The sequence below is a fragment of the Pleurodeles waltl genome, chromosome 8 (assembly GCF_031143425.1).
Source record: "Pleurodeles waltl isolate 20211129_DDA chromosome 8, aPleWal1.hap1.20221129, whole genome shotgun sequence".
NCBI classification, from domain to species: Eukaryota; Metazoa; Chordata; class Amphibia; order Caudata; family Salamandridae; genus Pleurodeles; species Pleurodeles waltl.
This window is the reverse complement of record NC_090447.1, coordinates 1,352,949,622-1,353,093,800: the sequence shown is the minus strand read 5'-3', so window position 1 is coordinate 1,353,093,800 and position 144,179 is coordinate 1,352,949,622. Positions and strand designations below refer to the sequence as shown.

Genomic DNA, 144,179 nt, shown 5'->3' with positions numbered 1-144,179 from the left:
TGGCAATCCTGATCATAGTTGCCTGAAACGGGGGATTTTAACTCAGTTGTCGCTCCCCCGTCACCTCCGTAAACCTCTGTCATGTCATGGTCATGGGGGGGATTACTGGGAAATATAGTCCTCTTTTGAACTGATAACGCGTCCAGCCCTTATAAATTACCTGTACCTGGACACGTTGGAGGTCGGTGAACCTTTTAGCCGAGTTGGACTCTCCTCATCCTAGAATAGTCGGGTCACTTAAATCAATAATCAATGACTATTGTAATCGATAGCCAATACTCAATTAATAGATCGAAATAACACATTAGGAATCAATAACAGTTGGGTTTTCGACGTACCATGACCTTTCAGTCATGAATAACCATACCAGTTTATTAAAAGTTAGTGAATTTATTTCCCTATATTAACAAAGCTAGCACAATGTATATAAGTCTCAAAACCAAATGATATATGTATACGAACATTACTAGCTGTCTATAGCGGCGGAAGAAACGCAATCTACGCAAAATCTGAATAATAATAATTCAGTTATAGCAATACAAATCACTAATATGAGTAATTGAATTTGACTAATTGCATACATTGGTCAGCATGACAAGATTTCAATTCAACATGGTGCATCAAGTGCATACCTCGACTAACCTCTAATTAGCATTGACATGTGGGCCTTCATGCAAAACGAATTTAGTCAACACAAATTTGGAAAACTTCTAGCTTGGGCCCTATAAAAATAGCAGTTGGTACCTAAAAGGAAAAACACAATGCATAATACAATTATCCTTTCATAATTACCAATTACAATCAGCATTCAAGAAAGTCTTCGTCCTTCAGGTACCGGTTCAATCAGCATGGGGCAGATTTCAAGGGACAAAGTTAAGGGCAAGTTTCCTTGCAGCAGCAAGGAGAATGGGGCAAAGTTACTGCATGGGCAAGACGGGGCAATTTAAAGTTAAAGTCTCTAGGGTGAGAATTCTCAAAGTCTCTTTCTCTGTGATAGAGAAAAGGGCATCAAGATGGCGTCTAGCATTAGGCTTCAAAGATGGCATCAAGGAAAAATGTCTGACTTCTCTTTGTCCAGTGGGTTTAAGTAAGAAACATTCCAAATTCTGCAGGGTTTTCCATTGGAGGGTTCATAGGATGGCTTCAATTAGACCAATGGAAAATGCCTTTCTCCTAGTACTCATTTATGCATACATTGTCCTTGGAGCCTTGGAACACAAGTTGCAACATGGTTTGCCAATTATTTTGGTATCTGTACCCTCATTGTCCGCACCTGCAGACTAACCTTGGATCAGAGTGGATGAAACCGGCCTAGCACGAAACCTTGGAGATAAGTGTATTAGTCATCTCTACTGGAAAAATACAGAATAATGTTCTTTTAAAGGTGAAAAACCATGCAGTTGAATTTGAGGTCAAGCAACTAGGCCAAAGCCTCTACTAAATTTAAGCTAAGCATAAAACAGTTTCAACAAGAAATCATAACGCACATTTGTAATTATGACGCATTACTACAATTTTCAATTCTTCATGATTAATTAAGCTTGTTTATAATATTGGCGAACTACTCCGAGGGCACAATTTCCCTCGTACATTATTTTCTTTACTAAAATCACACTACATTATACGATTTTGGTTACATGATATATGAATATATGTTAGTCCTTCTTTTCTGCGTCATCAGAACCGATCGGAAATCTTGTTCCGTCGGCATTTCTAACACCTTGCCTTCAAAGGCTAGAAGGGGCTCTAATAATTATTTAATCTTTCAAAGTTGTCAGACTTCATAGTACAACATTGGCAACTTATATTGATTGGTAATAAATGGTAATAATTCAGTTATTTTATCGCCCTACCTGTTAAGATATGCAGCAACGCGGTAAGGTCTTCGGTAATATCTTTTATTTCCGAATCCACATAAGGAGCGGCACCGACCACTCATGCCATCCGTTTCCCATTCTCCACCAACCGACACCCACAACGTTCTCTCATCCCTCAACGCTAGCCCCTACATTCCGCCATCTACGTTTCCTACATTGTACATTCCTACACACAATGCCACACACCTTCCCCCCTCCCCAACAAAATTTAAATACAATTGTTAAGTAGAAATGAACAACCAAACAATACAGAATGATTGCATTATTATATACATAGACCTCTAAATACAATTTGTGTTCAAATGTTTAGTGTAACACGAACAACATTAAAAAAAAAACATAGAAATCATTAATTGGTTCGTTACATAGGGCCAGATGCAAGAAACAGTTTGCATGTCGCAAACAGCGAATTTCACTGCTTGCGACATGCAAACTGCACTTTGCAATGCACAAAACCCCTTTCTCGATTTGGTAACCTGGTTACCGAATCGCAAAACGTGTTTGTGAGTCACAATTAGGAAGGGGAGTCCTAACGAAAACATTTCATTTTTCGTTTTTGTAATGCATCTCTACGGGCTGCATTACACAAAAAAAACCTGCTTTATTAAAAAGCAGTCACAGACATAGTGGTCTGCTGTCTGCAGCAGGCCACCATCCCTGTGAGGGCCACCACTCGTAAGTGGGTCGCAAATTGCGACCCACCTCAATGATATTAATGAGGTGGGCCTTTGAGACCCCCTTGCGAGTCGAAGAGGGTGTCAGGGACACCATCCTACATTCCAATTTGCAACTCGCAAATTGGAATCTACATACATCTGGCCCATAGTCTTTTAAATAAGTAGAGGTCTCTCTCTCTCTCACTCCGTTGCAACGCTCTATCCACATTCACACAACTCTCATGATGAACCATCTCATCCACTGCATTGAGGGCACTCTCAAATAAGTACCCATTACATCCCTATGAACATTCCTTATTTTCCTTACTCTACACCCAAGAATCTTCCCTCCTATATATTGACAAATGCATTATATTCTACACTCTACCAACATCATTCAATTTCACTGCATTTCTCAAAATGTTCACAATTTTCCTTGGTTCCGACCATTGTGGTTTCCCCTTCTCAACAATTCCAGGTGCTTTAACACGGACACTTTGCCCAACCTTTAATCTACTCATACTAGATATGACATTGACACACAATTTGGTGTGCAATTAATAATCCTGTACCTTATTCCTCATTTCCTCATCACACTCAACCCCAAATTTCACTTGATTTCTCTCCATTAGCCACCATGGAATCAAGCCAGTAGACGGTTTTCTTCCTCTTAACAATTCAAAAGGCATCTTTCCCGTAACAGAATGAGGAGTCACTCTGTACGATGAAAGCATATTCCTTAATGCCTGTTTCCATGGAATACCAGATTTAAAGGCCTATTGTATTGTTTCTTTAACAACTCTATTGAATTTCTCGACCTGACCATTCGAAGAGGGGTTATATAAAGCCACCTTCGTATATTTGATACCATTCCTTTTAAAGAATTCAGACATTTTTGTAGAAGTGAATTGTACACCATTGTCCAATACAAGAGTTTCTGGTGCCCCTCCCTGGAAAATATATTTTCCCAAAATTCTATCACTGTCTCCATGGAAATTTTGCTCACAAATTCCACTTCAGGACATTTAGAAAAATAATAAATACTGTTGCTTATGCTTCCCTCACTGGTAAAGTAGAAAATGCACCCAAATATTCTACTTGAGTTTGACCAAACCTACACTTCTCTTTCCTTACTGACAAGCCATTCTCACAAAGTATGACTAGAACAGCCTGTAAAACTTTGTCATGTTCTGATCTGTCCTTACCATACATTAGAATATCATCCTGAAACACTTTTGCATTCTTCACGCTTGTTACGCGGGATCTTCAAGGCCGGTGAGTCGTGCGTAATCCATTGTGCTCTGCATGCGTGGGTTCGAATCTCATCCTCGTCGCCAATGTTAAGATTTGCAGCAACCCGGTAAGGTCTTCAGTAATAACTTTTATTTCCGAATCCACATGCGGCGCCGCCCATAACATTTGCTCATCCTTCAAAGCTATCCCCTACATTCCACCATCTACGTTTCCTCCATTCTACGTTCCTACACACAATGCCACACAACCATAGCTAATTCCTGGCTGAGCTACACATGATATTACTAGGCTCTGCGCCGCAAGTATTTTCTTTTTAAAACTTGTGATAAGTCTAGTTAATCACAGTTACTGTATATATATTTTTTATTTTTATTTATTGTTATTGTCTAGGAAATGTACTCATGATCCAAATGTCTTTTCGGATGGTGTGCCTCGGAGGTGTGTTATACTAAATATGTCTCTTGGCTGTCTAATGGTGCCCAATCTCGATTTGGGTATGTTAACTGAAGGTCCATATCACCTGCAGACTGAGTACCTTGCAAAGGATCTCCCCAGCTCTTGTCTTAGATCCTAAGACCAAAGTTCTATGAATGTATGATGGAACAATGTATCCTGGAACCACGCATGTCTAACCAACGCGGTTAGAACAACAACCGCATTGGTACCATGAATGCCTTTACCACTCATGCCTCAACAACTATTTTTCGTAGTTAAGGCATGCGTGGTTCCAGCATGCGACCCCCCACCTGCCCTAATGCCCAGAAATACCGCACCCCTTATACTAAAACTACCCGACTCCCTGCCCTTAATACTAAAACTACCCGACCCCCCCCTCTAAAAACAAAACTACCCCGACCTCCTACCCCAATAGTAAAAACAACCCCAACCCCTAAAAACTAAAACTACCCTGACCCCCCACCCCAATAGGAAAACAATCCCAACCCCTAAAAACTAAAACTACCCAGACCCCGTCCCAAAAAATTAAAACTACTCCGACTCCCTACCTCTAAAAACAAAACTATGCCGACCCCCTCACCCCCAAAAACAAAACTACCCAGACCTCACACCCATGGTAAAACAATCCCAACCCCCAACCCTAAAAACTAAAACTACCCAGACCCCCCCACCCGCTCTAAAAACAAAACTACCCCGACCTCCCACCCCCAATAGTAAAACAACCCCAACCCTAAAAACTAAAACTACCCGACCCCCTCATCCCTGCCCCTAAAAATTAAAACTAACCTGACCCCCCCCCCACCCCCACCCCCTACAAACTAAAATCCGGAACCCTCACCCCTAAAAACTAAAACCCCAACCCCACCCCTAAAAACAAAACTACCTCCACCCTGCCCCTAAAAACAAAACTACCCCGACCTCCCATCCCCACCTCTAATACTAAAACTACCCCAACCACATCCGGCCCCTAAAACTACCCTGACTCCCAATAGTAAAACAACCCCGACCCCCCCCCCCCCACCCTGCCCCTAAAACTACCCTGACTCCCCCCTAAAACTACTCCGCCCATAAAACTAGAACTACCCAGACCCCCCCACCCCAATACTAAAACAACCCCAACCCCCCCCACAAAACACCCCAACTATCCACCCCACCCCTAAAAACAAAACCGACCACCCACCCCTAAAACGAAAACTACCCCAACCACCCCACCACGCCCCTAAAAACAAACCTACACCATCCCGACCCCTAAAAACCAGAACTACACCATCCCCGACCCTTAAAAACCAGAACTAGCCCAGCCCCCCCACCCCCGCCCCTAGAAACCAAACTACCCCCAACCCTGACCCAGCCCCACTTACCTGACAGCACATATGGTCAGGTAAGTGGGGCGGGGGCAAGCAGTCAATCTCATCTCAGAGGCAATGGGTAAAGTATGTGTACCAGCACACACACACTAACAGTGAAAACTCCACAACAGCACTCAACCCCAGTTTGGAAAAATACCCAATATTTATATGAGTAAAACAAGACCAAAATTATAAAAATCTAAAATATACTAGTAAAGTTATACATTTTCAAAGATTAAATTTCCATTTAGCACTTAGAAACACAACTGTTTTGATTTGGTGATATCACAGCGTTGTGACGGAGTTGTTGCCAACAATCCGACGTCAATGGCACCGGTCACTGAGTCACACAGACCCCACAGTACTTTGTGAAAATGAGGAAACAAACCGGTGCACAGAGTCTGGGATCGAGGTGTTGCTGGATCCAGTGCAGCATCACCGGTGCTGCAGAGCAGAAGAGTCAGTTCCTTACACTTCGGGCACAGTCAATGTCCAGCAGTCAAGACTCAGTGGGTCAACCTCACGGGTTTGCGGTCACGCCATGAGGCTGCAGGTGCGGTGGCAGTGTCGGGTGTCACGGATGTCAGTGACGCAGCACTTCAGGACTCAGAGTTGTGGACTTCAGCGAGGCTGCGGTGGCGTCAGGCCTGCACGGTCGGTCAGGGTCATCGCACTTGAGAGGGGTGGGGGAACCGCGACTTCCATTGCAGGCAGTGGCGTGGGATCCGGCAGCGGCGTCAGTCTGAGCATTGTCTGAAGTCTGTGCACTTGGTTTTTCTTGATGTTTCACCAGCTTCTCCTTTCAAGGGCCCAGGGACTAGATTAGGCACCACTTGGCAGGGTATAATTCTCAGCAAGACAGTCCAGGTGCTGGCAGAGGAAATCTTTGATGACCCTGATACTTCAGAACAGGGGGCATGCCCAGTCCAAGCCCTTGGAGAAACTTCACAATAGCAAAGTCGAGTCTTTGCCCTCTCTAAGGCAGAAGCAGCAACTGCAGGCCAAAACAGCAAAGCACCCACATCAAGGGGCAGTACTCCTCCTCCAGCTCTTCTCCTTGGCAGAGGTTCCTCTTGATCCAGAAGTGTTCTAAAAGTCTGGGGTTTTGGGACCACTACTTATGCCCCTTTCTGCCTTTGAAGTAGGCAAACTTCAAAGGAAAGTCTCTATTGTTCACAAGATCCTGAATTGCCCAGTCCTGGCCGCAGACACACACACCAGGGGGGATGGAGACGGCATTGTGTGAGAACAGGCACAACCCTTTCAGGTGTAAGTGCTAGCTCCTCCCTCCCCACATCTAGCCCAGGAGACTCGTCAGGATATGCCCTATCGGACCTCATCTCCCTTTGACTCATTGCCAAGGGAATTCACAACAGCCCAACTGTCAGTCTGACCCAGAGTTGGAATACACCAGCAGGCAGAGGCACAGAATGGTTAAGCAAAAAACATGCCTACTTTTTAAAAGTGGCATTTTCAAACTGACAATCTAAAAACCAACTTTACTAAAAGATGTATTTTTAAATTGTGAGTTCAGAGTCCCTAAACTGCACATCCCGATCTGCTCCCAAAGGGAATCTGACCTGTAATAATATTTAAAGGCAGTCCCATTGTGAAAACCAAATTTGGCAGTACTTCACTGTCAGAACATGTAAAACACATAAGTACTTGTCCCACCTTTAACATACACCCTGCCCATGGGACTATCTAGGGCCTACCTCAGGGGTGCCTTACATATATAAAAAGGGAAGGTTTAGGCCTGGCAAGTGGGCACACTTGCCAAGTCGAACTGGCAGTTTAAAACTTCACTCTCAGACACTGCAGTGGCAGGTTTGAGCCATGTTTACAGGTCTACTAAGGTGGGTGGCACAACCAGTGCTGCAGGCCCACTAGTAGCATTTGATTTACAGACCCTGGGCACCTCTAGTGCACTTTACTAGGGACTTACTAGTAAACCAAATATGCCGATCATGGATAAGCCAATGTACACTTACAATTTATACAGGGAACACTTACACTTTAGCACTGGTCAGCAGTGGTAGTGTCCAGAGCAAACACAACAGCAAAAACAGAGTCCAGCACACAAAAACAACCTGGGAAGTAGAAGCAAAACATTAGGGGTGACCATGCCAATGATGCCAAGTCTAACACGTGTTTCCCCACCAGTTGAAAGTGGGGAGCAACTATCCAACCTCATGGGAGTTCTCATCACTAAGACAGAAGAATCTGGACAAACTATCAGCACTGGTGTGATCAGTGCAGGGCGCATTTTCCACCATAAAGTCCATTCCCTGTAGGGAGATGGACCACCTCAACAATTTGGGATTTTGACCCCTCATCTGCATTAAACATGTGAGGGGGGGGCCTGTGGTCTGTCTGAACTCCGAAGTGAGTCCCAAACAAGTAGGTTTTTAGCTGCTTCAGTGCCCAGACCACAGCAAAAGCTTCATGCTCAATTGCATTCCACCTACGTTTGCTGCGAAGTAACCTCCTGCTAATGAAGACTACGGGTTGATCTAGGCCCTCTTCATTAAGCTGTGAGAGTACTGCTCCAATACCATGCTCTGAGGCGTCTGTTTGCACAACAAATTCCTTGGAACAGTCAGGTGCCTTCAGCACAGGTGCTGTACTCATGGCAGCCTTCAGGGCATCAAAAGCTGTCTGGCAAGACTCAGTCCAGTCACATATCTGGGATGCATTTTTAAAGTTAACTCAGTCAAGGGAGCAACAAGTGTGCCATACCCCTTGACAAACCTCCTATAGTATCCAGTGAGACCTTAAAAGGCTCTCACCTAAGTCTGGGTCTTGGGAGGCTCCCAGGCCAGAATGGTTTCAATTTTTGGCTGTAGGGGTGCCACCTGGCCACTCCCCACCTGGTGTCCCAAGTACACCACAGAACCCTGCCCTATTTGGTACTTGCGTGCCTTAATAATGAGGCCTTTCCAGAGGTGTTGCAAGTGTTCCTCCGAGGTGGAACTAAAGACAGCAATGTCATCTAGGTAAGCAGCGCTGAAATCATCCAGTCCATCCAACACCTGGTTGACCAGCCTCTGAAAGGTGCCGGGGGCATTCTTCATCCCAAAGGGCATCATCCTAAACTGGTAGTGCCCATCTGTTGTGGAGAATGCAGACCTCTCCTTAGCCCCCTCATTTAGGGCAATCTGCCAATACCCATAGGTAAGATCAAACGTACTTGGCAGCTCCCAACCAGTCAATTAGCTCATCACCTGAGGGGATGGGGTGCGCTTCAGTCTTAGTGACCGCATTGAGTCTCTGGAGTTCTGGAGTGGCACCAGGAGCAGCAGGCTTTGGGACCAAAACCACAGGGCTGGCCCAAGGGCTGCTAAAAAAACTCAATAACCCCCAACACTAACATTTTAGAAACTTCATCTTTAATGTTAGCCCTAACCCTGTCAGTCACTCTGTAAACTTTGTGTTTAAAGGGGAGGACTGTCCCCAGTGTCCACATCGTGTGTACACAAGTGTGTGAACTCTGGGATCAGGGAGAACAGTGAGGTTCACCTGGCGACAGTACCTCTTTTGCTATGGAGTCAGGGAGGGGGAGAGAATCACTCCCTTTTTCTCCAGCAGACAGGTCAGGAAGAGGCTCACTCTCTTCCTCCACCCCATCATCTGTTTCTAGGAGCATGGACAGTTCAGTCTGCTCAAAGTGTGGCTTGAGCTTGTTCACATGCAGGACCCTTAAGGGGTTCCTGGGAGTCCGCAAGTCCACCATTTAGGTGACTTCACTCTTGCGCTCCACCACCTCAAACGGCCCAGTCCACTTGTCCTGGAGTGCCCTAGGGTCCACTGGCAGCATCACCCACACTTTCTGACCAGGTTGAAACTCTACCAGAGTGGCATTCTGGTCATACCAGCATTTCATGTCTTCCTGGCTCGATTCCAGGTTCTCTTGTGCAACAGCTCTGAAGCGGGCCATCTGGTTCTCAGAGCCAGCATGTAACTGAATACATCCTAGGGGGGTTTCCCAGGGCCTTTCTCCAAAGCCTCCTTTACCAGACTCAAAGGCCCCCTTACAGCAAAGCAAAGAGAAGGCATGGCAAGAGGACGTTCCACTTATGCCTCAAGGGCTCTGACAGGCCCATGATCATGCCCTTCAAGGTCCAGTTGAATCTCTCAAACAGACCATTGCTTAAGGGGTGGTAGGGTGTGGTGAACTTGTATGTTACCCCACACACCCTCTACAGAGACTTAATATAAGGTGATATAAAGTTGGCACCCCATCAGACACCACCTCCTTGGGGAACCCCTTGCGGATAAAACCCCCCATCAATGCACGGCCCACCACCGGGGCAGTGATCTAAAAGGAATGGCTTCCTGGTACCGGGAGGCATGGATAAACCTGATACCCATGGCTGTCTAGGGATCCAGAGGCCCCACAATGTCAATACCAACCCTTTCAAAGGGGGTACTAACCACAGGGAAAGGTTGTAGGGGGGGCTTGCATTTCCCTCAATCTTGCCACTTGCCTGACAAGTTGGGAAAGACTTACAAGAGCATCTGAGTGCCTGCGCATTAGGGGCCAGTAAAGGTGGGTGACAAGCTGTTCAAAGGTCTTGTCCTGCCCCAAATGTACAGCTAAAGGCACATCATGAGCCAGACCCAGTAGGAAGGCTCTGAAGCTCTGGGGTACCACCAGCACACGTGTTGACCCAAGCTCAGTAACCTTAGGCTTGCTATTTAAGAGGTCATCCACCCAGTAAATCAAATGTGATCCAGGTTCCTTGCCAGACGCTTGGTCTGCAGCCTGCCGCTGCAGGCCCTCCAGAGTAGGGCATGATTTCTGTGCCTCACAGAATGCTTCCCTGGTGAGCCCCCCTCTTGCTGCCACTGTGACAGCTCAGGGACCTTGCTCAGTTTAGCCACCTGTTACCCTCTAAGCTCCAGAGTCTCCCCCTTAGGTTCATCCTCCTCCTGGACTGTGGGAACTTCTGGGGCTGCTTTTCCCACACCCCTTACCCTTTTCCCTTCTGACAGACACCTGGACCACTCTCAGGCTCCAGGGTCTCCTGATCACCCTGATGGGCTGCCATAGACCGGGTAGACACACAGCCCCCACCCAGGCAGACCCAACATTTCCAAGTGTGACCTGCGTTCCACCTCCTTCCTCCAAGGGGAATCCACCAGATCATTGCCGAAGCAAACACTCTACAGGCATGGTTGGACTCACAGCTACCTTCAAGGAACCTGCACCACTCTGCACAGGTGCTCTGAATTGTCCACTGCAACTACTTCGTGAAGTACACTGGGATCTAACTGATTTTCAGACACCAGGTGACTCCTCACTGTAGTCACACTGGCTCCTGTGTCTCTCAGAGCCTCCACCCTCTGTCCATTGATGGTCACCCACTACCTGTACTTCTTAGTGTTATCAGACACAAGGGTCTTCTAGACCATCTCACGGTCCCCTAGCGAGACAAGGATCATCTCAGCTGGCTCCCACCTTCTCCTGGAACCAACGCCTCCCCAAGCGCTATACTGGCCAAACACTGACTGAGCACCAGTGGCTGCCTGCGACCACTTGGGATATTTGGGGTACCCTCCCCTTATGTGACCCACATGATACACATGCATAACATTTGCAGGGACCCTTATGGTTTCTTCTCTACTGGGGGCTGGGATTCTTTAACTAGGTTATTACCCTTTAGAGAACTCCCCCTGTTTACCCTTACCCCCCTACTTCTTCTGATTGGGACCTTGTCCACCGTAGGTGGAGTCTGCGCATACCTCTTTTAGACCCTGGTGCTCTCCCACCGGTCTGCTTCCTGGGCATGCATCCTGGGGTCATCAGCTTGCTGTCATTTAGGTGCTGGCACAGCTCAGGAAAACAAAGACTATACAAGTGCTTCCAAGCAAATTGTACAGCCCCTCATAAGTTGTCACCTTACTGCCTTTATTCCAACCATCCAGTGGCCTGCAGAAAGAATCTACACATTCCAACCAAGTTTGGGATTCCTTCCTCATATAGGACCTAACCTTGTTCTTATACTGATCAGGTGTGAGACCATACCTTTTGATCAGGGCATCCTTCATGATAGGGTAGATGAGCCCCTCGGGATCCCCTAAGGATGTCAGAGTATCCCTCCCCTCTACCTCAAAGTGCTTCCAAAGAACCCCCCCCCCCCCCCCCAATGAGCTTCAGGGACCAGATTCATATGGATAGCAGACTCATACCCCTTGAACCACAACAGTATGTCATCCTCCCCCTCACTAGGTCCTTAGGAATGTGCACCCTCCTCTCAGGCTCCACTGTGTTATTGCTGCCACCATCCCTACTAGACTGGCTCCTCTGATCCAACTCCCTCAACCTGATCTTGCGAGCAATAACCTTTTCTCTTCTATGGCCATCCTCATTTTCTTTCCAACTGGTGAGCCCTCTCTGCCTGTCTTGCAACTCTTCAGGAGTCAGACCCTTGGAGGATTCCTATTCCTATGATAGCTTTCCAGCTGATGCCTCTCCAGATTGAGACATGATGAAGAGTTAAAAGTGCAAAGTTCCAAAGGCAGAAAAACAAGCTCCCAAATGAACTTCAAAAGTCAATAAAGGATTACTACCAAATGGAAGTAGGGAAAAATAAATTTTAAAAAGCAAAAAAGTCACAAAGACAAGTGGTATGTGGTCATGTAATGGTCTACACTGAAAACAGTAGTGTACACTTGTATGTCAGGTGCAAATACAAGTCCAATCCCAACCGCTGATCACCAATGTTAAAAATGGGGTCTTTGGTTGGCAGTCAGGTTACCCCCCTGTCCAAGCAAGGGCCCTCTCTCCAGTCAGTGTAAAGGAGAATCACCCTCAGTTAACCCCCGCTTACCCCCTTGGTAGCTTGGCACGAGCAGGCAGGCTGAACTTCAGAAGCAATGTCTAAAGTATTTGTACCAAAACACACAGTAACTCAGTGAAAACACCACAAAAGGACAACACAGGTTTAGAACAATAGGTAATATTTATCTAAACAAAACAAGACCAGAACGACAAAAATCAGGCATACACAAGTCAAGTTATGAATTTTAAAAAGAATAAGTCTTAATCCTTAGGAAACAGTGAGAACGCTGTTATTTCACAAAAGTACCTGGGTTGCATAAAAATAAAGCCACCCGGGTGAGTGTGTGTCTAAAAAGGCCAGCGATGAGCAGATTTCTCACCCGCAAGCGAGAACGTGCATCGTTCCTCCTCCGGTCAGGTCAGCATGCATCATTTCTTCTCCCCTGCAACTGAGCAATGCATCGATCTGGACGGACACCTCCGGTCCAGGCAGGATTTGCGTTGATTTTCCACACCCATCGATGTTGCGTTGAAATCCGGTCATGCGGTGTCAAGAAACTACACACCGTGGGGGCTTGTGTCATTAGTAGCCACTGCAGGTGTTGAGCATAGTTTCTCCAGCCGTGTTGCATCAATCTCCCAGCCACGATGCAGGTGGAGCGCCGATTTTAGCCACAAGGCTGGCGGCGAGTCGTTTATTGGCCACAAGGAGGGTGGTGCATCTAAAGTTTCCCTGCACTGCAGTCTTTGTGTGGATTTCTGTCCTTTTCCACCAGCTGCACCTTTCAAGGGCCCAGAGACAGGTTAGGGCACCACTTGGCAGGCAGGACTCTGCAGAAATCCCAAGTGCTGGCTGAGAGAGGTCTTTGTTGTCACTGAGACTTCAACAACAGGAGGCGTTCAGTTCAAGCCCTTCGAGATTATTCACCAGTGGGAAGTCACACAAAAGTCAGTCTTTGTCCTCTCTTAGGCAGAAGCAACTACCGCAGGCCAAACCAGCAAAGCAGTCATAGGCAAAGGGGTAGTACTCCACCTCCAGCTCTTCTCCTTGGCAGAGGTTCTTCTTGGTTCCAGAAGTAATCTGACTTTCAGAGGGTTTGGATGCTCTTCTTATACCCCTTTCTGTCTTTGAAGTAGGCCTACTTCTAAGAGAAGTCTGTTGTTATCAAGATCCTGCCTTGCCCAGGTCAGGTCCCAGACACACACCAGGGAGTCGGAGACTGCATTGTGTGAGGGCAGGCACAGCCCTTTCTGGTGCAAGTGAACACTACTCCACTCCCCGCAGCCCAGATGTCCCATCAGGATATGCAGGCTACACCCCAGCTCCCTTTGTGTTACTGTCTAGAGGAGCGGTGCAAATAGCCCAACAGTCAAAATGACAGGGAATCCACAAACAAGGAGAGTCACAGAGTGGTTTAAGCAAGAAAATGCCTACTTTCTAAAAGTGGGGTGTAAACCAATTTTATCATGTTTAGAGGAGAGAGCACACATGCTTAAGCACTGGTTTGCAGAGGTAAAGTGCACAGAGCCCTAAGGTCAACAAAAATAAATTCAGCAAAAAAGAAGGCAACACTTTTGGGCAAAAACCACACCAACAATGTCAGGTCTCACAGGATTGTTGCAGAGATTAATAGGGAAAAGTTCCAAACGGTTGTGCCTAAATTGTGTAGATCTTCCTGCAAACAATTTCAGTGGAGATTCAAGTATTATAGGGTAGCTGAAACAGACAGACCGACCGACCGACTGACTGACTGACTGACTGACTGCGATATAGGGTGAAAAATTTGGAACGGTGGTCCAAGTATTTGCTATGTAGTGATTTGTATGAGGCAGCTAATGGAGAGATTCTTAAGTTGGAGCAAGATTTTAATGTAGTATAACAGTCTGGATGCTGTGGATCCAGGTATCAGAAACTACAGCTATGGAGAAGAGTGAAAACACATTCTTAAGTTGTGAGGAAGAGGGCACTTGCTTGTTGAAATAAGGAGGTTAACAAACACCAGAGGCAAGACATCCTTGTTTCAGAATGTCCTTAGCAAAAAAAGGTAATTATCGCCTGTAACAATATTTCTGGTGGACTTAGGAACTTCAACCAGACTCATTGTATTATGAATGATTATCCTACAAGGCATCAAGCTGGTCCAGAAACTACAGCAATCACTCTCAAGCATCATCAGACCATGCAGCTCCATCACCAGCTCCATATGCCAGCTGTGACAAAAGAATATTAGGCACCAACTATTGCACTGGCATCTGCTCCTGGTACTTTTTCCACACAGAGGGGCACAGACCGGAACCTAGACAGCGTCAATGGTCATGACAATAACAGAACACAAAATAGGTTTGCATACTTTAGGATCTTATTAGGCATAGCAGCTCAAAACTGAAGGATGTGCATGGACACCGACTCCATTGTTAGATTGTTTTTCGTGCAAATGGTGAGTGTAAATAAGTAGTAGTTTGGATAGAACTGCAAGCAGAAGAAAACGTTTATCAAACATGAAAAAATAATTAAAAAAAAAAGTCTGCATCAGCCACTGGCTCCCGGGAAAGAGGGTGGGCACATGTGAATCTACAGCATAACAAGCAGATGCTTACACTGTAAGTAACATTTTGTTCATAGCATGCATTCATGGCTGTAGATACACATGCTGTGCAGAGACTGAAAAGGAGTCCTCCTGCAAGGACTGGCTAGCGAGTAGATGAACAGCCTGACCAACACTGGTTTGCTCCCTTGATAGTATGTCCACACAATGTTTTGCAAAAGTGTGTGGAGTAGATCAAGTGGCAGGTTTACAGATGTCTGCTGTTGGAATATTTTCGAGGAAAGCCACAGTAGCACTCTGCAGGTGAGATGTGATTGGTGGAGGGAGGGTATGAAATGGCATGTCATTTATGGGGTTTGGAGGAGGAGGCTACAAATAACTGTTGTGTTTTACAAAAATGTTTAGTTACGTTAATGTAATACATAAAAGCATGTTTAATGTTGAGTATGGAGTGCTCTTTCAGTTATAAAGTTGGGTTCCAGGAAGAAGACTGGGAGTGCAACAGACTGGCTGAATGGAAGGCAGATACCGCCTTTGACAAAAACGTAGAATTGTTTCTAAGAAATGACCTTCACCTTCAGGACTTGGAAAAAAAGGTTCTTGAAGCATGAGAACTTGCCACTCACTGATGCGCCTAAGTGAGATAATTGCAATAAGGAAGACAGCCTTCCAAGAGAGAAATTGAAGAAGGCACTAACGCATCTATGCCTGGGGTGCCCTACCTGTGGACATAGGGGAGCAGGGCTTGCAGGGGAGTTCCCATTCATGGACTTACTTATTACTGCATCCTGCTGAGTAGGTCTGCAGTCATGTCCATCCCTGGCAGATATTGTGCCAGGACATGAACTCTGTACTGGATGGCCTAGTGCCAAATCTAAGCTATGGCCAACAAGGGAGGGCAATGGGTGCCTCCCTGCTTCTGTAGATAGAACATGGTAGTCAGCATGTTGGTACGCACCAGGACTGTCTTGGCTTTAATCTGATGCAGGAATGCTATCACAGCTAGGTGAATGGCTAGGAGTTCCAAGCTATTGACGTGAAGACTCCATATATAAGATGGCCACATACCTAGAAACTGTCATGTTATTTAGGTGTGGTTGTTCAACCACTGAACAACGTGATGAGTGCTGGTCCTCACCAACACTAGATCCTCCATGTGATCCTGCACTTCTGACCATGGACTGCAGAGGCACTGATGAAGTGTAAGGCCATGAAGCCAGTCATGGAACACTATAGCGATGCAAGATGTCAGAATACCTAACAGGCACATGCCAGTGGCTGAAAAAGAGGCACCAACTGGTGGAAGTCTTGCACCTTTTATAAGCTGTGGAAGGCTTTTCCCTCTATGGTATTAAGGACCCAAGAAAGGGTTGGCTCTGAAGTGGTACTAAACAGGACTTTGTGGTATTTAATGGGAAGCTTAGTATGTAAAGAAGGGAGACTGGCCTGGGTGTCGGCAAGGCTCATCAGTCTGCTTGCACTCTTGGTCAGCCAGCCATCAAGGTAGGGAGACACATGGATTCCTGTCCTCCTTAGATGAGCGGCCAGCTGTTGTGACTCATCAGTGTAGGACTTTGAACTGGCAGTGTTGACCACGTACCGTAAAACAAAGGTAGCAGCAATGATCCGGATGCACTGGGATGTGAAAGTAAGTGTACTTCAGGTTGAGGGTGGCCATGAAGTCACCTTGCTGCAGCAGATAGATGACCGTGTATGGTAACTATATGGAAATGTTGGGGAATGGTCTTGCTGGGCAAGTCAGTTTTTGGAATCGGGCCTCTGCCTTGTCCCTCAGAGCTGTTACCCGTAAAAAACAAAAACAAAAAAAAAAAGCCCCTTGTACAACCTCTACCGGCCTGATGCAGATATTCTGCTGTTGTCCTTGAAATGAGTGGGACAGGTTTTTGGAGGTGGTTTTGGAAACTCCGCAGGGGTGCCTGCAAAAGAAACCTCTACCTGAGGGTGTCTGCAAGGGGCTCATGGTTTTCAAGATGTCTGTGTCCCTTTTTTAGATTCTCAAGCATTGTGTCCACTCGTGGTACAAAGAGGTGCTCCCTGAACAGCAGGTTGATGAGGTGCTGTTGCACTTCAGGCTTGACACCGGACACATGGAGCCAGGAATGGTGCTGCAAGATGGAGATGTTTACTCCACTTGCAGCAGTATCGGCAGCACCCAAGGTACATTTAATGCCGGCGGTAGAGATGGCCTTGCCTTCCTATACAAGCTGTTCCTCTTTCTTTCAGTACTGGCCTGAAAGGTGTTGCAAGAGCCCCTCCATTGCTTCCCAATGGGCCCTGTTCTACTTAGATAGGAGACCTACTGAATCAGCAATGCACCACTGCACGCCACTACACCCTTTAGCCCCCTGGCAGAAGCTGGCCAATGCTCTCAACCACTCCCTCCTACCCGACGCAGCAGATGCAAATAAAGCCGCAAGCAACCTACACTGCTGGCTATCAAACTGCGCCTACAACGTAGCACCCCTAAGGAAAACAGCAGGGAATCAACAGAGCAAAACACCCAAGTGGTTCACGACAGACCTAAAGGAATCCACAGGGCTCCTGCAGACAGCTGGAATGTAAATGGAGGACCAGCAAATCAACCGAAGACCACACAGCCTACAAAAATGCAGTCACCATGCACCACCAGAACATCAGAGCTGCCAAAAAAGCCGCCTTTCAAGTACACCTTAACACCAGTGCTTACAACAGCAAAGAGCTCTTCACCATCGTCAAAGAGTACACAAACCCAGCGACAGACCCCTCATCATCCCTCCCTCCCTCCCTCCCTCCCTCCCTCCCTCCCAAGATCTCTGCAATGACCTTGCCACCTTCTTTCACCATAAGATCCAGGACATCTATAAAGGCTTCAGGAACCAAATCCCACCAGCACCACTTGCCACCACTGACCTAGCACCTCACCAGATACTGAACTCCTGGACCCCCATTACCATAGAAGACACTCAAAGACTGATGAACTCCATCCACTCAGGAACACCATCTGATCCATGCCCTCATCACATCCTCAACCTGGCCAGCACCACCATAGCACCAGAGCTCTGCCGAACCATCAACCGATCCTTTGAGACCACCACATTATCCTCAGACTGGCAGCACGCCGGAATCAGCCCGCTACTCAAGAAATCCAGTCGACCCTAGGGAGCTGAAGAACTACGACCCATCTCTCTGCTCCCTTTCCCGGACAAGGTAACGGAGAAGGCCGTCAACCAGCAACTCACCAAATTTCTTGAGACACCGTATCCTAGACCCATCCCAGTCTGGATTGAGAAGCAACCACAGAACTGAAACCACACTTCGAAGCCATTGAGGACATCCGCATCATACTGGACCACAGAGGCACGGCCGCACTCATTCTCTTCGACCTCTCAGCTACATCTGACACCTTCTCCCATTCCACCCTCTGCAACAGACTTCACAACAGCAGCATCAGAGACAAAGCCCTGGACTGGATCAGGTACTTCCTCACCAGAAGAGCACAGTGTCAAACTACCACTTGCTGCGGAGTGACCAAAGGATCTTTACTCAGCCCGACACCTTTCAACATCTACATGACCCGCTTGCCAAGATCACCAAACAACATGGGCTAAACATAGTCTCCTACACCGATGACACCCTGCTGATCTTCTCCCTGTCCTACTACTCTCCTCAAGCCAAGAGGCATTTCCACAACAGGATGAGAGCAGTCGCTGCCTGGATGGAGGCCAGCTGCCTCAAGCTCAACTCTGACAAGATCGGCTCCACCCCTTCTACCTGGAACGACTCATGGTGGCCCACCACTCTGGGTAAAACCCTCCGCCCTCACAGACCACGTGCGCAACCTGGGCATCATCCTGGACTCCTCTCTATCGATGACCCACCAAGTCAACGTCATCTTTTTGTCATGTTTTCACACTCTCAGACTCCTGCAGATTTTCAAGTGGATTCCCCCTGACAGTCACCCACGCACTCATCACTAGAAACTGCACTACGGCAACGCACTCTATGCCAGCATCACAAAGAAACTTCAATCAAGAATGCAAAGAGTCCAGAATGCAGCAGCCAGACTCATCCTGGACATTCCCTGACACAGCTGCATCTCCTCCCATCTCCGACACCTATACTGACTCCCAGTCAACAAGCGCATCACATACAAACTCCTGATCCACACCTCCAAGGCTCTGCAATACATAGGACCAGCATGCCTCAACCACTGCCTCGCCTTCTACGTACCCAACAGATGTCTCTGTTCCTCCCAGCTCACCCTTGCAGTCCTCACTGAAGCAGTTCAGGAAGGACCTCAAAATCTGGCTCTTCGACTGAGCAGCATGCCCAAATACAGCACCTTGAGACCCGATGGGTGATTAGCCTCACTCTACAAATCCTTGATTGATTGCGTAGCCACAACCACTGCTACTATTTTCCCCCCAGCATCTAATCGCTTACGCTCCTTGTCAGATGTGTAGAATATCCAGTACCATGGGCTGATACCCATTTCCTAGCTGTGGTGATGACTAAGGAATCAGGAGGGACATGACCCCGGATAGAGGGTGGGTCTGAGGGGGCTAGCTTGTATTTTTTCTCAATTCGTGACATAACCATGCAAGACTTTACGGGCTCTTTAAAAATATCAGGAGCAGATATGATCATCCTCTTTAGCATGGGGATACTGTACAGAGCTCTCTGTCTTTGGGTAGATCTCTAGGAGGCAATCTTATTTTAGGGTGGTGTAGAGGTAGGCCCACCTTGTGGTAGGGGGTGGTGTGCTGAATGACACTACGCTATGCTGTAGTCTCATCCGGGGGTGAGGCCCTAACTGGGATATGTTCTAAGTCTGGGTCTTTAGGTGGATCCACATCATAGTCCTCCTAAGGGTCACTGGAAGCACCATAGTACACAAGTGTGAAATTTTTGGCTGGTGAAGAGGGGCTTGGGCTGCAGTTGTTGGAATAAGACTCTGGGGATCCTTGTGGGGACTGCACAGGGGATGAGGGAGGAGGTGAAGAGGGAGAGGAGTATGAGAAGGCAATTTGTACCTGGGCCTTTAGGGAAGGCCCTGAATCTCCAGTTGTTGAGCAATCTCGAGCAATTTTGCTCTTTTGGGATAGAACAGTAGGCCACAATCTTCCCAGTGCACGGGTGGATGACCATCGTCAGCTATCTGACATCCAACTCCTCCTGAACCCTCTCAAAGGTAGGGTCGTTCCTAGACTTCAAGAATGCCAGTCTTCCATGCCAGAGGTGGCTTAGGCGCAGACAATGGTTTTGCACCAAGGGTGACTTTGCTGCCAAGGATGGCTTTGGCAGCAGTTGGGGGTGATGCCAAGAAGTCTACATCTCTGCTGCTGCTTGTGTATAGGATCTGATGGGTAGTATCGCTGCCGAGGCTAGAGGGCTTTGTCAGAGTCAGTCCTCAGTTCTGTGACCTTGCTTAGGTGTTGACCTGTGCTGGGGACAGTTGTGAGCCTGAAGATGGTGGTGATATAGTCATTGGGCTCGATGAATGACCCTTGAAGGGGCAATGCTTTGCTCAAGCCTCAGCCGCTTTTGAGGGGTGACTGGTACAGTGAAGCCTACAGTACTGGCTCATTGTGCTTTGATATTTTAACCCAAACCCACCAAAATGGATAAGGGATCCTCTGGGGCATCTTTAACTCTTCCCGGAGGAACTTTTCGCTAGACTCAGAGGCATCAGAGTGGATGTACTTGGGGCTTGGCTGGCAGAGAGTTTGGGTGACTTACCCATTTCCTCTGCAGCCATGGGTCAGCATTCTTGAAGATGCCAGTTCTCAGCAGTAGAGGCACATGGCATGGAGGTCAAACCAGGGGCATTTAGCGTGACGCAGGGCACATCTCTTGAAAGGCATCCATTCCAGCACCTTGAGAGCATAATTCTCTGAAGGGAGGCGGAGAACATGGAGGTCCAAAGAGCCCCAAGGGTCAAAGGAACTAGCAGATGGAACCGATGTGCAAGCAGAGAGTAATTCATTGAAGATTGTACTTGTAACGGAGTGGAAGTCAGCGGACTCTAGGCCACGAGAAGGGAATGATGAACTCTTTGAGACCAGGAGTACAGTGGATCACAACCGAAAAGCAGGGAGAAACAATCTAACAATGGAGTCGGTCACCAAGGGCAGCTACACCTAGAGGAGTCACCAGGGACTCCTTGCCTAAAAAGACTTTTTCAAAGAAATAAAACTTGCAATGTCCGAGCCCAATACTAGAAGGGAGGAGCATGTCCATGTGTATCTACAGCCACACATGCTACAAACATATTATTGAAATACAGATCATACATTTTCTTCTCACAATATATCTCCCTGCAGATTCCACTCCTTACGATTGAGTCCTAAGGCACACCTCTTGCAAGGTGAGAGTGAGCAGTGCTTATTAACCTAGGAAGTCATGAAACACAGCCCGGGCAAAGAATCAATAACTGCTTGCTTGAGCTGGGAGGCAGTAATGTTTTGCAAAACTACTCAAGGACAACCACATTACTGCCTGGTAGAGGCCAACCACCAGAACGCCTCTGGTGAAAACCTTGCAAGTAGCCACAACCCAAGTATAGTGGGCATAACTGCCTTCAGATTCCTCCTTAGCTAATGCCTAGCACATCTTAATACAGAAGATGTCACATTATTAGATGAGCTTGGTCACCACCTTGTTCTTGCTGGATCTAGATAAAGCCACAACGATGTCCTTTTAAGTGGAGTTGCGACAGATTGAAACATGCCTATGGTTTAGTCAATCCTCCTCCTTGTTTGGATGAGAAGGGAGGGTAGGAAGGATGGACAAGGGACTAACTTGTGTGGTAAAAAACAAAAAACATGAATGGTAAACAGATTGAGGGGGGTGAAGAGCTTCAACCCTAAGGGCTGAAGATAATTCCACCAACTTAATTGTCTTCTATGTGAAGTTAAATCAGACAACGGTGCACCAGTACAAATGGGGATGCCATTAGGAAACAACACAACATTCAAATCCTAATGAAGAACAACAAAAGTAGTGGGAGGAAAGATGCAATGTTTGGGAAATGTGCCACTAGTGTCAATCTAAAAAGAAAATGTTATTCATACAGACTCATGAAAGACATGCCCTTAATTGTAACCACCAGGCCTAGCTAAGCAAGGTACAATGCAAATCGTTAAGATGTAAGGCAGGATTTAAAGGGGTTGATACACTCCGATATGAACCACTGAACAAATGCAGTCCAGCCACCAAGATGACGTCTGTGATATTAGGAAGACATATGAAGGTGGCCACTGCACTTAAATACACCTTAACTGTAGCCGCTGTAAGAACTTTCTAGGCAAGAGGCAGAGTGAATGGAAGAATGTCTGAAAGGAAAGTATGAAATCTATTTAGTCTTCAGACTCAGCCACTGGACAAATTTGTTCCAGTGATCCACATACATGGATTTCTGAGTTTCCCTGCAGCAAAGATGATGCCCTAAACTGGAGGAGGAAAGCAAACTGCCGTAGCTGTAACTGCTTAATCTCCGCATGTGCAGCTGCAGTCATTGAAGCTTGGAGTGGAGAAGGCCCTGACCATTGCACCCCCATCACTAAATAAGCACAGGACCTTCAACAGAATGGGTGGAAAATTGGTGCAGCTGACCCCGAGACAAACATTATGTAAAGCCATCAACTAAGGAACCATTCAGAAGGAAGTGTGTGGCACAAAACTGAGGCTATGTCCCATTATAGGCCCTTGCAAGGAGATCCACTCATGAACAATACAATCTTATGAAAATCACCTCCCAAATGGCAAAAGTATTCTGAGGAGTAATTGTCATGCAGCTCATGCCCAGCCCTACTGTCTGAAGGTTAACCCCAGCGTGAGAGTGATGTGAGATTTCTGGACTTTTATCATAAAGCCCAAGTCAAAAGACTGTTATTGTGCACTAACACTGTTCTTCAATTAACATCATGGACTCCACTTTCACCAGCCAGTCGTCCACGCATGCAATTATATACACTCCTGAGTGATGCAGAAGGCAGTCCAAATGCGCCATAAATTATAATATTTTCTTTTTTAGGTATACTCCTTGAATTATAGATGATGCTTATTTAGGTGTAAGTGTCAAAAATAAATGCACATTTACTCCCATCGTTATTTATTTCAATGTGATAAACAAGTATGCTTGAATATATTCATGTGTTTTTCGGATGGATTGAATTCTCCTTTCTAGCAATTATTTTGAAATACTGAACAAGGTTTCATCGAAGTTGATAACTTCACTTCTCAATTACTGTTTTTAGAAAACAGGCAATGTTTTATTGAAACTGAGCCGGGGCCTTGCTGCTAATTGTTTATTCTGAAAATGTTCAACAATCTTTGGATACAAAAGATAAGCTAAGAACAGAGTGTAATGAGGCTGTATCAGAGACTCAAGGAGACAGTGCCATAGAGATCTGTAACCGCCTCCCATGGCAGAAGGCTGCAGTGTTTCACACCTCGGCTTGAATTGGCAGGCTTCCCTATCTAACTGCAGATGAAAAAATAAGATGGAGTTGAACATTGGTTCTGCTGTTCATAAGAGGAATGCACATGTGAACCATCTCTCAAACTCAAGGTAGGCTTCTTTTGGTGCAAGATACTTAGCTGAGAGAAGGGTGGGGTGGGAAATTATATAAATCAACTGAAATTTTCCGAGATTTTAACTATTCACCCTGCTGAAAAGTATCGCTGCCACCATTTTGCTTGGGTAAATAATAGTTATTATTCACTTTGTATGCACTAGAATTGGGTTGCTTTCAAATAAATATTGAAACTATACCCATGGTTTCAGAGTGTTCTTGAATGTGTCTTTCCACGATGAAAGAGGTTTTGGGTTTCCCTAAGCTATCCCTTTGCTATCTATCTGGAATGACTTAACTGAAATGCATCTCAATCAAGTAATGTTCAGAGGACTGTGGATTTGTTACAGTCATGTGGCTTTCTGTCTTAGGGTGGCACATTGGTGAAGTCCTTAATGCCAGGGGGGGGCTAGCCCTAAAATGCCTAATACCAGGCCATGTTCTCCAAAGGAACTGGAAAACAAAGCATGACTTGGTTCAGGGAGCGTGTTCCAGAGGAGAGGAAAGAAAGGTTAGAGGTAAATAAAAAGGATTTGAGGCAGCAAAGCATGACTGGGCCTAGATCTGCTGCTGCTCTTGACCGCATCCCGTAAAGGCAGCACTGCCTTGAAAGGGGCTAGTGCTCTGTTAGGGTGTTTGGAGCAGCTGCAAGTTGGTGCTGCCGTAACGGCTGTGCCATGGAGTAGCCTCAAAACATTCTGTAATGCTAGTGTTACTGCCTCACCGGAGAGAAATGGTCCAACAAGAAAACCATACATACTCGTTTTTCATGAATTCCAGGATGAAATCTGCCTTCTCCCCAAATAGTCAAAATCAAATGGCATGTCTACAAGGGCTGCCTGGTTATCTCCAAAGAAGCCAGTGGAATGCAACAAGTTATCGAGATTCAACATGACAGCCAGGTCCATGGGCAAAGTCAGTGTATCCAGAATCCAGACAGCACTTAAGGATCTTTTCTGGTGGTCTGAAAGATTAAAAAGTATGTTATATCCATTCCCACAAGGCACTGACAGAGCAGGAAAGACAACAGGTGGCACACACCATACGTAGGGCAGGGCAGCCTTAGGCAAATACTTCTCAGCCCTTTAAGTGCATATTTTTCATCTCCCCGTCAGGAGGTGCTAAGGCAATTTGAGGTCAGTTTCAAAGAAGAAGCTAGGCTATTAAAATCTGTGGTGAAGGGTGTGATGACAGAAAAGGTTTCTCCCACGCAGCCTGAACAGGTTACATAAAAGCATTATAGAAGAAGATCCACAAAGGTTCCACATTGTTGCAAGGTTTTCATCAAACTTTTGCCTCGAGAGGGAAGTGTTACTCTAAAGAGTCTGCTGTTTTTTGTACCACTTCATTGAACAAAGAGGAGACTTCTGAAGGAGTATCAGAAGGGTAACAGACGACTCAATCTGTGTAGTATCCGTGCCACCTGCATTTCGTACCAAGATAAAAAACAGCTTTAAATCAATCTCCAAGCTCTCTTCCTTGTGGCAGAAATCCACATCAGACATGGGAAGGGTCTTGAAGTCAGGTCTTAACAGTTGTCCAATCAAGGTGAATCTCTAGGTCCTGGTCAAATGTGCTTTGAACTTTTGTTCACCACTCACTATGTTTTCAGTCAACTTCAAAGGTGGTACTGGTGGTAGTTCCAAAGATGTTGTCTTAATTGGAGCTGACCTTCAGGTGACTGCATCTTTGCAGGCTTTGCTTTCTTATTAGTAGTTAGAGCCAGTGCAGACGCAGAGTTTGGAGGAATGTTTGTCCGGGTGAGTCACCAAATCCACAGTACTTAGGCTCACCCATTTGGAGTGGCCCAAAGACTACCAGAACCACCCTGAACAAATCCAGCCCAGATAGGCCACAGGACTAGACATGCGTAGCTTTTACCTATGGAACTTCATCATCATTTCATGTTGGACTTTTCTCTGACAAATGAAGTCTGGTGAAAAGACTGCGTGTGGTACCAGAAGCAGGACAAACTTCTACAGGAAGAAAATGATATCTCCTGTCTAAGGCCTTTTGCGATTTTCTTGGGAAGATCTTTTGTGAGTGTTCCCTCTTAGTTGACTTAACTGAAGGCAAAGAGGAATGATTCTGCTTAGTCCTACTCAACTTCACTAAAATAATCTTTGCCTCCAGATACCCAGTTGCTTCCAGCTGCCTCAATGAACCAGCATCACAGACCACACCATCATGTTACTACCACAGACAGCCAGAGATTGTCTTGCAGCATCCGTGAAAGGAATTAAACTCAGAGGTCCTCCGAGACATCTGATCTAGTCACTATATCAAAAATGCTGTGGGTTGGACCTGGCAATTTCTGTAGGGTTATCCCCAAACATTTTGCCTTCTTCCTAGTTTTTCTGACCCGTTTATGTTGTCTTTAGGACTCTGGGCACTTTACCACTGCTAACCAGTACTAAAGTGCATATGGTCCCTGTGAAGCCTGTATTGATGACTGGTTTCTCAATGATTGGCATATTTGATTTAGAAGCAAGTCCCTAGTACAGTGCAGTGTAAATCAACTGATACTAGTGGTCCTGGAGCACTGATTGTGCCACTCACATGAGTAGCCCTGCATACAAGTCTTAGGCCTGCCACTGCAGTGTCAGTGTATGCAGTTCTAAACTGCCATGCCTAAACCTTCCCTTTAATTATCTGTAAGTCACCTAAAGTAGGCCCAAGGCAACTCCGTGGGCAGGGTGCAGTGTATTTAAAAGGTAGAATGTGTACTGGTGTGTTTTACATGTCCAGATAGTGAAATACTGCTAATTTTGGGTTGCACTATTGCAAAGCCTCTCTCTCCCATAAGGTAACATGGAGATTGCTTTGAAATATCTTTTAAGAGTAATTTTCCATAGGGAACAGAAAGATATTGGGTTTGGTGTCTCAACTCACAATTTAAAAATACATATTTTGGTGAAGTTGGTTTTTGAATTGTAAGTCTGAAAATAGCACTTTTAGAAAGTGGGGATTTTCTTGCTTAACCATTCTGTGCCTCTGCCCATCTGCTGGAAAACGAGTCTGGGTCAGGATGACAGTTGGACTGTGTGTGAATTCACTTTAGACAAACGAAGGGAGCTGAGGTGTCCCCTGCATATCCTGATGGGTTGCCCTGGGCTAGAGCGGCGGGAGGAGCAGACAGTTGCAATTGAATAGGGCTGTGCCTATCCTTAAACAAAGCCGCCGCCAACCCCTATGGAGTGTGTCTGGGGCCAGGGCAGGAAAGGCAGAGTGTTGAGCTCTACAAAAACTTTCCTTTGAAGCTTAAATACTTCAGAGGCAGAAATGAGTATAAGTACTGGACCTCTGAGACCACAACTTCAGAATACTTCTAGACTGAGGACATTCTGTCAGGATTAGGAGCTTGAGGATGTAGGAGGAACTGCCACTCTGCCTGTTGCTTTGTTGTGCTGGCTTGCTGCTCCTGTCCTGGGACTTTGTTTTCTACATCCTGCTTTCCAAGGTTCTCCAAGAGCTTGAACTGAGCTTGTCTCCTATTAAGCAGTCTCATGAACATCAAATACTTCATCTACCAGTGCCTGGACGCTTCTGCTAAGAGTCCTTACTTGCCAAGTGGTGCCAAATCCAGTCCGTGGGCCCTTGGCAGTAGAAACTGGTGTCCTGAGGAAGAAAAGCCATGCATCAGAACGCTGCGGCTGAAAATCGATGCATCGCCTCTCCTAAGATAGATAGAGTGAGTGAGCGTGTGCGAGCGTGCGTGTGAGAGAGCGTGTGTGTGTATAAATACTTTACACATTGTCTCTGAGAAAAGACTGACTGAGCCAAGCTACCAAGGAGGTGAGCAGGGGCTATCTTAGATGTGTGACTCCCTTACCCTGACTTGAGTGAGGGTCCCCACCTTGACAGGGTGTAAACCACTGCCAACTAGAGACCCCACTTCTAACACTGAGGAATTTAGTTCAAGAAGCATAGAGAACTCCAGAACCATGCCAATGAAGGAAGGAAAACCGGAAATGACACCAGTGTCCCTGTTGGCACTCAACAGACTTCTACATTGCAATATGTGGTAAGAAGAGTCAAAGCTGAAGCCAGACGCCTCCAGCTGGCAACACTGGAGAGCTATTGCTAAGGAAAAGTTTCCAAATTAGCTTCATAAGGTGAGGAAGAGCAGTGCGGTTTGTGTTAGAGAAAACCTTATGACCAACACATAAATGACCTACCTCTCTAAAAGGATAGTTAGCAGTTGCTTCCACAGAGAAGAGGAAGGGGGCCTTCTCCCTTCAACAATACTGTGGTTTCATGACAAATTCCATTTTATTTACCCTTTCACAAGATCATGGTAAATGATAAAATGCACGGTTAGGTGAATTTTGTAAATAGGTTATATTTTTACAAACGCTGAACTTTCAGACATGGTGTATAAAGATTTTCTTGATATGAGAAGTGCTGATGTCCAGAAAGTAGCACAGCAAGCTATTAAGTAGTGAAGAGTAATAAAGCATGTAAAAAACTATAAAGGTTTTTGAGGGGGAATCTACAAACACACCTCCATTGAACTCTTTCTTAAAGCCAATAGTTTATCTTCAAGCGAACAGTGAAACCGTTAGACTTGTGTATTTTTCCTTGGTTCTGCTTACAGGCCACTTCATTGCCAAACTGAATTATGGTCTTAGAATAGACAGCTTTTAGTCAGAATAAGTGTTTCCCAGCTTTAGGAGGTTGTCTCATATCCAGTAAAGGCAACCTTCTGCTCAAACGCAAAAACATTCCTATCAGCGAGATGTCAGGATTCAAAACAATGTCACAAAAAGTCTGAAAAGTCAAAAGAATCAATGGATTCTGAACATTTTGCTGAAAAGGGAAAAGGTGAAGGTAGAAACAAATCAGTTAGTGAACAGCATGATGTGATCTCTTTCACATAATGCTATTTTAAAGGCTCAGTAACATTAAGGCACATAGTTGCTGGTTTCTACGTAAACATTAAGTTGCTGGCCCAGAAGCCATGTAATACATAATTATTTTATCATTTTGAGGTACCCCCTCCAACAGAGGGGACGGTTCTAACATCTGGACCAAAAAGGACTCCACAACGAACAAATACATTATTCAAATAAAAAAATAAGCTACTGACCTGTAACTATAATGCTCCAGCACTGGAATCTTTCATATGGTATACACATTGTTTTAATAGTTACTCCTGTATTGGAACTTACATAGATTCACATTTTTGCAGCCAAATTAACAGCCTGCCTTCCCTGTCCTTCAGAATTCTGGCGGGAAAGGTAAGACATACCTTAGAGGTGCCCTTGACGTATGATCTGGGTAGAGACAGTAGATAAAATTCTGGAGTGGGTCCTTTTTACCACAAGTTTTAGAGGGTCTGAATAAATTATTCTTTCCCTTGTCAGACATGATGACTGTCTTCTGAGTGCAGATGGAAGGGATAAAGGCAAAATCTTCACAACACAAAAGAAATGAAGCTAAATGTTCTAGAACATCCAAAATACAGAGGAAAGCTGAACACAGCTCAGTGGACACTCCCTATCATGACATGTGGTAGCAAATCTAAGGGACTGGAGCTTCTTCTCAGGAGGATTCTAAAGGGTGGTGTGACCCGATTGGTAAACTCTCTGCTTTAGTCTTTTTCCAAATGACTGATAGAATACTAAACTGATAGGTGTAGGGCCTTTAGGTTTAGGCCTATTTTAAAAATACTTTATAAAAGGTACCGGGGACTCCCATCTTAACGACGGGGAATGATTCAAGCATGTGAATCTATCAAAGTTCCAGTACTGGAGTAACTATTAAAACAATGTGTATACCACTTGACAGAAAACACATTTAATTAATGGGGGAAAAGTATGTGAGAGTAAAAGTATTCACTGGTTTAGAGGGAGGTGTGCAAAGTATATTTGGTAACATGGGCGTCAAAATGGATTTTGATTTTTCCGAAGAGAAAATTGTGCTTCTTTCACAGGATTAAGGGTGCTTCATGAAACAGCTATGTTACTTGTATATACTTTTAGGTACTGTAAGGATGTGCACTTCAGGCTATATCCAAATGAAGACAAAATAGACATGAAGTTCAGGGGATGACTTCGGTTTGTAGACCTTGTTGCAAATCTTTATCTTTATTGTTTTGAAATGTGTTGTAAGCATCACTAGACTCAAAACAAAAACTCAAATGTTCAGTCTGTCTTAAGAGGATGTAGTTCCAACGCCCATATCACATGTGTAATAGGAAATCTTCAGCTCCTTAAAATAAAGGAAAAATGCCATGAGAAGTCTTCAATAAGAATGAAAGTTTGATCTTCGGTTCCTTCTCATTTCATACTAAGTTGTGACTCAATGGGCATCGAAAAGGCTCACAAATGCTGCAGAATTGTTTTTGCTATGCTGGTTGTCGAACTTTCTGCCATTCAACAAATTCATCAAGGAGAACAGGCCCTGCAATTGAGAAAGAAAACAAAATAATATCATGCCTTTAGTATGCGTCTAGAGATACCCATTCCCCATCTATTAACTTTAAAGAAAGGTTGTTTATGTACTGAGGTTATATAGTTCATATTTTTAAACTTAGGCAGAACATTGGTTTGAGAAAAATTAACCTGAAAGAAAACCGGCTTACCATCTCAAAGTAAAATATTGCCTTAGTCCATTTGACCAGTGAGCACGTACATACTGCACTAGCCATTCAACAGATTGTCCAAATAGGATAATTGAACTGTCCCTGCTACACAGGCTATTCAATATCAGCATGCAGAATTATGGCATGCTATTGATTAGGATCAAATAATTATTAAGATCAACAATTATTACACTCTTATGGAGTGCTGCTAGCCACCTTTTGGTCATGTCATATGCTTTAGTTGTCATATTCTGAGGAAGGGGGTGGTTAAATTCAATGAGGGAAGTGAATGTCCCAATCCCAAATCCAATTCACATGGATTCAATGCCTCAAGCTGTTGTGCTTCTGAACAATGCTACTTAGTCTTTTTAAAAGTTGATAGTGGACACTCAAAATATTTTTCGTCATGAGAATGTACTCCTAAATTGCAAGACCTTTCTGTAGGGATCTGGACAGTCACTGGGTTGTGGGCTGATTCCCATCTGGAGATTGTCATTTACCATTGGGATACGAGAGTAGAGAAAAAACTAAATTACAATTAATTAATCAAGGTATTTCTTTTGTGGGCATATTGCACTAGGAAGCTGGGGCTAACAGCTTACTCCAGGAAGTGGGGACGGGTGGTTAGAAAGAACGTGACGTGATAAACAAAAACAGTCACATCAATGTCCACACTGAGTTTTTATCTTGGAAAACACACTTATTAACAAGTAGGTTAATAGAACCATCAAAGGTAAGCAAGGTAAAGTGCCTTAGTTGCTGAGGTACAACTATCAATACATAGTAACTAAATTATACATTTCCAGTAATAGCAGCCTCATGACAATTCTAGCTAGCTTGGGTGAGCCTCTCTGGGTTCTTTGTAAGGGGCTGATTCTCTAGTCTTTTGTAAGAGCTTCTCCCTCGCAGAGGGATGTAGGATGAGAACAAGGGATACAGATCTAAATCTCTGGTTGTGGGCCACAATTGAGTACTGCACTGAAAAACTCCGTAGGCTCAAACCAAAGCAGTTATCCCACCACATAATCTTCAGCTACTCTAGTCAATGTATCTTCATTAGAAATTTAGTGATATAGTGAATGGTGACCCTGGTTCTGGCCCCAGTTATCAGCGCCACAATAAACCAAAAAAGTTAGTATTTCAACTGCTTCCTGTTCTTAAGGGACATACAAAAGAGTTTTCTATTTTCCACTATGGAGTTTTGCAGATGCTTGTACGAAATAGTGTGTATTTTCACATTGGCATAAATACTGGCTTGCCAATGTTTTAGCCATACTGTACAGAAGCATGGCTAAATATTAGTGTTGTGGCATAGGGAAGATGAGTGTAAGGGGCATAGAATGGAGGGGTACAGAGCAAAATGGACTGGTGCAGAGCGAAAAGGAGTGGTGTAGCAGAGTGGATCAATGAGCCATTGAATAGAGTGGCTTAGAGTGGCATTGTGCAGTGGCTAATGGTGTGGGGTGGTGTAAAGTGGAGCAGAGTAGGAAAATTGTGGGTTTGAGTAAAGCATTGACACAGAAGACAGGGTGAAAGCAACGTAAGTAGGAAGCCGAAAGCCTGTGTATAAAGCAGGAAAGCACTGTGCACATCCAGGACTAATACCAAAACACTTTAGAAACAAGGAAAAAAAAAAAAAAACAGCTTTGCAAAAGATGAGGAAGAACAAAGACTAGAAGACTAGGAAGAACGTGTACTTTGTCAATTCTCCAGAAAGAATTGAACAAGAAAGGACAGGTAGGCTACGGGAGCTAAGCAATCAAATTTCAAATGGGTAACAATGAAAACAACCAATGCTATGATGTGGGCAGGTTGTAAGCCCACTGAATAGTAAAGCAATATGCCTGCATGCACTGTGTAGGAAAAACCTTAATAAAAAAAAAAAAAAGTTGAGTAAATACTTTTACAGAGATTGGGATACCCGGCGGCCCAAAGGGAATTCCCAGTGAACAGGGGCAGCCATTAAAGTTAACAGTTCCAAAAGGAAACTTGTCTTAGGGGTTAAGCATATGGGGTAGGTGTTGAAAATTGGGCTATTAGTTGTGGGGAACCAAACAACCCATCGCTGGTCTCTTACAGGGTAGCGAAGCAGAGCAGTTCAAGGCCTACTCAAGGGAGGTAGTGTGGGCTAGTAATCACCAACCACTGGCACACAGTCAGTACTTTTTCTTTAGAAAAAGGAGATGTACATTTATTACACATACACTTCCATAAATACTATGCATACATTTACAAATCTATATTGGCAGATAGAACATACCACAAATGGAATTTTGTAATCACTGGTGACTCCCTAGAAGGGTCACCCAAACATATCAAGTGCAGGGGTCTGGAATTTCTATAGCCCGACTCGCAGGACATTTTTTAACCCCTTGGGTGCCCTGGACGAGCTGGTCTCGCCATCGGCCACGGTGGCCGTGTGCCAAGGATGAGACCAACTCATCCTGCTATGGGCCCTCGGGGAGCACTAGCGCTCCCCATCCACCCCGAGGGCCTGGCACCCCCCTCCCCCAGGCAGGGATGGAAGGGGAATCGCTTCCTCTTCCAACCCCGCCCACCCCTAAAACCCCCCCATCGCCATGGCATCTGATGACATCAGCACACGATTGTGCGCTGACCTCAGAGGTTGCCCCCTCCACGCCGGAACTTCCAGTGCAGATCGGAAGAGAAATGCAAAAGCATTTCTCCTCCGATCACGTGGAGGGGGAGAGAGAGGCATTAAAGGAAAGGAAAGGTTTTTCCTTTCCTTTGATGTCTCTCTCAGCATTTCTGCGGCCCGATCATGCCGAGATCGGGCAGCAGAAATGCCCACTAGACACCAGGGAGTTATTTTTATTTTATGCATAAGGGGAGCGGCCCCTTGGGCAACGGCAGCTCCCCAGGGGGCAAATTATTTTATGGCAATTTTTACCCCTCCCCCCTTTCCCTGGGGGCAGATCGGCCTTTTCTAATTAGGACGATCTGGCCTTATAGGGGGTAGAAACCGACCAAACACCAGGGAATTTTTTTTTCTTTTATGTTTTTTTTTTTAGATCTGGGGAGCGACCTCCAACTTTGCTGGAAATCACTCATTGTTCCCACATTTTTGTGATGGAACCTTTCTGGAATCTGCAGGAATCCCCAAAATTCCTACCACCCAGCATTGTCGCATCTATACCAATAAAAATTCTGCCCCACTTGTCAGCCTAGAAATTGATTTTTTTTCCCAAACTGCCCTTTTGGACCCGCTTTGGTTCCCCCTCAATGTTGACATGTTTTTGGCTCTTCCCTGTCACAGGCACTTGGCCCACCTACACAAGTGAGGCATAATTTTTACCGGGAGACTGAGGGGAACGTTGGGTGGTAGAAAATTTGCCCTGGTGCAGGGACCCCACACAAAAATGTGAAAAAAAATTGATTTTTTTTTTCTTTGCTAAATTTGAGCTTTGATGAGGATTCTGGGTAAGAAAACACTGGGGGATCCACTTAAGTCACACCTCCCTGGACTCACTTGGGTGTCTAATTTTCAGAAATGTTTGGGTTTGGTAAGTTTCCCTATATGGCTGCTGAGCCCAGGACCAAACATGCAAATGTGAGGAAAAAGTATTTTTTTTGGCCAGATTGAGGTTGGCAAAGGATTCTGGGTAATATAACTCAGTGAGAGCCCCACAAGTCACCCCATCCTGGATTCCACTAGGTGTCTAGTTTTAAAAAATGCACAGGTTTGGTAGGTTTCCCTAGGTGCCAGCTGAGCTAGTGGACAAAATCCACAGCTAGGGAAAATGTGATGTGACCACGTTGTGTTTTGGGGCATTTCCTGTCGCCGGCACTAGGCCTACCCACACAAGTGAGGTACCATTTGTATCGGGAGACTTGGGGGAACACAGAATAGAAGAACACGTGTTATTGCCCATTGTCTTTCTCTACATTGTTTCCTTCCAAATGTAAGACACTGTGTAAAAAAGACGTCTATTTGAGAAATACACTGTAATTCACATGCTAGTATGGGGAACCTCCAAAATTCAGAAATGTGCAAATAACCACTGCTCCTAAACACCTTTTCTTGTGCCCATTTTAAGAAATACAAAGGTTTCCTTGACACCTATTTTTTACTCTTTATATTTCAGCAAATGAATTGCTGTATACCCGGGATACAATGAAAACTTAATGCAAGGTGCAGCTCATTTACTGGCTCTGGGTACATAGGGCTCTTGATGAACCTACAAGCCCTATATATCCCCCAACCAGAAGAGATCAGCAACAGTATATTGCTTTCCAAAATCTGACATTGCAGGAAAAAGTTACAGAGTAGAATGTGGAGAAAAATGGAGGGTTTGTTTCTCCTCAATTTCATTTTTTTATTTCAGCCATTATTTTCTGTAGGAAAACCTTGTAGGATCTACACAAATGACCCCTTGCTGAATTCAGAGTTTTGTCTACTTTTCACAAATGTTTAGGTTTCTGGGATCCAGCATTGGTTTCACACCTTTTCTGTCGCTAACTGGAAGGAGGCTAAAAGCACAAAATCTAGTAAAAATGAGGTATGTCCCAGTAAAATGCCAAAATTGTGTTGAAAAATGTGTTTTGCTGTTTCAAGTCTACCTGTTCCTGAAAGCTGGGAAAATGGGGATTTTAGCACCGCAAACTCTTTGTTGATGCCATTTTCAAGGGAAAAAACAAGCCTTCTGCAGCTCTTTTTTCCCCATTCTTTTTTAAAAAAATGACATTTTCACTGTATTTTGGCTAACTTCTTGGTGTCCTGGAGGGGAACCCACAAACTCTGGGTACTTTTTGAGGCTATTACCAGAGCTCTTATATATCAGATTGCTGCCATAATTTGTTGCATCTCTACATGACATCAAAAGGGCCAAGTAGATTTTTTTTTGCAGGACACGTAGATTTATGAAGGGACATGTCGCATAGACAAGTACACAAATTTTATTAAATTACACACCCCTGCAATTGAATTTCAACAGTCATTCTGTAATAACCACAATACTTTGGCATGAGTCATTGTCATTACTGCGATAAGACGAAACCAATACGACAGAACCAATCAAAACATGTTTAATCATTAAGATAACCTAATTAAACATTTATAAGAAATAAGCTTTATTTCATACATTAGCCAACAAACGGTAATGGTAGTAACAGCCCTTAGAGACATTACAGTGAAAAAGCATTGCAAACATACAGACTGCACTTTTTCCATCGGAGGGCCCGGTTCCACTCGGACACTGCAGGGGTTTCCTGGCATAACCACATGAACATTACAATTGTACCTTTTCAGGCCTTCTCCGAAGTAACCGTACACCAGGTCTTTAGGGAGCAAAGCTCTCCTGGCTGCAGAGCCTGCCATGGAAGAACTTGAACATGCACTGAAAAATCAGTAAAGGTAGTGACCGTCTATCCCCTCCCTCCCCCCCAACTTATGGTGAGGATCCAGAAAGTACTCAATAAAAAAGCCTGTGTTGTGCTGAGGAGTTTGGTGGTGATGGTACCGTTGTCCTGGGTACACCAGAGGCAGAGATACGGGCAAAAAAGTATTCCAAATGGGAAGTCCAGCAACGCATCACAGGGCGAGTTTAGTGGAAAGCAGTGAATACTTGTAGTTGATCTCCCATTGTGCCAGGAAGAGACACATTAGTATTTTTCCTTTGGTTTTTGTGTGCTAGCACCGTTGCGCCACTTTCTGCATCAGAGTGCCCAATCTCACCTGGGCACCCCAGGGGTTTCCTCTGTTGGAGGGCTGCTCAGGGAGCCCACCCCCGGCTGCCCTCGCCAACTCCCCCTGCCAATAACACAAATGTGTGCTGCAGACTCCATCTGTTTTTGCCCGCTCCAGCGGGCAGACATGTAAGATGTGTACCCGCTTCCCACTCCTTCAGACATGGTAAGTAGGAAGAGCGTATCACTTGGGGAAGTAGGTGGGGATGGGGGGAGGTGATGGGTGCGGCAGCCCTCCCCCGGTCGTCTTAAGTAATTGAGGCACAGGGCTGGGGACTTGGGCCCCTCCTGTATGTTGGAGCATGACGACACCCACAATCTGAATCTCAGGGTATTGTGATAGTGCTTTCCCACACCAGGAAGCACTTCGAGGTCTGGGGATGGGGCCCTCTTTAGCATCAATCTGCCCTGTGGATAGGAGGTCCTCTGGTGAGGTGAGAACACAGAGGAGGCCCCCCCAACCATGCCCTCTCCTCTAAAAAGACCCAACAGCTTCCTTGGCCCACGCCGGGGGAAAAGTACTGACCTGGCAACAGAGTCCGACACTCTCAGAGGGAGGAAAGTAGCTCAAAAGTTGCCAAAATTTAGAATGCCGTAACTCTGGCTCCCCGTTACTTTGATTTGGACAATCCTGGGCGCAATTTACTCCTGGTGGGGAGCTCTATCCACCAGGGGTAGTTGCAGCACCCCTCACCTCCAAAGTGGTGGAGTCCTCAAAAAGCTGGTTCTCCTGGCTTACTGCTCCAGTGCTCCTCTTGATCTTTGTGTGTAGGCACAGGTAAGTCCACGACTTCCCCACATCCCCCCTGAAAACTGGCCTCAGGTGGTGCAATTGGGCCAGTCTCAATGACTGGCCATTGGGGAGACCCAATGGTCCTGGGGTCAACTGGGCAAAGTCTTAAGTGGTCTTCCCCTTGGGCAAAAGTTTATGAAGGGAAGAGGAAGGTTCCAGAAGACAAGCACCCCTAGCCAATCTTGGGGGGCCACATCACCTCTCCACCCATCCCAACACTCCTGCGCAGCCTGTTGGATTGTCCGAGCCCAGTCATCATCCTGGAGCCACTGGTCATATCAGCTCCTTGACTCTCAGCTCCACCCCTCACTGACATCACTGCCAGGAGACATCCCCCTCCCCCACCAATGGGTTACTCCAGTTTCTGGGCACTCTTTTGCTCAGTGGGCTTGGACAGGCCTATCCCAGTTGCAGTTAAATAGTTTGGTGTTTAATACAAATCATTCCGCCCCCACCCCTATCCTCCTCAGGAGCTGGGAGAAGTACTGCTAATTACTCCTTTCATGTAGGGGTGGCCTTTGTTCCTGCAGAAGTAGTAAAGGGAATTACTGGGCACAGCAGGGTGACCAGGCCTGGGCTCTGATCCCGAGCCAGGATAATATGAAAACTGTGAATCACCCATAAGATATACAGTTATCGTTTTGGAAGTTTTCAAATTTGGTTTTCTTGCACAGGTTACACTCCAATTCAAAATGTCAATTGTGTCTGTAAGCCATGGGGAAGTGGAACTACACTCTAAGACAGTTTCCTCCCTATGTTTATAATCTGGTGCCACTATAGTTAAAACAGTAAAGCAAAATAGCTTTCCTTAATAGTGTATACGATTCTCATGAGGACTATCCCGGGTGAATACCTAGTCCTGCAGAGTCCCCTTGCGCCAGGCTACCCGTGCACTGTTACCGGGCTGTGCACGACAGTCTCCCATGCGTGGCCTACATGCATGTGTTCATGTGTAACCAGCCAAGTGACCCTTTACCCTTGCTGCGTCACAGCAGCCTCATCATAAAAGACGGATACTGGTGGTAAACACGCGCAGTCCATTTTCCATGTGGTTAAAGCACTGGCAGTGAAACTCACGCACAATAACAAGCTCAAAAACCGGGTCATCAGAAAGGCAAAACCACAAAGTGGATAGTTGTAATCTTCAAAGCTGTAGTGACTAAAGCGAAAGTTCCGATCGCCTGGACTATAGCCAATACCTGGGAATATTACAAGAGATAGTGAAATAAGGAAACTCATTTCAATCTGTGTGCTTGTATCCAACATTATATTGGAATAAACCACATTTACCCTGTACAAATGTTTTTTTCTGGAAGCAATGTGGAGAAAGTAGCCTTGCTAAACCTCTTTGTGGGTGACTTATTTTGACCATTTTAGAGGGCAACACAAAACAAAACTGAAAGGCTAATCCACTCAATTTATTACTTGAACAGAGACTACCCAATGAAATATGTTTTAGATGATTTGACAATGAGAGATAAGGTGCAAAACAAAGCAGAAGAAATTTGCTCCTCTAGTCATCCAAGGACCAGGTCAACACCATTCTTTTTTCACTACACTCAATAGTATCACACATCCAAGCCTTCCATCCAACTTGTCACTCTGCATCGCATCACATCTGGAATACATCACCATCTCCTGGCTTGCATCACTGTCCTTTTCTTTCAAATATCTTGCAGACTATAACACACTATTACACCACATCTCAGACAACAACCAACTTAACACCTATACACAGGCACAAATGAAGCATTTCTCAGCCATAAAAACAAAGGACCTCAGCTTGTGAGTTACAGCAGAGTGCGCACACCTTAGAACCTCAGAAGGAGGACACATGCAACAACAAATGTCAGGTAAATGCCTAATAACCTCTGTAAATCCAAACATAACTCTACAAACCTACGCACCCAGATGTTTATTATCAAGGACATTTTCCCCTTTCCAAAGCTTCTAAGGAATCTCAGACCAGTCACTCTACTCTCAAGATGATTAAAAAAAAAAAATACAAAGTAGTTCAATAGACAAGTTTGCTCTTGCCGCTATATTGTCAGTTTCAAAGCAAAGTCAAACTATGCCAACTATAGTTCTTGATTTCACCTTCTCGATACTAAACATACTTTACCAGCAGATATATGAACAGATGGGTGTCGAGGTGAAATTGGGTGGTGCTCTAAAAGAGTATTTCAGGAACACGTACAACATATTTGTTATTATCTTAACTCATCTATTCCATTGAGGGTTCTGTACTATTTTGACAGCATACATCAATTAAATGGAAAATAAAAAATGTTTACACTTACATGCACCATCTTCATCGTAGTTACTAAGATCCGCATGCACGGTCCTGCTAAATTCTAACACATTGTACCACTGATCCTTGTTCATGACTCTGTATTTTGATTGCTAAAGAAAATAAAACATGCATTTGCATAAAAAGACTGCATTTACAACACACATTTCCATAGAGACTGCATTTAAGAGATTTCCAAAATAGAACTTTGACTGCACGCGCTGCGTAAACTAGAGCACTTAATTGGTAACCTATGAATGTTGCCACTGAATAGTCATTATTCAATCAAACTTTCCACTGAAGTGCATTTTTTTTTAAGCCTATAATTTTGGCCTTGCATCAAAGCATCTGCACTAAATGTAGCACTCACTCAGCATAGTCAACTGAAGTCCGGCATGCTAAACTTTGTGCACTTTCAAACATGGGAAAAACCAACTGAGAGCAGGCTCAATTGATGTGCGTGACCATTTTCACCATCATGTAAAATGTTTGCTCCCACCTACTGACACAAACACTTAACAGATTTACACCAAACTTAGTATGCATGTAGAACTTTATTTAGAAAGTATGCTTTTATTGCTTGATGTAAAATCATTCAGAAGTATGAGATTAGTATTTGGAAGAGGTGCAGAGTAGGCTTAAAGGTTCTAACACTTTTGTATATGTTGTGAGTTGAAATTGTTATTTGTTGATGTGCTATAAATGTGGAATTGTGACAAAATATGTAAGAAATTTGGCAGACAGCATGTTGAAATTACTCTTGGTATTTTCAAATGTGTGCATACCCATCAGGAGGAAGGGGTCACTTAACAGGGGAGAAGGCAAACATGTTAATTTGCTAATAACTTATCGCTGTATGCTGAATCTGCTCAAAATTTCTCAGACGCTTGAAAGCATCAGTTTTCAACTGAAACGTCAGGTTTTGGGCCAGTGCATTGGGGGTGGGGGGATGTGAGGGGACAAAGTTAAAGTAGGTGGCGGTAAATAAATGTTTTTTCCCATCATATTTGGCCCTGCTTGATCACTCTGCATCAAACGTGGCAGCGAGTTAGCAAGTAACACCAACTGCAGTTATTTCAGGTTTACTAAATATCCAATGAGGCAGAAGTTACAACAGAAAGCATGGAGGGGCCAGAAATATTAGATGAACATGAACAATATTTAGCAGAGACTTAGTCTGTTTATCATTTTCCTGCTATTTATAAGTGTAAGCATGTCCATCCCTTGGGGGCTAGGGGAGGATGGGTTAAAGGGCAAACAGGTTTTGTTGCCAATAATATTGTCACTGTGTGATTAATATGGGCAAACCTTGACAGATGCTTGGAAGGACTGATTCTCTATTTCTCTGTAAAGTTTTGTGCCAATCCGTCAGCAGGTAGGGGGTTGGGTGGTAAACTTAGAGTTTGAGTGGGGGGGGGGGTAGGGTAAAATTTTTCATTTGCTTATAAGCAGTGTGTTGGACTTAAGCCTTACTGCAGGGTCATCCCCAAACGTTTTTCCTTACCGCCTCCTGTTTTGATGAGGTTTGACCCCATCCTCTAGTCTAAACCATGGTAAAATTGGCTTACATCCAACTGGCACATTTACTTATTAGTCCCTAGTAAAGGGGTACTACATGTACCCAGGGCCTGTAAATTAAATCTACTTGTGGACCTGCAGCACTTACTGTGCTCCCCATTTAATTAGCCTTTAAAAAATGTCTCACGTCTGCCATTGCAGCCAGTATGCAGTTTTAAACTGCTATTTCAACTTGGCAAAAAAACCTTTACCCAGGCCTAAATCCTTCTTGTTAATAGAAATAAGTCACACCAAAAGTAGGCCCTAAACAGCTCGTAGGGCAGGATGCAGTATTTTTAAAAAGATGGACATGTGCTGTTAAGTTCTACATGTCCTGGTAGTGAAAAACTCACAAATTAATTTTTCACTACTTCGGGCCTACTAATTCTCCCATAGGATAACCTTGTGTTACCTTATTACATTTAAAAGTGCAAACTTTCGTTTGTTGGCTGGTAGAAGAATCATGTTTGATGTCCAAGTAATTGTAATTTAAAATCCTCTTTAATGGTAAAGTCAGATTCTAAGTCACTCTGAAAAAGCCACTTTTAGAAACTTGGCATTTTGTTTGGTCCTAGCCACTTGGTGCTTTCAGCCTGTTCCCGGGTCACCTGTCTAGGTGTAGTTGGTCTCTGGGTATTCCTCCCAGACAGTCGCACAATAGAGAGATTGGGTGTTGGCACAATAGGCACTGCCTCAGCCCACACACAAAACTTCACACTTGCCTTTTGTAGGAAGTTGGCTCTGTATGTGCTATTTCAAAGTAAGGAATAGCATGCACAGAGTCCAAGGGTTCCCCTTAGAGGTAAAATAGTGGTAAAAATAGATAATACTAATGCTCTATTTTGTGGTAGTGTGGTCGAGCAGTAGGCTTATCCAAGGAGTAGTGTTAAGCATTTGTTGTACATACACATAGACAATAAATGAGGTACACACACTCAGAGACAAATCCAGCCAATAGGTTTTGTATAGAAAAATATATTTTCTTAGTTTATTTTAAGAACCACAGGTTCAAATTTAACATGTAATATCTTGTTTGAAAGGTATTGCAGGTAAGTACATTAGGAACTTTGAATCATTTCAATTGCATGTATACTTTTCAAGTTATTCACAAATAGCTATTTCAAAAGTGGACACTTAGTGCAATTTTCACAGTTCCTGGGGGAGGTAAGTTTTTGTTAGTTTTACCAGGTAAGTAAGACACTTACAGGGTTCAGTTCTCGGTCCAAGGTAGCCCACCGTTGGGGGTTCAGAGCAACCCCAAAGTTACCACACCAGCAGCTCAGGGCCGGTCAGGTGCAGAGTTCAGTTCGATGGCATCTGTCGCTGTAGATACACATGTTGTGCATAGACTAGTAAGCAGTTATCTCCCCAAAAGCGGTGGCTCAGCCTGTAGGAGTGGAAGTAGTCTGAAATAAGGTTCTTAGTACCGCTTGGCCTACTGTGGCTTGTTGTGCTGATAGCACGTCTACACAGTAGTGCTTGGTAAATGTGTGAGGCGTAGACCATGTGGCTGCCTTACATATTTCGTGCATTGGAATATTCACTAGGAATGCCATGGTAGCGCCTTTCTTTCTGGTTGAGTGTGCCCTTGGTGTAATGGGCAGTTGTCTTTTTGCTTTAAGGTAGCTGATTTGGATGCACTTAACTATCCACCTGGCTATACCCTGTTTCGATATTGGGTTTCCTGCGTGAGGTTTTTGAAATGCAACAAACAGTTGTTTAGTTTTCCTGATGTTTTTAGTGTTCTTTCCCTAACCTGTACTTTTGTATCCACAATTGGCAGACCCTGGCATCCAGATAAGTCCCTTGTAACTGGTACTTCTAGTACCAAGGGCCCTGATGCCAAGGAAGGTCTCTAAGGGCTGCAGCATGTCTTATGCCACCCTGGAGACCTCTCACTCAGCACAGACACACTGCTTGCCAGCTTGTGTGTGCTAGTGAGGACAAAACGAGTAAGTCGACATGGCACTCCCCTCAGGGTGCCATGCCAGCCTCTCACTGCCTATGCAGTATAGGTAAGACACCCCTCTAGCAGGCCTTACAGCCCTAAGGCAGGGTGCACTATACCATAGGTGAGGGTACCAGTGCATGAGCATGGTACCCCTACAGTGTCTAAACAAAACCTTAGACATTGTAAGTGCAGGGTAGCCATAAGAGTATATGGTCTGGGAGTCTGTCAAACACGAACTCCACAGCACCATAATGGCTACACTGAAAACTGGGAAGTTTGGTATCAAACTTCTCAGCACAATAAATGCACACTGATGCCAGTGTACATTTTATTGTAAAATACACCACAGAGGGCACCTTAGAGGTGCCCCCTGAAACTTAACCGACTATCTGTGTAGGCTGACTAGTTTTAGCAGCCTGCCACAAACCGAGACATGTTGCTGGCCCCATGGGGAGAGTGCCTTTGTCACTCTGAGGCCAGTAACAAAGCCTGCACTGGGTGGAGATGCTAACACCTCCCCCAGGCAGGAATTGTCACACCTGGCGGTGAGCCTCAAAGGCTCACCTCCTTTGTGCCAACCCAGCAGGACACTCCAGCTAGTGGAGTTGCCCGCCCCCTCCGGCCAGGCCCCACTTTTGGCGGCAAGGCCGGAGAAAATAATGAGAAAAACAAGGAGGAGTCACTGGCCAGTCAGGACAGCCCCTAAGGTGTCCTGAGCTGAGGTGACTAACTTTTAGAAATCCTCCATCTTGCAGATGGAGGATTCCCCCAATAGGGTTAGGATTGTGACCCCCTCCCCTTGGGAGGAGGCACAAAGAGGGTGTACCCACCCTCAGGGCTAGTAGCCATTGGCTACTAACCCCCCAGACCTAAACACGCCCTTAAATTTAGTATTTAAGGGCTACCCTGAACCCTAGAAGATTAGATTCCTGCAAACTACAAGAAGAAGGACTGCCTAGCTGAAAACCCCTGCAGAGGAAGACCAGAAGACGACAACTGCCTTGGCTCCAGAAACTCACCGGCCTGTCTCCTGCCTTCCAAAGAACTCTGCTCCAGCGACGCCTTCCAAGGGACCAGCGACCTCTGAATCCTCGGAGGACTGCCCTGCTTCGAAAAAGACAAGAAACTCCCGAGGACAGCGGACCTGCTCCAAAAAGACTGCAACTTTGTTTCAAGAAGCAGCTTTAAAGAACCCTGCAACTCCCCGCAAGAAGCGAAGGACTTGCAACACTGCACCCGGCGACCCCGACTCGGCTGGTGGAGAACCAACACCTCAGGGAGGACCCCCGGACTACTCTCCGACTGTGAGTACCAAAACCTGTCCCACCTGAGCCCCCACAGCGCCGCCTGCAGAGGGAATCCCGAGGCTTCCCCTGACCGCGACTCTCTGAAACCTAAGTCCCGACGCCTGGAAAAGACCCTGCACCCGCAGCCCCCAGGACCTGAAGGACCGGACTTTCACTGGAGAAGTGACCCCCAGGAGTCCCTCTCCCTTGCCCAAGTGGAGGTTTCCCCGAGGAAGCCCCCCCTTGCCTGCCTGCAGCGCTGAAGAGATCCGTTGATCTCTCATAGACTAACATTGCAAACCCGACGCTTGTTTCTACACTGCACCCGGCCGCCCCCGCGCTGCTGAGGGTGAAATTTCTGTGTGGGCTTGTGTCCCCCCCGGTGCCCTACAAAACCCCCCTGGTCTGCCCTCCGAAGACGCGGGTACTTACCTGCAAGCAGACCGGAACCGGGGCACCCCCTTCTCTCCATTCTAGCCTATGCGTTTTGGGCACCACTTTGAACTCTGCACCTGACCGGCCCTGAGCTGCTGGTGTGGTAACTTTGGGGTTGCTCTGAACCCCCAACGGTGGGCTACCTTGGACCAAGAACTGAACCCTGTAAGTGTCCTACTTACCTGGTGTAGGAAGTTGGCTCTGTATGCACTATTTCAAAGTAAGGAATAGTATGCACAGAGTCCAAGGGTTCCCCTTAGAGGTAAGATAGTGGCAAAAAGAGATAATACTAATGCTCTATTTTGTGGTAGTGTGGTCGAGCAGTAGGCTTATCCAAGGAGTAGTGTTAAGCATTTGTTGTACATACACATAGACAATAAATGAGGTACACACACTCAGAGACAAATCCAGCCAATAGGTTTTGTATAGAAAAATATATTTTCTTAGTTTATTTTAAGAACCACAGGTTCAATTTCTACATGTAATATCTCATTCGAAAGGTATTGCAGGTAAGTACTTTAGGAACTTTAAATCATAAAAATTGCATGTATACTTTTCAAGTTATTGACAAATAGCTGTTTTAAAAGTGGACACTTAGTGCAATTTTCACAGTTCCTGTGGGAGGTAAGTTTTTGTTAGTTTTACCAGGTAAGTAAGACACTTACAGGGTTCAGTTCTTGGTCCAAGGTAGCCCACCGTTGGGGGTTCAGAGCAACCCCAAAGTCACCACACCAGCAGCTCAGGGCCGGTCAGGTGCAGAGTTCAAAGTGGTGCCCAAAACACATAGGCTAGAATGGAGAGAAGGGGGTGCCCCGGTTCCGGTCTGCTTGCAGGTAAGTACCCGCGTCTTCGGAGGGCAGACCAGGGGGGTTTTGTAGGGCACCGGGGGGGACACAAGCCCACACAGAAATTTCACCCTCAGCAGCGCGGGGGCGGCCGGGTGCAGTGTAGAAACAGGCGTCGGGTTCGCAATGTTAGTCTATGAGAGATCTCGGGATCTCTTCAGCGCTGCAGGCAGGCAAGGGGGGGATTCCTCGGGGAAACCTCCACTTGGGCAAGGGAGAGGGACTCCTGGGGGTCACTTCTCCAGTGAAAGTCCGGTCCTTCAGGTCCTGGGGGCTGCGGGTGCAGGGTCTCTCCCAGGTGTCGGGACTTAGGATTCAAAGAGTCGCGGTCAGGGGAAGCCTCGGGATTCCCTCTGCAGGCGGCGCTGTGGGGGCTCAGGGGGGACAGGTTTTTGTACTCACAGTCTTAGAGTAGTCCTGGGGTCCCTCCTGAGGTGTTGGATCGCCACCAGCCGAGTCGGGGTCGCCGGGTGCAGTGTTGCAAGTCTCACGCCTTTTGCGGGGAGCTTGCAGGGTTCTTTAAAGCTGCTGGAAACAAAGTTGCAGCTTTTCTTGGAGCAGGTCCGCTGTCCTCGGGAGTTTCTTGTCTTTTCGAAGCAGGGGCAGTCCTCAGAGGATGTCGAGGTCGCTGGTCCCTTTGGAAGGCGTCGCTGGAGCAGGATCTTTGGAAGGCAGGAGACAGGCCGGTGAGTTTCTGGAGCCAAGGCAGTTGTCGTCTTCTGGTCTTCCTCTGCAGGGGTTTTCAGCTAGGCAGTCCTTCTTCTTGTAGTTGCAGGAATCTGCTTTTCTAGGGTTCAGGGTAGCCCTTAAATACTAAATTTAAGGGCGTGTTTAGGTCTGGGGGGTTAGTAGCCAATGGCTACTAGCCCTGAGGGTGGGTACACCCTCTTTGTGCCTCCTCCCAAGGGGAGGGGGTCACAATCCTAACCCTATTGGGGGAATCCTCCATCTGCAAGATGGAGGATTTCTAAAAGTCAGAGTCACCTCAGCTCAGGACACCTTAGGGGCTGTCCTGACTGGCCAGTGACTCCTCCTTGTTGCTTTCTTTGTTCCCTCCAGCCTTGCCGCCAAAAGTGGGGGCCGTGGCCGGAGGGGGCGGGCAACTCCACTAAGCTGGAGTGCCCTGCTGGGCTGTGACAAAGGGGTGAGCCTTTGAGGCTCACCGCCAGGTGTCACAGCTCCTGCCTGGGGGAGGTGTTAGCATCTCCACCCAGTGCAGGCTTTGTTACTGGCCTCAGAGTGACAAAGGCACTCTCCCCATGGGGCCAGCAACATGTCTCTGGTGTGGCAGGCTGCTGGAACTAGTCAGCCTACACAGACAGTCGGTTAAGTTTCAGGGGGCACCTCTAAGGTGCCCTCTGTGGTGTATTTTACAATAAAATGTACACTGGCATCAGTGTGCATTTATCGTGCTGAGAAGTTTGATACCAAACTTCCCAGTTTTCAGTGTAGCCATTATGGTGCTGTGGAGTTCGTGTTTGACAGACTCCCAGACCATATACTCTTATGGCTACCCTGCACTTACAATGTCTAAGGTTTTGTTTAGACACTGTAGGGGTACCATGCTCATGCACTGGTACCCTCACCTATGGTATAGTGCACCCTGCCTTAGGGCTGTAAGGCCTGCTAGAGGGGTGTCTTACCTATACTGCATAGGCAGTGAGAGGCTGGCATGGCACCCTGAGGGGAGTGCCATGTCGACTTACTCATTTTGTTCTCACTAGCACACACAGGCTTGTAAGCAGTGTGTCTGTGCTGAGTGAGGGGTCTCTAGGGTGGCATAAGACATGCTGCAGCCCTTCGAGACCTTCCTTGGCATCAGGGCCCTTGGTACTAGAAGTACCAGTTACAAGGGACTTATCTGAATGCCAGGGTGTGCCAATTGTGGATACAATGGTACATTTTAGGTGAAGGAACACTGGTGCTGGGGCCTGGTTAGCAGGGTCCCAGCACTCTTCTCAGTCAAGTCAGCATCAGTATCAGGCAAAAAGTGGGGGGTAACTGCAACAGGGAGCCATTTCTTTACACCTGGTAAAACTAACAAAAACTTACCTCCCCCAGGAACTGTGAAAATTGCACTAAGTGTCCACTTTTAAAGTAGCTATTTGTCAATAACTTGAAAAGTATACATGCAATTGAAATGATTCAAAGTTCCTAATGTACTTACCTGCAATACCTTTCAAACAAGATATTACATGTTAAATTCGAACCTGTGGTTCTTAAAATAAACTAAGAAAATATATTTTTCTATAACAAAACCTATTGACTGGATTTGTCTCTGAGTGTGTGTACCTCATTTATTGTCTATGTGTATGTACAACAAATGCTTAACACTACTCCTTGGATAAGCCTACTGCTCGACCACACTACCACAAAATAGAGCATTAGTATTATCTCTTTTTACCACTATTTTACCTCTAAGGGGAACCCTTGGACTCTGTGCATGCTATTCCTTACTTTGAAATAGCACATACAGAGCCAACTTCCTACAGTGTTGTAAGTGCCTCTGCTCTGCGGGGAGTAGAGTGCGCCCATGGCTTTAGCAGTGTCAGTGTCCTTTTTGAGTTTCTCAATCGCCGTGTCCACTTCTGGTCCAAAAAGTTGTTTCTCGTTGAATGGCATATTGAGCACTGCCTGCTGTATCTCTGGTTTAAAACCAGACGTTCGTAGCCATGCGTGCCTTCTTATAGTCACAGACGTGTTAATTGTTCTTGCAGCTGTGTCCGCTGCATCCATAGAGGAGCGTATCCGAGTATTAGATATGTTCTGTCCTTCCTCAACCACCTGTGTCGCCCTTTTTTGTAGCTCTTTGGGTAGATGCTCAATGAGGTGCTGCATCTCGTCCCAATGGGCTCTGTCATAGCGCGCAAGTAGTGCTTGAGAGTTAGCGATGCGCCACTGGTTTGCAGCTTGTACTGCGACTCTCTTTCCGGCTGCATCGAACTTGCGGCTCTTTATCTGGGGGCGGTGCATCCCCAGATGTGTGGGAGTTGGCTCTCTTGCGAGCTGCACCTACTACGACGGAATCTGGTGGCAGCTGTGAGGTGATGAACACAGGGTCTGTGGGAGGTGCTTTATATTTTTTGTCCACTCTCGGTGTTATAGCTCTACTCTTGACCGGTTCCTTGAAGATTTCCTTTGCGTGCCGAAGCATCCCTGGGAGCATAGGCAGGCTTTGGTAGGAGCTATGTGTGGAAGAGAGGGTGTTGAATAAGAAGTCATCCTCGACCGGTTCCGAGTGTAGGGACACGTTGTGGAACTCTGCTGCTCTAGCCACCACTTGTGAGTATGCCGTGCTATCTTCCGGTGGTGAGGGCTTTGTAGGATACGCCTCTGGACTGTTGTCCGACACTGGGGCGTCGTATAAGTCCCAAGCGTCTTGGTCCTGATCACCCTGGCTCATGGTGGTGTGAGCCGGGGAGTGTGATGGAGTTTGTGCCGGTGAAACGTTAGTTACAGGTGAAGGAGAGGGTGGTGGAGTTACCTTTTGAGAGGGTGGCGGAGTTACCTTTTTCACCATTTTTGTTTGTGGTGCTTGGTCAGATTGAAACTCCAGTCTCCTCTTTCTCCTAATAGGGGGAAGGGTGCTTATTTTCCCTGTTCCTTCCTGTATAAAAATACGTTTCTGAGTGTGGTCCACTGCGGTGGATTGCAACTCTTCTTCAAATCTATGCTTTCGCATCTGAGAGGACAGTGATTGCTCCTCTGAATAGGAACCGGTAGTTGGGTCGGTAGCGGGTTGTTTCGGCACCGAAACCCTGGCTGTACTCTTTTTTCGGCTCCGAGGTGACTTTCTTCTTTTTCGGAGTCGAACCCTCTCGGCGTCGATCTTCCTCTGTGCCGCTGTCTCTGCGTCGAGCAGTTTCGGCTGCGCCATCTCGGCGTCGATGTTTTTCAGCAGCACTTTCTCGGTCCCGAGAAGGCTGCGCGCCGGTGTCTCGACCGGAGTCGGACGATCACGGCACCATTTCGGCCTTTTTCGGTGCCGACAGTCGGTCACCGAATTTATGGGTCGAGCCATGGCCTGGTGGCAGTGGCGTCCCCTGGGCCTTGTCACTCTTTTTGTGTGCTGGCTTCGACGTCTCACTCACGGTTCTTTGGTCGTCGAATCCCTCGGAGTCCGAATCATGGAACGAGAAGGGTTCTTCTTCCTCTTGTTCCTCGAACCCTCGGTGAGCTGTCGGCGTGGACGCCATCTGCAGTCTTCTGGCTCGACAGTCACGGAGCGTTTTTCGGGACCGGAACGCACGACAGGCCTCGCAAGTCTCTTCACTGTGCTCAGGTGACAGGCACAGGTTACAGACCAAATGTTGGTCTGTATACGGGTATTTGTTGTGGCATTTAGGACAGAAATGGAACGGGGTCCGTTCCATCAGCGTTGGTTTCCACGCGGTCGGGCCGACCAGGCCCCGAAGGGGGATCGAAAACCACCCCGAAGGGTACCGGAGCTCTTCACATCGGTGTCGATCCTAACTAAGCCGATCCCGAACGCAACAATACCGACGTAATTCTTCCGATATTTAGCTAACTTTCCGTTCCGAAACCCGGAGCGAAAGGAACACGTCCGAACCCGATGGCGGAAAGAAAACAATCGAAGATGGAGTCGACGCCCATGCGCAATGGAGACAAGGAGGAGGAGTCCCTCGGTTCCGTGACTCGAAAGACTTCTTCGAAGAAAAACAACTTGTAACACTCCGACCCAACACCAGATGGCGGGCTATGCACAACATGTGTATCTACAGCGACAGATGCCATCGAACATAAATTTACACCAAGTGAGTATTGTTGCCATGCATGAATGACATGTTTGTAGGTGGTGTACTGAATGCAGGATTGTGTGTGAAATTGTCCTTAGATTTATGCACAATGATTATTGTGTTGTCTTATGTCTAATTTGCTTTTTTTGTTTCTCTTTTTAGTGGGATATCATTGGTGATTGCTGTGGCTGTGCAGAGTAGTTGCTGGTGAGTCAAGCTTTTTCAGGCAAGTGAGCAGTATAGTTTTTGAGTTTATAACAGTGATAAAGCTACACTTTGTTACTTATCTTACACAGTGCTGGTTGTTGGTGGTGTATTTGTCCAGTTAATTTTTGTAGGAAGGATCATGGTTAGCCGTAGGATGACCGCTCAGCAGGTTGTTAGTGTTCTTTTTGAGTCCTCTTCGGACCATGATTATGAGACTGACTCTGCATCTGAGGCAGAGGAGGAAGTGCAAGATTCTGGAAGTGAATTTTCTGTCTGAGAGGAATCATCTGATGATGAGGCCACTCTCAGTGCTGATGAAGGGCCTGTTTTAAAAGAGGACACTGATGTGCCAATGGTGCAGGAGCCAGCGGCTGAAAGGCTTCCCATTGGAAGACCTGACACATGGGTTGCACCAAACATGGAGCAGCCACAGTTGCCTGAGTTTACTGGTTTTCCAGGGTGTCGAGTTAATACGGAAAGCTTTTTGCCCGTCAACTTTTTTGAGTTGTTTATGGACAATATATTTTTGGAAGAGATTGTTGAGCAGACTAATTTGTATGCAGAGCAGTTTTTGAGGGACAACGTTGCCAGACTTAGGCCACACTCTAGAGCTAGCCAGTGGATTCCCACAAATCTGGAAGAGTTGAAAAAGTTCTTGTGTTTAACTTTTTTGATGGGGCTGATAAGGAAGCCATCGCTGTCTTCATATTGGTCTACTAGTCCCTTGATGGCAACTGCTATATTTCCTGCCATCAGGAGTCGTAACCGGTATGAGCTTCTTCTTCGGAAGTTGCATTTTGTAGATAATGCTTTAGCCTTGCCACGAGATCACCCTGATTCTGACCGTCTTTTTAAGATTAGACCTGTCCTTGATCATTTGGTAGATCGGTTTTCAGAGATCTATGTTCCAGGCAAAGAAATATCTGTAGATGAGTCTTTGGTCCTGTTCAAGGGTCATTTGGTTTTTAGGCAGCACATTCCTAGCAAGAGGGCAGGGTATGGAATTAAATTGTATAAGCTGTCTGAACGTAGTACAGGATATGTTTATAATTTCCAGGTCTACACTGGTAGGGATTCCAATATTGACCCCCCTGGTTGTCCACCCACTTTTGGAGTTAGTGAGAAAATTGTGTGGGAACTTGGTAGACGACTGTTTAACAAAGTTCACCATTTATATGTAGATAACTTCTACACTGGAGTTCAGTTGTTCAAGGAATTGTTCAGAGTGGACACTTGCTTGTGGCACAATCCGCTCTAATCGGAAAGTCTATCCAAGAGAGCTTGTCTGTAAAAACACTTGAGAAGGGACAGTGCAGTGCCTTGCGGAATGATGAGCTGCTAGCTCTGAAATTTGTAGACAAGAGGGATGTATACATGCTAAGTACCATCTATGATGAGAGTACTTCACCTGTGGCGGTTTGGGGTCAGGTTGCCGAAGTGCGCAAACCTGTGTGCATCTTAGACTACAATAAGCACATGGGTGGTGTTGATAGAGTAGATCAGAGGTTGGAACCTTACACTGCTGCTCGTAAGTCTTATGTTTGGTATAAGAAATTAGCGGTTCACTTGTTCCACCTGGCAACTTTTAATGCTTTTGTTGTGTTCAAGGATAGTTCTCCAGAGTCAAGGATGACATTTGTGAAATTTCAGGAGTTTATCATAGCTAGCCTTGTTGTGCTGGAACAGGCAAGAGTTCCTAGAGAAGCAGTGGAGGAGGATGTGGCTAGATTGAAAGATCCTCACTTTGCCGAGCACATTCCTCCCACGGCCACTCCAAAAAAAAAAAAAAAAAAAACACACTTTCCTCCTAAGAGATGTAGAGTCTGTGCTCGAAGAGGTATCAGGAAGGAGACTAGGATGTACTGCCCTGATTGCCCTTCAAAGCCTGGGCTGTGTGTGGGTGGCTGTTTCAGGAGCTACCACACAGAAGAATTATTGGGAAATTTCGTGAGCGTAAACTGCTGTTTTATATTTTTATATTTTCAGTTTCAAGGTTGGCATTAGTCATGTATTCAGTTAGAGCTTTTGTGTTTGTAGTTTTGTACTTATTTATGATTAGTGGTTTCTTTGTTGTTTAAAAACAACAACAAAAAAAGGGATGGTATGTGTGGGGTGGCGCTTGGCTGGCGGTGTGCGTCGGGTGGCGCTTGGCTGGCGGTGTGCGTGAGTGGTGCTTGGCTGGCGGTGCCAGCCAAACGCCAGTCCACACACATCAGTTGGTGTGATTGCTGTATCAGGCATGTGGACGTATGAAAGTGATGGGCCCTTGAGTGGCGCTGTCTGTCGATGAGTGTTGTAATGTGCTGGGGGCGTGAATGGTCTTGTGCATGTCATGTATGAAAGGTGTGTGAATGGACTGTAAAGCGGTTGGTGCCTTGCCGTGGCTTTACAGCTCACGAGATGCGAGTCATTGGTTCAGTTTTTTGGCCTTTCAGTTATTAACAGTGCATTTCACTTTCGTGAAATCTCTTGTTAATAAAATTTGATCTGCTGAACCATCACTCACCCTCGTGCCAAATCCAACCAGTATGTGTGGTTAAAAATGACAAAACCTGCTCTGCTGTAATCAGGCGTCGCAGCACACTTGTGACACGCTAGGTGTCTCAGGTGGAACCCCGATGATGAAGCATGCCACCAACTTGATTGGTGGGTGAGGGGTCTTTTTCACATAACCTAAGTGCGTTTCTTTTCACAGTTTTAGTGTTTGGCACATCACAGACTTATGTGGACACATCAAAATTATATATTACAAAAACTACCTGTGTTTGGGGGGAGGGGGCACCTATGTTTTTGGTCCTGGGTGCAGCCTTCATCTAGGGAAACCTAACAAACCCAGAATTTTTTTTCAACTAGACACCCCAAGGAGTCCAGGGAGGTGTGGCTTGTGTGGATCCCCCAACATTTCTTACCCAGACTCCTCTGCAAACCTCAAAATTTGCTTTAAAAAAAAGCATATTTTTCTGACTTTTCTTTGTACGATCACCGCTCCAGCACAAAATTCCTACTCCCCAGCGTGCTCCTCAGTCTCCCAAGTAAAATGACACCTCACTTGTGTGGGTCCCCAAAGCAGAGTCAGCCTAAAGATGTATAGAAGAAGAATATGTGCTTATCAACTCGCTGTGCTATCCCCTCAATCCCTACAAGTTTTTGGCCTTTTTCTGTTGCAGGCACCTGGCCCACCCAAACAAGTGAGTTATCAATTTTATCGGGAGACTTGGGGGAACGCTGGGTGGAAGGAAATTTGTGGCTCCTCTCAGTTTCCAGAACTTTCGGTCACCGAAATGTGAGGAAAAGGTGTTTTTTTTGCCAAATTTTGAGGTTTGCAAAGGATTCTGGGTAACAGAACCTGGTGAAAGCCCCACAAGTCACCCCATCTTGGATTCCCCTAGGTCTCTAGTTTTCAGAAATGCGCAGGTTTGGTAGGTTTCCCTAGGTGCCGGCTGAGCTAGAGGCCAAAATCCACAGCTAGGCACTTTGAAAAAAACAGCTCTGTTTTCTTTCTGAAAATGTGATGTTGTCCACGTCGTGTTTTGGGGCATATCCTGTCGCGGGCGCTAGGCCTACCCATACAAGTGAGGTACCATTTTTATTGGGAGACTTGGGTGAACACAGAATAGCAAAACAAGTGTTATTGTCCCTCGTCTTTCTCTACATTTTTTCCTTCCAAATGTAAGACAGTGTGTAAAAAAAAGACGTCTATTTGAGAAATGCCCTGTAATTCACATGCTAGTATGGGGACCCCAGAATTCAGAGATGTGCAAATAACCACTGCTTCTCAACACCTTATCTTGTGGCCTTTTTGGAAATACAAAGGTTTTCTTGATACCTCTTTTTCACTTTTTATATTTCAGCAAATGAATTGCTGTATACCCGGTATAGAATGAAAACCCATTGGAAGGTGCAGCTCATTTATTGGCTCTGGGTAGCTAGGGTTCTTGATGAACCTACAAGCCCTATATATCCCCGCAACCAGAAGAGTCCAGCTGACCTAACGGTATATTGCTTTAAAAAAATCAGACATCGCAGGAAAAAGTTAGAGTAAAACGTGGAGAAAAATGGCCGTTTTTTTCACCTCAATTTCAATATTTTTTTATTTCAGCTGTTGTTTTCTGTAGGATCTACACAAATGACCCCTTGCTGAATTCAGAATTTTGTCTACTTTTCAGAAATGTTTAGCTTTCTGGGATCCAGCATTGGTTTCACATCCATTTCTGTCACTAACTGGAAGGAGGCTGAAAGCGCAGAAAATAGTAAAAATGGGGTATGTCCCAGTAAAATGCCAAAATTGTGTTGAAAAATTTGGTTTTCTGATTCAAGTCTGCCTGTTCCTGAAAGCTGGGAAGATGGTGATTTTAGCACCGCAAACCCTTTGTTGATGCAATTTTCAGGGGAAAAACCACAAGCCACCTTCTGCAGCCCTTTTTTCCCATTTTTTTTTTAAAAACGAAATTTTCACTGTATTTTGGCTTATTTCTTGGTCTCCTTCAGGGGAACCCACAAAGTTTGGGTACCTCTAGAATCCCTAGGATGTTGGAAAAAAGGGACGCACCTTTGGCGTGGGTAGCTTATGTGGACAAAAAGTTATGAGGGCCTAAGCGCGAACTGCCCCAAATAGCCAAAAAAAGGCTTGGCACCTGAGGGGGAAAAGGCCTGGCAGCGAAGGGGTTAAAAAGTAGGATACATGTTTTTTACACGTCCAGACAGTAAAAACCCCACACGGTTGTTTTTACTGTTGAAAGGATAGTAGCTCTAGTGGCAAGTACACCATTACAAGCGGACCATTCAGCACTGCTAACTTCTGAATGGAACTATTAAATATGGTATTTCAAGATAACAGAATCATTCCATTAAACCTCACTTGTTGCTCAAGTCAACTTTTTTTTTTTTTTTTTATTTCTAAAGGTTTTTTTTATCCACAAGCAAACATCACTCAGAAAAAAACTTATATATAGCGAAACATCTGCTCTAGTCAATTTTAATGTAAGTTTTACATAAATGGCAACTTCACACCTTGCAGTGCAAATGTTTCCTGTGACCGTTTATGGTTGCACCAAAGTTGCTCTCGTCGAAACAGCCTCCTGCCCTCCTGAGAAGAGATGTGAATGACTCTCAGAAAGGAACACAAAAAATGTGCTAAAGTAAGAGGTGTGACCTCCTCCAAGCAGAAAGGCCAAACAGGATGAGTAAATGGTAGTCACACGAGAGGTGCCACTCTTGTTTAACAGACAGTCTGGCATCTCAGACCGGGGGTGGGGTTGTGGCGAGGGTTTCTCCAAATCAATTTTTCAAGGCAAGTGTAGCCCCAAGGAAGCTACACCTCAGGGATGGGCTAGAGATCTCCACAAAACAAGAGTAGGGTCCTGTCAAGTTGGAAGTGGGCAGAATGGTGCATTCTGGGCCAGCTAGATGCCGCACTACAGAGGAAAACAGTTCCCATTTTCTTGTGTGTGTTGATGTTCTAACATGGCAGCACTATTATTTCACTTCAAGTTCTTGTACAGGATGGCCAGTCCTTCGCATCTAGCCCGTTAATTATTTCTTGCGATGATACATCCTTAATGAGGACAATATGGTCCAGAGTTCAACCAAAGATATGCTCTTCACATGCACAAGGACTTTTCTTGATTTAGTTGTATGTATTATGAGTGTATCTATTACAATATGACTGCAAAATCACGTCAGACCTTGAAAAATGAGCAATGTGGCGACTGGCACACACTTTTATTTAGTGTCCCGGTCCCATGGTTAGTCCTGATTATTTCCTAAGGAATGCAGTTCGTCTGAATCCTTAAGACATGGCTATGATGGTACGCTTTTGCTCTTGTATTTTAACTGGTTTAGTCTGTAATTATTCATGTAGTACTCACAAAACTGCCTTTTATTTTGTTTTGTTTTTTTAAAACAGAATGGCTCCATATACTAAGAGTTTGAGTGAGGCGGACTATTGAGAAAACGCCTCCTGATAGACTTGAGAGATATTCTCTTTTGGCTATAAATTTCTTAAGCACTTATATCCATTTTCCTTTTTTGCGTACTGTAGGAAGTTGGCTCTGTATGCACTATTTCAAAGTAAGGAATAGTATGCACAGAGTCCAAGGGTTCCCCTTAGAGGTAAGATAGTGGCAAAAAGAGATAATACTAATGCTCTATTTTGTGGTAGTGTGGTCGAGCAGTAGGCTTATCAAAGGAGTAGTGTTAAGCATTTGTTGTACATACACACAGGCAATGAGGAACACACACTCAGAGACAAATCCAGGCCAATAGGTTTTTGTATAGAAAAATATATTTTCTTAGTTTATTTTAAGAACCACAGGTTCAAATTCTACATGTAATATCTCATTTGAAAGGTATTGCAGGTAAGTACTTTAGGAAGTTTGAATAATCACAATAGCATATATACTTTTTACATAAAACACATATAGCTATTTTAAAAGTGGACACTTAGTGCAATTTTCACAGTTCCTGGGGGAGGTAAGTTAATGTTAGTTTTTGCAGGTAAGTAAACCACCTAAGGGGTTCAAATTGGGGTCCAAGGTAGCCCACCATTGGGGGTTCAGAGCAACCCCAAAGTCACCACACCAGCAGCTCAGGGCCGGTCAGGTGCAGAGTTCAAAGTGGTGCCCAAAACGCATAGGCTTCAATGGAGAAGGGGGTGCCCCGGTTCCAGTCTGCCAGCAGGTAAGTGTACCCGCGTCTTCGGAGGGCAGACCAGGGGGGTTTTGTAGGGCACCGGGGGGGGGGGGGGGGGCACAAGTCAGCACAGAAAGTACACCCTCAGCAGCGCGGGGCGGCCGGGTGCAGTGTGCAAACAAGCGTCGGGTTTTCAATAGGTTTCAATGGGAGACCAAGGGGTCTCTCTAGCAATGCAGGCAGGCAAGGGGGGGGCTCCTCGAGGTAGCCACCACCTGGGCAAGGGAGAGGTCCTCCTGGGGGTCACTCCTGCACTGGAGTTCCGATCCTTCAGGTCCTGGGGGCTGCGGGTGCAGGGTCTTTTCCAGGCGTCGGGATTTTGGATTCAGACAGTCGCGGTCAGGGGGAGCCTCGGGATTCCCTCTGCAGGTGTCGCTGTAGGGGCTCAGGGGGGACAACTTTGGTTACTCACAGTCTGAGTCACCGGGGGGTCCTCCCTGTAGCGTTGTTTCTCCACCAGTCGAGTCGGGGTCGCCGGGTGCAGTGTTGCAAGTCTCACGCTTCTTGAGGGGATTGCAGGGGTCTTTAAATCTGCTCCTCTGGAAACAAAGTTGCAGTCTTTGTTGAACAGGGCCGCTGTTCTCAGGAGTTTCTTGGTCTTTTGGAAGCAGGGCAGTCCTCTGAGGATTCAGAGGTCGCTGGTCCTGGGGAAAGCGTCGCTGGAGCAGGTTTCTTCTGAAGGAGGGAGACAGGCCGGTAGGGCTGGGGCCAAAACAGTTGGTGTCTTCGTCTTCTCTGCAGGGGTTTTTCAGCTCAGCAGTCCCCTTCTTCGTAAGTTGCAGGAATCTAGTTTCCTAGGTTCTGGGGAGCCCTTAAATACTAAATTTAAGGGTGTGTTTAGGTCTGGGGGGTTAGTAGCCAATGGCTACTAGCCCAGAGGGTGGGTACACCCTCTTTGTGCCTCCTCCCAAGGGGAGGGGGTCACATTCCTATCCCTATTGGGGGAATCCTCCATCTGCAAGATGGAGGATTTCTAAAAGTTAGAATCACCTCAGCTCAGGACACCTTAGGGGCTGCCCTGACTGGCCAGTGACAACTCCTTGTTATTCTCATTATTTCCTCTGGCCTTGCCGCCAAAAGTGGGGCCGTGGCCGGAGGGGGCGGGCAACTCCCCTAGCTGGAGTGCCCTGTGGTGCTGGAACAAAGGGGGTGAGCCTTTGAGGCTCACCGCCATGTGTTACAGCTCCTGCCTGGGGGAGGTGATAGCATCTCCACCCAGTGCAAGCTTTGTTACTAGCCACAGAGTGACAAAGGCACTCTCCCCATGTGGCCGGCAACATGTCTCGAGTGTGGCAGGCTGCTAAAACCAGTCAGCCTACACGGGTAGTTGGTTAAGGTTTCAGGGGGCACCTCTAAGGTGCCCTCTGGGGTGTATTTTACAATAAAATGTACACTGGCATCAGTGTGCATTTATTGTGCTGAGAAGTTTGATACCAAACTTCCCAGTTTTCAGTGTAGCCATTATGGTGCTGTGGAGTCCGTGTTTGACAGACTCCCAGACCATATACTCTTATGGCTACCCTGCACTTACAATGTCTAAGGTTTTGCTTAGACACTGTAGGGGCACAGTGCTCATGCACTGGTGCCCTCACCTATGGTATAGTGCACCCTGCCTTAGGGCTGTAAGGCCTGCTAGAGGGGTGACTTATCTATACTGCATAGGCAGTGCAAGGTTGGCATGGCACCCTGAGGGGAGTGCCATGTCGATTTACTCGTTTTGTCCTCCCCAGCACACACAAGCTGGCAAGCAGTGTGTCTGTGCTGAGTGAGGGGTCCCCAGGGTGGCATAAGATATGCTGCAGCCCTTAGAGACCTTCCCTGGCATCAGGGCCCTTGGTACCAGGGGTACCAGTTACAAGGGACTTACCTGGATGCCAGGGTGTGCCAATTGTAAAAACAAAAGTACAGGTTAGGGAAAGAACACTGGTGCTGGGGCCTGGTTAGCAGGCCTCAGCACACTTTAAATTCAAAACATAGCATCAGCAAAGGCAAAAAGTCAGGGGGTAACCATGCCAAGGAGGCATTTCCTTACGCGTACCTTTCCAGACTAATTTTTTTTGTACCTCTTAATTTATTGATGCCCATTACTAAGACCAGTAAATTATGATTAGTGACTGTTCTTTGGTCTGGTTTCACCTGTTTGGTTAGGGTTTCATGACACTGGTGCTTGGGTTGACTGTTCAAAATGTTGGCACTGGATTTTAGTGTGTGCTTGGTGACTGATTCACGTTTTGTTTTTCAATTCAGTACTCCTACTTCTAAAATTATATATTTGTTAGATTATTTGGCATAATGTTCCTTTAGGGTCTGTTCTGTTGGCAGTTTTGACATGTAGTCCTGAAGATGGTCTTGTGGACCTCTTGGCCTTAAGAAACCGAAATGCTGGTGAAGCATCCAGTCTGACCTTTTCTTAACTACAACCACAATTGAACGAACATTCATCTTTGAAAGAATTACGGGTTAACAGACTTACTGGTATGAAGGATTTACCCATTACCACTAATCACTACTCAATTAACTGTGATTTCTACTTTTTAATAATTGGGAGACAGTTATGCTGTTAATAACTAACCCTTTGTGAACATTCAGTGATCTTAATATGTACATGTATTTATTTTCTGAATTATATTGAATTATCTTTCATATTGTACAAATATATTTGTGATAATCTACTTCGCGTATACCTTATCACACATTTATCCTCAAGTTATTACATGACTGTTAGTGGTTGAATTAATTTGATACCAACCACATATTGATTCAAAACAATATGCAAGTTATTCCTTCAGGAGCTCCTTGTTTGGTTATTATATGCTTTCCAGTTAAGTCGGCACTGGGGGGGGGGGGGGGGGGGGGGGGGGGGTGTAACCCGTTAGCCCATTGGCTAACAGTCGCCACACCTGAGGGCAAGGAACAGGCAATAAAGTGGCACCCCTGTCATTGAGACCTAAAATCAGGTCTGTACTAGAGACTATAAAGGACTGCCCCTGCCATTTACCGGACCCTGCTAAAAGGCTAAACCAGTGTTTGGAATGCACCTGCTGCACCCTGGGCTAGCAAAGAGGACTGTGCCTGTGTTTTCCTGCTTGAGGAAAAGTCATTCCTGTGCCATAGTCAGAAAAGGTGACTAAGAAACAAATGGCTGACTGTTACAGCGACAGGACCACCACAGAAGAAGAAACCTGCCAAAGTGAGGTGGTAGCCAAGAACCCCAGATCCTCCTGACCTCCAAAGTGCATCCAGTGTTATCAGGTCCAGACCCTCAAAAGTTGTATGAGTCTGCTAGACCCAGGAGAGTTGTTGAGTGCAACGTGGTCCCCCAGCAAATAAGTTTCTGCCAGCTAGAAGGAACTGCCGGTTTTGCTGTAACCAGAGACCAGCGGCAACTGATTTTTTTGGCTGGACCTCATCCAGACTATAAGAGCCACTGACCCCCCTCGGGCCAAAGTCATCCACCGTGTTCCTGAACAGAGGAGTGTTCCCAGGAAGACCCTTGACATCAGCTCAGCATCCTAGGGCATCTTCAGTATCCTGCATAGCTTGCATCAGGATCATTCTGATAATTCCTATGGCAGGATGCCCATAGACCCTGGAACTGGACTGGAGACTGCTTTAACTGCAAGGTATCTGTTCAACTGGATCTCATTGGTCCCTGTGACAGTTTTGAGTTGGCTGCCACAAGAGTGTCTTTATGGCCATTTAAGTTACTTGTGGCTAACGCTAAACCGTGTGGCACAGTATATTACAACAATTTATTGCATTACTGAAAATCTGGAATTTATGGTTTCTTTAAAAATTCATATCTCTGGAACCCGCTGGTGAGTTCTTGTTGAGGTGTCTAGTTAAAGATAAAATTATGACTTTTTTTTTTTTTTTTTTTTATAAGCTGGTATCAGATTTGTATTGCAGTGTTCTCTTCCTATTCAACTATTTTGATACTTCAAAATATTTTACACTTGTCCCTTTGATTAAAATCTGGTTGCTCTGAACCTCAACTAACAAGGACTGACCTATGGTTTTATAAATGAACCTGACAGGACCGGATACAGAATTGTGCCTTTACTACACAGTGAAGTTGCACAACCATGACATATTAAACCACTTTCCTCACAAATGGCATTCAAAATATTAGAAAGGGTTAAGAAACTAATGTTGAATCCTTTGTGGACATCCTATTGCTAAAATGCAAATCCTGCCCATTAAAAAAGCAATATTTTGTTTTAAAGCTATAACTTATCAGATACAACATTAAGGGAATCTAATTCTCTAGCTTAGTACAAGTGCGTCTCCAAAGCATTTAAATACACTGTGGAGAAACTTGTCAACAGTAATTAACTACATATACAGTGGTCACAGCACTTTTTTGCTTTATTGGCTTAAGCTTCCTGCCCGTTGTCCCGAAATAGGATAAACATGGGCTGTCATCAACGCACTAATTTGTTCTTAAAGGGATTTGAGGGGAACTTTGCACAGCAATGCAGAATGTTTGCTAGAACCAGGACCTTTGCAGACAGCAATCTTCCAAAAATCATGGAGCACCTGCTTCTGTGACCTGAGGAGGACAATGGCTCAACTGCCAACAATAACAGGAGCTGGCTACTGACTGCTAGGAAGTGCGCAGACTGAATAACTGAAGGAAACCTTCGCAGGTCAAGTCACCAAAGAGCCACAAGTGTCCTGCAGGCCACAATTAGAGACCATTGAGTTTGAGGTGCTGCAAGTTCAACAATAGACGGTGAGCCACCGGGTTCCAGTAGCTTTCCCCATAAGGGGATCTGTCTTCCTAAAGTAGTTGATGCACACTTGCAGTCACATACCGGAAAGCCTTTGGGTCCAGGACGTGCTCTAGCCAATGGAAACACGTCTGCAATCTGCTCATTTTTTGGATACAGGTGAATAAAGTTTGGTTACCAAAGGAGGATGATGCCTAACGGGAACTGATCAACTCCTGCCTCCTTCTCCCACATAATTCAGATGACAAGATGAGCCCTTAATTAGCTTCTTATGGATATGTGCCCTGTTATTTACTGGACGCCAGAAGATCTGGTGATAATTGTCTTGTTTGAGCACTGAAAATGTGGACAGAACAGGATTATTGGGCTACGTTTGCCAAAAACTCTGCTTCAAGGTCTGAAGTCAAGAAAATCCATTTATCTCTTTCTGCCTGGCACTTTGTTTCACTGATGGAGCCTTTATATGTATAAGAGTAGATCTTCTCAAAACCAGCCCCCATGCCTCTACCCATGAAATGTTTTTGGGCAAACCCTCACGCTGGTTCACCACAATGTAGCATTGGTGACAGGATCATTTGGCAATTGTTACTGTAGCATTTCTTGCACTTAAATGGTACAAATGCACTGGAGGGTTGCTTCTAAACTACTCACTGTTAAGTACCTTCTGATTTTTTTCTACACGAAAAAACACTGACGAAGTGCTCCCTCCGCTTAGCTGCAAACAGCACAATGGCTACACAGAGGCAGCGAGTGCACTGTGGCCACCCATTAGGGGTCTAGCCAAAACTCACAGCAAATCAAGCTTTGCTGCAATAAATATCAGTTCCTAACTCCTGAAAGAGAACACCCCCCGCCCCCCCAGTGTCGACTGTACTTAGTGAATATAAGGAACACGTCAAGACGTATCACCTAAACAATCGTTCATGGCATCACACTCGACTGACTTCTTTACAATAAAAGATGCATATAATCTTATATCCAAAACATCAATCCCATGACCGACAAGACATCCTCAATAAGAATAACATAATTAAGTTATGTAAAGGCTTCCGGTGGCTAAAAGCAGACTCCTCCAGTGAAAGACAGTGGTTTACTGCCCATGAGCCAACGGAGAATAGAATTAATGTAGAATGCTCACATTTCTCAATAACTTTCGCTCAGCGACTGGAAGTCGCAAAATTTTGGAAGATTGGGGAATAAGAATAATGACCCCAGTTCATTCCAAATATTCAACTAAATTATTCAACCTCCTGCTCCCAACGGATTCTTCAACCAGATTGTTGGGTCCATACAGTCAGCAACTGAATCAATATTAAATAGTGGCAAATGTGCAGATGTAACCGTTCACATTGATACGACGGATATGGAGAGGGCCAGAGGTGGCCAAGAATTGACTATATCACTGGCAGACAATGGATTGGCTGCCCACAGCACTCCATAAAGACTCCAAGCACCAATAACATCGGAAATAGCTCCCACATGGAACATCAGGGAGTAAACTGTACGAGTACCAAACTATAGATGCAGAAGGCACTCAAAGATTTTGACAATATTTGTTTTCAGGAAAACTGGGCCCAGACATTTCTGATGGCATATGTAAAGAAATGGCTCCCTGTTGCAGTTACCCCCCACTTTTTGCCTGATACTGATGCTGACTTGACTGAGAAGTGTGCTGGGACCCTGCTAACCAGGCCCCAGCACCAGTGTTCTTTCACCTAAAATGTACCATTGTTTCCACAATTGGCACAACCCTGGCACCTAGGTAAGTCCCATGTAACTGGTACCCCTGGTACCAAGGGCCCTGATGCCAGGGAAGGTCTCTAAGGGCTGCAGCATGTCTTATGCCACCCTAGGGACCCCTCACTCAGCACAGACACACTGCTTGCCAGCTTGTGTGTGCTGATGGGGAGAAAATGACTAAGTCGACATGGCACTCCCCTCAGGGTGCCATGCCAACCTCCCACTGCCTGTGGCATAGGTAAGTCACCCCTCTAGTAGGCCTTACAGCCCTAAGGCAGGGTGCACTATACCACAGGTGAGGGCATATGTGCATGAGCACTATGCCCCTCAGTGTCTAAGCAAAACCTTAGACATTGTAAGTGCAGGGTAGCCATAAGAGTATATGGGCTGGGAGTCTGTCAAAAACGAACTCCACAGCTCCATAATGGCTACACTGAATACTGGGAAGTTTAGTATCAAACTTCTCAGAATAATAAACCCACACTGATGCCAGTGTTGGATTTATTAAAAAATGCACACAGAGGGCATCTTAGAGATACCCCCTGTATTTTACCCAATTGCTCAGTGCAGGACTGACTGGTCTGTGCCAGCCTGCTGCTGAGAGACGAGTGTCTGACCTCATGCGGTGAGAGCCTTTGTGCTCTCTGAGGACAGAAACAAAGCCTGCTCTGGGTGGAGGTGCTTCACACCTCCCCCCTGCAGGAACTGTAACACCTAGCAGTGAGCTTCAAAGGCTCAAGCTTCGTGTTACAATGCCCCAGGGCACTCCAGCTAGTGGAGATGCCCGCCTCCTGGACCCAGCCCCCACTTTTGGCGGCAAGTCCAGGAGAGATAATGAGAAAAACAAGGAGGAGTCACTGGCCAGTCAGGACAGCCCCTAAGGTGTCCTGAGCTGAGGTGACTCTGACTTTTAGAAATCCTCCATCTTGAAGAAGGAGGATTCCCCCAATAGGGATAGGAATGTGACCCCCTCCCCTTGGGAGGAGGCACAAAGAGGGTGCACCCACCCTCAGGGCTAGTAGCCATTGGCTACTAACCCCCCAGACCTAAACACGCCCTTAAATTTAGTATTTAAGGGCTTCCCTGAACCTAAGATTTTAGATTCCTGCAACTACAAGAAGGACTGCCTAGCTGAAAACCCCTGCAGAGGAAGACCAGAAGACAACAACTGCCTTGGCTCCAGAAACTCACCGGCCTGTCTCCTGCCTTCCAAAGAACTCTGCTCCAGCGACGCCTTCCAAAGGGACCAGCGACCTCTGAATCCTCTGAGGACTGCCCTGCTTCGACGACGACAAGAAACTCCCGAGGACAGCGGACCTGCTCCAAAAAGACTGCAACTTTATCCAAAGGAGCAGCTTTAAAGAACCCTGCAATCTCCCCGCAGGAAGCGTGAGACTTGCAACACTGCACCCGGCGACCCCGACTCGGCTGGTGGAGAATCAACACCTCAGGGAGGACCCCCGGACTACTCTACGACTGTGAGTACCAAAACCTGTCCCCCCTGAGCCCCCACAGCGCTGCCTGCAGAGGGAATCCAGAGGCTTCCCCTGACTGCGACTCTCTGAAACCTAAGTCCCGACGCCTGGAAAAGACCCTGCACCCGCAGCCCCCAGGACCTAAAGGACCGGACTTTCACTGCAGAAGTGACCCCCAGGAGTCCCTCTCCCTTGCCCAAGTGGAGGTTTCCCCGAGGAAACCCCCCCTTGCCTGCCTGCAGCACTGAAGAGATCCCTTGATCTCTCATTGACTTCCATTGCGAACCCGACGCTTGTTCTAACACTGCACCCGGCCGCCCCCGCGCCGCTGAGGGTGAAATTTCTGTGTGGGCTTGTGTCCCCCCCCGGTGCCCTAAAAAACCCCCCTGGTCTGCCCTCCGAAGACGCGGGTACTTACCTGCTGGCAGACTGGAAGCGGGGCACCCCCTTCTCTCCATTGAAGCCTATGCGTTTTGGGCACCACTTTGAACTCTGCACCTGACCGGCCCTGAGCTGCTGGTGTGGTAACTTTGGGGTTGCTGTGAACCCCCAACGGTGGGCTACCTTGGACCAAGAACGGAACCCTGTAAGTGTCTTACTTACCTGGTAAAACTAACAAAAACTTACCTCCCCCAGGAACTGTGAAAATTGCACTGTGTCCACTTTTAAAATAGCTATTTGTGAATAACTTGAAAAGTATACATGCAATTGAAATGATTCAAAGTTCCTAATGTACTTACCTGCAATACCTTTCAAACAAGATATTACATGTTAAATTTGAACCTGTGGTTCTTAAAATAAACTAAGAAAATATATTTTTCTATACAAAACCTATTGGCTGGATTTGTCTCTGAGTGTGTGTACCTCATTTATTGTCTATGTGTATGTGCAACAAATGCTTAACACTACTCCTTGGATAAGCCTACTGCTCGACCACCCTACCACAAAATAGAGCATTAGTATTATCTATTTTTACCACTATTTTACCTCTAAGGGGAACCCTTGGACTCTGTGCATGCTATTCCTTACTTTGAAATAGCACATACAGAGCCAACTTCCTACAGCATATTACACCAAGTTCTTCAGGCCTGTGGTTCCACCAGCACAGGGTGGCCATGCATCTGGTGGGGTTTCCATATACACCTATAAAAGAATGGTCTCTGTACGGACCCAGAGGATCTCCTCCTGCTAAAACTTAAAAGTGGTAGAAATAAAGTGAAAGCAAAATCTTCATCATTTGCAATGGGTTGCAATGTGTATCTGAATCCACAACAAATTAAGAAAAGAGAAACTGGTGCAGCCCTGCTTGCTACAATTGGAGACTTAATTGAAGAAGACCCTCACCCCATGCAATATGGACTGTAAGGCATGGGGGGCAGGGGTTCCTTCAACTTAGTTTGCCTGCCATTGCAACAGACAGCAAGTGGGCATGATATGGACAACTGATATCAGAATCTTCTCAGGAAAACAGCATACATTCCGAAGAGGGACAAAAAGAGTACAGTCTTTAAGAGTAATCTAAAAAACATGGGTTTATGTATGCTGAACGGCAGTATTGGGTCAGATCGACCTGCGGCATATACTTCTCAGCTCATCATTTGGCAATCCTGGATTACTCCTGAGTCATGATTTCTGACTTCAATCAAGTAGACTTTTTGTTCATTCCGTGCAGATCTATTCTGACTTGCGGAAAGTACTTTTTCCATCAGCGTGGACTATCCACACTACAATTGTCGCTGAAGTGGAAACTGAGCCAATTAAAAAAAAAAAAAGTCAGCTGGCATTTTGGTGGTTCAGATCGTTTGATGGAGGTGATAAAGCAAGCTGATGAGTTGTACTTTTCTTCTGACAACAACAGTGTACTCTCCAAGACCTTATGGCGAGTTGCCTTGGAATGCTGAACACCGTGTCACCCTCAACTCAAATCCCACAGTCCAGTCAATGACATTATGTACCACCAAAAGATCCAGCGGAATAAGGATGACTTATCCTTAAAATAATTTGAATAGGTTACTAAGAAAAAGGAGATTTAACCCTGACAACATAATATTAATAGAGAACCTACTGAAAATAAAAGCTCACTATAAGAGACTGGATTCAGCTATACAAGGCTGTTAAGGATCGTAGTCAATCAGCACATCACTCAATATAAGCTGCAACGCATACCAAATATTGCCCCCCCCCCCACACGTCACGGTCGTATCTTAGACTGTTGTATGTGGACATTGCTATTAATTCAGCTCCCTCTAGTAAGCTAAAAGCAAGACCTCAACATGGCCAGGTGTGTGTTGCAGGCCAGTTTACTACTAGCCATTAAGTTGAATGAGTTAAACCAAACCGCAGTAAGGGTACCCCGGACCTAAATGGGATCCAGTCCTTCGCTTTTCAGCAGGCCCAAACCATAAGAGAATCTATGATGTTTTCATTTTATAACTATTGCTTCTGGGCTAACTCCATTCCAGACAGTTGGAGTCACCTTGGGTCAACGTAAAATTAATCTTTCAATGGGTGACCTCAAGTCTTCACAGGTAAGGTACTGAAGCAGGGTTGCATACTAGCCTCACTGCTTTTTAAACTTTACCTGGCAATACAGAGAAGGTTTTTGTGTCCGCTAGAGCCTGTCCCTATCCCATAATTGGCAGGATGCTCCCGGAAGATCCTACAGTGCGCGAAGGACACTATACTTTTAGATCAGAGAGCAGTGGAGCTAAACAGGTCCCTAAAAGAACAACATATTGCAAGGTAAATGGCATGAAGACAAATACCACCAAAATTAGATAATCTCCTTCAGCTGACCAATGAAGAAAAGGGGTGACTGGTATATGGACTATACGCTCAAACAGAAAGCGTTACCTCCTCCAAGTATCTAGGAGCATGGTTTGAGGAACGGGGATGGTTCAAAGCCCATAAGCACTCGAAAGTAAGGTGCAATCTCTAAGCAAGGCAATCATTCAATTATTGAAGAACTTCTCCAGGCCAGATGTCATTAAAGTTTGTAAAGTCACAGAATGCAAATTAACTCCTACATTGGTAAATGGCATCAAAGCTTTTAGAACTAGGCTGAGGGGTTTGCTGGACAAACTTGAGAACAGTACCTTCCACCAGGTATTCTGACTGACAGTCGCCACTTCCCAAGCTCAGATCCATTTGGAATTTAGTTCAACGCATTACCAGTTGATGCGCCACTCTCGATTTTTGGCAAGTTAATGGAGGCCACTTCCAATTCAATAAAAAACTCACTACAATTAACCATAACCACCAGCAACTCCCCCTGCAAATCTTATCGTGAGGAGTGGTTTGCAAGAACTACCTGCTGAAGAGAGTTTGGCAAGGGAGAAGCTCTGCAAAATAAAATCTACATAGTTAAACAGGTCAAATTGAAAATGGAGATTTGAGAAACTGAACAAAAAAATTCCAAGCCAATTTGGCTATAACCCTCTAAAATCTGCCACTCACACTGCACTTCACTTCACACAAAAAAAAGCCAATTGATGAGATTTAGGATGGGCCAATAGACCACCTCTCATCAGATTCAATCAGAAACATATTATAATCTTATTTTATTCCTCATGTTGAAGGAATGAATGACCATTACCTGTGACTACTATAGGCAGGGCTTAAACCGGCCTGACAGATATACGACCAGTGCACTGATAATCTGGTTCATAACTACCAATTTAATGTTTTAATTTACATACACTTTAGCTCACTCTGATAACTGCTGCCTCAGTGCAAAAAGCTTCATTAATAATTTTATTAACTTTTAAACACTTTTTACCTTTTTTTTTTTATAGGAGTTGGACACTTAACTTTTCTAAATATACAAGAATGGAAATGATTGTAATCAATTGGACAAAAAGATCTATTATCACATCAATAGCTACCTACTCAACATCCATGTGATTCTCAACCTTGATAATGCTCTGTCAAGGGCCTTGATATTTGAGAAGATACTGGCTTTGCTTAGGCATCATAAGCAAAACTTTACTAAAAAAAAGGTCTCAGTGACAGTGGTGGCTTCAATTCCATACAGGAGATGGTTGCTGGTTGAACACCCAAATGAACAAAGGTTTTCATTACTTTATTGATCCTCAGAGTCTGATCACTTTTATGCCTAGTATATGTGCTCTAACGCCTAAAAACAAGGAAAAACTGGCTAATCCTCAATTAGTATATTTAACTCTCCTATAATGGTATAGTTAATGGTGCAGAAACTGCACCTACACCATGGAAAGTTAATCACCTGTAGACTGCAGCACTTATGGCCTCTGCTCAAGTCTCATGGAAAACACTGCTTCAGCACTACTGTAGCCTGACAGCTGCAGTTTAAAAATAGCCTTTTTTGACAGTTAAAAATCTGACCTCCCTTTTAAATATTAATAAACCCTTTGCAGGCCTAGACTTGCCTGCTCACTATGGCAAGTCACATTTTTTCAGGTCAAGTTATTTTTAGAACCTACTCGCCCCTTCTGACGAAGAACAACTGTTCTGTTCAGTCAGAGGGTGAAGGAGCAATAAAGATGCTTTTAAATCTTGCTCGTGTCAGATCAAAGAGCGGTCAAAAGTCAAGTTTGTCTCCTTGCAATTACTTTTCATTCTGACTGCAGAGTTCCCGAATTTTATAAGGTGAACTGTCTGAACTGCTGTACAAATTGTGAAAAGAAAGGCTGTAGGATGTCAGGTTTTCTAACATACAACTGTTCAACAACTACGTTAACTGTACAAACACTTCAAATATATATTTCAGTAGTTGCGAAAGACCATTTGTGGTGCACTCATTTGGAACAAAGAAAAAGGTGACTCTGTAAACTAAAATATTTGCCTAGGAATCACACAATTTGAGAACCATTTACTGGTCAAGTGCATTACAGTTAGGGCGAGTAGGTTCAAGTTATTCTTCCTCCTATTCCTCCTCCTCAAAAAAAAAAAAAAAAAAAAAAAAAACACAACATTTGGGTTATGGCTACTCTGCAATGGGCTCAAACCAAGAGTGTTTTAAATTCACAGAGAAGAGCACAAGGGTGTAAGGAACTACTTTATTGCCTAATCTTGGGACATATGAATTAAGCAATTCAAGGACGCTACAAAAGGCTACAACAACCCACCCTGAATACAACCCAGCACCTAGCCTCTCTAAGTAGTAAGAGGTCCCCATAATAATGTAACTGATGTGAGCCAACATCTCGATTCCTTTAAGTCAACATTGTTTGGGGGGTAGGGGGTTGTTGGATGGAAAAGATCAAGCAGACGGAATGGTGAGGGAAGAGTTTAGCTGGATTGGGGTGGATAGAGTTTTGCATCTCTCTTTTGCTTGGTTTAAGTAATAAAGAAAACACCAAGGTGATACATGGCTCATTATAACAGATTACTCTGCCTCACATATAAGTACTGGTTATTTGCCTTAACGGTTTGCAAAGATGATATTCTGTACGCACAGACTCAACTCTTATGTACACCAAGAACATAACTGTCCTATGTGGAAATTCAGAGTACACATTAAAATACTAATATTGTATCAACAGGAATGTATCAGCTGGGGAAAAAAACATTATTGTTAAGTGATTAAAAATCAAATTCAATGAAGTCAGATTTTTTATAAATATTAATAAAAAAAAAAATTACTTTAAAGAAATTACCTTTTACCTGCATGAAGGTCCTAGTGGCTAATTTGCATTAAGGTTGCAGCTACTCCCAAACCTGTAGTTGGCCTGAATGATGTGTGAAAAGCCTCCCAGGAGCCGCACAATGATTGACAAGTCAACCTCCATTGGAAGGTAGGACTCCTCTGAGCATACTAGCACCCTAATTTCAAATCCTCCCCAACAGTTCAGTTTGAGCCACATGTAACCCTTTGACACACTTGAAAGGGAGCAAACAGGATGCTGGGACAACTTGTGTATTTTTTTTTTACCTGGTTGCTGCAGGACCCTGCTTGGGTCCTTCCAGACTTCTGTCTTCTAGTCTGTTTTGGGTACAAAACTTGCTTTAAACAGTATTTTGTTGTGGGCAGACACTGGTGATTTCCAGAATCCACTCCACTAAACACAGAGAGCCTTCAGAGCCCAGGTTTAGAGCGGTGAAGACTTTGCCCAGACACTGCATTTTGAGCCTCATCTGCACAAAGCCAAGCATAAACTACTGAAAACTTAAGTACACCAGGGCCTTGGAACATTTACTCCATTGGTCAGAAAGGGACTAGGAGTGTCTAATGGGAGTCCCGACCCATAGGCTGGTAAACTGAACAAAGCTGGATCCTCACTGGGCCTTCCTCAGAACAACCTCTGGTCCTGTAGAACAGAAGGACTGCACCTGCTGTTGGGGAAGGGTGGAGACAGGAATGAGTGGACCTTCTCCCACTTGTACCCAGGACAAAGAAATAGACTCAGATGGCTGACTACAGCTGCAAGAGACCTTTATCCCAAAGTGTCACACTGAGCAGTAGGAACTGGACTTCGAGAGGACCCTAGTGTTGGCTAAAGTCTGCCCCCCCCGCAGGTCTCTAAGCATGGACCTTGAGATCCAGGGGCATTAGAAGTGTACTCCTGTGACCGGCTGGGCATCAAAGTTTGGATTTTGTTTTCACATTGTTTCCTCCAGTCCAGTGGGACTTAAAAAAAAACAAAAAAACACTTTTCGAACTTTGACTTCCACCGAGAGGAATCCACTTGGTGTATCCGACCCAGGCTCCATCATAGTCGGCTTGAAATTGCACCTGGGTCCAGGCTACCGTGATTATGACTATCACTGGTGCTTTACTTTTTCCACCTAAATGTTTACAAAGTCATATTGCGGATTTCTCATATATTTGCCATTTTAGTGCCATATTGCAAATAAAATCTTTCTCTTTTTATAAATTGCAGCGGGATGTTTATTGTGTTGTGCTTTTTAATTTAACTGTTATGGTACTTCTTAAATCTTTGTAAATTTCCACTAAATTAAGTCCGTCTTCTCTGTGCCATAACTACCAGGCACATCTAAATCACTGAAATGTTTGACTGGCCCCAACATGATATAGATTTTATTAATTGTGGTGGGCACCACTCCACACTAGCAGTGGACGTTTGAGTGAGCTTGAGTGCACCTTGCAACCCTAAAATCTTCGCTACTGGATTTGATGAGACACCTATTTGGATGATAGGTTTTTGGGATGCAGGATTTTTTTTTAACTGTTTCTAGGTAGGGACTAAGCAACAAAGTCTGAAAGACACCGAGCTGTCAAGCCTTGCACCCAAAATCACAGTGAAAATAGGGTAAAGGGGACAGAACCTATCCAACAGGATACACCATTTTCCTGTATACCACCTTTGCCCTGCTGACTGAAAATATTTTATAATACAGTAATTAATCGAGCAAGTTCAACTGTTTACCCACAGGTGATCATTTTGCACTCAAGGCTTCATAGTATTTCTTTCTGTAGCCCACACTCTTAAATGTCAACTTTGAACTTGTAACCTGGGCTAAGAAAAGTGTTATGACTAACAAAGGAAAGCATGATAACGTAATAAGCAAATGGTGTGAGTGGACAACTTTTTTTTTGTGCTTATTATTTAATCTACCATGCAGTACCTAAATGTAAACCACTAACAACCTCCTAGAATAGATCACAACTCCTAAACTTCACTACCACTTGGACTTAATCCAACAAGAGGATACCTACAGGAAATGACCACTAATTATCCTGCTACTCACCCCTCTAATAAAATGGGTTCCACCGATTTAGTTCACCTAGATGTTTTGTTTTTTCACCCCGTTTGTGGACCTTTACTCTGGATGAGTCTCACTACCAGTGTGTCACACATGGTAATTACATGGTAATTGAACTGTGAGTTTACTGCCAGTGTCTGCCTCTTAAGATAATGCCACTGCGACACAAGGGTAGAGGGTACTGGGCTGCTTACATGCTAACATGCGTGCACACTTCCATAGGCTCAGTGTAGTCCAAGGGTTCCCCTTAGAGGTTGATAGTGGCAAAATTAGATAATACTAATGCTCTATTTTGTGGTAGTGTGGTCGAGCAGTAGACTTAGCAAAGGGCAGTGTTAAGCATTTGTTCTACACACACAGGCAATGAATGAGGAAAACACACTCAAAGACTTAACTCCAGGCCAATAGGTTTTATATAGAAAAAACTTTTCTTAATTTATTTTATGACCACAAGATTCAAGATTTGAGGTCAGTACAAAAAAAATCCAAGATACTTCACACAGGTAAGTATAGAACTTTAATTTAAAAAAGAAGTACACACAGTTTTGGTTAAAATAGCAAGAAGCTATTTTAAAAGTGGACAGTGCAAACATCAACAGTTCCTAGTGGAGGTAAGTTTGATTAAGTTTTTCAGGTAAGTAAAGCACTTACACAATCAGACTCCTGGGCATAGGCAGCCCACTGTTGGGGGTTCAAGGCAACCCCAAAGTCACTGCACCAGCAACACAGGGACAGTCAGGTGCAGAGGTCAAATGAGGGTCCAAAACACACAGGCGCTGAAGAACAGGGGTGCTCCGTTCCTAGTCTGCTTACAGGTAAGTACCTGTGTATCCTCAGGGAGCAGACGAAGGGGGTTTTGTAGAGCACTGGGGGTGGGGCAGGGAGGACACACAAGCCCCCAACACACAACCTCAGCGACACAGGGGCAGCCAGGTGCAGTAGGCAAAGTAGGCGTCGGGTTTGCTATTGAAAGCAATAGCGGGACCCGGGGGTCACTTAGGCGATGCAGGAAGGACACAGGGGGCTTCTCGGGCCAGCCACCGACTGGGCTAGGATGAGGGCCACCTTCTGGTCATTCCTGCACTGGTAAGTGGTTCCTTTCGGTCTTGGGGTTTCGAGTCAGGTGCTACAGTACCTGCAGGGGGAGGTGAGAAGCACCTCCACCCAGTACAGGCTTTGTTCCTGGTCATAGAGTGACAAAGGCACTCACCCCATGTGGCCAGAAACTCGTCTGGTTGTGGCAGGCTGGCAGAAACTGGTCAGCCTAGCACTAGGAGTCTGACTGGTATTCAGGGGGCATCTCTAAGATGCTCTCTGGGTGAATTTTACAATAAATCCCACACTGGCATCAGTGTGCATTTATTGTGCTGAGACGTTTGATACCAAACTTATCAAATTTCAGTGTAGCCATTATGGAACTGTGGAGTTCGTAATTGACAGACTCCCAGACCATATACTCTTTATGGCTACCCTGCACTTACAATGTCTAAGGTTTTGCTTCCACACTGTAGGGGTATAGTGCTCATGCAACTATGCCCTCACCTGTGGTATAGTGCACCCTGCCTTAGGGCTGTAAGGCCTGCTAAAAGAGGTGATTTACCTATGCCATAGGCAGTGAGAGGTGGGCATGGTACACTGAGGGGAGTGGCATGTCGACTTAGTCATTTTCTCCCCACCAGCACACACAAGCTGTGAAGCAGTGTGCATGTGCAGAGTGAGGGGTCCCCAGGGTGGCATAATACATGCTGCAGCTCTTAGAGACCGTCCCTAGCCACAGGGCCCTTGCTTGGTACCAGGGGACTTATCTGTGTGACAGGACTGTGCCAATTTTGGGAGCAAATGTACAGTTTAGGGAAAGAACACTGGTGCTGGGGCCTGGTTAGCAGGGTCGCAGCACACTTTCAATCATAACTAGCATCAACAAAAGGCAAAACGTTAGGAGGTAACCATGCCAAGGAAGGCATTTCCTTACACTGAGCATGTGTGAGTTCCGTCATGTTTAGTCTGGTAATTGTGATCAGGTAGCCTGGCACAGAAAGAACCCTGACAGGATAGGTGTTGACCAGAGGTAGGCCTTATAATATAATATAGGTCAGTTGAGTATAGTGGATTATATATAGTGTCCCTGTATTATACCCATAGGGGAAATCTGCCTTAAGTGCAGTTTTACTCCACTTAGAGCTACACTGTCCATTGAGAACTTGCAAGTCCTAGTAACCTACGTGTACCTCTTGTCTACAGCTATCATATGTCTCTGGATCAGCTCAGAATCAGATTCCAGTTCTATGTCCCCCCTGCCGAGCCAAGATAATTACTTTTCTCGCTAGCAGAGCGAACCAAGGTCTCCTCACATAAAAGTAGCAATTATCAGTGCTTGATTGAGCACCTGAGAGGGAAAGAGACGGGAGGAAGATCTGCATCTGGTAATTACCTATCACACTGCTTTTGGGTTGGGACAGCCATAGCCCACTGAACAAAGGAGGAAGGCCAGACATTTTGAGCCAATACAGAAGGGGTTTCCCTTTGACGTTTTGGTAGGAAAGCATCTGGCAGTGATGTCAGCTAGGTGTGGAGCCGAGGCACTCGCAGGAGCTCTGCATATAGGCAACTTGCCAGCCGCATACTGTACTGTCTCAGACTGATGCGCAGGCAGGTTGGGACTGGGGTGGACAGATAATGCGGCATCTTGCGATTGGCCAGGGGTGCCTGGCCTTTAGAACTTTCTCCTTACACTTGAAAACCGCTGTACAAGGGAGTGGCAGCGAGGGAGACCGTGGACCTCAACAGCAGTAACACAATGGACAACTGGAAGAAAAGGCGACCTGATGGGTCAAGGACGGTCTGCAGCTGACCCTAGGACTGAATGTCTCTCTCCAGGGCCAGTGATGCTGGCCCCTTACACTCTTACACTCCTCTGTGGACCAGTTTGGAGCAAGGAGGTGGGGAGAGGGAGAGAGGGCGTCAGGGGAATGGGAGGGGGTTTGGGTGTGGGCTTGGGCTTCTGTGCCCCAGCAGGAAGAGAGGAGCACTTGAGTCAGGCATAGGAAAGCAGTAAAACCAGCTCATCCGCCTCCTGAAAACACTCCAGGTGACTAGAGCTCACCAAAAGGAGTGAAGTGAGTCCCAGATCATTTAAATCATCCCACTGGACCAGAGTTATGTGACCTTTGACCCCCATTTCGAAATCAGTAGGATCCAGCAGTCCAAGGAGATGAGACACCCTTCCACCCTCCCCTGTCCGAAGAGGCTGCACATATTCATTCAAGTGCAGATTTAATGGATTTAGGAGGAAGGATCGGGGAAGAGAACAAAGGTCACCGCTAAGAGCTGCCTTCAACAACCTTTAGAAACAGTAATTTAGCACAAAAATAACTTGTTTGGTTGCTGAGAGGACAGAAGCTGCTAAAAGGGCAGGCTTAGAAACTATTCCCTGAACTGCTAATGAGACTGGCGAGCAAGTGAAGTCAGCCGCAAGGACCGAGCCAACCCCTCCATTAAGCAAGTCAGTACTAAATCAGACTTCCCTCTAAATAGGCAGACTCTATAAAAAAACATTGTCCATAAGATACGCTGGAACAAAACATGTCTAAGGTCGATCCATGTATGGTGGTGGTTGGCTCACAGATGATTCCACAGAGTTCAGGACACAGCGGAGGATCTCCTTGGCTGAGTCTTGCACATCATGATCACCATCTGTGAAATGATTGGGTAAATTGCCCAGACGGATTGGGACTAACAAGTGTTATCTCCCACAGGACAATGTAGTAACAAGCCAGAAGTTAAGCTCCATTCATGGAATGAAGGGTGAGGCTCCTTGAAGTGAAGACCATCTTCCCCAATACCTTGAACCTCTTCAATTTCCTGGCAGGAGGAGTAAAAACAAAGGACTTCGGCTTTGTTTAGAAGAGGAGGATGCCTGGACTATAAGACTCTCCAGCAAAGGGTGAGCAGGCAGACATTTTGGATTCCCAGGGAATGGCAACAAATGACCTGGTGGTTCACCACAGAGGAAGATGAAGAGCTTGCTCTAAGTGACCAAAATATGGTCCATTTAATCTTTATTAAAGGGGAGCAAGGGTTCAACAAAAGGGGATACCAGCGGCAGAATCTTTAACACAAAGGACCTATCCCTCAAGTAAAACGGATGTTGAGAAGCAAAAGAATCTTTGTTGCTATGGATCTTGAACTTTTTCCTTGAGGACTTGTCCTTGGAAGCAGCCTTTTCCGATGACATTCTGGCCACAAAAAAAAAAAACTAACAGACATGAGTGCACCGGGATTGCAAAGGCGATCTGCTGTGCCACCTAGTGGCACAGGCGAGATATTTTAAGTTTCTGGACGCATTCTGTTACCTAGAAGAGATTCAATAGGTAAGGAATCTGCAAGCAAAAGAAACCCTACAAAACTCCACCTTCTGAAAATCAGAATGAAACGTTCTCTTCTGTTTTCACTGCAGCTAACCAATATTGTGCAGTATTTACATAGATGAAGAAGCGCCATGTATTATTATATAATAATAATAAAGCCAAGTCGGTGTTCTGCATGTTACTATATCCTTACCTCTAAGTATTGATGAAATACTGAGAAAAGTGGCCATGTTCTTCCGAGCAAAAGTGCCAACATAGACTTTGCTGTATCAATATCAAGGCTTCGTTGGTCCTTTTCCTAGAATGCAAACACAAAATTAACACAACTGCAATACACAACAACATACTAAAATATCTAACAATAAAACTGACTTACCCTGGCAAAATCAAAGGCATATCTGTATATGTTCTTAAAAGATGGAATATCATTCAGTTGTGAACGTAAATAATCAAATTTGCTTTGTAACTTTTCTGTGCAGTCACACCTTAAGAAAATATAAAAAAAATGTTGTGTAAAACAAACTTCGGATACTAACAAACATTGGTTATCACTACAATCAGGTTTATGACTTATGGAAAATATAAATTAGTGTGCCAGAAATATTTATATCATAAGCAATATCACTATAGCCTTAACCCACTGCTAAGGGCTATACTGGTTGTTAAAGGCCCTAAGCCAGAGCTATAAGAGAGAGGGTCTTCAACAACCAGTATAGCCTGAGGCAGAGAGCTACAAGGCTATTAGAAAATTACACCACTAATGGTAGAACGTTCAAGATTAAAAAGGGAGAAACATAATGACAAACATTGGAATTTCGGAGCTCCGGGCTTATACCAGCCATTATAAGCCAGGAGCTACTCCATTGTAGTCAATGGAGGTCTCAACATTCCAATGTCCCGATACAAGTCAACAACATTTTTTGTTTTAAATGATTAACTGGGGGGGGGGGGACTTTGGAGTTGTGGGCGCAGAGGGGTACCCTTCTGTGCCAGTGCTGCCTGAGGCTAGAAGCGGTTTCCTCCATACTGACGTGCCTTGCAGCAGGAGGAAGAGAGGCCTGAGATCCCGGTCAGGGACGGGAGAGGACATCGCATCGCCACTGAGGTACCCTGCGCCCCCCCATGAAAGCAAGTAAGTGTGGGCCCAGGCAGTCACCGTGACTAGAAACGTCACAAAGGAGGATAACTGGGTGCTGGTGTCGAGTAGTGGCCCCGATCAGGTGACGCCCCCGTGTTTGCCAGGGAGGGCGGGCTTGGCATACGAAGGCAGAGGATTTAAAGCTCACGTGCGGCAAGAGGTGCTTTCTGGGCGTGGGTTCCAGACATAGAAGTTACCGTGCATCCCCGAGCCCGCTGCTACCGGTGGAGGTGTTGTGGATACGTGGGCAACTGATCCGGCGATCTGCGCCTGGGCCTGTGAAACATGGCGACGGCTAAGTCTAAGCGAGAGTGGTCAGTGAAAGACACGCTGGCAGGTGCCCGTATGACCGTGAGTGGCATGGCCGAAGACTCACCGGCGACAAGACTTCCAGAAGGTCGCCTGGAAGTGGCGCTGATGGTGGCTCGCCGGTCACAAAGGTTTTTTTTACTTCCCTTTTTGACTCACTTCGTAGCAATATACAGGACTTGCGACGGGACATATCCCAGGAGGTGAAGGAGTTGAGAGGAGAGGTGACCTCCTTGGGAGAGCGTGTCTCGCAACTGGAGGATGGTGAGATTCCTCGTGGTGAAGAACTAGCGGGCCTGCAGCAGGAGGTTGTCCGTCTCCGAGAGCAGCAAGAACATTTCCAGCTAGCAGTCGAGGATCTGGAAAATCGCTTGAGGAGACAAAACATCCGCATCAGGGGGGCCCCGGTGGGGGCGGAGAAGGAGGACATCGGGGACTATGTGAAGGGCCTGTTTCGTTCTCTGCTTGGCCCGGATGAGACGCAGGAGATAGCCCTGGATAGAGTGCATCGAGTTAGCCGAGGTGGCGGCCCCGGGGACCGCCCCCCGGACATCCTGGCCTGCCTTCACGACTTTGTCCTCAAAGAACGGATTTTGCAGCGAGCCCGCACTCTTCAGAAGGTACTCTTTAGAGGACATGAACTTCAACTATTCCATGACCTTTCTGTGCGTACGTTGCAAAGGAGGAGAGAATTCAGACCGATCACAGAACACCTGCGGGCGCACAACGTTTCTTTTTTTTGGGGTCACCCATTCCGCCTGGTCTTTCGCTGGGAGGAGCAGCTCCGGCATCCGTCTGCCTCGGAGCTGAGATCGGAGAGGGAATCCGCTCTGAGTAGTGTGGCAGCTGGAACTTTGGCATAGAGAAGAGAGCTCGGAGGTGTCCTGATTGGTGGTTAACCTTGCTGCGAACGGCATGTCGGCCGTTGGAGGGGGTCGGGGCGGCGGGGGTGTAGGACGTGGATTACCACACATGGCTGGTTCTACTGCCCTCTGGAGACTTTTCCTCGTGAGGAAGGATGTGCAAGGACTTATGTTTTGTGCACCTGTTGTGCGTAATGGTTGATTGTTGTTGGGTTTCCCGGCGGGACCGTCATTTAAATGGAGATTCTCCCAGGGCTTGTGGTTATAGGTGGGGTAGCTCTGGCACGGGGATTTTCTTCCTGCGCTTTCTCCTCCTCTTTGCTTGTGACTTAACTTAGCCTATGCTTATTAAATGTATGAGCTTGAATGTTCGTGGGCTTAATAATCCCACCAAGAGGCTGGCCGTCCTGTCCACCTTAGAGAGCACAGGCTGTCACATATGTCTGCTTCAGGAGACGCATCTCGTCCCGAAAGACACCTATCGCATGCGCTCTAGGTGGTTCCCTAGGCAGTTTTGGTCCTCGGTAGCAACAAAGCACGCGGGGTGGCGATCCTATTGGCGCGCTCATTCCCGGGTGAGGTAGTGTCCAAACTCCATGAGATACAAGGGAGGCTTCTGGCCATGCGACTGAGATTGGGGGGCTTTTCCTTCACTATTGCCTCTTTGTACGCGCCTAACTCTCAGCAGAAAGCTTTCTTAAAACGAGCCTTGACTCCGCTGTTGCAGTCCCCAGATGGCGCTATTCTGGTCGGGGCGATTTCAACTTGGTGATGGATGGGGGGGGGGGGGGGGGGGGCTGGACCGTTTAGGCCACAGGTGGGGGCAGACAGGGTCTATAACCGAGGCTGGCCGTCTTTGGCTGAGTGAATGTGGCTTGGTGGATGTGTGGCGTAGGGCTCATCCCAAGGGAAGAGATTACTCTTTCTATTCGGCAGCGACTAAGACATATGCTCGCCTAGACCTCTTCTTGGTCTCGCAGGAACTTCTATCCTGGATTAAGGACTCTTTGATCGAGCCTCGGTCTCTTTCGATACCACGCCCCGGTTACTGTGGTCGTTCACACGAATACGGAGCGAGTGAGTGCGGCGGGTTGGCGGTTTAGGGACTCAATGCTTCAGAACGTTGTAACAGTGCAAGAAATCCGCAAGGTTATAATAGACTACCTCGACCGGAATGACGATGGGACCACTGACGAGGTGACGCTGTGGGAGGCACTGAAGGCTGTCGTTAGGGGAGGGGAGGTGATGTCGCTCTCAGCTAGAGATAACAGGGCAAGGAGACTCCTTAGAGCAGATCTGGAATGGCGGGTGGGCGAGCTGGAGCATTCACATAAACGCACCGGGGCACAGAGTTTGGCGCGAGCTTGAGAAAGTAAGGAAACCGCTGAGAGGGCTGGACTGGGACAGGGCAGAATAAGCAGTGGCACGCGCCTTAAACATAAGTACTATGTGGGTAGTAACTGTGGGAAGCTACTGGCGCACAGGTTGCGAGCACAGCGAACGGCGTCAATGATACAAGTAGTTTGCTCCTCCTCGGGGGCCGAAGCATGCACAAGTGACCAAATAGCGGACGCCTTGGCGGAGTTATATCAGGCTTTATATCAGGCTGAGGAGCCCGGTTCTTCTTCTCCAGAGGCCTTTCTAGAGGGTATAGCAATTACACCTATGCCGGAGGGGGATTTGGCTTCTTTGGAGCAACCTATAAGGGCGCAAGAGGTTATATCAGCAATTTCACGCTTGCAGACCGGGAAATCGCCTGGGCCAGACGGCTTCTCTGCACTCTTTTATAAGACCTTAAGCGTGGAACTCGTCCCAGTCTTGGTGTGACTTTTTAATTCCTTTCGACGCTCGGGGGCCCTCACGCGTAGTATGCTTGATGCCACTATTGTGGTAATTCCGAAGCCGGGAAAGGACCCCGAGGATTGCGCTTCATACAGGCCGATCTCGCTCCTAAATAATCGATGCTAAACTATTTACAGGCATATTGGCGCATCGTCTAAACTACTATATGCCCGGCTTGGTTGATCCGGATCAGGCGGGATTCATACCGCGTCGATAATACCAAACGATTGCTCCATTTATTGGACAAAACGGAACGCTCTAGAAGGGAGGCGCTTTTCCGCTCTATTGATGCTGAAAAGGTGTTCAACAGGGTTCATTGGCCATACCTGTTTAAGACGCTAGAGCGTTTCGGGTTGGGCCCTGGTTTCATGGCTTGGATTCGATGTATCTACCGAGCGCCCCGTGCAGCGGTACGGGTTAACGGGATGCTCTCTTTGCCATTTTCGGTTCAAAGAGGAACACAGCAGGGGTGCCCCCTCTCGCCACTTTTGTTTGCTTTGTATATGGAACCTTTGGCTCAGCGGCTTCGTGATGACCCTCGGATTGCGGGCATTAAGTTTGGGGGAAGATAGGCATCTCATCTCATTATACGCGGATGATGTGATCCTTACCTTGGCGGAACCTACGACCTCGCTGCCTGCGCTAATGCATGTACTTGAGGAATTTGGACGGGTCTCGGGTTTCCGAATCAATATGCTAAAGTCGCAGGCTATGAGTAGGATTATCAGCGCTGAACTCGAAAAGGATTTGAGGGGCCGATTCCCCTTTATATGGTCTTCCTCAAAGCTTCCATACTTGGGGGTGGAGTTGGGTCCTACATTTGCCCGTACAGCATCGTTGAATTATATGAATCTGACGCGGGAGGTAAAGGATCTGGAGAGCTGGGGGAGGCTTAAATTGTCCTGGTTGGGCCGGGTGGCGGCCGTTTAGATGACCATCTTGCTGCGAGTATTGTATGTATTTCAGGCACTGCCGGCGGAACCCCCGCCGCGAACAATAACAGCCCTTCAGACGGCGGTCCTAAGATTTATATGGGAGGGGAAGGCTGCGAGGCTACCACGAAGACTGATGTACCGCCCTAAGCAGCAGGGGGGAATGGCTGTTCCTTGCCCCCTGAGATACTTTCAGGCCGCACAATTGCGTTTCCTATTGGAGTGGAACCGCCCGTCCTCCGAGAAGCACTGGTGTTTCATGGACCAGGCGGTGGTGGTCTCACATATTTGGAAGGAGCCCTGGCTAAAGCGCCGCCACAGAGCCCGTGGGTTGTACGCATCCCCGGTCACAGATGTGTCAATGCGGGTGTGGGACCGCATGGCCAGTCGCTTGGGCCCGACGACCTTTCCGTCCCCCAATGACCCCTCTCTGGGTGCGAATCCTGATTTCGGTCCAGGCCTTCAAGACGAGGCGCTTCGTCGTTGGCATGCAGGGGGTTGTAAAAGGGTTGGCTGTTTCTTTGATGAACAGGGTGTGATCCCCTTTGACCAGATGAGGGAGACATGGCTTGTCGGAGGCAGACAGGATGATGTACTATCAGATACGACATTGGGCCCTGTTGCCTGCCAATAGATCGTCAATAGATAGGCCCTTAACACCATTTGAAAAATGGATTATAACAAAAAAGGATAAGCGATTGATCTCTGAGCTTTATGCTCTCCTGCGAGGGGGGGGGTCCGACCGCCCAAAACTAAGGGATAGCTGAGATGGGAGAGGGAGCTGGAGAGAGAACTCTCAGAGGAAGAGTGGGAGAGCATCTTTTACAGAACACATCACACTGCTTATAATTCAGCGGGAACAGAGTCAGCTTATAAAGTGGCATCCTACTGGTACTATACTCCGGCAAGGATCCATGCCTGGGATCCAGTTAAGTCAGATTTGTGTTGGAGAGGGTGTGGGATGTCCGGTTCGTCGTCCACCTCCTATGGCACTAACCCTAAGCTCCATCGGTACTGGGAGAGTATATTAGATACTCTTGACTCGGCTTTCGACACTCCTATACCTAGATTTCCTGCGTACATCTTGCTGGGCCTTCCCAATGCGCTTACCTTCCCTTTGAGGTCAATGAAAAGTAGACAGATGGCCTTCGTGTTAAATGCAGCCATACAGCTGTTGTTGAGTAGGTGGGGGTCCAATCAGATCCCGACGCCAACACTATGGCTTCATAAGCTATGGTTTATTCTCGCCATGGAAAAACGTACCCTGTCCTCATTGCAGGATAGTGAAGATTTTAAGGAACTGTGGCAACCATTCTTACAAATACTGTAGAAGGAGTTCATGGCACTAACATGCCCAACTTACTTGAGGGTTTTGAAGCTGATTTGAGGGTGGAGAAAAGGGTGTGCTATGCTTGCTCGTATCCGGGGCCGTGACTATGCAGATACAAGTCCTGGAGAAGTACGATATTGATGCGACTTTGTATGCCAACTGTGTGGAAACTATGTTTGATGTTTTTATTTATGTTTTCATTTAGTTTTTCCTTGTCTTACTGATTTGCATAGAGCACATTGTATGTTATTGCAACGGTCTTATGTAGTGTTGCATATGCATTGTTTATAATTGAAATACAAATAAACAGATTTGATACATAAATGATTAACTGGTTGCTAAGAGAACTGATTACTAAAACAAAGGCTTGGTGGGCTGTGCCTGAAGATATGAAAAACATCAACGAGGCGTTCTCTTCCCCACCAAAGACCTACTGCTACAAATACTTTTAGTTCTCAAAGCCTCAGTTTCCACCAGAACTACAGAGGAGTATTAGACCCCCAATACTTATATTAATAAAATAAATACAAATATTTTCTTAGGAGCCAGACAGAAGCACGTTCAAATACCAGGGATGCTTAGTTTTGAGTCAACCTCATACCTCTTCCTTCCACTACCCTACCAGCTCATTATACGTTTTTTTTTTATTCCTGCATCCACCCCAATCCATATTTTTCACCTCACTGCTCCCGTTCCTCTCTTTGTTTGTCCAGCATCAAAATCAGATGAGAAATACAACCCAGTCCCCAAAAAAGGCGTGCCGGTTCACACTACACAACCTTACATTTTATCATTACCAGAAAGGTAGAGGAGATAGTGTACTCCCCATGCATCCAAAGCCCATAATGTGGTGGTCGGACAAGTACCCTAATTCCCTCATACATGTGTAATTCAGATGTCCATAATGGAAAGACATGCACGGAAAAGCCCAAGTGTCCCCCTCAGGTGACAATTATTCAGTTTAGGCATACACACTATTAGATAAGTATTTAGGTAAATGAGTTCTAGGGATTAAAAGAAGAAATGGTAGTTATACTCTTAGAGGCAGTAGTCATTCATCAAGGTTGATGAAGGACTCCTCTCACTCCTAGAAAATTAAAAGCACAATTATCTTCCTCCTTATGGATGGTTTGTTGATAACTTTATTGCCATCTTCACATCAATCTTTCTCAGATTAAACTCATTCAGTGATGCTGTCAGAATGAACTTTCCTTCCTCCAAAAAGGGTGCTAAAATAGATCATGCAAGCCTCGCCTTTCAGAACCATGGCCACCTCCTGCCTTTGCTTCTGACACTTCAAGAAATGAGCAGCTCAGAGGCAAGATGCTCCTAAGATTTGAACGAGCTTTGCATGTGTCCTCAGCAATGGAGTTCTTGTACTCAATGAAGACCGCAAATCTGTCAACCATCTGCAATATTTCACACAATGTCCGTGTGCCAACTCTGAAGGCCAGAGGCATAGCAGACTGTGCAATAAAATAGGTAATTATAAAACCCAATCACAAAAAACAAAATGTTAAGCTATTTACGAAACTTTAAGTACAGCTTCAACTGTTGGAAAATGTCCATAAAATAAGGCATCACTCTCAAAGGTTTTAACCACATCATTATAAGTAATTAAATAAGGAGCTGAGCAATTAAATCCAACAATAAATTAAAATAAAATTACTAAAAAAATTGATTGCCAAAGTAAATAATGTTAAAAGGTGAGTAAAAGGAAGAGTGCAATCAACATATATGTAGAATGCACATACACATAAGCAGATAGGAGGGACAGCCCAGGCACATCTTTCAAATCATTCTGACACCAAACTTGGTATTTTTCTAAAGGAGCTTCAAAATCTTCAGGTCTGCATGTCCTTTAAAATCAGTGGCCCCTCAAACATATGTGCGTTCTTGTGTTCCATTTGCACTATTATAGCTAGTTAAAATTTGAAAAGATGCCTCACCTCCCATCTTATGGTAAACAAAGGTGAACCCAAAAAATAACTGAATATAACAGTATTCAAATATTCGATGAGGAAACAATATCAAGAGTATAACATTATTTAGTCCTGCACTGAACACCTACTCTAACAGCCAAAATATTTTAACAGTCAATGTAAGATTATACAATTGGACGTACAAGAAAACTAAAAAAAGGCTCTTACTGCAAAGAGGACATCCCCTTCAACCATTCTTCCTTGGTAAAAAATCCCATGCTTTCGGCCTCCAGCTTCCAGGCTAAAACTAACATAATAATCTGAAAAAGCAAAAATGCAACAACAAAATAAGCATACATAATACACAGTAAAAACCCATTGTGAGTATTAAAATCAGAAAAGGTGTATACATGCAATTAACCATTAGTAGCATTTTCCATACAGTTTTAAATGTACACAGCGATTTACTATGCGGTTTTCTTAATTAATGGAGAGTTGCTTGGTCTGTGCTAAAAGAAAGGGTTAACTATGTGCAGATCTATTTAAGTTACAGGTACTGAAGAATTACTATTACAGTTTAGACCAGCACTGCACCATTCACCAACACAAATGCTCTTCAACAGATAAAGCAGTAAAATCACAGTCATGACCAGATAAGGTAAGCGGCATTAATCCCAAAAGGTTTTACAGAACTTGAATGGTATTCCAGTGTGTTTACTGGTGTGCCTGTGTCAGTTTGTGGATATTTCTCCATGAAGTTGTTGTAGAAGGGCAGAGAGGTGGTTTCTGCGGCGCTGGTTCTTGTAAGCCAGTGTAACAGAAGAATCAGTTTGTTTCACAAATTAATTAATTCGGCTGAGAACACTTGAGCGATTAACGCTATCTAGACCAATCAGTCCATTTGAGCCTGCTTGGTGTAGTAGGGTACTCTCTTCTCTTCCTCTCAAGAGAACCCTAAAGAAATTAATGTGTTTGTTTTAAGTTAAAGCTCAAGCCTTACTACTACAAATGGTATCATGCCAGAAAACTGCTACCAAAGTCTGTAAACTGGATGAAAAAGTGGATTTCGAACCTTGGGCCATGGTTCGTAAATGTTCAACAAAAACATCAGAACCTAAATGATAATGTCCTTTAGAAAAGAAAACTTTCGCCATGTGGTTTATTCACGCAATGTTAAGAATTTAATTCACATTCTATTATTCACCTTGAAAAGTATCTTTCAAATAACAAGGATCATCATTTTAGCATTTTTTTTTTATTTTTTATTGAGAGCTCTCTGTCACCTGCATGTCCAGTTAGGATTCAACTGGCAACAATGCAGACCGGATTAACAACCCATACTCCCAGACAAACGTATATTTCTGGCAGTATACATAACTGTCACAACCGCCTGGGATCAGACAATGTCAAAAGAGAATACTGAAATATACCTTAGGCAGGTAAACACGTATCTGAGAGGGAACAGAAAGATTATTTGTTAATAAGAATAATAATATAAATGTGAGCTTTTAGATCAGAGTGAGAGGGCATCCACCAAAAAAAATCCACAAGCTTACAATAATTTCACTGGGTTTGTTGCTTTTAACTTAGGCAAAAGGCATCACTTCTAAGTGGCGAAAGGTTTAAGATCTGAATTTTTTCAGATGCGATATGCATTGCATACTTCTTACTCAACTGGATGTAGGTCAAACAAGACCAGCAAAACTTTGTTCAATGAATACATATCAAGTTTTACACTGCTGGTACCAACAGCACCAGGCAGTTTTAAATCACTGTGTATATACTTGTATTAAACAATACAGAACACAGAAAAGTTGTTGAGAAGGAAAGATGCCTCCTGAATAGATGCTTTGAAAAGTTTATCACTGTGTGGGATGAATAACAACATTGATTTCATGAGTTATCTTCAATAGTAAAATAGAAAATGGGTGATTCTAATATATAGGAAAGCCCCTTTAAAATTACTGCTATTGGCAGGCAGTATTCATATGATGATACAAAAACCAAGGAAATTAATGAGAATTATTTTCTGTTCTTCTTAAAGAGTTATTTGTAGGGGTATTTTAACATGCAGCGATAAACATAATCCTTTCAGTGCATTATGAGTGATACTTAAAGGACACCTAACCTATGTGTATAATAAGGTAAAATATAGGGCTCTATAAATAATAATCTAATTAAAAAAAATATTTAATAAGTGAACCTTAGGGCAACACACCTCACTGTAAAGTACCCTTTACATAGCATAGATGAGAACTGTCAGATCTCAAGTACAGCATGAGTGAACTATTTAAAAAAGATTGACTTCATTAAATTCTAACCATTGAATGATAGGCAGCTGTTTTTTTGCCTTGGATTTAAGACAATAACCTAATGAAATATTCTAACAAATGGAAAAGCTGTTATATATGCACAAACAGGAAATCTGCTGGAAATGAAACTTACATTTTCAGGCTCAACACCAATGTCTTCACAAAATTTTTCCATTGCTTCTGGACCTAAAACGTCATCAGGACCTAAAATAAAAATAAATAAAAAAATAGTTTATTAAGAGCGAAAATACCCCCACATTTTGGTGTGTGGGATTAGACAGGGGAGCTGTGAAAAGTGAAGTCACATTTAGCCACTGGGGAAATACACACTATTACGATCCCAAGGCATTTCCATCATCTCCTATGCTGGTGAAAAAGACAACCATCTCCAGATCCAACTTCAGCTCCATGACCAAGGTAGCAGACTGGATGAGAACAAACTGCTTGAAGGTCAATTCCAACAAGACGAAAGTGCTGATCTTTGGAAACAAGACTTCACCATCAGACTCCACCTGCCTCCACCACAAACTCACCATGACGGCACAAGTCAACACAGTAAACAACTGCTTCCACACCGTATGAAAGATTTTCAAGTGGCTGCCACAGGACACCAGATGGACCGCCATCCAAGCACCCATCACAAGCAGGCTCAACTACAGCAATACACTCTGCGCAGGAATCTCAAGGCAACTTCTACAGAGGATCCAGGCCATCCAGAATGTTGCCTAAAGATGAATACTGGACCACCCGTGCCACACTCCAAGGCTCCGCACCTCCAGGAGCTACACTGGCTCCACATTCACAAATGCAGTAATTCACACTCCTCACTCATACATATAAAACCCTAAACAACAGTGGACCAGCATACCTAAAGAGCCCCAAACTCACCCGCTGATCAGAAACCTACGCCCTAGCCCACTATCGCCTCCCACATTCACAAAAACAGAGCAGATCACTTGTTCTCCTACATTGCACCCAAACATTAAACAACCTCCCTCAACCCGAAAGGGCTTCTTCCTCACGTTTTGATTTCTGCAAAAAGCTGAAGACCTGGCTCTTCAAATAACTCTGCGGGGACTATAAGCCCACTCACCTGCTCAAACACCTGGATAACCTCACGGGTTATTAGTGCGCTCTGCCAATCTACATAACAAATTAAGACTATCTACAGTATTTGCTAGCCAGCATTACCTTTTAACATGCAAAATGTCCAACAGTAACTAAAGTTTGAAAGTTAATTTCAGCATCAAAAACAAACACTAAAGGTATTTGAAACTGTAAAGTCAAGGAAGGGGGCTATTGAAAGTTCGGTATACACAACACATTCTTTTTATAAAAAAAAGAAAAATGTACCCTGGCATTACCATATGTTACTGAATACAGAACAATAGCTTTTGCAGTGGGAACACTTGAGTTATAGCAAAAACGGGTATTGTAATAGTTAATGAAAATGCCCAAACTGTAGGGAACAGCGAAGGACAGGCATGGCCCTATCCAGTAGTAGGAAGTAATACAAAATCCAAAGTCTTGGATCAATGAAAATAATTCATATTTTAAGACTTTCCTGACGGCATGGGTTTTTGTGTTTGGCTTTCAAGATGAGTTTAGGGTATAACAAACCTCTGGCCTCTGAACACTTAGAGACAAGTTACCTACTCGTATTAAGTTAACACAAGGAATCTATGGGGTAATTTCAAACGCTTATCTTATGAATTGGGATGTGCAAGAAAAACCACTGAACATCATGATTGTCACCTCAGAAACACATACAACACTGAAATAACTGCTAACCTGTAACAGTATTCCATGCAGAGTGGAAAACCTTTAAAGGCACAGACTATCAAAGTAGCTAGTATGAATTCTATATATAAATTTCCAACCGACCAGCTATCAACTTACTGGTTTGTAAGAACAAGACTAAAACATGTATTCCAAGAATAGAATGGGAAAATTGTTGCTTGTACCTACATACAATAACCACCCATGTTCTACTTAGTGAAGTGTAAGCCCAACAATAAACGTATCAGTCATACATTGCGCAAAAGAACAAGCAATGTTGAACAATTCAAAGGGCCTGATTATGACCATGGCAGATTGGAAACATGACAGATATCTAGTCCACTGTGTTACAAGTTCCATTATATCCTATGGGACTTATAAAACAGCAGGCAGGATATCCGTCACATATGCAACAGAGTATCCCATCCGCCAAGGTCATAACCGGGCCCAAAATCCTGAGAAAATGTTAAGTTATTTGTGAGAATTAAAAAAACTTCCAGAACAAATTGTACACAACTTTTTCTAAGTCACGGCAGATCCTTATAATACAGGAAAGAAAGAATTGCTTTCTTCAAGACTACAAACTTTGATGTGTGGTAAACATAAGCTCATCAGCTAGTGCAACTCTTCCCAGGTTGTTCAACGGAACAACGTATTCTGTTGCAATGAATGCCTTTACCACGCACACGTTACAACGTGAATGCCATTACCCCGCATAACCTTAACCATGCATATGTAACAACGAATATGCATTTACCACCAAGCTTTAACAATGCATTTTGTTGTAAAAGCATGTATGGAAAATGAATATACGTGGTTCAGGTTTTCCCTGGCCCCTGCCCTAAAGACAAACACGGACCTCTGAGCGCACCCACCCCCCCACAGCCCATTTAAAAAACATAGCAATCACTGCCCTGAACTGTAAAGCTGCCCACCAAGTCCTAAATCCAAACTCCCCGCCCTGAGCCGTAAAACCTGATCCTAGCACAATCCCCCCATAATACAAAAAAAAAAAAAAAAAATACCTCCCTCCCCACGCCGAGCCCTAACATTACCCTCATCCCCTCCTCCCCTGCTCTAACTCAAACTGATTTTGTCACAACTTTTCGCAGTAACCAGATCAGACTTATGCCATCTGAAATAATGTTCTGAATGAACCAGTCAGGCTTATAGACTTTTTCCAAAGGCTTTCCAACACAACTAAGTCCGATCCTCTCTATTGCACATAAGCTTTCCTACAAGGCAACCGTTAAGTACACTGTAAGGAAAGTTAAATGTGTTCAAAATTACAGTTGTAAAAACAATATAAGATCCCTCCTAAATGGGCCTAACAATGATTACTACAGTGAAAATGGTCAATCCACCACTGTTTGTCAGAGAGGGTAACCAACACTAAAAACCTTACCTACTGTGAGATTTCATAACAAAATGTCTTTCGGCTGTCTTTCATACAAAATAATCCACCTCTAAATGCTTGACAAACATATGCTGATCCCAATTAAAATGTCATGCCTACTGCCATTATCGTAACTTTCATAACAAACAGATCAGGTGTGTATCCTTGATTATTGCCTTGCCTCCATTTGGACGGAGTCTAAAACCCCTCTCTAAGAACTACTTCGGAAACCCCTTTTTCTAGTGCTCATTTAAGTTATGATGACAGCTGTGCTGACAAACCAGAGCTATGAATAAAGGGGGAAGAATGACACCATAAAAGAAAGAAAAACGATTTTATTAATATATTATATATGGAGATTTTATGTAGATGTATGAAAAAAGGGGGCTCTGTGGGTTTAACCTCAAAACAAAATAAATCGTAACATGCCACCTACAAAAAAAAAGACATTAAATTGGGAAATTGAGTTAATTTCCCCTTTAAGAAAAGTTATATGCATAAATAACTAACTTGTCTACAAAGTAGTGATATAATGATACTCCCAGTATAGTGCTGCAATATCGTTATGTATTTGTATGTGATGTACTGAGATAAATTAATTTATATAGCGCTGTCCACCCCACTTGCATGTCAAGTCCACTCAAGAGCGAGAGCCGACCTACATAAGGTGCTCAGAATAAGGTATGATGCAACATTAAGAAGCTTTCAACCTTACACTCTTCTCCTGGATGCCTGGCTTGGACACCCAGGGTCCAGAGATTAAGTAGGGGAGCAGCAACAAAGTCAAGCTGGGCCTCTAGAGGCTGGATGACATGGGAGAAAGGACACGAGAACAGCAGAGGAATAAGGCTAGTGTAACAAGGGGAAAACAGAACAGTGAGGTGTGATTAGGCAGAGTCATCCAAGAAACAATTAACATTGCTGCACTAGACGCAAAGAAAGCATGCCAAGCAAATTATAAATACTGCTCACTTGCACTGCAGCTCAAGTAAAGCACTAAATATTTCCAGTAAAATACATCGTCACAAGGATTAAATTCATTTGGCACAAAAAATTACAGCTGAAGTCAACCATGTTTCCTACAAAGAAACTGACAAAAAACAACTGAGAGCAAGGTGGTCTACCAGCTCCCCAAAGGATCCACCACAAAGGGCAGAAGGAAGCTTTACTATGTTTTTAATCAATGTATGTAGGAAGTTGGCTCTGTATGTGCTATTTCAAAGTAAGGAATAGCATGCACAGAGTCCAAGGGTTCCCCTTAGAGGTAAAATAGTGGTAAAAATAGATAATACTAATGCTCTATTTTGTGGTAGTGTGGTCGAGCAGTAGGCTTATCCAAGGAGTAGTGTTAAGCATTTGTTGTACATACACATAGACAATAAATGAGGTACACACACTCAGAGACAAATCCAGCCAATAGGTTTTTATATAGAAAAATATCTTTTCTTAGTTTATTTTAAGAACCACAGGTTCAAATTCTACATGTAATATCTCATTCGAAAGGTATTGCAGGTAAGTACTTTAGGAACTTCAAATCATCAAAATTGCATGTATACTTTTCAAGTTATTGACAAATAGCTGTTTTAAAAGTGGACACTTAGTGCAATTTTCACAGTTCCTAGGGGAGGTAAGTTTTGATTAGTTTTACCAGGTAAGTAAGACACTTACAGGGTTCAGTTCTTGGTCCAAGGTAGCCCACCGTTGGGGGTTCAGAGCAACCCCAAAGTCACCACACCAGCAGCTCAGGGCCGGTCAGGTGCAGAGTTCAAAGTGGTGCCCAAAACACATAGGCTAGAATGGAGAGAAGGGGGTGCCCCGGTTCCGGTCTGCTTGCAGGTAAGTACCCGCGTCTTCGGAGGGCAGACCAGGGGGGTTTTGTAGGGCACCGGGGGGGACACGAGTCCACACAGAAATTTCACCCTCAGCGGCGCGGGGGCGGCCGGGTGCAGTGTAGAAACAAGCGTCGGGTTCGCAATGTTAGTCTATGAGAGATCTCGGGATCTCTTCAGCGCTGCAGGCAGGAAAGGGGGGGGTTCCTCGGGGAAACCTCCACTTGGGCAAGGGAGAGGGACTCCTGGGGGTCACTTCTCCAGTGAAAGTCCGGTCCTTCAGGTCCTGGGGGCTGCGGGTGCAGGGTCTCTCCCAGGCGTCGGGACTTTAGGTTCAAAGAGTCGCGGTCAGGGGAAGCCTCGGGATTCCCTCTGCAGGCGGCGCTGTGGGGGCTCAGGGGGGACAGGTTTTGGTACTCACAGTATCAGAGTAATCCGGGGGTCCCTCCTGAGGTGTCGGGTCTCCACCAGCCGAGTCGGGGTCGCCGGGTGCAGTGTTGCAAGTCTCACGCTTCTTGCGGGGAGCTTGCAGGGTTCTTTAAAGCTGCTGGAAACAAAGTTGCAGCTTTTCTTGGAGCAGGTCCGCTGTCCTCGGGAGTTTCTTGTCTTTTTGAAGCAGGGGCAGTCCTCAGAGGATGTCGAGGTCGCTGGTCCCTTCGGAAGGCGTCGCTGGAGCAGGATCTTTGGAAGGCAGGAGACAGGCCGGTGAGTTTCTGGAGCCAAGGCAGTTGTCGTCTTCTGGTCTTCCTCTGCAGGGGTTTTTCAGCTAGGCAGTCCTTCTTCTTGTAGTTGCAGGAATCTAATTTTCTAGGGTTCAGGGTAGCCCTTAAATACTAAATTTAAGGGCGTGTTTAGGTCTGGGGGGTTAGTAGCCAATGGCTACTAGCCCTGAGGGTGGGTACACCCTCTTTGTGCCTCCTCCCAAGGGGAGGGGGTCACAATCCTAACCCTATTGGGGGAATCCTCCATCTGCAAGATGGAGGATTTCTAAAAGTTAGAGTCACTTCAGCTCAGGACACCTTAGGGGCTGTCCTGACTGGCCAGTGACTCCTCCTTGTTGCTTTCTTTGTTCCCTCCAGCCTTGCCGCCAAAAGTGGGGGCCGTGGCCGGAGGGGGCGGGCAACTCCACTAAGCTGGAGTGCCCTGCTGGGCTGTGACAAAGGGGTGAGCCTTTGAGGCTCACCGCCAGGTGTCACAGCTCCTGCCTGGGGGAGGTGTTAGCATCTCCACCCAGTGCAGGCTTTGTTACTGGCCTCAGAGTGACAAAGGCACTCTCCCCATGGGGCCAGCAACATGTCTCTGGTGTGGCAGGCTGCTGGAACTAGTCAGCCTACACAGACAGTTGGTTAAGTTTCAGGGGGCACCTCTAAGGTGCCCTCTGGGGTGTATTTTGCAATAAAATGTACACTGGCATCAGTGTGCATTTATTGTGCTGAGAAGTTTGATACCAAACTTCCCAGTTTTCAGTGTAGCCATTATGGTGCTGTGGAGTTCGTGTTTGACAGACTCCCAGACCATATACTCTTATGGCTACCCTGCACTTACAATGTCTAAGGTTTTGTTTAGACACTGTAGGGGTACCATGCTCATGCACTGGTACCCTCACCTATGGTATAGTGCACCCTGCCTTAGGGCTGTAAGGCCTGCTAGAGGGGTGTCTTACCTATACTGCATAGGCAGTGAGAGGCTGGCATGGCACCCTGAGGGGAGTGCCATGTCGACTTACTCATTTTGTTCTCACTAGCACACACAGGCTTGTAAGCAGTGTGTCTGTGCTGAGTGAGGGGTCTCTAGGGTGGCATAAGACATGCTGCAGCCCTTAGAGACCTTCCTTGGCATCAGGGCCCTTGGTACTAGAAGTACCAGTTACAAGGGACTTATCTGAATGCCAGGGTGTGCCAATTGTGGATACAATGGTACATTTTTAGGTGAAGGAACACTGGTGCTGGGGCCTGGTTAGCAGGGTCCCAGCACTCTTCTCAGTCAAGTCAGCATCAGTATCAGGCAAAAAGTGGGGGGGTAACTGCAACAGGGAGCCATTTCTTTACACAAGCCCCCCCCAGCCCACAGGCCAGGAGACTCAGCCCAAGCTGGGAGAGTCTTCCTAGTCTGTCAGGCGAGGAAGAGTAGGAGAAATAGGCTGGTTAGTTGCAGGGCCTACTCTGCCTTACATCCTTCTGTTCAGGTCATTCCCTTTGGGGAACTGACCCACTTCCACAGTGATAGGACCTAGTCTGAATTGCCTCTTGTCTGCCTCTTCAATGTCTCCACCCATTCTTTTTATTTTGGGTTTAGAGGTATCCACCTCTGCTAATCTTATCTTGGCCAGGGTTACCCCTAGCTTACCCAGAGAGGTTACCCAGAGCTGGAGTAACCCCACCATGACCAATAGGGTCAGGGGGCCTAACTTGCTATTTGGCATGGGGTCAGACCACCATGCTAAGGATAGTGCAGCCATAAAGGCTAACACCCAGCCGAGGCCACTGACAGCTGTCAGTGCCCAGAACCACACCTTTAGCTCTTCACCTAAAAGGGAAGGGGCTAAGTTACAGGCTTCTTTGGGTTCAGGTTGCCTGTCTGCTGTATTGGAGTGGGGGGTTACCACATCTTGTAGTAAACACCCTTCTTCCACTCTTTCTTCTGTTAGCTGAGGAGCCACCCACTCAGGTTTAACAGTTGCCTGACTAGCCAGGACTTCTTGTGGGTCAGGTTGGACTTTATCAGGGCCATTTTTGGAGTTCTCCCCTACTGGAGCAGAATCTCCTTGGCTTGCTGTAACCTTGGCTAAAGGTTGTCCACCCTTCCTACTCTGTTTTCTTTTCTTCTTCTTCTGGGGCCTGCTTGCATTTACTGCAGAGGCAGGACTTCCAGAATCCTTGGGAGAGGACTGGCACTGGACCAGTTTCTCTCTTGGGCTCTGACTAACCTCTGGGTAGTCATTTCCAAGGAGACAATCAAGGGGGAGGTCTGTACTGACTACTACCCTTCTCCAGCTAAGAGTGCCACCCACTTCTATGGGCACTAAAGCCACAGGCCTCTTAGTGACCCTGTCTAGGCTAACTCTTACCCTGGCAGTCTCACCTGGGATGTACTGGTTTGAGAGCACCAGCCTGTCATGCACAATAGTGTGACTGGCACAAGTGTCTCTCAGGGCAGTGGTTGGGATTCCATTCACCAGTAGGTGGTGGAAGTGTCTACTTCCCTCTGGAATCTCCAACTCACCTGTTGGGCCCTGTTTCCAGTTGAAGGCTAGGAAGACCTCCTCATCTGAGGAGTCATCTCCCATGGCTACACTGGTTACCCCTGGAATTTTGTTCTGGGGTTTGTTTTTGGGACAAGAAGTGTCCTTGGTGTGGTGCCCAGACTGTTTACAGTTGTGGCACCATGCCTTAGTGGCATCCCAGTTCTTACCCTGGTACCCACCTTTGTTTTGGGTTGTGTCTTGGGGCCCACCCACCTGTTCTGGTTTTTGGGGGCCTACTGAGGACTCTTTTTCTTTGTTTCTAGTGTCACCCACTTTCTCCTGGGGAGTTTTTGTAACCCCTTTCTTTTGGTCACCCCCAGTGGAAGTTTTGGTTACCCTAGTCTTGACCCAGTGGTCTGCCTTCTTTCCCAATTCTTGGGGAGAAATTGGACCTAGGTCTACCAGATACTGATGCAACTTTTCATTGAAGCAGTTACTTAAAATGTGTTCTTTCATAAACAAATTATAAAGCCCAACATAGTCACACACTTCATTTCCAGTTAACCAACCATCCAGTGTTTTTACTGAGTAGTCTACAAAATCAACCCAGGTCTGGCTCGAGGATTTTTGAGCCCCCCTGAATCTAATTCTATACTCCTCAGTGGAGAATCCAAAGCCCTCAATCAGGGTACCCTTCATGAGGTCATAAGATTCTGCATCTTTTCCAGAGAGTGTGAGGAGTCTATCCCTACACTTTCCAGTGAACATTTCCCAAAGGAGAGCACCCCAGTGAGATCTGTTCACTTTTCTGGTTACACAAGCCCTCTCAAAAGCTGTGAACCATTTGGTGATGTCATCACCATCTTCATATTTTGTTACAATCCCTTTGGGGATTTTTAGGATGTCAGGAGAATCTCTGACCCTATTTAAGTTGCTGCCACCATTGATGGGTCCTAGGCCCATCTCTTGTCTTTCCCTCTCTATGGCTAGGATCTGTCTTTCCAAAGCCAATCTTTTGGCCATCCTGGCTAACTGGATGTCCTCTTCACTGGGGCTATCCTCAGTGATTTCAGAGGTGTTGGTCTCTCCTGTGAGGGAACCAGCATCTCTGACTATTATTTTAGGAGTCAGGGTTTGAGGGACCCTGTTCTCCCTAGATAGGACTGGTAGGGGGGAATTTTCCTCCAAGTCACTATCCTCTTCCTCTGAGTTGCCACCCTCAGAGGGGTTGGCCTTTTCAAACTCTGCCAAAAGCTCCTGGAGCTGTATTTTGGTAGGTTTGGGGCCCATTGTTATTTTCTTTATTTTACAGAGTGACCTTAGCTCCCTCATCTTAAGATGGAGGTAAGGTGTGGTGTCGAGTTCCACCACAGTCACATCTGTGCTAGACATTTTGCTTCTAAAAGTTGGAATACTTTTTAAGAATCTACAACTGGTTCTAGAATCTAATTCAAACTTTTACAAACTTTTAAACTCTAAAAGAAATGCTAAACAGGATCTAACACAAGGCCCTAGCAGGTCTTTTAAGAATTTAGAAAACTTTTCAAATTGCAAAAATCAATTTCTAATGACAATTTTGGAATTTGTCGTGTGATCAGGTATTGGCTGAGTAGTCCAGCAAATGCAAAGTCTTGTACCCCACCGCTGATCCACCAATGTAGGAAGTTGGCTCTGTATGTGCTATTTCAAAGTAAGGAATAGCATGCACAGAGTCCAAGGGTTCCCCTTAGAGGTAAAATAGTGGTAAAAATAGATAATACTAATGCTCTATTTTGTGGTAGTGTGGTCGAGCAGTAGGCTTATCCAAGGAGTAGTGTTAAGCATTTGTTGTACATACACATAGACAATAAATGAGGTACACACACTCAGAGACAAATCCAGCCAATAGGTTTTTATATAGAAAAATATCTTTTCTTAGTTTATTTTAAGAACCACAGGTTCAAATTCTACATGTAATATCTCATTCGAAAGGTATTGCAGGTAAGTACTTTAGGAACTTCAAATCATCAAAATTGCATGTATACTTTTCAAGTTATTGACAAATAGCTGTTTTAAAAGTGGACACTTAGTGCAATTTTCACAGTTCCTAGGGGAGGTAAGTTTTGATTAGTTTTACCAGGTAAGTAAGACACTTACAGGGTTCAGTTCTTGGTCCAAGGTAGCCCACCGTTGGGGGTTCAGAGCAACCCCAAAGTCACCACACCAGCAGCTCAGGGCCGGTCAGGTGCAGAGTTCAAAGTGGTGCCCAAAACACATAGGCTAGAATGGAGAGAAGGGGGTGCCCCGGTTCCGGTCTGCTTGCAGGTAAGTACCCGCGTCTTCGGAGGGCAGACCAGGGGGGTTTTGTAGGGCACCGGGGGGGACACGAGTCCACACAGAAATTTCACCCTCAGCGGCGCGGGGGCGGCCGGGTGCAGTGTAGAAACAAGCGTCGGGTTCGCAATGTTAGTCTATGAGAGATCTCGGGATCTCTTCAGCGCTGCAGGCAGGAAAGGGGGGGGTTCCTCGGGGAAACCTCCACTTGGGCAAGGGAGAGGGACTCCTGGGGGTCACTTCTCCAGTGAAAGTCCGGTCCTTCAGGTCCTGGGGGCTGCGGGTGCAGGGTCTCTCCCAGGCGTCGGGACTTTAGGTTCAAAGAGTCGCGGTCAGGGGAAGCCTCGGGATTCCCTCTGCAGGCGGCGCTGTGGGGGCTCAGGGGGGACAGGTTTTGGTACTCACAGTATCAGAGTAATCCGGGGGTCCCTCCTGAGGTGTCGGGTCTCCACCAGCCGAGTCGGGGTCGCCGGGTGCAGTGTTGCAAGTCTCACGCTTCTTGCGGGGAGCTTGCAGGGTTCTTTAAAGCTGCTGGAAACAAAGTTGCAGCTTTTCTTGGAGCAGGTCCGCTGTCCTCGGGAGTTTCTTGTCTTTTTGAAGCAGGGGCAGTCCTCAGAGGATGTCGAGGTCGCTGGTCCCTTCGGAAGGCGTCGCTGGAGCAGGATCTTTGGAAGGCAGGAGACAGGCCGGTGAGTTTCTGGAGCCAAGGCAGTTGTCGTCTTCTGGTCTTCCTCTGCAGGGGTTTTTCAGCTAGGCAGTCCTTCTTCTTGTAGTTGCAGGAATCTAATTTTCTAGGGTTCAGGGTAGCCCTTAAATACTAAATTTAAGGGCGTGTTTAGGTCTGGGGGGTTAGTAGCCAATGGCTACTAGCCCGGAGGGTGGGTACACCCTCTTTGTGCCTCCTCCCAAGGGGAGGGGGTCACAATCCTAACCCTATTGGGGGAATCCTCCATCTGCAAGATGGAGGATTTCTAAAAGTTAGAGTCACTTCAGCTCAGGACACCTTAGGGGCTGTCCTGACTGGCCAGTGACTCCTCCTTGTTGCTTTCTTTGTTCCCTCCAGCCTTGCCGCCAAAAGTGGGGGCCGTGGCCGGAGGGGGCGGGCAACTCCACTAAGCTGGAGTGCCCTGCTGGGCTGTGACAAAGGGGTGAGCCTTTGAGGCTCACCGCCAGGTGTCACAGCTCCTGCCTGGGGGAGGTGTTAGCATCTCCACCCAGTGCAGGCTTTGTTACTGGCCTCAGAGTGACAAAGGCACTCTCCCCATGGGGCCAGCAACATGTCTCTGGTGTGGCAGGCTGCTGGAACTAGTCAGCCTACACAGACAGTTGGTTAAGTTTCAGGGGGCACCTCTAAGGTGCCCTCTGGGGTGTATTTTGCAATAAAATGTACACTGGCATCAGTGTGCATTTATTGTGCTGAGAAGTTTGATACCAAACTTCCCAGTTTTCAGTGTAGCCATTATGGTGCTGTGGAGTTCGTGTTTGACAGACTCCCAGACCATATACTCTTATGGCTACCCTGCACTTACAATGTCTAAGGTTTTGTTTAGACACTGTAGGGGTACCATGCTCATGCACTGGTACCCTCACCTATGGTATAGTGCACCCTGCCTTAGGGCTGTAAGGCCTGCTAGAGGGGTGTCTTACCTATACTGCATAGGCAGTGAGAGGCTGGCATGGCACCCTGAGGGGAGTGCCATGTCGACTTACTCATTTTGTTCTCACTAGCACACACAGGCTTGTAAGCAGTGTGTCTGTGCTGAGTGAGGGGTCTCTAGGGTGGCATAAGACATGCTGCAGCCCTTAGAGACCTTCCTTGGCATCAGGGCCCTTGGTACTAGAAGTACCAGTTACAAGGGACTTATCTGAATGCCAGGGTGTGCCAATTGTGGATACAATGGTACATTTTTAGGTGAAGGAACACTGGTGCTGGGGCCTGGTTAGCAGGGTCCCAGCACTCTTCTCAGTCAAGTCAGCATCAGTATCAGGCAAAAAGTGGGGGGGTAACTGCAACAGGGAGCCATTTCTTTACAATGTATTTAAAATATTTATCTTTTAAATGGCAGTACTGAGATGGACAGGCGACATAGTAATAAGTGTACTAAATTAAAGCACACCAAGTGGCGAAGAGAATTAAAATACAAAGTCAATCCCTGGTTATAAAAACAAGCAATGTGCAGCTTTTTCAGGAGCCTATCCTCAAATTAGGGAAAAACTTCTGTTACGCTACAAAGCCTGCATATAGATCTTAAAGCTCATAATGTTGTAATGCTATCTGTATTTAACCACCGATTCCATCTTGAACACTGACTCCATTTTGTGCTTAGCTTCAAATGCCGTCACATTGGTGGTGTAGGTATTTTTCAATGCAGTTTGTTCTCTACATTGAATGTGTTTTCACTTTTCTCACCAGGAAAAGGAACATAACATGAGGGATACAACGATGATAAGAGTGTACAAGTATGAGAATGTTTATAGCAGAAAGGGTACAGCACTGTCTTGGAAATACACATTGGAATCTAGCCAATCTTTTTGTGTTTTTCAACAGTGACCAAGTACAGCCAGCGCTTGAATTTCACCACCTACTCATGGGGGTGGGGGTGGGGGGGGGGGGGGTGAAGGTTACCAGAACCTTCTTCTTGACTGTGTTTAAGATATGTAAGATAGGGAAACTTGGTGCAGAGGCACAATAATGAAAATGTCACTTACCCAGTGTACATCTGTTCGTGGCATCAGTCGCTGTAGATTCGCATGTTTTGCAATAGCTCGCCATCTGGTGTTGGGCCGGAGTGTTACAAGATGTTTTTCTTCGAAGAAGTCTTTCGAGTCACGGGACCGAGTGACTCCTCCTTTGGTCTCCATTGCGCATGGGCGTCGACTCCATCTTCGATTGTTTTTCCCCGCAGAGGGTGAGGTAGGAGTTGAATTGTAGTAATAGTGCCCATGCAATGGAGTGACTAAGTATGTACCTATTTAAGGTTGAGATGATACATATACAAATAGTTGAAGGTAACTTCCAAACTGCTACAGGCTCCCGGGGAGGCGGGTGGGCACATGCGAATCTACAGCGACTGATGCCACGAACAGATGTACACTGGGTAAGTGACATTTTCAGTTCGATGGCATCTGTTGCTGTAGATACGCATGTTTTGCATAGACTAGTAAGCAGTTATCTCCCCAAAAGCGGTGGCTCAGCCTGTAGGAGTGGAAGTAGTTTGAAATAATGTTCTTAATACGGCTTGACCTACTGTGGCTTGTTGTGCGGATAACACATCTACACAGTAGTGCTTGGTGAATGTGTGAGGCGTAGACCATGTGGCTGCCCTACATATTTCTTGCATTGGGATGTTTCCTAGAAAGGCCATGGTAGCACCCTTCTTTCTGGTTGAGTGTGCCCTTGGTGTAATGGGCAGCTGTCGTTTAGCTTTAAGGTAGCAGATTTGGATGCATTTAACTATCCATCTGGCTATACCTTGTTTTGATATTGGGTTTCCTGCATGAGGTTTTTGAAATGCAATAAATAGTTGTTTAGTCTTTCTGATGTTCTTTGTTCTGTCAATGTAATACATTAATGCTCTTTTGACATCTAATGTATGTAGTGCCCTTTCAGCTACGGTATCTGGCTGTGGAAAGAACACTGGAAGTTCCACTGTTTGATTTAGATGGAACGGTGAAATAACCTTTGGCAAAAATTTAGGATTAGTCCTTAGGACGACCTTATTCTTGTGTAGTTGTATAAAAGGTTCTTGTATTGTAAACGCCTGAATCTCGCTTACTCTTCTTAGGGAAGTAATGGCGATGAGAAATGCAACCTTCCAGGTTAGGAACTGTATTTCGCAGGAGTGCATGGGTTCAAAAGGTGGACCCATAAGTCTAGTTAGGACAACATTTAGGTTCCATGAAGGAACAGGTGGTGTTCTTGGTGGTATAATTCTCCTAAGGCCCTCCATGAATGCTTTAATGACTGGTATCTTATATAGGAAAGTTGAATAGGTAGTCTGCAGGTATGCAGATATTGCTGCAAGGTGTATTTTAATGGAAGAGAAAGCCAGGTTAGATTTTTATAAGTGAAGCAAGTAGCCCACTACATGTTCTGGAGTTGTGTGTAAAGGTTGTATTTGATTAATATGGCAGTAGCAAACAAACCTCTTCCATTTACTTGCATAGCAGTGCCTGGTGGATGGCCTTCTGGCTTGCTTTATGACTTCCATACATTCTTGGGTAAGTTGTAAGTGCCCGAATTCTAGGATCTCAGGAGCCAGATTGCTAGATTCAGCGATGCTGGATCTGGGTGTCTGATCTTTTGGTTGTGTTGTGTCAACAGATCTGGCCTGTTGGGCAATTTGATGTAGGGTACTACTGATAGGTCTAGCAGCGTTGTGTACCAGGGTTGCCTTGCCCAAGTTGGTGCTATCAATATGAGTTTGAGTTTGTTTTGACTGAGTTTGTTTACCAGGTAAGGAAGGAGAGGGAGAGGAGGAAAAGCGTAAGCAAATATCCCTGACCAGTTCATCCATAGGGCATTGCCTAGGGACTGTTTGTGTGGGTATCTGGATGCGAAGTTTTGGCATTTTGCGTTCTCCTTCGTCGCAAACAAGTCTATTTGAGGTGTTCCCCAGAGTTTGAAATAGGTGTTCAGAATTTGGGGGTGAATTTCCCATTCGTGGACCGGTTGGTGATCGAGAGAGGTTGTCTGCGAGTTGATTTTGGATCCCTGGTATAAATTGTGCTATTAGGCGAATTTGGTTGTGAATTGCCCAACGCCAAATTTTTTGTGCTAGCAGGCTTAACTGCATGGAGTGTGTCCCCCCTTGCTTGTTTAGATAATACATTGTTGTCATGTTGTCTGTCTTGACGAGAATGTATTTGTGAACTATTATTGGTTGGAAAGCTTTTAGTGCTTGAAAAACTGCTAGTAGTTCTAGGTGATTTATATGCAGTTTTGTTTGATGTACGTTCCATTGTCCTTGTATGCTGTGTTGATCGAGGTGTGCTCCCCACCCTGTCATGGAAGCATCTGTCGTTATTACGTATTGTGGCACTGGGTCTTGGAAAGGCCGCCCCTTGTTTAAATTTATGTTGTTCCACCACAGAAGCGAGAGGTAAGTTTGGCGGTCTATTAACACCAGATCTAGAAGATGACCCTGTGCTTGAGACCACTGTGAAGCTAGGCACTGTTGTAAGGGCCTCATGTGCAGTCTTGCATTTGGGACAATGGCTATGCATGAAGACATCATGCCTAGGAGTTGTAATATCATCTTTGCTTGTATCTTTTGTGTTGGATACATGCGTTGTGTGATGGTGTTGAAATTTTGAATTCTTTGGGGACTTGGAGTGGCTACTCCTTTTGTTGTGTCTATTATGACTCCTAGGTATTGTTGTACCTTGCACGGCAGAATGTTGGATTTCGTGAAGTTGACGGTGAACCCTAGTTTGTATGATGTGATTTGTGTGATTTGAGCACTCTACTAACGAATGGGCCTTGATTAGCCAGTCGTCTAGATATGGGAACACATGTATTTGCTGCCTTCTGATGTGTGCAGCGACTACCGCTAGACATTTGGTAAAGACTCTTGGTGCGGTTGTTAATCCGAAAGGCAGTACCTTGAATTGGTAATGTATTCCTTTGAATACAAACCTTAGGTATTTCCTGTGCGATGGGTGTATTGGTATATGGAAATACGCGTCCTTGAGGTCTAAAGTTGACATGTAGTCGTGTAGTTTTAGCAATGGTAATACCTCTTGTAGTGTGACCATGTGAAAGTGGTCTGATTTGATGAATGTGTTCACTATTCTGAGGTCTAGGATTGGTCTCAGCGTTTTGTCCTTCTTTGGTATCAGAAAGTACAGTGAGTAAACTCCTGTGTTTATTTGTGTGTTTGGCACTAATTCGATTGCATTCTTTTGCAATAGTGCCTGCACTTCTATCTCCAGGAGATTGGAATGATGTTTTGTCAAATTTTGTGCTTTTGGTGGTATGTTTGGAGGGAATTGTAGAAATTCTATGCAATAACCATGTTGGATAATTGCTAGAACCCAAGTGTCTGTAGTGATTTCCTCCCATGCTTTGTAATAATGACTTATTCTTCCCCCCACTGGTGTTGTGTGGAGGGGGTGAGTGACATGTGAGTCACTGCTTAGTAGTAGGGGTTTTGGGGCTTTGAAATTTTCCTCTATTCCTAGGGAATTGCCCTCCTCTATATTGTCCCCGAAAACCTCCTCTGTACTGTCCCTGGTAACTGGACGGTGTTGCCTGTGAGGTGCTGGCTTGTGTGCTTTGACCCCGAAACCCCCCTCTAAAGGGTGTTTTACGGAATGTGTTATAATTCCCTCTGCGGGGAGTAGAGTACGCCCATGGCTTTAGCAGTGTCCGTGTCTTTTTTGAGTTTCTCAATCGCTGTGTCCACTTCTGGACCGAACAGTTCTTTTTCGTTAAAAGGCATATTGAGAACTGCTTGCTGAATCTCTGGTTTAAATCCAGACGTTCGGAGCCATGCATGCCTTCTGATAGTTACAGATGTATTAATTGTCCGTGCAGCTGTATCTGCAGCGTCCATGGAGGAGCGGATTTGGTTGTTGGAAATGGTCTGTCCCTCCTCAACCACTTGTTTTGCCCTATTTTGTAGGTCCTTGGGCAGATGGTCAATGAGATGTTGCATCTCATCCCAATGGGCTCTGTCATAGCGCGCAAGTAGTGCCTGGGAGTTAGCGATGCGCCACTGGTTTGCAGCTTGTGCTGCGACTCTTACCAGCTGCATCGAACTTGCGGCTTTCTTTATCTGGGGGTGGTGCATCTCCAGATGTGTGAGAGTTGGCCCTTTTCCTAGCTGCTCCTACAACGACAGAGTCTGGTGGCAGCTGTGTAGTGATGAAAGCCGGGTCTGTAGGAGGCGCCTTATACTTTTTTTCCACTCTTGGTGTGATTGCCCTACTTTTGACCGGCTCCTTAAAGATTTCTTTTGCGTGCCGGAGCATACCAGGGAGCAAAGGCAGGCTTTGGTAGGAGCTGTGGGTGGAGGAGAGTGTGTTGAATAAAAAGTCATCCTCGACCTGTTCTGAGTGGAGGCTTACATTGTGAAATTGTGCTGCTCTAGCCACCACTTGAGAATACGCAATGCTGTCCTCTGGTGGAGATGGCTTCGTAGGGTATGCCTCCGGACTGTTATCTGACACTGGGGCGTCGTATAAGTCCCATGCGTCTTGATCTTGGTCACCCTGGCTCATGGTGGTGTGAGCTGGGGAATGTGATGGAGTTTGTGCTGGTGAGACGTTAATCACAGGTGGAGGAGAGGGTGGTGGGGTAACTTTTTTCACCACTTTTGTTTGTGGTGTTTGTTCAGTTTGGAACTCCAATCTTCTCTTTCTTCTAATAGGGGGAAGGGTGCTTATTTTTCCTGTCCCCTGCTGTATGAAAATACGTTTTTGCGTATGGTCTACATCCGCTGAGTGTAGTTCTTCCTCAAACCTATGCTTTTGCATTTGGGAGGTTAGCGAGTGCTCTTCTGTATAAGAGCCTGAAACTGGGTCGGTTGCAGTGTGTTTCGGCACCGAAACCCTGTCTGCATCTTTTTTCGGCTCTGAGGTGACTTTTTTCTTTTTCGGGGCCGAAACCTCTTGGCTTCGATCTTCTTCGGTGCCGCTGTCTCGGCGTCGAGCCGTGTCTACACCGGTATCTCGGTGTTGATGCTTGTCTCCAGCACTTTCTCGGTCCCGAGAAGGCTGCGTGCCGGTGTCTCGACCGGAGTCGGACGATCTCGGCACTGTTTGGGCCTTTTTTGGTGCAGACGGTCGGTCACCGAATTTATGGGTCGAGCCATGGCCTGATGGCAGTGGCATCCCCTGGGCCTTGGAAATGTTCTTTTGAGTGGTTTTCGACGTCCTACTCACGATTTGTGTATCGTCGAATCCTTCGGAGTCCGATTCTTGGATCGAAAAGGATCCCTCCTCTTCTTGTTCCTCGAACTCCCGGTGGGCTGTCGGCGCGGACGCCATCTGAAGTCTTCTGGCTCGACGGTCTCGGAGAGTTTTTCGGGACCGGAACGCACGACAGGCCTCGCAGGTGTCTTCGCTGTGCTCAGGTGACAGGCACAGGTTGCAGACCAAGTGTTGGTCTGTATAGGGGTATTTATTGTGGCATTTGGGACAGAAACGGAACGGGGTCCGTTCCATCGGCGTTCTTCTGCACGCGGTCGGGCCGACCAGGCCCCGACGGGGGATCGTAAAACTACCCCGAAGAGCACCGGAGCTCTTCGATCTTCGATGCGGTGTTGAATCTAACTACGCCGATCCCGAACGCAACAATACCGACGAAAATCTTCTGAAATTAGCTATTTTTCCGTTTCGAAACTCGGAGCGACAGGAACACGTCCGAACCAGATGGCGGAAAAAAAACAATCGAAGATGGAGTCGACGCCCATGCGCAATGGAGACAAAAGGAGGAGTCACTCGGTCCCGTGACTCGAAAGACTTCTTCGAAGAAAAACAACTTGTAACACTCCGGCCCAACACCAGATGGCGAGCTATTGCAAAACATGCGTATCTACAGCGACAGATGCCATCGAACATTCATTTCTGAGGGTGGATGCATTGCTCGGAAGAATCAGAGTCCCCTTAGGGTAAAATTTCTCCTGTCTCCGTCAAATGCTCAAGTTCATATTCTTGTGTACTTTTGTTTGAGCCCTAGGAAGTGCCTTAATAAATTCATTACTCAGACTAAGAGTGATGCATTCTTTAGCCTCGTTCCCTCTTAGTTTGAAGCTAAGCAGAACAAATGTATCCCTTCTTGAAACACTAATGAAAAGTCAAGATTTGGACTCTGGGGTGTTGACTTATGCATTATCATCAGGACTGACAAGTCCTTTATGTGCCTCAGAGGATACTGTAGTACAGGGACCCTACCTATAAAAATTAGTGCAATAAAGAACTTGGTTAATTAAAGGGGGGAAGTTACATATAGGTAGGAGGGCCCATAACATTTAGACTTAATTAGCACAGAAGGTCAAACATATGGGAGGGAGAAGTAAGATAAAGATACTCGACTACTGATCATGGTTCAACACTTGGGAGCCAATTTACAAAAGCATTCAGGAGTATAGGAAGTAGTGCTATAGAAGTACCTTTAGATCCCGTTGTGAACCTACCTCGAAACGTCCAACTCCCACTTCACTGTACTAAGTGCGAATTAACATACCCGGAACAGTGCCAATTTCATCCAGTTTTAGACCATCTGGGGCCATTTCACAAAGGTACATAACAGTATGTAAAGAGTACAGGGAGTGCAGAATTATTAGGCAAATGAGTATTTTGACCACATCATCCTCTTCATGCATGTTGTCTTACTCCAAGCTGTATAGGCTCGAAAGCCTACTACCAATTAAGCATATTAGGTGATGTGCATCTCTGTAATGAGAAGGGGTGTGGTCTAATGACATCAACACCCTATATCAGGTGTGCATAATTATTAGGCAACTTCCTTTCCTTTGGCAAAATGGGTCAAAAGAAGGACTTGACAGGCTCAGAAAAGTCAAAAATAGTGAGATATCTTGCAGAGGGATGCAGCACTCTTAAAATTGCAAAGCTTCTGAAGCGTGATCATCGAACAATCAAGCGTTTCATTCAAAATAGTCAACAGGGTCGCAAGAAGCGTGTGGAAAAACCAAGGCGCAAAATAACTGCCCATGAACTGAGAAAAGTCAAGCGTGCAGCTGCCACGATGCCACTTGCCACCAGTTTGGCCATATTTCAGAGCTGCAACATCACTGGAGTGCCCAAAAGCACAAGGTGTGCAATACTCAGAGACATGGCCAAGGTAAGAAAGGCTGAAAGACGACCACCACTGAACAAGACACACAAGCTGAAACGTCAAGACTGGGCCAAGAAATATCTCAAGACTGATTTTTCTAAGGTTTTATGGACTGATGAAATGAGAGTGAGTCTTGATGGGCCAGATGGATGGGCCCGTGGCTGGATTGGTAAAGGGCAGAGAGCTCCAGTCCGACTCAGACGCCAGCAAGGTGGAGGTGGAGTACTGGTTTGGGCTGGTATCATCAAAGATGAGCTTGTGGGGCCTTTTCGGGTTGAGGATGGAGTCAAGCTCAACTCCCAGTCCTACTGCCAGTTCCTGGAAGACACCTTCTTCAAGCAGTGGTACAGGAAGAAGTCTGCATCCTTCAAGAAAAACATGATTCTCATGCAGGACAATGCTCCATCACACGCGTCCAAGTACTCCACAGCGTGGCTGGCAAGAAAGGGTATAAAAGAAGGAAATCTAATGACATGGCCTCCTTGTTCACCTGATCTGAACCCCATTGAGAACCTGTGGTCCATCATCAAATGTGAGATTTACAAGGAGGGAAAACAGTACACCTCTCTGAACAGTGTCTGGGAGGCTGTGGTTGCTGGTGCACGCAATGTTGATGGTGAACAGATCAAAACACTGACAGAATCCATGGATGGCAGGCTTTTGAGTGTCCTTGCAAAGAAAGGTGGCTATATTGGTCACTGATTTGTTTTTGTTTTGTTTTTGAATGTCAGAAATGTATATTTGTGAATGTTGAGATGTTATATTGGTTTCACTGGTAATAATAAATAATTGAAATGGGTATATATTTTTTTTTGTTAAGTTGCCTAATAATTATGCACAGTAATAGTCACCTGCACACACAGATATCCCCCTAACATAGCTAAAACTAAAAACAAACTAAAAACTACTTCCAAAAATATTCAGCTTTGATATTGAGTTTTTTGGGTTCATTGAGAACATGGTTGTTGTTCAATAATAAAATTAATCCTCAAAAATACAACTTGCCTAATAATTCTGCACTCCCTGTACTACAGGAGTAACACCATATATTCTTCAAAATAAATGTGAATATGACCTTTGGAGAATCCCAGGCAAAAGGGTGGTCTGGTGAAGATGTTCAGGGATATGATAAGTCTAGTATTGTGAACCAAGTGGTGAAACCAGTAGGTAAATGGATCTCGACAATGTAATTAATGGACTATGATAAAATCACCAAACAGCACCCAGCTTGTCCTTTTGCTATACAGGTTTACAAATGCAGGACTACATTACAGGCTCAGACGTTTTCTGTCAAGAGCTGATGCACTTCATAATTAACAATGCTAGTTTTATTTATTTACTTGTAGAGCACACATTACAAAATTGCTCCTCTATGCCAGCATCTATTCTAAGGAATAAAAAATAACATTTAAGTGCTGCTACAAACTGGCTTTTATATGCTATACGAAAGCTGAAATCTAATTAGTTTCTAAAAAACTAATACATAACGTCGATTCCTGTATGTTACAAGAGGATTCTATTTCTTAATAGTGGGGGAAATTGATTCCAGAACAGTGGGAACATCTGAGCTTCTTGGATGCTACTTTAAAGACTGCTGATTTATACAGGTAGCCAAGGCAGTGAGGTCAAGCATGCTACGATATGATCATCTTTATAAACCCTCAGAACCCCCTGTTCTATACATATTGCAGCCTATTAATCAGATTTGTTTTAAATCCAAGCCATTAAAGCACCATCTTGAAGTTTTTAATTATTAAATGAGCTGGTTATGCTTTTGGGAACGGTCTTGAAGTGTCAAAGTGATTTTGAATGCCATAGGCAATAGAATGCTGGAGGAACTACAATGCTTATATGAGTCTCAAGTTCAATTCTACATCCTAGGTTACCTCCCCACTCCACAAACCAACACATTTATAAATTGTGAGGGGTAAAGGCAAAGAAGTTATGTCTGTACGCATTGAGACTTAAATAAGATTAGTATAGGTAATACTACCCCCTAGATGGACTATGATCCATCTGAAATTATTGTCAGTACATTTAAATTTTAAAAAGGTATTGCTCCATTTATTATATTACATGGAATTATTTCAACAAAATGCAGGTTTCTTTAGGATTTAAATGTGTTCACTAGGATTTTATCTTCTAGAGCACAAAATATTTACTCTCCCTTTGGCATGCGTGTAAGAAGATTTGTTTCAGAAGTATTGTGCTATATTGCGCCATTAAAGGAACTTGCATAGCCTTTAAAACCGAAATAAAATTAACCTCTTTAACTTTGGTGGTCAACACCAAATAAAATCAAGCAGTATAAAAATAAATTTTGGAAACCAGTAAACAATGGGAACAACAATAGTCGGATAGAATGGCAGAGAACCAAAAACTGTTGCAGGAAATTTATATTTAAGTTCACAGAGCTTAAGGATTTGAAAATGTGAAGTCTTTGGTACCATCAAGGAAGTGACTCAGAGGAACAGCAAAAAAAAAAAAAAAAAACATCGCATAAATCTTACTGTGACAGGATATTTTAAGGTTGGCACATTCAAACAAAAAGCAGAAGCGGAATTTAGTTTACATACCTGCATACTCATAAAACCAAGCTAGGCACTTCTTGCTTGAAAAATTATTTTCTCCTATTACTTTGTCTGGAGTCTGTAACCTGTAGTAGCTTAAAATGACAAATGTGACAATTGCCAAATCAAAACATATTATAGTAAAATCACAATACAAATAATATAATGTTTCAACATAGCATAGCTATGAATGAGACATAGCATTTAAATCCTCCTATTTTAAGACTTATTTATTACAAATGGAATATTCAGTCTCATTATCCTAGGTAGATCAATTAGGACATATTGTGACAATAAAATTGACCTTGAAGACACGAGCAGAGACCAATAATAATCAGTAGCTACGTTTAATTCTGCCTGGAATATGCTTTTGTTTTATTTACCAATCAAAAAAAAAAAGAAACTATACAATAAACAAACATTTTCAAAGTCATAGTGAAAACTTAACACAAGCAACCTTCAATCCTAGCCAAATATGAGGGATGTTATACAGTAAAAGGGACAAAATGTTTCACAAATCTTCTGGTCCTATAAAAGAAAGTCTACCTCTCCTATTTGGTGCAAAACAGAGATGCAACAAATTATGTCACCACTGTCATGCTACAGCTCTGACAAGACTTGCTTATATTATGGAAGAATGTAGATTCAAGGGAGGCGTTGGTTCTGCAACGTCTATTTATTCCAGACTGAATATACCAGGGCTACAGTTTTAAGAACTTTTTGAACGTGGAGAAAGAAAAGAAAGGTAGCAAGCACACACGCTTAGTATATCTTCGCATGCACAAATATACACACGCATGTCACTTCACACAAAAATGGAATGCGCAAAAGCTTTGCTAGGATTACATCAGGAAAACGTGAGGGTCCGTTTTTAAGTTGGACCTCTGAAAATGTTATTTTTTTTAATTCCTGAAAGTCAAATCCGTACTCCCACAAAGTCAGCCCTGAGGGTGCCTCATCCTTGCCCCACTACACAGTGAAAGATCACAGGACAATTTCCCAGCCTATCTGCTTAGTAAAATAAGAGGAAAGCAGTGATGGTCTTTTGGCCAGGCGAGAGCTCGAGGCACATGTCAAACACCCCCACCTCTTTCTTTGAATCCTGGTGCCACAGGCTTTACCACTATCAGCATGAGCCTTTTGTCCCTTCTTCTACACACTGCCTCAGTCCTCAAACACTCATTACCCGTCATCCTCATTCTACTCCATAGACACCAGCCTCGGTGTCTCCCCCTCACCCATCTCTCTACCATACCCTTCATGTCCTGGCAAGGACAGCCTGTTCATGTGTGTGGAGCGTGCACACACCACCTGTCCCCAATAACAGTAAGTAAGGACATCTTACTCGCTATGGGTGTGTAAGGAAATGCCTCCTTGGCATGGTTACCCCCTGACTTTTTGCCTTTGCTGATGCTATGTTTTGAATTGAAAGTGTGCTGAGGCCTGCTAACCAGGCCCCAGCACCAGTGTTCTTTCCCTAACCTGTACTTTTGATTCCACAATTGGCACACCCTGGCATCCAGATAAGTCCCTTGTAAGTGGTACCCCTGGTACCAAGGGCCCTGATGCCAAGGAATGTCTCTAAGGGCTGCAGCATGTCTTATGCCACCTTGGAGACACCTCACTCAGCACAGACACACTGCTTACCAGCTTGTGTGTGCTGGTGAGAACAAAACGAGTAAGTCGACATGGCACTCCCCTCAGGGTGCCATGCCAGCCTCTCACTGCCTATGCAGGTATAGATAAGTCACCCCTCTAGTAGGCCTTACAGCCCTAAGGCAGGGTGCACTATACCATAGGTGAGGGCACCAGTGCATGAGCACTGTGCCCCTACAGTGTCTAAGCAATACCTTAGACATTGTAAGTGCAGGGTAGCCATAAGAGTATATGGTCTGGGAGTCTGTTTTACACGAACTCCACTGCACCATAATGGCTACACTGAAAACTGGGAAGTTTGGTATCAAACTTCTCAGCACAATAAATGCACACTGATGCCAGTGTACATTTTATTGTAAAATACACCCCAGAGGGCACCTTAGAGGTGCCCCCTGAAACCTTAACCGACTATCTGTGTAGGCGGACTAGTTCCAGCAGCCTGCCACAACCGAGACATGTTGCTGGCCCCATGGGGAGAGTGCCTTTGTCACTCTGAGGCCAGTAACAAAGCCTGCACTGGGTAGAGATGCTAACACCTCCCCCAGGCAGGAGCTGTCACACCTGGCGGTGAGCCTCAAAGGCTCACCCCTTTGTGCCAGCACCGCAGGACACTCCAGCTAGTGGAGTTGCCCGCCCCCTCCGGCCACGGCCCCCACTTTTGGCGGCAAGGCCGGAGAAAATAATGAGAAAAACAAGGAGGAGTCACTGGCCAGTCAGGACAGCCCCTAAGGTGTCCTGAGCTGAAGTGACTCTAACTTTTAGAAATCCTCCATCTTGCAGATGGAGGATTCCCCAATAGGATTAGGGATGTGACCCCCCTCCCCTTGGGAGGAGGCACAAAGAGGGTGTACCCACCCTCAGGGCTAGTAGCCATTGGCTACTAACCCCCCAGACCTAAACACGCCCTTAAATTTAGTATTTAAGGGCTCCCCTGAACCTAAGAATTTAGATTCCTGCAACTTACCGAAGAAGAAGACTGCTGAGCTGAAAACCCCTGCAGAAGAAGAAAGAAGACACCAACTGCTTTGGCCCCAGTCCTACCGGCCTGTCTCCTGCCGTCTAAAGAACCCTGCTCCAGCGACGCTTTCTCTAGGACCAGTGACCTCTGAATCCTCAGAGGACTGCCCTGCTTCCAAGAGACCAAGAAACTCCCGAGGACAGCGGCACTGCTCCAAAAGAACTACAACTTTGTTTCAAGGAGCAGCTTTAAAGACCCTTGCAACTCCCCGCAAGAAGCGTGAGACTTGCAACACTGCACCCGGCGTCCCCGACTCGACTGGTGGAGAAACAACGCTTCAGGGAGGGCCCTCCGGCGACTATGACTGTGAGTAACCAAAGTTGTCCCCCCTGAGCCCCCACAGCGACGCCTGCAGAGGGAATCCCGAGGCTCCCCCTGACCGCGACTGCCTGAACTCCCTTTCCCGACGGCTGGAAAAGACTCTGCACCTGCAGCCCCCAGCACCTAAAGAAACGGAACTCCTGTGCAGGAGTGACCCCCAGGAGGTCCTCTCCCTTGCCCAGGTGGTGGCTACCCCGAGGAGCCCCCCCCTTGCCTGCCTGCAACGCTGAAGAGATCCCTTGATCTCTCATTGAAAACCATTACAAACCCGACGCGTGTTTGCACACTGCACCCGGCCGCCCCCGCGCTGCTGAGGGTGTACTTTTTGTGCTGACCTGTGTCCCCCCCGGTGCCCTACAAAACCCCCCTGGTCTGCCCTCCGAAGACGCGGGTACTTACCTTCTGGCAGACTGGAACCGGGGCACCCCCTTCTCTCCATTGAAGCCTATGCGTTTTGGGCACCTCTTTGACCTCTGCACCTGACCGGCCCTGAGCTGCTGGTGTGGTAACTTTGGGGTTGCTCTGAACCCCCAACGGTGGGCTACCGTGGACCAAAAACTGAAACCTGTAAGTGACTTACTTACCTGTGAAAACTAACAAAAACTTACCTCCCCCAGGAACTGTGAAAATTGCACTAAGTGTCCACTTTTAAAACAGCTTACTGTGTTTTATGTCAAAAGTATACATGCTAATGTAATGATTCAAAGTTCCTAAAGTACTTACCTGCAATACCTTTCAAATGAGATATTACATGTAGAATTTGAACCTGTGGTTCTTAAAATAAACTAAGAAAATATATTTTTCTATAACAAAACCTATTGGCTGGATTTGTCTCGGAGTGTGTGTTCCTCATTTATTGCCTGTGTGTATGTACAACAAATGATTAACACTACTCCTTTGATAAGCCTACTGCTCGACCACACTACCACAAAATAGAGCATAAGTATTATCTCTTTTTGACACTATCTTACCTCTAAGGGGAACCCTTGGACTCTGTGCATGCTATTCCTTACTTTGAAATAGCACATACAGAGCCAACTTCCTACATTGGTGGATCAGTGGTGGGGTACAAGACTTTGCATTTGCTGGACTACTCAGCCAATACCTGATCACACGACAAATTCAAAAAATTGTCATTAGAAATTGTTTTTGCAATTTGAAATTTTTCTAAATTCTTAAAAGACCTGCTAGGGCCTTGTGTTAGATCCTGTTTAGCATTTCTTTTAGAGTCTTTTGGTAAAAGTTTGAATTAGAACCTAGAACTAGTTTTAGTTTCTTAAAATGTATTCCAACTTTTAGAAGCATAATGTCTAGTGCAGAGATGAATGTGGTGGAACTCGACACCACACCTTACCTCCATCTTAAGATGAGGGAGCTAAGGTCACTCTGTAAAATAAAGAAAATAGTAATGGGCCCCAGACCTTCCAAACTACAGCTCCAGGAGCTGTTGGCAGAGTTTGAAAAGGGCAACCCCTCTGAGGATGGCAACTCAGAGGATGATGATAGTGACTTGGAGGGTGATTCCCCCCTACCAGTCCTATTTAGGGAAGACAGGGCCTCTCAAGCCCTGACTCCACAAATCATAGTCAGAGATGCTGGTTCCCTCACAGGAGGGACCAACCTCTCTGAAATCACTGAGGATAACTCCAGTGAAGAGGACATCCAGTTAGCCAGGATGGCCAAAAGATTGGCTTTGGAAAGACAGATCCTAGCCATAGAAAGGGAAAGACAAGAGATGGGCCTAGGACCCATCAATGGTGGCAGCAACATAAATAGGGTCAGAGATTCTCCTGACATGTTGAAAATCCCTAAAGGGATTGTAACTAAATATGAAGATGGTGATGACATCACCAAATGGTTCACAGCTTTTGAGAGGGCTTGTGTAACCAGAAAAGTGAACAAATCTCACTGGGGTGCTCTCCTTTGGGAAATGTTCACAGGAAAGTGTAGGGATAGACTCCTCACACCCTCTGGAAAAGATGCAGAATCTTATGACCTCATGAAGGGTACCCTGATTGAGGGCTTTGGATTCTCCACTGAGGAGTATAGGATTAGATTCAGGGGGGCTCAAAAATCCTCGAGCCAGACCTGGGTTGACTTTGTAGACTACTCAGTAAAAACACTAGATGGTTGGATTCAAGGCAGTGGTGTAAGTAATTATGATGGGCTGTACAATTTATTTGTGAAAGAACACCTGTTAAGTAATTGTTTCAATGACAAACTGCATCAGCATCTCGTAGACCTAGGACCAATTTCTCCCCAAGAATTGGGAAAGAAGGCGGACCATTGGGTCAAGACTAGGGTGTCCAAAACTTCCACAGGGGGTTACCAAAAGAAAGGGGTCACAAAACCTCCCCAGGGGAAGGGTGGTGGGAAAGCCAAAAACAAAAATAGTAAAGAGTCTTCTACAGGCCCCCAAAAACCTGCACAGGAGGGTGGGCCCAGAGCCTCTTCACAAAACAATTCTGGGTACATGGGTAAAAACTTTGATCCCAAAAAGGCCTGGTGTCGTAACTGTAGTCAGTCTGGACACCAAACTGGAGACAGGGCCTGTCCCAAGAAAGATACCACTTCTAACTCCCATCCAGCTAAAACTGGAATGTCCAGTCTCCAAGTGGGATCAACAGTGTGCACAGAGCAAATCAGGTGTCACACTGAAGCTACATTAGTCTCTGAGGGTGGGGTGGATTTAGCCACACTAGCTGCCTGGCCCCCTAACATGCAAAAATACAGGCAGCAGCTCTTAATTAATGGGACAAGTGTAGAGGGCCTGAGGGATACAGGTGCCAGTGTCACTATGGTGACAGAGAAACTGGTTTCCCCTGGCCAATACCTGGCTGGACAAACTTATCCAGTCACCAACGCTGACAATCAGACTAAAGTACATCCCATGGCTATGGTAACTTTAGAGTGGGGAGGGGTCAATGGCCTGAAACAGGTGGTGGTCTCCTCAAATATCCCAGTAGACTGTTTGCTTGGAAATGACCTGGAGTCCTCAGCATGGGCTGAGGTAGAACTGAAAACCCATGCAGCCATGCTGGGTATCCCTGAACTGGTGTGTGTCAAGACAAGGGCACAGTGCAAGGCTCAGGGTGAAAAAGTAGAGCTTGAGTCTGGAAGAAAGGCCCAGCCTACCAAGAGGAAAGGAAAGTCAGCTGGGAAACCAGCTGCAACACAGCAAGAAAAAGAGAACCTCTCTTCTCAGGAAGAAGTTCTGCCCTCTGAGGGAACTGAGCCTATGGAGCTGGAACCTTATCAGGTTGAGCTCTTAGGCCCAGGGGGACCCTCAAGGGAAGAGCTGTGTAAGGGACAAGAAACCTGTCCCTCTCTTGAAGGCCTTAGGCAGCAAGCTGCTGAAGAGTCCAATAGCAAGAAAAATGGAACACATAGGGTCTATTGGGAAGATGGACTCCTGTACACGGAGGCAAGAGATCCCAAACCTGGTGCCACTAGGAGAGTGGTAGTGCCTCAGGGTTTCAGAGAGTTTATTCTGACCTTAGCCCATGATATTCCCCTTGCTGGGCATTTGGGACAAACCAAGACGTGGGAGAGATTAGTCAACCACTTCTACTGGCCCAACATGTCCCAGAAGGTTAAGGAGTTTTGCCTCTCCTGCCCCACCTGTCAAGCCAGTGGTAAGACAGGTGGGCATCCAAAGGCCCCCCTCATTCCACTTCCAGTGGTGGGGGTCCCCTTTGAAAGAGTGGGTGTGGACATAGTTGGTCCACTAGAACCTCCCACAGCCTCAGGAACTATGTACATCCTAGTAGTAGTGGATCATGGTACTAGGTATCCTGAAGCTATTCCCCTTAGGTCGACTACTGCCCCTGCAGTAGCCAAGGCCCTCATTGGTATCTTTACCAGAGTGGGTTTCCCTAAAGAGGTGGTGTCTGACAGAGGTACCAACTTCATGTCAGCATACCTAAAACACATGTAGAATGAGTGTGGGGTGACTTATAAATTCACTACACCATATCATCCACAAACTAATGGCCTTGTTGAAAGATTCAACAAGACATTAAAGGGCATGATCATGGGGCTCCCAGAAAAACTCAAAAGGAGATGGGATGTCCTCCTGCCATGTCTGCTTTTCGCTTAGAGAGGTGCCTCAGAAGGGAGTAGGATTCTCACCCTTTGAACTTCTGTTTGGCCACCCTGTAAGGGGACCACTTGCTCTTGTTAAAGAAGGCTGGGAGAGACCTCTTCATGAGCCTAAACAAGACATAGTGGACTATGTACTTGGCCTTCGCTCAAGGATGGCAGAGTACATGGAAAAGGCAAGTAAAAACCTTGAGGCCAGCCAACAACTCCAGAAGTTGTGGTATGACCAAAAGGCTGCACTGGTTGAATTTCAACCAGGGCAGAAAGTCTGGGTTCTGGAGCCTGTGGCTCCCAGGGCACTCCAGGACAAATGGAGTGGCCCTTACCCAGTACTAGAAAGGAAGAGTCAGGTCACCTACCTGGTGGACCTGGGCACAAGCAGGAGCCCCAAGAGGGTGATCCATGTGAACCGCCTCAAACTCTTCCATGATAGGGCAGATGTGAATCTGTTGATGGTAACAGATGAGGACCAGGAAGCTGAGAGTGAACCTCTCCCTGATCTCCTCTCATCAGACCCTAAAGATGGCTCAGTGGATGGAGTGATCTACTCAGACACCCTCTCTGGCCAACAGCAGTCTGACTGTAGGAAGGTCCTGCAGCAGTTTGCTGAACTCTTTTCTCTAACCCCTGGTCAGACACACCTGTGTACCCATGATGTGGACACAGGAGACAGCATGTCTGTCAAAAACAAAATATTTAGACAGTCTGACCAAGTTAAGGAAAGCATCAAGGTGGAAGTCCACAAGATGCTGGAATTGGGAGTAATTGAGTACTCTGACAGCCCCTGGGCTAGCCCAGTGGTCTTAGTCCCCAAACCTCACACAAAAGAAGGAAAGAGAGAGATGAGGTTTTGTGTGGACTACAGAGGTCTCAACTCTGTCACCAAGACAGATGCTCATCCCATTCCTAGAGCTGATGAGCTAATAGACAAATTAGGGGCTGCCAAATTCTTAAGTACCTTTGACTTAACAGCAGGGTACTGGCAAATCAAAATGGCCCCTGGAGCAAAAGAAAAGACAGCATTCTCCACACCTGATGGGCATTATCAGTTCACTGTTATGCCCTTTGGTTTAAAGAATGCCCCTGCCACCTTCCAAAGGTTGGTGAATCAAGTCCTTGCTGGGTTGGAATCCTTTAGTGCAGCTTATCTTGATGATATTGCTGTCTTCAGCTCCACCTGGCAGGATCACCTGGTCCACCTGAAGAAGGTTTTGAAGGCTCTGCAATCTGCAGGCCTCTCTATCAAGGCATCCAAATGCCAGATAGGGCAGGGAACTGTGGTTTACTTGGGACACCTTGTAGGTGGAGGCCAAGTTCAGCCACTCCAGCCTAAGATCCAGACTATTCTGGACTGGGCAGCTCCAAAAACCCAGACCCAAGTCAGGGCATTCCTTGGCTTGACTGGGTACTACAGGAGGTTTGTGAAGGGATATGGATCCATTGTGACAGCCCTCACAGAACTCACCTCCAAGAAAATGCCCAAGAAAGTAAACTGGACTGTAGAATGCCAACAGGCCTTTGACACCCTGAAACAAGCTATGTGCACAGCACCAGTTCTAAAAGCTCCAGATTACTCCAAGCAGTTCATTGTGCAAACAGATGCCTCTGAACATGGGATAGGGGCAGTTTTGTCCCAAACAAATGATGATGGCCTTGACCAGCCTGTTGCTTTCATTAGCAGGAGGTTACTCCCCAGGGAGCAGCGTTGGAGTGCCATTGAGAGGGAGGCCTTTGCTGTGGTTTGGTCCCTGAAGAAGCTGAGACCATACCTTTTTGGTACTCACTTCCTAGTTCAAACTGACCACAGACCTCTCAGATGGCTGATGCAAATGAAAGGTGAAAATCCAAAACTGTTGAGGTGGTCCATCTCCCTACAGGGAATGGACTTTATAGTGGAACACAGACCTGGGACTGCCCATGCCAATGCAGATGGCCTTTCCAGGTTCTTCCACTTAGAAAATGAAGACTCTCTTGGGAAAGGTTAGTCTCATCCTCTTTCGTTTGGGGGGGGGGAGGGGGGTTGTGTAAGGAAATGCCTCCTTGGCATGGTTACCCCCTGACTTTTTGCCTTTGCTGATGCTATGTTTTGAATTGAAAGTGTGCTGAGGCCTGCTAACCAGGCCCCAGCACCAGTGTTCTTTCCCTAACCTGTACTTTTGATTCCACAATTGGCACACCCTGGCATCCAGATAAGTCCCTTGTAAGTGGTACCCCTGGTACCAAGGGCCCTGATGCCAAGGAAGGTCTCTAGGGGCTGCAGCATGTCTTATGCCACCCTGGAGACCCCTCACTCAGCACAGACACACTGCTTACCAGCTTGTGTGTGCTGGTGAGAACAAAACGAGTAAGTCGACATGGCACTCCCCTCAGGGTGCCATGCCAGCCTCTCACTGCCTATGCAGGTATAGATAAGTCACCCCTCTAGTAGGCCTTACAGCCCTAAGGCAGGGTGCATTATACCATAGGTGAGGGCACCAGTGCATGAGCACTGTGCCCCTACAGTGTCTAAGCAATACCTTAGACATTGTAAGTGCAGGGTAGCCATAAGAGTATATGGTCTGGGAGTCTGTTTTACACGAACTCCACAGCACCATAATGGCTACACTGAAAACTGGGAAGTTTGGTATCAAACTTCTCAGCACAATAAATGCACACTGATGCCAGTGTACATTTTATTGTAAAATACACCCCAGAGGGCACCTTAGAGGTGACCCCTGAAACCTTAACCGACTATCTGTGTAGGCTGACTAGTTCCAGCAGCCTGCCACAACCGAGACATGTTGCTGGGCCCATGGGAAGAGTGCCTTTGTCACTCTGAGGCCAGTAACAAAGCCTGCACTGGGTGGAGATGCTAACACCTCCCCCAGGCAGGAGCTGTCACACCTGGCGGTGAGCCTCAAAGGCTCACCCCTTTGTGCCAGCACCGCAGGACACTCCAGCTAGTGGAGTTGCCCGCCCCCTCCGGCCACGGCCCCCACTTTTGGCGGCAAGGCCGGAGAAAATAATGAGAAAAACAAGGAGTCGTCACTGGCCAGTCAGGACAGCCCCTAAGGTGTCCTGAGCTGAAGTGACTAACTTTTAGAAATCCTCCATCTTGCAGATGGAGGATTCCCCAATAGGATTAGGGATGTGACCCCCTCCCCTTGGGAGGAGGCACAAAGAGGGTGTACCCACCCTCAGGGCTAGTAGCCATTGGCTACTAACCCCCCAGACCTAAACACGCCCTTAAATTTAGTATTTAAGGGCTCCCCTGAACCTAAGAATTTAGATTCCTGCAACTTACCGAAGAAGACGACTGCTGAGCTGAAAACCCCTGCAGAAGAAGAAAGAAGACACCAACTGCTTTGGCCCCAGTCCTACCGGCCTGTCTCCTGCCTTCTAAAGAACCCTGCTCCAGCGACGCTTTCTCCAGGACCAGCGACCTCTGAATCCTCAGAGGACTGCCCTGCTTCCAAGAGACCAAGAAACTCCTGAGGACAGCGGCACTGCTCCAAAAGAACTGCAACTTTGTTTCAAGGAGCAGCTTTAAAGACCTCTGCAACTCCCCGCAAGAAGCGTGAGACTTGCAACACTGCACCCGGCGACCCCGACTCGACTGGTGGAGAAAACGCTTCAGGGAGGGCCCTCCGGCGACTCTACGACTGTGAGTAACCAAAGTTGTCCCCCCTGAGCCCCCACAGCGACGCCTGCAGAGGGAATCCCGAGGCTCCCCCTGACCGCGACTGCCTGAACTCCCTTTCCCGACGGCTGGAAAAGACTCTGCACCCGCAGCCCCCAGCACCTAAAGAAACGGAACTCCTGTGCAGGAGTGACCCCCAGGAGGTCCTCTCCCTTACCCAGGTGGTGGCTACCCCGAGGAGCCCCCCCCCTTGCCTGCCTGCAACGCTGAAGAGATCCCTTGATCTCTCATTGAAAACCATTACAAACCCGACGCGTGTTTGCACACTGCACCCGGCCGCCCCCGCGCTGCTGAGGGTGTACTTTTTGTGCTGACCTGTGTCCCCCCCGGTGCCCTACAAAACCCCCCTGGTTTGCCCTCCGAAGACGCAGGTACTTACCTGCTGGAAGACTGGAACCGGGGTACCCCCTTCTCTCCATTGAAGCCTATGCGTTTTGGGCACCTCTTTGACCTCTGCACCTGACCGGCCCTGAGCTGCTGGTGTGGTAACTTTGGGGTTGCTCTGAACCCCCAACGGTGGGCTACCGTGGACCAAAAACTGAAACCTGTAAGTGACTTACTTACCTGTGAAAACTAACAAAAACTTACCTCCCCCAGGAACTGTGAAAATTGCACTAAGTGTCCACTTTTAAAACAGCTTACTGTGTTTTATGTCAAAAGTATACATGCTAATGTAATGATTCAAAGTTCCTAAAGTACTTACCTGCAATACCTTTCAAATGAGATATTACATGTAGAATTTGAACCTGTGGTTCTTAAAATAAACTAAGAAAATATTTTTCTATAACAAAACCTATTGGCTGGATTTGTCTCTGAGTGTGTGTTCCTCATTTATTGCCTGTGTGTATGTACAACAAATGCTTAACACTACTCCTTTGATAAGCCTACTGCTCGACCACACTACCACAAAATAGAGCATAAGTATTATCTCTTTTTGCCACTATCTTACCTCCAAGGGGAACCCTTGGACTCTGTGCATGCAATTCCTTACTTTGAAATAGCACATACAGAGCCAACTTCCTACAGGGTGCATGCAAGTTTAGAATTTATTCTCATTGTTGCTGATTAGTGCTGCAAGTCCAGGCTCGATTAGGGTGTCACATCATTACTTAGCTGGCAACTTAACAGATCAAAAATGTCAGCTTCCAAATCCTAAAAAAAATCCATAAAATATGAGACCTGGCATCTCCAAGAACACAACCCTACTCTTTACAAAAGAGACATTGCTTCCAAGCACATCATGGGCATGATGGATGTCGCCAACTACCAGATGCATATTCTGTCACATAAATGGTTGACATTATTTGTTTTAAGTGGTTCAGCCCTTTTCACAATGTTCCAAGTCTGGTGGAACATTCCAATGTTCATAGCAGAAGTATTCAGGAGCCAGACTGCCTCACTCAGCAACAGTAATTTGTTCTGTGGCTTTACTGATATGTTAATCAACACTGACAAAGAGGCACTCAATTTAGGGACAGGGAGGTTCAGGGCATAGCTCCAGGAAGATGATAGCGGTGTGACACACCCAAAATAAATCCATTCTTAGCTTGGTAATAGGACCTGGGACCTATGTCGGTTTCTCTCGTCAACGGATTTCACTAGAAGGTTTTAACTTGCTCATTTTTTATATCAGGAACTTAAATATGTATAGTGGTTTAGCCACCCCCCCCACCAAAAAAAGCAAATCGGCACACATATGTTCCCCCTGAAAGGATGAAAATATACTACTTTTTAGAATTCACAAACATTGGTAGTACTAGGCTTGGAAAGCTATGCCAATCGTAAGTTTCCAGGCATACTAAGGGCAATCAAACACCCAACCGTTGATGGGACAAAAGCTTGCAAATATTCTAGCCACTGTTTTCCGCCAAATGTATCACTCTGGACACGGCCTGAATTACTTTTTGGAAGTCGGCATAAAAGAAGGCATGGTTGCAGAGGACTTTCCTGTCTCTGTAGGAGGCCGGCTCTCTATATAGTATTTGAAAACGACGTGCACAGAGTCCGAGCACCCCCACCTTGGTATCCAGAGGTAAAAGGCAGACTACCTAATGCTTTGTTCATAATATGGGCGAGTAATTAGGCTAATCCAGGAGATGTGCTAAGCATATGTTGCACTTACACTATCAATAACTGTGGAGAGACCATCGGAAGTATAACTCGACACCAACGTACAAAAATATTTCAGATTTTTATAAAAATTTTAAGACCAAGATCATTAATAAGCAGTAGGTACTTTTTTGTTATGATTTTTCAAACTTTAGAAAATGTTCTTTATTTGCGCATAACTGCGCATCATATGAATCAATGGGGGGAAAAAAAAGAAACTTTACAAATGCATATAAAATCAGACAATGCTCTCACAAATGTCACCTTCTGTTTTTAGGTCAGGTCGTTGGAGTGTGCGATGGGCCAGCCGGAGAACGTCAGGTGGTTCATGGTTCAAGCAGCTGCAGGGGCTGAAGTTCTTGGAGCTGGCGCCCAAAGGAGACGGGGACCACTTAGAAACACAGCACGGATGGACTTAAAGGCAAGTCCGCTGGGTCCCCTTGGACAATGGAGGTCACAAGGGGTTAGGGAACCCTAGAGGGCAGCTGGTTGGTCGATGCAAGGGTCAGGGAGGCCGGGTGCATGAGTCCGTGGAGCCAGGAGCAGGCTACTTTGAAGGCAGATTACAGGTCAGCAGGGCTACTCTGGGTGGTGGTTCTTGGTGTCCTGAAGTCTCTTGAATGGTGCTTGCTTCTAGGTTTTGCAACTGGGTGTTCAACGCTGGGGGTCTGAATCTGGGTAATGGTATACCATAGCCATGGAGAGTTGCAGTGCCACCAAACTTGGCACAATGGCACGTCTTGCCCTTAAGAACTGGTGTACGGAATTTAACTGGGCTGGAGGGTCCGTGTAAAATCTGACGAAGTACTTGTAGAAAACCCATCTGAAACTTTCCTATAGAACTAAATGTAAACGGGACTGCTTGCTCAATCTACACCTCTTGGAGATGAACTGCAGCCCCGGAGTGACCCCAAGCAAGCTCGCCAATGACAGGATGCTTTGTGCCTTTAGTGAGAAGGTCACTAATGTTGCTCTCCTACCCAATCGGCCACTTAGGGAGTATACTGTCAAGTGTTTGTTTTGATTAACGCTTGTTAACTACTTTCTGGTCTCAACATGTTCTTGGCATAAAAAACTCCCACTGAACATAATTCACCTGACTGTAGATGGACATATCGAGTTACCATCCCTAACATGAAGACATTGTTCCCTGTGGAAGGGAGACATCTGGTCCTGTGGACAAGGGCAAGAGATACTGGAAAAAAATTCCTTTACCAAGTTTTCTTCTGGGGTTATCCATTAAAACGATACTGAAGGGTACGTTTTCCTTCACGCGTACTAATCAGAGACCCAGACTGTATGTCTGGATGCACCCGCGTCAGATGCATAGTATGGATGTTGCTTTCAAAGTCTTGCTAAAAATAATTATGGGTGTTGGCTTTAAAGCAGAGTCATCTAGTTAATGTTAGACTAACCTAAGGATTATATTTATTCCAAGATACTATGCCTCTGTCACCACATATTTAGACAATACAGCTGGTGACGACTTTAAAATGAATCACACAATTTTGACTAAGTGGTTGTTCATCAAGTCTCAGACATCTTAGTAATTGGAATGGAAAAATCCACAGCTTGAGAACATTACAGAACAACATCAAGTTCCAGTGATGATGATAGTGTAGCACCTAGTTGTGCTACACTAGCATGTTTTTTTCAACCATTTGAATGCAGCTTTTAGTTCGGAATATACCAGGTCTAGCTGACTATTGTTTGCAAACTGAGGTATAACACGGATGGATATTTCTTTAGCTGTAAAATTGGGAGTTAAAATGTGCTCTACCACAAAGTATTGGCTGTAGTTTGTTAGATACTGTGAAGTTGCTACTTAAGCATGAGCATATGGCGAGTTTTCCCAATATTCAATTACCATTTTTCTTTTCCAGTCCGGTGTTACTCTTCCAGGTGATTCACATACCTCTTCAGTAATGACTAACAGAGCAACCTGCTTTGTAGGGTATCTCCCCTTTCAGGAAGGCAACTTTCCGCTTTCTTGAACTTTAGAAGCAAATAAATGAAAAATAGATAAAAGTAGTTTCTGAATTTTTTCTCAGATGCCAAGCACAGGTTTTATGCAAAGCCACATGACCATAAAGTCTCTGCGAAGAGTGCAATTGTAAAGAAGGTTGATGATCACTCATAGGCAAACAAAAATTAGCAGGAACTCTGAAGCAACAAGATCAATGTCAAGTCTCTACTTTTGGCAGTTGGACGTGCTCCTACATCAGGCTCAGAAGAAACGTTCTCTGCTTTGCCAGATGCATCATCAGGGGACTGGAGGTTGAACTGAAAGTATGACCATGATCATCCAGGTCTTTAAAGGAAAATTAAAAGATAGTTACTCCCCTGAATCACTGGCAAACTTGTTGTAAACTTTTTTGGTTGTCTGGTAAATACTTCTTCGTCCTGTTTGCAAATTTTCAATAAGAGCAAGAACTAATAACTCTCCAAACCTTTTATCAATTTTATGCAATTGGTGTCATTAGGTAGGAGGCTGGCTGTTTGGCATTACTTTCTGAAAATAAAATAAAACAACTATTGGCAAAAACGAGCAGGTTAAAAATAGGTCTCAGTGTAATTAATTTGAGAGGAGTGATGAGTATTTGTGCAAATATAACTGTGCTATTTAAGGCAGTATCTTGCAATGTGACCGGAATCCTAAATCAATGTAAATACGGAAGTGTGCTAAGATGTCCGATATCACTCAGTCCAGAAGTAATTTACCTTCAAGACTCATTTAAAAAGTAATAATCCGAAGGTTCATATTCTAAAAAGGTACTCCAATGCGTTCTTGGTTTCTTCTGGACTTGCGGCGAGGGGGACTGTGATATACTTGAGCAACAGTATTGATGGGAAATAAAGGAAATTATCAGGGTGCCTCGAGGCAGATGGCTCTGGTTGAAAGTTCTTGCCCGTAGGTTCCATAAAAAACGGATTATTATGGCCTTGTTAGCAATGAGATCGATTCACTAACAGGTGCATAATATTGCAATGGGGGCAGAAGTGTTCATCATCGCGGGCACTGGGTTTTAACTATATTCAGGACCTCACCCTACATACATCTCAGCAAGCAAAAACACAACTTGAATCTAAAACCAAAATAAATTGTTAACATCATAAAGCATGACTTTCAACTAATAGATCCACGGCGGGAAGATCATCCAGGGTTTGGTCAATATATTTATTACAATTTTTAAAACAGCATCGCTATTGGACTTTTTTTAATTTTAAATATAGCCCAGGCAATTAAAAAGGGGGAGAGGGGTTCTGATATCTGGGCAAATACGTTTTCGGGTCATTCAGCAATCTCTATTGTGGTAGAGCTTGACACTCTTACTAGAGAAAGGTCCAGGTGGCAGTTTGATAGGTCTCAGGCTTTGCAGTATGGGAGGCCTTTGGGCCACGGTGTGTGGGCACATTATAGCATATACAGCTAGTCTAAATAAACAGCGGGCTTTACAAATAAAGGAATTACAGCTGGCAGTGAATAACGCTACAGATGCTTGTATCAGGACAGGAGATCTGTTCTTCATACCTGAGGAAATAAATAATTCAAGGTACCCCCAGCAATAAATGTATGAAGAAGACCAACAGACTGGAAAATGTTTGGCTTGGTCTACCCTAATTAAACACGATAAGCAAGTAATTAGGCAAACTGAGAACCCCAATACTCTTTTTTTTAGTCACCCAAGATGATGATATTGCCCAGGTTTTTCTGCAGCACTACAGTAAAACATGAGAATATCCATCCTGTTTCACTTTACGCTACAGAACAGTACTATATTGCTATCCATCTGCTCCAATTGTCAAGAACTTACGCAGATGCAATCTTAGCAAAAATAACAGTTTATGAGGTTGCAGAAGCGCTCCAAAAAATCCCTAATGCAAAAGCATGTGCGAATTACGGTTTTCCATCAGAATTATATAGGGCTTTTGCAAAGGAATTGGTCCCATGCCTAGTAGACATGTTTAATGTTATAATGAAAGGTGAGGAGATCCCTTTCACCTTCAAAGAATCCACCATAATTAGCTTTCTGAAGGAGGACAAAAGTCCGACCAATGTCCACTCATATCGTCTAATAAGCCTGCTTAATGCAGACTATAAATTGCTGACAAAAGTCTGGGCCGCCTCAATCACCGTGCTGTTTAATCGTTGATCCGCAGAGATCAGAGCGGATTTGTAGCCAATAGGCTTATGGCATCAAACACTATTTTTATTTAATTTTTAATCCAGGCTGATTTTTTTATGCCCACACAACCAAACCGTGCCGCAATAAGAATAATGGGCACTGAAAATGCATTTGATCAACTTAATTGGTTTGCCTTGTTTTATAGCTTGGGTCAAGTTAGATTCCCTGCTCAATTTATAAGGCTGCACGGAAATTTATATCATGGGCAAAGGACAATATAATCACATATTCCAGAGTTGCCGGCTTGTTGATAATTAAGAGGCATCCAACTGGGGTGGCCCTTTATCCCCCATTTTGTTCACTTTTATGAAGTCATTGGCAGTAAAGATCTGAAGCATGGAGGGAATCCACTCACATCTCAAAGGTATGCCTAAAATAAAGCTATTCACAGACAATACTTTATATTTGAAGCCGGATGAGACAAGTACACAAGGGGTATTTGATTTGATTAAAGAATTTACTAATATAGGTGGATACAGGATTAATCAAAACAGAGCTGAATCTCTTTAACACATCAGTGAGCGTTCTCCCTGATTTGTTAGACAACAGGCCAGTTCACTAAGACCAATTCGCTATTTGGGTATTTATGTGGGCAAAAGCTATCATCAGTTATTTCAACTAAATTACACAACCATGTTAAGAAAAGTTCAAGCACTACTGGAAAGATGGTCGGTTCTTATGTTGATGTCGACAGGGAGGGTCTCACTTATTAAGATGTCTATTTTACCATTATTTCTTTTACCTATTTACCGATAAAAATTGTTAACTCTTATTTTCAGGAACTAGACTCTCGTGAGGAGTGTTGGACGGAATAAGAAAGCCTCTAGAGTGAAGTATCCAATACTGCAACTTGATAAGACCTAAAGGGGTCTAGCACTCCCCAATTTTCAGACATAGCATGTGGCATTGCTCGATATCATGGCACAATTAATTGAACACAAAGAGGTGTTACAAGTATTTTTGTTATGAAAGATGGAGAAAGAATCTGTAATAAATCTACCAGTTTTCATCAAAACTGTCTAAGAACTCACTATAAGTTAATTCAGGAGTTACGTAGTAGGGTTGATGTCCTTTTTAGTTCTCGTCCGATTGCAGGTGGCTATAGCTATTTCAAGTTGCAGGATTGCAACTATTTCAGGTTAAATTATAGATAAACATGGGCAGTATTTTATCTTGATTGCATTAACAATAGCTCGTTCTTTAATACTGCAAAATTAGAGGACAAACCAGGTTTCAACCCTCCAAGGCTGGTGTCTAAAAATGCTAAGGACAATCCAGTTTGAAGAAGCATTTGTGAAGAGAGTTGGAAGTGTTAAGAGGATTACAGCTATCTGGCAGCAATTAGAACCCCTTGAATAAGATTTGGGAAGATAATTGTTTGTTTTCTCTAGGGGATTAATAGGATATAGTAGACTATAAAAAAGCACAAAGCACTAGCACTTTAGTGTTATATTTCAAACAAGACTGAATGTTTTTATTGTACTTGACTATTTGCACATCCTGATTTAAATGGTGTATCATAATAAATTTATGATTTTAGCTGTTAAGAACGTTATAAGAAAATATTTCTAGGAGGAGGATGACGGATTAACGGACAGGATATGGTTTCCGATTATTGCAGTCATTCCTGTTTAAGAGTGTTATGCTGCTATCTAATTTAAGACGAACTTCTTCTATTGTTTCAGAGGATATTAGCCAGCTACCTAAAGGTTCCTTTTGCACTTATTTGATCTACTATGTGTGGATTAATGTATACTATAATAAGCACTAAGCACCAGCACATTTTTTGCATTCTGTACGCCAATCAAGACTATAGAGTCTTATTGTTACGGCCTATTTGCACGTTTATTATCCTGATGTAATTGATGTGGGTAAGGATAAATATATAAATATTTTAGAGTGAGAATAATAGTTGTGCACCTACATTGTCTGTTCAGGGCTTTTCATTTTAATAAAATTGTGCAATGTGTCACTCTAAACCTATTTTATGAGTTTTTCTAAAAGCATATTGTAATTTGAAGGTTATTACTGCTCAATCAAAATAAATATCAAAAGAAGAATGCACCACTGCTACATGGACAGCTTATCATAAAGTAAACATTTACAATGTATTTGAGGGAACACATCACTTACCTTGTGAGTCTGCATTTTTTTAAGCCAAGATCTTCAGAACCAGAGGATTTTCTCTTTTTTTTCACAGGCATATTTTCCCAATATGAAGATAAATTTCGAATGGCTGCACTGTGAAGACGTTTCTGAAAAATACAGTTACCAGGAGTTAGATTCAATAAGCATGCCAAAGTACACTATAACCCTTAGTGACATCATTAATATTGCAGTTCACTTTCACAGAAGTGGGAGTAAAATTAAGTTGCAAAAACGATTATAAATACTATACCACTAAACAAAAATAAACTACTAGCGTGGCCAACTTTACAATACATCCCAAACATCTATGACAAAAATGATAAATTGGTAATGCAAATCTTAAAATACCTTTTGTACTGCTGCTGTGTACAATACAGCATGTTAACCTACTGAAAAGCTTCAGAAATATTGAAGAAACACAAACATTACTACAGAGTGGTATACCTGTGTAAACAATGACCAACACTCCACTAGAAAAATCTACATTTGCACATTTAATAACTTGTCCCCCTACCTAACCAATCCGATCCAAACACCAAAATAGAATTCAGACTTTTAACCTGCCTAAAGTGGTGCTGAATCACAGGGAGTTGGGGGTTAAGAGCTATAAATCAGTGATCAGAAACAAGGTGGGTTTAGGAATTAATACAGAAATCCACCAAGACATTTTCTGAACAAAAAAAGCTGAACAAAATACACCAAATTTTACAAACATGCAATTCCAACTGGCACTTGGTTCCCAATTAAGCTTTGTGCTTTTTTTTCCGATCAGCTGTTTTAACAACATTAACAAAGTTGTCTTTGCCTATTTGCTGTTTATGTACTGAGCAGTAAAATGTTTGAGAAAGCTGGGGAAAATCTGAGGTAAAAAGGACTTTTAGTTAGCTGCACTTTCTCATTGTACAGTTAAAGGATTCCAGCCCACCCATCACATGAAGGTTTGATTGGCATGCGGCATCAGGAGAATCATAGCTGTATTACACATAAATCAAAGGCCCTGCACAAAAAATATTTAATTTCATGCAGAATGTAAAAATCCTATTTATTGCAAGAGCTCCAGAATAAAGTGTCATAGAAGACTCGTTGCAGGTACTTAAAAGAACATGTCTGAATTGCCTGAGAAGTGTCAGTATTTAAAGGAAATTCTTACCATTTACTTTGCACACCACCAAGAAGTGGCACAAATGCTCCAGCCTGTTGCTACTCTGCTGAAACCCAAGGAACAGATTTATCGGCCTTGGGTTAGGAGAAGGGACATCTTTGCAGTCACTGTTGTGCCTCAAGCATGTGCTAAGTGCATCATCCGACTGCCCTTCCCCTCAGCGCCATAAATGTTTTGTTTTTTTGGTGCCTGGGGATGCAACAAGCGGAAGGTAGAAGACAAAAAAAAAAAAACACACAAAAAAACAATTACGTCTTGCTGTGCTTTTACAGGCAAGCTGGTAGAGACGGGGAGCAACAGAGCGCAGGGATAACAGGACTGAGGAGGAAGCAGCACACTGGAGAGCGCAACAGAACACATGCACTTCCATTGCATATTCAAAAAAGAGAAGGAAAAAAAGTAGTTGCCTGAGGACCGGAAGAATACAGGTCATCCAATTAAAAGGATGGTAAAGAAGCTTTGTGTCAGGGGAGGGACAAATGCAAGAAGAGCAAGGAAAGCAGAGGAAAGAAGAGAGCAAATCTGATGGACAAGTCCATCAGCAAATGATTAGCAAAGAGCTGAGCCAAAATTCACTAACTATTGGTACTGTACACCAACGATCTTCAACAACAGAAAGCTATCTGCTGGTGCAATCAAGAAATGCCATGTCAAAGATAGGAAGAGGGCAGTGGAGGAAGAGGGAGTGTAGAGTTACTACAAATATATGGTGGCCATTCTGGGCAAAAGTGTGAGAACAAAACACTCTCTGGTCTTGCAGAATAGCCAGAGATTTCTTGGAGATTGTCCTAACTCCACCTTGTCCAAGGCTTGGTAGGGTTAATTGTGTACATCCCCAATTTGCCTAAGGTCAGTGGTATTTTATGCCCCCTTCATCACCCACGTAAGAGGGGGTGATTTTATAGTCCCACCTTTGAAGGGGTGAAATTTTGTGCCACCGCCCCCTTGTTCAAGGGGCAGGGTGGGTTGGTTTTTAACACAGTGCCTTGCTCAAAATGGTGAGGTGGAGAATTGTATACATCTATGCGTTTCCCAAGGCTTAAGGGGGTCAGGCATATGGTAACCCACCACCTATTGCTTTGGCCTAGCCCCAAAATCTTGAAAGATTTCTGGAAGCTAGGTTTCTAACAAGTGTCTCAGTCCTCCTTGACACAAAATGTGTTTGTTTTTTCCCAGTGTCCAGAAGAGCTATCTCAATATATGTTAAAAATTTTAAACATGAAACCAGGGCAACTGTCAGTTGTCATCCCCACCCACCATGCAAGGCAGAAGTCCATTCCCTTGTGTAAGAGAAGGGGAGGACAAATTCCAACCACTTTCAACCCTTTGGCAAAGCGAGGGTTACTAGATACCTCTGCAGTTAGGCAATGGGCAATCACCCCTGCTGTTGGGCTTGGTTGGTGGGAGGAGTTACCGAAACACCCACCTCCACTTAACTACAGACAACCCATTGCCACTCACGTCTGAAATACAATGACCATACTATACACAGACAGGAATATTAAATTTTCGATAAAGCATTTAAACGTGTGAAAATGGGTGCTCAAGGCACGTTTGCATACAAGAAAGCCAATCCAATTTCACACATGCAAATATTTCCTGTTGACTTGCCATTTACTTAAAAAGAACAAAAATTAATCAGGTTACCAACATAATCTTAGCAAGTTACTTGATGAAACTACAATGATTGATGACTTACTTTGTGGAAAGCAAAGGGAAGGTAGACTAGGCAGATGAATATGCCTCAGATATTTCAGTAATTTTATTTTTGAGAAGTGTTGCGTTACACTTGTATGTCATTTTTTAAGAAACCTGTGAACAGGGAAACAAGGTTGTGCTAGGGGAAAACTCTGCATCTCAAGTTGTGGATAAAAGATCAGTGTCTGGTGAAGATGGCAGGAGGATAATAGTAGGAAGTCATCTTTTGAAGTAGGACAGTAGTCACTTGAACTCCGGCAGTCCTACGTGCATCGAAGGATGTGTTAAAAAGTGCAAGAAAAAGTCCAGGCATCGGTACAATGCCGCTCAGAGAGTTCCCATAGCTTCCATAATAATTTTAAAAAAGGAGGAACCTTAAAGCAAAGAGGGAGCTCTTGTGCGCTGAAATTCCTTCAAGACATGCATAATTTGATAACAAAAATGTCTATAGGTGCACAGCTTAAAAAAATTAAAAAAAATCAAGCACTAACTATTGCCTACATTTCTACACTCCTTCCAGATGAGGCTGTACTCTATGAAATGACTCAGAAGGTGCACAAGTCACTAGTTTAGCCATGAGAAACGGAATTTAGATCTGGGAAACGAACCAAAACAGGTCTAATGGGAAGACACAACAATGGGAAAGCATTAGGTTACACTAAAGCTAAAAATGAATACATTTTAAAAAGCTGCATTTATATAATCCTCTCCCACTCTTCGAAACGGCAGAAAGTTGATGAACAGATGGAGACCCCTTCTGACGACAGCCTGCAGGTCTCAAGTCAGTGGAGGGGTGTGCAACACTGTAGCTGTAACATGAAGCTATCAACTAATCAGCCAGGAAGTTCAGCTGGGTGACCACCTGAAATAAAACTTTATAATTGCACTGCTGAAAGCAACCCAAGGACCAATGCTAGCTCTGGGTCTATTTATCACAATCATGTGACCCATCAGGTCTAGATCTGATGGGTCTGGGGCTGAGATGAGTTGAAGTGATTGGAGGGTGCTTGGGGGGGTGGGGGGGGGCGTGTGGGTTGAAGAGGAACGGAAGCTGGACTGAACCTGAGTCTATAGTACACGGTAGAATGACAAAGAAAAAACAAGTCACTGAACTTTGCTCAATAGAGTTAAGCATAGGGACCGTGGGCAGGCTGCATACTAGAGATTGAGTACTTTGGATCAGCAGCACAACAATAGCAAACAGACATCATAGAAATCTTGAGCACCTCTTGGGTAGTCATGCTCGCCAAGACCTGCAGTCCTTAGCTACCTGCTGTTGACTGCCACATGTTGCGCTACACAGTTTAGAAAGTAGATACCCCAAAAACAGGCATTAAGTAGAATAATTATGCAGTCTGATTAACAAATTGATGTGAATCAAAGCAATTCATATTTTTTGCTTAGGACGACTTTTTAGGAGTCCTGTGGAGATAAATCCTTAAAGAAGCTCAAGTACAAAGGCTGACAAACGTCTAAAAACAAGAACAAAACTAATTCCCACATTAGCATCCGGATAGTCAAATTGTTCAACAGAATATTCATCTATTTATGAGTTTTGTTTAAAACGAAGTGCATGGCATGAGGACTGTTACTGGGAACACATGCCGTAGCAACAGGGAGCTCATGCTCTTGATATAAGCTGGTTACTTCTTCAGTGAGTCAGTCTACTCCAGAAGCTCATCCATAAAGTTAGTGCAGCTTGGCTTTTTCTGGTCAGACTCCTCCTGCAGGGACACCACTACGATCAATCTTCTCAGTAGGTTAGGAAGACTCCTTTACCAAGGCAGACCCACAGTTTCTTCCAGTAGATAGTGAGAGTCTTCTTCAGGTGATGTTCCCTCCCCTCAGGGAGGTCGGTTGTAAACAATACCAGCCCTGGATCACGGGTGTTTCCCCAATGTCCTGCAGGATGTCACAACAGTCACTGAGTCCACCCGGAACGCTTACTGGCAGTTTGAGTCCTCTATTACTTAGCTGTGTGCATCCCTCTTCTTTCACAGCACACACACAGTCTCTAAGTGATGGCAGACAGCAGGGGGAAATGATGGAGTCCTCACTGGGAGACACTCACATAACAAAAGTAGAAATGGGAGAGAAGCATTCACGTCTGACACCCATTTGCCTTTTTGTTCTAGCACATTGGGAAACTAAGTAACAGGCCCTGGCAAAGGACCTTCCACTTGAGAGGAGACCACTGTCTCCAAAATATCCACACCATCCATCTAATTTAATGAGTGTGTTAAAAGAAGGAACTAAAGGGAGAAAATAGAAAACGGTTGCTTCTGGACATCCAAAGTGAAACCTGCCTCCACATCCGAGTCTGTTGTCACAGAAAAGCTTCCGGAATGCCAACAGTTGTACACTATACAAACACACCACTGGTGCATGCTATCATACCACCTAGCCCATATATGTGTTATACAGAGACAATAGATGCAAAAAGGGATTCTGATGCAAAAGAATTAGGTGGAACGTCCCACTTAATAAGGAAGATGTGCTGTGTGCTCCTTCAGGCAACCAAGTCCCACTCTTGGCCTCATATGCCAATTACCCTCAGTGGTCTTCAGCGTGCACGCATGATAGTCAAGCACTTGATGCCAGAAAAATCAGCATAACTCAGGACAGGGACGTATGCTCACCAAAATCAAGCAAAAGACAGTCCTTCCACATCAAATACCCTGTCATATGGGACTATCTGAAATCTTACTCCACCATTGGAGAAGCCCGGTTGTCAGACTGACAAACCCAGCAGGAAAGCCATCTGCACTCCTGTGCTGCAAACTGGCTTTGTGCTCCACAGTCAAATCTAAGTCCTTCAAAGTGACTAACCAATGGAGCGACTTGGTATTCACATATTTTATTGCCATCGAAGGCATGAGCAGTTTGTGATCTATCTGGAACAACAGTGTCGGTGCTAAACAAGTAAAGACATAATCTATAAAGGGCCCTCACAATCATAAGAATTTCTTCTCGATGCCAGACAAGTTCTGTTCCACAAGAAGCAAGCTTTGGTGGTCAGCTTGCTCTCCTACGCCCTCATCAACTACTGCTCCGGTTGATTCATGATACCCTTGCATAAATCACTGACCAATAAGGCCAAGATAGGCCAAGCAGAATTCTTCTACCTATAAAAACATGCTACCAGGTGCTATCACTCCTTCCTTTGAGATGAGCACTACTGTACAAGCCCTATGACTACAGGAGTACTCCATAACTCCCATACCCCTCTTAGCCATCTCTGACGTAACACATGGCTGGACCCGGTCTGACATATATATTTTGCTTTATTTTGTTTTTATTTTTTATTTTTAACACAAGCAAATGATCCTCCATGTCTATGTTTGTGAACACAGAGAGGCATCAAAAAAGGGGTGAAAAACATAAGTGGGCAAAATATGCCAAAAAACTAATTATGTTCTCCTTGCTGTTGAGAAGTCAGGTCAACAGCAAAATGTACTCATGTGCCACTGACAGAACGAAATTCCTGTGCACTACAGAAACCACCAGCCTCTCTTGCTGGTACCAAGGACAGGACTCAGAAGCTTAGTTTACAGTAGTCTATGCTCCAAGACCACATTTTTGCTAATCAAAGCTTTGCTGACCTGACCCTAGGCTTTCTTCCCAAGTCCCACAAGAGCGGGATAGTTAACTTGCACCAAGCAAAACCTTTACCAGGACGTGCCTCTGGCAAATTCTGCAGGTCTGGTAGCAATACAGAGTCAACACACAGTTTTCCTTAGTGTATGTCATCCTCCTCACTGCCTAGAACAGATGTCACATGCATCATTGCTGGTGCCTTCTGAGATTGCCCTTATCTGCCCTATAATACCCTCAGGCGATACTTGCACAGCTGGAGTATGCTTGCATCCTCAATCTGGCATTAATGTGCAGTCTCGTCCCTAGAAAGCACATCAGACCCAATCCAGGAAATGCAGGCCACTAGCCCTGGGATTAACCCAGGTGCTATCAAGTCAGTACACAAAGGTTATCATGCACCCAATTATTTCTTGTAGCTATCTTGGCACTGAATTGTTTCAACCCAGGCAAGCAAGGTATACCATGTTGTCCACACTGGCCTATGATCAGTGGAACAACGCAGAACCTTGTTAGGTTAGAGATACTTCTTCTAAATCATAGTTCTGTAAGCACCAGTATCCCTAAGGGCTGGCACCTTCTTCCGTCCACTAATGCCGCCTCCAGAATAAACCCTGTGGTATTTGGGTAAATAAGCTTCAGAACATCTCTCTCCCAAATGTACATTGCTATTAAACTGAGTGCTATCCGGCCTTCACTGGTACTGCCCCCAAGGATAACATACTGGAAACGTGAGTGCCATCTACAAGAGCCATTCTGACATGTCCCTCCCTGTGGTACTTAAAAGAAGTCACCACTTCGGCATGGAGGTGGCCGATTAACAAATTAGCTCCCATTAGACAATCAGTCTTCTTTCCTTGGTCTCGGAACCATGTTTCTTCGTGCCATTGTTAACCCCCCTTTACTTGCCAGTCAACACCAATAGCTTTTCTGGCTCTACCTCTGTCAAAACAGGAAAATATTGCCTGAGTGAAATACAGTCAGACACCTTCGACGAGTTAACAAACTGAAAAGTCTTCGCCTCCACCCTTTTCACCTATTTCTTCCAATGATACTGCATGTCATGGATCCAATGATCAATGTAAGGTAATGGAAATGTTCTATTAAATAAAAATAAAAAAGCCATTACAATTTTTCATAGTATTCATCGCAGAAAAGGTGCGTTGGTAGAAAGTCCCTGGAATAGAGAACAAATTCCTACAAAGAGTTAAGTACAGCTGATAAACGTGTCTGGGTTCTGGTACACAGCGTACATTTAGTGAACAATGAGCGGCAAGCGACATAGCACAGAGTTTGTTTCTCCAACCATACTCTTAAAAATGCACTTCTAAGATATACAGTCTGTAGACGCATGGGGCTTATAAATAAACAAGCAAAATATTAAAGTTTGCTTTGGGTGTTTCCTTTACATACATATCAGGTTTTCATTTAGCTTCATATGAGCACAAATAAATATATTCTTGTAAAGTAAACGCACTGAGCTCCAAAGGGCTTCTTTTGTGACCAAGAAACAGCTGCTTAGAAGAGCAAACAAACGTATTGCCTAATATGACCTGTTATAACGGATGTTAGAAGAAAAAGATATTGCACCCAGGTTTGACAGGTAGTTAACTTTAAAATTAGGACTGCAACGGCAATAAAGAAAGGATTACATTACAGTTAGAGGTTCACCTGGAGTGTTCTATTTCTGTTGTATTACTATTTCTAATTAATTTGTGGCTGTGCTGTCTTTTTTTCATATACTTTAAAAAATATCAACATTTCTGGAACAATTAAGGACTGTGTTGCACGTCGCTAAATGTGCACAGAAATAAGATTTGAAAAAGGATGGATTGAATAATTATCAGTATGTTTGTGTTACTGATAAATTTCAAGAAATATTATCTGAATACACTTAGGTGACAGATTCTTTACGGAGCGTAGAAAAGGTTACCTTTGGGTGTCAAAAGCGTACATTCAGCAAATAAGGAAGTGGTGCTATAAGTGGATACGAACGCAACAATCTTTCCGTGATAAATAGACCATCTGGCAAAAGGTAGTAAGTATGGGTACTTTGATGGGAGTGATTGTCCATTCGGCAGGCGAGAAGACCAACACACAGCCAAACATAACTATCACTGTCTACATCAGTGTTTGTTGCTGCTTAACAGCCTACACTGTCCTAGAATTTAATATAAATATATTGTTTAATCGAATACCTGATCGAACAACCAATTTTTTCTGCACGTTATACGGACAGCTATAGGAAGTCTTCTAACACTCGCCAGCAGACGCGGGAGCCTATGGCGAACAGACATATCTTTCGTTACCGGGGTAGTGTTGTTTGCCAAATATGCCCTTGCTGGTTTCCTAGTATCCGCATGAACAAGTTTAGAGGAGAGGGCAGGAAAAGCGCCCCCAGCATCTTATGATGCAGTCAGAAAAATCGCGACAGTGGCACCACTTCCTAGGGCCAAGAGGAGACTTAGTCAACCCCACCAGGTATATACACTTACCTGTGATTTCTTGTTGCATTACAGTCACGTAAGCGGCATCCTACGACAGCCACGGAATGTCACAGTGCATTGACAATCAGGAGACGTCTGGTCAGATTCAGGAATAAAACAACCAATACAAGAGAAACCCCACCCAAGAAAAGGCAAGAGTGATGGATAATCAACCTATACCGCAGCATGCCTCTGCGCCAGTGACGTTAGACACGGAAGTGACATCAGAAGCCGGTCCTGCATCACACATGCACGTATGACGCCATGCACCAAAAACCAACTGAACACTCACCAGGTCGGACAGGGCCGCACGAGATCCTGGAAGGGCGGCAGCCGCCGGGGAGTCCACTAGCGGCTCCTGGCAGGTGCTGTGTGGGGACGGTGGATACGCATAGCCAGAGTGTACTGGATCCAGACCGCTGGGCAGCCCGCCAAGGAGCGGCCTGACACTCAAGCAGTGGCACTCACGGCTAGCCAGGGTGGCGATGGCGCGGCTGGTAAGGAGCGTGCCTCCTGCGCTATCTGCTGCCTGTCCCCTGGCTCCGCCTTAGCGGCTACCGACCGGCTCCAGGAAAGATGGCCGCTAACTGCAGACTCGGGATCGCGCGCGTACAGGCTGGAGTCTAGCACAAGAGGAAACGTAGTGCGTCAGAGCTCAGTGACCCTACGGGCCATGGAAATAGAAGACGTGCTAAGAGCTTTTCCCCCCAAGCTACCATTGTCATAGCAGAAGGACTAACACATGCGACACTCAATAGAAGTCCAAAGAAGAACTGGACTACTAACTCCTACAACGAAATGCGCTAGCACAGTGCGCCATGTTGTTGGACAGATGGACTGTCTTTGGTGGTCATTGAAAGTTGCGTAGTACAAAATCTCATATTCTGGAGCCTCAAACATTCAACAAGCATTGGCAAAGCCACTGGTGAATGGCCAAACACACCCAAAGTGGGTCTTTCGTGCTATTTAATTTACTTTAGCAATGCAATTCATGCCCAGATAGGGCAAGTCGGCAACCTAAAGGAGACACAGTGCTGCTCTCTGCTGGTCTGGACACATGGTTGGACAGTGCTGCTGCCTGGTGGTCTGAGACACGTGGTGAGACAGTGCTGCTGTCTGGTGCATTAGCGAGGTAGTGCTGCTGTCTGGTGCACTGGGAGACATGGTGAGGCAATGCTGCAGCCTGATGCGCTGTGACGTGAAAAAGGCGCTACTTGTTTCTGACATATATTGCTCTGTGAGATCTGCTGTGTCTAGGGTACCTGGTAACATGGGGAGGCAGTGCTGCTGTGTGATGTGCTGGGAGACATGTCGAGACAGTGCTGCTGTCTGGTTTGTTGGCAGAAGAGGTGAGGCAGTGCTGGTATCTAGTGTAATGAGAGACACGGTGGAGCAGTGCCATGTTTTATGGGATGGAAGATGTGGTCTGTGCTGGGGCTAACGTGAAATGTGCTGCTGCACTGTGGCTGACTGTAAGTACGTGTTGGTGTTCTGTGCTGGTCTCTACTGGTGCAGCACGTGCAGTTAAAACGTACAGTGGAAATAATGCCCAGGCTTTGCAGGATGCTCTGTGATGCATGGTAAGATCGTGCTACTGCTGGTCTCCTGAAGAATTTGGTGCTGCTTGTGGACTGAGGGAAAGTGGGGTTGCGTGGTGTCTGCTGAGGGGAGCTTCAGGCTCCCTCCGGACTGTACTGTTAGTGTCTTGGATGCCTGCTGGAAAGTGGATTATTAGTAAGGGCATATAAGTACCTACACTTAGTAATAGGCCACAATCTCACATAAGGTCTTGTCAAGGTCTAAGTAAATTAATTCTTGCTCAACCATTGGTAGCTTAGCCCACCAACAGTTAGGCTTAATTTAGGAGATACTGTGTAAATCATTTAATAACAACAAAACAGTAAACAAGTAAAACACAAAACACAATAAAAATCAACAGCAATTTATAAAAATAGTAAATATTTTTATCTTTAAAATTACAGCAAAACAATAAAAACACAATGTAGGGAACGGGAAATATGAATTTTTAAAGATTAAACGTAAAAATGTGCTTTCTAGTGCCTAAAAGCAAAAAAACTTCAACTGCGGACATTTGGTCGCACTTGAATGAGGCAAAGTCAAAGTTTGAGGCCGGCCATCATGGAGCCTAAGTCACATACCAAAATTTTACCTTCAGACTTAGGGCCTGATTACGAGTTTGGTGGTCCACAGACTGCCATGGTGGCGGCAGCCGTATGACCACCGTTGGGTTAGGGGTCAGACCACCCTATCACAATGCAAACAGTTCCATAGACTAATGACTGCCGTGGTCCTGCCTGCTCTGCCAGGCAGCGCAGACTGCCGCAGTGGTGACATAGGCCAATGAGGCCATCGGAGCCATTGTTTCTGCCGGGCCCATTATGATCTGCAGTTCCACCAACGTGACTGTGGCGGTCCAACCACCCCGTCCCAGCTGGCTGAAAGGGTAGCAGAAAAGGCAAACACTCACCTACAGACACTGTTACACGTCCTGTACTGCCATGGAGCCCATCCTGCACGTCCTTTTGCTGCTTCTGCTCATAAGCGAAGATCAAAATCCACACCGCCGTGGATGCCACGGGCGGTAAGACAGCATACCTACCTGTGTCTCTATACTCCATAACAGATCGTTGCACCACCATTCACATGCAATGTGGGTTGTGCCTCGTGGACAAAGTACAGTAACCATGTATCCTGGGTAAGAGTTGTATAAAATGTATGACCCATACACAGCCACACGGCGTCCCCTTTGGGTAGGTCACTGACACAGCGCCAACACACTCCACAAAAACACACGTCTGCATAGCACAGTGTCAAGGATAGTGAAGTATACAGAACATTGTGTCACACAACAGCAACACCACATCAACATCACACATAATTTAACTGACACCTTCGCATTGCTCACATTTCATGGACTGTCATGAGATTGACCACACATATGTATGGATGTGTCAATTAACCCAAACACACCTTCCATGCAACATCCCTGTGATGGACCCACACATTGCAACACAATGGAACGTCAATGGGATGCACAATATTTTGTGAGACAAATATCCAAAGCTCACAATGTTAATAATACCTACACAGTAGGGATGGGGTCATCAAGGGAACTCCAGGAATAATGCTGCCCTGGGACACATTGCACTTTGCATATGCCCCTAAAAACCCATTTGCATAGGAACTGGCCCTTCATGTATCTCAGAGACAACTAATAGTACAGCCAAGTGGCATAACCATCTCCTAAATGTGTAAGTGCAAGTCAAGAAAGGGAATACAACAGTACCAGCATGGATCACACATTGAGACAAAGTAGCTGTAAGGTACACATATTAAAGTGGACACATGGTCATTCAAATGTATACTAAGCGCAATCGAACACCCCCGTGTGTGGACATAAAAAACTCTAGCTTGCATACATGTCACGAACAACAGGAACAATACATGCTCACATTGGACAACCCAAGATGAAATACTTACCAAATCAAGCAAAACACAAAACAATGACACCCCAATTGGATGTTTACCCACATATCCATACACTGAACATCTACCCTTGTCCTGGGTGACTCCAGCACTGCACACAAAGTCAGATCTTGCCAACCACAGCAAGTGCAACAGAAATCAGAGCGAAACACACACAACTTTACACATACAACACAAATTGCTCAGGAACAACAAAAAGTTAGTAAAGTAATGGCAGGACAAAAGTGTACCAAAAAAACAACCACTTGGGTTTATTAAAGATAAAAGCTAATGCGTTGACCATAGGCCAGTCCACAAATGTGTCCTTGCACAACTATTGTGCCCCAGCTTCACTCCAGTCACTCTTAGACATCCTTCACAGGTAGGGACATCAAGTGGGCCTGCAAGCACCTCAGGGATCAGTCTTGGGAGGGGTGGGTGGGTTTGGGTTTGGGAGGGGTGGGCTTCTTAGGGGGATGAGCTTCTTCTTTGGGGTGGTAGGGTTATGGAGCTTGCAGGGGGAGGCAGCAGGGGAGGACTTGGAAGTGGAAGGGTTGGGATGTGGGTGGGGTCCTATTTGGTTTGGGAGCGTGGTGGAGGTCACAGGGGAAAGGGCTAGGTAAAAAAGGAAGCTTTCTTTGGGAAAACGGAGAGGTTCATCAGAAGGGATTGGGGTTTTGAAGGTTGAGGGAGTTGTTGTGTTGCCTGTGCAAGTTGATTCTGCTGGTGTGTGCATGTCTGTGGTATGGATAGGTTTGGGTGGTGTCTGTTACATGTGTGAGTGTGGGTGTTTGCGTTTTCTGGGAGGTTGTGAGGTGGAGGTGCTGGGTGATGAGGCAGTGGTGGTTGTGTGTGTGGGTGTTAGGGTAGTGTCTGGGGGTATGTTGGATGTGCTGTCTGTTTGCGGGTGTTGGTGTGATGTCTAGCGGTATAGTGGATGTGCTGTCTGTGTTTGTGGGTGTTGGTGTGGTGTCTGGGGTATGGTGGACGTGCTGTCTGTGTGTTTGGGTGTTGGGGAGGTGGCTGGGAGTATGGTGGTTGTGGTTGATGTGTCACTGGGTGTTGTGGTGGTGTCTGTGGGTATGGTGTCTGTTGTGTGTGTGGGGGATGTAGGAAGCTGGCTCTGTATATTCTATATCAAAATGAGATAGAGTGTGCAGAGAGTCCAGGGGTTCCCCAGAGGCTTAACAGAGACTAAAGTAGATAATACCAATGCTCTCTTTTGTGGTAGTGTGGTCGAGCAGTTAGGCTTCTCAGAGGTTAGTGCAAAGCATGTGGTATACATATACAGTCAAGAAATGAGGCACACTCAATGACTAACTCGAGGCCAATGTATTTATATAGGAACAGTATGTTTTGTTACTTTATTTCTAGAACCAAAAGGATCTTGTTGCAGGTAAGTACATTTGCAAGTAAGCATTTAACATAGGTATCAATTGTACTTTGTTTGGGTTTGGCACATAAAACAGTCTACGGGCAAGTAACACTTCACTTTCAAAAGTTAACAGTGAAATTTTCAGAACAGTCCTAGGGGGAAAAGCGCAACTTACAGTTCCAGTCTCCGGGTGTTAGGACGTCCACTGGTCAAGGTTCAAGGTGACCCTAAACATACACCACCCGCAACACGGGCTGTGGCGGCTCCTCCGTTTGGGCGGAAGAGCGTCGCCCCCCGCCCCGCCAGCAGCGGCAGTTGCACAACCTTTACCAGAAAACAATCATAAAGTTTGCACAGCACTCCCCCTCAAAGCGCATGTGTGTTTGGCCGGCCGTCTCGGGCCGGCCAAACACACATGCGCACAGAGCTCTTTGGGTGCAGTAACAGAGCAATACTTTCACTTATTGAGTGGTGAATGTCCATTGACATGATTTTGGTGACTTCACTGTTGCCACCATCATTGTGGCTACATGTTGGCATGTGTACCTTTCCATTTAGCCAAATATTTTTCACTGCTGTTTCATGCATGGTCTACCTGTCTTCATAAGATGATGTCTGAATTCCCTTACATATATGTGCGTGCCAACATGTATTTAGGATTGGACATATGTTATGGGGCTACAGTTCATGTTGTGCCACAGACAGGGGTGTGTCACCATTGATTGGTGGCTCACACATACCATCTGCTGTCATTGCATGTTATTTTGCAGGTACAACTGCAGTAGTAATGAAGGACATGTCAGGTTGGACTACAGTTCTTACCCTAAAGGTGCATTTTGATGCCATTGATGTTGTATCATATAGCAAAATGCATTGCACATGTGAAATGTTGAAGGTTTTTTTCCCATAAGTGTTGACATGCATCATGGGTTGACTTGCGGTCATGTGGGAACCATGTGTGGTTGTGTACAACTATCCTACCAAGGCACATTTTGTTTGCATGACAAAAAGAGACAGT

At 45.3% G+C, this 144,179-nt stretch overlaps 1 protein-coding gene across 2 annotated transcripts; it reads right to left on the bottom strand.

Annotated features, from left to right (window-relative positions):
• Positions 1-29,540: 29,540 nt before the first annotated feature.
• DCUN1D5 (defective in cullin neddylation 1 domain containing 5) lies at positions 29,541-138,897 on the bottom strand. 2 transcript variants are annotated; one of them, XM_069202359.1, is made up of 9 exons: positions 138,593-138,897; positions 129,346-129,467; positions 110,148-110,236; positions 87,402-87,472; positions 85,185-85,276; positions 76,997-77,105; positions 76,814-76,918; positions 38,884-38,986; positions 29,541-29,903 (listed from the first exon to the last, which is right to left on the bottom strand). In XM_069202359.1, exons 2-9 carry the CDS (start codon positions 129,414-129,416, stop codon positions 29,848-29,850), a joined length of 696 nt encoding a protein of 231 aa, XP_069058460.1. In that variant the 5' UTR covers positions 129,417-129,467; positions 138,593-138,897; the 3' UTR covers positions 29,541-29,847. The 2 variants fall into 2 exon arrangements, with proteins under 2 accessions (XP_069058460.1, XP_069058461.1); XM_069202360.1 differs by lacking the exon at positions 138,593-138,897 and adding an exon at positions 138,310-138,440.
• Between the last annotated feature and the right edge of the window lie 5,282 nt (positions 138,898-144,179).

Excerpts from the sequence above, each read along its gene's own strand:
- DCUN1D5 (XM_069202359.1), bottom strand. The coding sequence starts at position 129,416 with ATGCCTGTGAAAAAAAAGAGAAAATCCTCTGGTTCTGAAGATCTTGGC. Across the intron at positions 87,473-110,147 it reads TTGGTTTTATGAGTATGCAG|GTCCTGATGACGTTTTAGGT; the intron begins GTATGTAAACTA and ends TTTTTATTTTAG. Across the intron at positions 29,904-38,883 it reads CTACGATGAAGATGGTGCAT|GGCCTGTTCTCCTTGATGAA; the intron begins GTAAGTGTAAAC and ends TCTCAATTGCAG.